We start from the raw sequence: 144,179 nt of genomic DNA, 5'->3' as shown, positions 1-144,179 counted from the left end.
AAAAAAAATCATAGCTTGGCTTCAAAAAGCACCTATTGCTAACGTAATGTAACGTCACATGATATATATGACTTGGTAGAGTCTTCATTTTATTGTCATTAAGTTCAGATCAGGTGAGCAGTAACAGGATAGCATTTTGATATTCCCACCATCACACCAGTCCTTTTTCACCAGTCCATCGTAATCCACAGCACAGAAAATCACATGCAGCAGAACAGGTAAACTCACAACATAGAGCTCTCTGGCAGTCTCTCCACAGTCACATGGAACAGGCAAACAGAAACCAGGTACACGGAAGCAGAGCTCTTGATCAAGGACAGAAGGCTGAGTGGTTTACCAGGGAGTAGACGAAGCAGAGAGTTAAAGGCAGGCGAGTTTGGCAATGGGGAAACAGTCCTGGAGCACACACTGGAAAATCTTCCATAGGTATGGCAAGAACAATCTGGCAATGAGAGTCTGTGAAGCTGGAGTATAGTAGCAGAGAGTAATGATGCACAGGTGAGCAGAGTTGGCTTGATGAGATGGATGTGATCAACCGGCAGAAGTGGGGTATGTGTGGACAGGTGATAGGCTGGCAGGTAGGTGTGGGGGAGAGGCGGGGGCAGTGGAAATGTACTGGGTTAACTGAGAGAATATCTTTGTGGATTGAATTAATAGATAAAAGCACATTGCTGGCTACTGGCTAAAGATGTTAAGCATTAGCCTATTGCATAATAAAATCCCATAATGTAGACCTAACCCTGGCCCTAACATGGTTTTGGTTTTGTTAATTTAAAAAAAAAAATTGTATTCATGTTTATTTTATGTGCTATTCAAAAGTATTTTAGTGCAGCTGCACAAGAGACAACAAGACAAAGTCATGGTGGTTGTAACAGGTAAGGCACAACAACCATGCTGCTGTTGTTTAAACAACATGCTTAGTTCGCTTGCTCACTATAATGGGATCGGTCCTTTAAGGTCATGTTTGAACTCAGTGAGCACAGTTGCTCATTAAGGTGTTGCTATGAGTAACAGGTTTGATAATGATAATTAGTATTGTTGCTGTGTTATCTCAGTGTTATTGCTGCTAATCCTATTATTATTATTGTAGTGATTCCATCACTTCCACAGGTGCTTGGTTCGGGATATTTTATCTACATGTGACTCAGGGTTTTGATCTAATAATTAAGAAAGCAACAACAAATTTGGCCACCAGATGCAAGTACACATAAAAGATGAGAAATTAACCAAAACAGGTCAAATAGCTCTAACAATATGCATAATATTAGTGTTATACAGTAACTGAACCTTCCTAAGTCCCATCTCCTAGACTGCTAGATTGGACAAGCTTGACAAAAGAAATATGATGATGCCGGTTCTGCTTAGCCAGGTGCAACAATGTTTATTAAATAGTTTCTAGGCATCAGGTAATATAGCTTCAAGAAGCTGACATCAAGGACTACAGTGTGTGATGAAATTCACAATGTTAACTTTTATGCACAGGGCAAAACGACACCAACTGAGGCTTCCAGTCTCAACTACAAAGCAAGAAGTAGAAACCAGGGATGAAAAGGTTCAGTCATTATTGCTCCTGCATGTGCGTCCCCTTTTCTCCTTCTGGGAAACTGGAAAGTATTCTATTTATATATTTATTTCCAACCACAGTTCATGGTGCTGACCTTACATTGGTCTCTCTGCACTGCCTTACAGAGATAATATAAGCAAAGGAACATTAGTCTTGAGGTTTTTTAGCTTTAACAATAATTCACATAATCTTAAAAATATGTCAACTAACCTATCTGTCCTTTACAAATGTCTTTAAAGGGGAACACCACCTAAATTAAGAATTTCAGTATGTTATTTCAGTAGCCTACAAATGTTTAATCAGTATTTGTGACAATGAGCTACTCTCTCTCTCAAAGCCAGAAACCAGAGGGATGAGTCTCACACTTGTGATGTCATAGGGTATAAAGTCTGAAGCTGCTCCATAGACAATTATTGGTAGACTGATTTTGTGGCATTACAGAATGCATGTTGTCTTTTTTATACCCAAACAAGTTCTATTCTATGGTAGTGTTGTCAGATGTGAAACAGTCAATGAACCCCTATTCGGAACATTCCCCTGGGTGGTCAGTGTCATCTTGAACATATTTCACCATTCATTAACTATGGAGCAGCTCCAGACAATATACTTGCTGACATCACAAATTTGAGATTTAGCACTCTAGTTTTGGGATTTGAGAGAGAGAGTAGTTCCTGATTACTTATAGTTTTTGACTCTCTAATGTTGTGTTCACAAAATTTGCATTGGGTTACTCATGTGAGATTGAACGCTGGAATGTTTTGTGTTGACTTGCTACATATGTCCAAATAACTCATGTCATACATGCGTAAAATTGCTGAATCAGTGAATGAGCTTCAACCAATACATAGTTGGTGTCATACGTCCCCGGAGGGTCTCAATGATGATTGGCTACCACAGCAAGAATTTGTAATTGAAGTTCAGATTTTTCAGCTCTCTCAAAAGCGTATGACTTAAAATTACGCTATTTGCTTTATTTGCACTGTTAAATTCACGTATTTTACATTATTTGCATTGCTTCCATCGCGTTCGTCCCCTGCTGGTGGGAATTTGTGTCTATTGGCGTTTTTACATTGACTTTACATGTAATTCACTTGTGCAAATTGTTTTATTTACGCCAGGTTTGAACACAACATTAGACAACAGGAATAATATGTATACATTTTGACAGTGGGTGTCGTTATCCTTAAATGTTGCCACGGAAAAAAGGAGGAAGCAAACCTAGCTCACATTGGTGAACTAACAATTCAGCTAGCTAGTTAGCAAGCATTTTGCTAGCATTAGCTCACTAACGATGTGACAATATACAATACCATGTGTCTGTGAAGATTGTGACAGTCCCTTAGCCACATCTATTAACCATCTTCAAAATCTAGTTTTCTTTTCAGCATAGACAAACCTGGCAAATAGAAGATCTAGGCTTAACAGGAGAGGGGAATGTTGACCAAGGTTCTGCTGGGTTCAAAGCTTGTTGAAGGATTTTTTTTTTTTTTTTCCATCATCTGATCAGGATCCAAATTTCCCAGGTATGTGACATCAGTGGCCTGTAACCATCTACGTAAGTTACTTTGGAACAACAACATACTCCAGTTCACCCAGCAAAAGATGAAGAAATTCCAGGTCTATCAACTCAGTAGCTGCAAACCACCTCAGGTATTTCTGCACAAACCAACCACAACATGGTCTGTTATCACACATATTAACAAGATGGAAATATATCCAGAAGGACATTAAACATCATTTACTAATTTGTGCAATTTCATTTTGTTGTAAATAATTATTTCTTCATATTGCGCCTCATTTTTTAATTAAAATCTTAATTGGTAATTAAGTATGCCTAGTTAATAATTAGAGAGCATAGCCAGAAGGGTGGTGGTGGTGGTGGTTTGGGTTTTAGGGAGGCAAGTGAAAGATGTCACTTCAGGCCCCAAAATGTTCAGACGCAGCCTTGTACACATCAAAAGCATTCAGCTGGAGAAGCCTGGACGGCTTTTATTGTGAACCGGTGACAGAAAATACAGTGTGTTTGTCTCAGAGGTTAGTGCTGACTGTGATCATTCATCAAATATCTGTCCACAAAACAAGACATGGTCAGTCTGGTCATTTTTTTGGACAGTAGGTCAGTTTGAAATATGTCAGGGAGTAATGGATCAGTGAGGAGCAGCCACAGTGAGCTGTTTTGATGAAGAGCTGCAGGCGACAGGCTGCACACCTTCAACTCCTCAGCAAGATAACCAACTCTTTTTATTGTGTCCTGCTGTTGTGTGGAAAACTAGCCCGTGCCATGTGCAGTATTAAATCAATTATTGTTGACTGACATCTTTATCAAAACAGTGCGAGTTTTTGTGAGGATTTGTAAAATTTGACAATGTCTCAGTAAAAAAACCCATGTTTTAGTGTCATATTTCATGAGACAAGGGTAAGAAAACATGAATTTCTTGTGAGTCGAAAAAAATAGCCTGAAGGGGCTCTGGGTGGGGTATGAAGGAGGATAAGGGTCATGTCTAAGAAAAAAAAATCATATACTTCTAGAGTTAAGTCTTAAATCTACGAGAATAAAGCTGTTAACACGGCGGTTCCCACTTTGTGCTAAAATTCTGTGCTAATATTATTGATAGTGTCATGATATAGAGCAATTAAATAGCCTGGGAACCAATAGCCTTGAACATGGGGAGATCAAAGTCTGATCACTTATGAGATAGTCATCAATATTTTTGGCCTATCATAGGAGACACAACAGACAAATGATGAGCTTAGCACTGGAATGTGAGTTATGCATAAAAATCGTCTACTCCCTGGAGTGGAAAAACATCCAACATACTAATGCACATACAATGGCTTCACCTAGATTGATTTCCAGTATGAGGAAAGACACACTGGAGGCCAGCTCCTTATCCCCGTTGCTTGCAGACAGCCTTAGAATGCAAAGCAGAATGGGATATGTTGTTATACGTAGCCTATATGAATGAAAACACAGTGAACATGATAATGCACAGTGCAGCATTACCCAGAAGTGTGATCAGCGGCACTCTGTTATAATATAGTCTGTATATGACAACAACAACTTTCAGGGGATACTTTTTGCAGCCTCAATGATTGGTCTAAACCTCTCCACCAACAGTTTTAGTTGACCGGACAATGAAGGGGCTCTTGTCAGCCATCAGGTTATTCAGCAATGAACTTAAATCGGCTGACTGGTTGAGGTAGAGGGTTGTATCACCACCGAATCTCAAATCCTTTGATTTTATATGCAAATATAATGTACAGTCAAACTATTACGGATTTGGCCTTTAACAATAATTGAGCTGGGAGCAGTCAGGCCTTCCCTCCTCTCAACTGAGACTGAATGCTCTCACCAAATGGGCATAAACACTTGCATATTCACAATTAATAGCCAACACTTCGTCATGCCCAGAAAGCCTACAGTGCTATAATCAGACACAGAGCACCCATGGGACAGCTCCCACTTCACTTTCATGTCCATGTTAGAGTGACACACAAGACACCCTTTGTGCATGAACACACATTCTAATGATACAGTATTCTCTTTGTTTTCTCCAAGCACTATGTGGCAGCATAATACTAAAGGAAATGCACTGCAGATTCCTAAATTGGTATACTTGGCAAAATGTTAGTATTATTGATCACTGTATCATTTTTGTTGGTGGTGGTGAATACCTGTAGCTGATACTCATAGAAAAACATACAATTAGCTTACAGTTCACAGTTTCTTCAATGTCAAAAGTTTGGTTATGGGACTTAACACTCGGTCAGTGTGTCTCTGGCATGGATCCATAATTGACCAATCCCTAAACCCCTCCCTGTGCACCGATAGTCCAGTCATTGCTTGGACATCATAACCAGGCACAGCAGGTCTGCAGAGTTTTGAATTTTTTGCATATATGCTGAGATGATGTGCATGGGAAAGAGTGATGATTACAATTAATAAACTTTAAAGAGTTAAGAGGGTTGTGTATTTTTAAAAGCCATTTCACAACAAGCACGGATTTTCATACAAAGTATTCACATGGAAATTATTTTTTTAAACAATTTTGGGTTTTTATAATTACTTGCACACCCCAGTAGAACATTTGTGCTGTTTCAGCAAATTTACGCCTATAATAAAGCCTGTGTTTAACCAATAAAATCCTTTGTTTCAACTGATGCCATTCCCTCGAGTCATAGCTAGCTTGCTGCCAAAATGGAAGAATGTCTTATCAGTTTGGTTTCTCACCACCCAATATTGTACGGCAAACACAGCAACAAGTGTGTCAACAACCAAAAGTAATAGTAAGGTACAATAAAGGGCTAAACCAACCCAACAGCTGGAATATGATGAAGATGAAGACGTTACAAATTGGTCCCAGAATGGGGCTAGGGGTTGATAAGTTTATGTTCTGTGTAGTTAATGTTGGCCCCTTAGGAGTTCATGTGGTACATTTGCATTTTAATTTTCCCTATTCCCACACGGCAGGCTATTCTAAAAACTAAAAACAGAAGAGGAGCATACACAAGTTGCAAACATTAGCATGCTATTCCATCTAGCTTAACACCTACTTCGGTAATCCAGGCTAACTTCCAAGGCTAAGTTATTCATTAGCTAACTATATTTTGTGGTATTACAGGTTATGTTTAATTCTCATTCACAATAGCACATCCATAATGTGGTATGTCCCTGCTGTGTGGGAGCCAGTGTAGCATGCTACCATATCAGAGTGTAGGCTAGCACTAGCGGCTCTGTCCTGCTCTTCATTGGGTTTTGGAAGTTAACACTCTAACAACCCTTGCCAAAGTGCCAGTGAGTGTGTTTACAGGGACATGTGGTATGTAAACGCATGAGGCTTATCTATGTTATGATCATATTGATATGGTGTTCACATGACCACAGAAACTGGGTCATTCATATTTCCTGTATACAGTGACAGTTGTTATTCCAAATTTGTAGTAGCCAGCTAGTAATGAGAAACTGCTTTTGTCTACCACTGTGTGAAATCAAGAACCCCTTGTGTAGAAGCAACTGAAAATCTGCCACCAAAATTCAGTAAACTGCAATATATGCAGATCGGAGATATTGCAAGGTGCTGTAGCTGTAGATGTAGCAACAGTAACTAACAAACTAACTAACGTTTTTTTTGGAACAGACATAGTGTAAGAATGCAGCAAGAACCCAAGTGTAATTAGAGGCAGAAGCCTGAAGACTTTATGACATTTGCAACATCATAAAAAACAAAAAACAAAAAACAACAACACTACAGCTAATGATTATCCGACAACTATAACTTGGTGTCTATCAATCCAACACACAGAAGAAAAACATGACTGTTCTCCAGCAGAGGCAGACATGAAAAATAAATTCAAGACTCAGTGAACCAGAAGACATAAGCAGGGGTTATGCTGGCAATATCCTTCCCACTGGTGTGGGCAGGAGAATGAGAAAGCATGCAGGATTGCACACAGCTGCAGGATCAGCACCTTGGAGAGTGCCACAGCTCACACTCCTCACAGTACAAGGAACAGTTGAGTTTTTTGGGTTTGAGGGTTCTGGTGGTAGCATCTCACAAGAAGGCAGCTGCTGCGGTTGTTTTGCTACACAACTCAATATAGGTTACGATACATACAGGGTTGCTTTAAAGTACATACTTTATCATGACCAGTGCTGTATTCTACAGTGACAGCAAAACATTCCTCATGTTTTAGACGGCGTGTGTTGGCTTATCTATGTACCACAGCCATGTATGAGCTAACATACAAGTAACTGTGAACCAACTCAAGGGACCTTCAGGGCTCCTGTTACATTTGAATGTTTATATGTATCATATAAATGTTTCTAAAGTGATAGAGTATATGAGCTGACTTTGTCATCAGAGGGTGGAGGGGCTGGTGGATGGCGTGACAAATAGGTTAGACCACTGCAGGCACACTCTTTGAGGCCAACAAACAACAAAACCAGTTGTGATTTAGTGAGTGATTGCTGTGTTTTCTTGCGCCCTTTTAGACTCCAGCATGGGTGTTTTTTTCAGCAAAGCGTGGTTCTTTTTCCAGCTGTTTTTAGCCCCCAAATGTAGGGATTTTTTAGGTACCCGTGACTCTTTTTCCAGTGGCATTTTAGACCCCAGCATGGGTGTTTTTTTTGCGACCTGTGGCTCTTTTTCCAACTGCTTTTTAGCAGCCAAATGTAGGAGTTTTTTAAGGGACCCAAGGCTCTTTTTCCTTCAGCGTGAGTGTTTTTTTTTTTAGCAACCTGTGACTCTTTTTCCAGCTGCTTTATAGCCCCCAAACATGGGGGGCTGTAGTGTTTCCCCAAAGCAGTTGTTTTTTATCAAGAAAATGCTTTTAAGCTACAGCATGAGTGTTTTGTGCCTAAACCTAACCACACATTAACCAAAGCATTGTTGAAACATAAAGTTGCAAAGTATACGCCGCATTGTATTGTGCAAATGTAACGACTCGTTGTTTGTAGAAATTTACAATGCCAACATTTATTCTGATAATCAGGCTTTTTTAAAACATTAAAAAGACCAAAACCTACAATGGACTGATCCTGCTAACAAGTAGGCTTACTCTCTTTATTACTATTAAAGACACATCAGTGAGCCACACTGTTACACTGGGTGACATGTTCCTTTATTATTGTAAACACACACTGTAGGTTATTTTGACTTATTCCATTATACACATATTGCCACAAATACTCACTAGAACACAAAATTTGGATTAATACACTGCTGAAAATATGGATAAAACCAGCATTATTTTCTCATATTTGAGTCAAAACTACAGAGACCAGCAGTTTAAGGAAATGACTGAGCATTTTTTTAAATAACACCATTGGGAGATGTTTTTAAAGATGTATTTTCCAGTAGGAACCAGTGTGTTTGGCTCTGAGTGTCACAGACAGAAACGCACATTGCTGGTTTTGGTCTTTTCATGCAATTTGTTAACAACAAGAAAAACAATGCCAGTGGAAATTTTAATATGGCTCCAACCAACACAGATCCTAATTAACTTACATCCACAGACGTCATTGTACATCCTGCTACCTCACCATTAGGATCCTAAATTTAACACGGTCTGAAATAACTTTAATTGGACAGCAGGTTGTTCCATTGTTAAATATGTCTTCAAGGAACAGGGTGAACTCCAGGACACTCTAATACTTGTACTTCTGTACAACCTCGTCTCCTTTGCAGCCAGTTACTTAAACCTTAAACTCCCAAAGTGTGGATTCCATAAGAAGTTACATCAGCCAGTGCTCCTGTTTTCAGTGTGTCTCATTAGCAGTCTGTCCCCCCTTCCCCCTCTGTTTCCCCTCTCCTCACTATCACTGCTCTGTCTTTTAGTCATCCTCCTCGTCTTTCTTCCAAACACTAATGATCCTTCTGTACACTGGGATTAACTGAGGCAATGGCCCTCAGTGGCTGAAATTAAATTACAATCACAAGCCCCTGGTGCGCTGCCCCAGAGAGGGCCAATTTTCACTAAAGCTGCGTGAGGCTTTGTGGCGAGTGACAGTACAGTACGATCTGAAGCAATCTGTGGCAGGGAACATTGAGAAACAGAGACGTGAAAAAAAAATGCAGTTGAAGAGAGAATGAGAGAATATAGTTATGCAATACACTGTTGACGAGTGAACTTTTCACTTATGCTTCAGGACCTCATATTATAATCTTGCAGTGATTCTTCGGAGTGATTTACACATTTGCATAATGTGTAAATATCACTGTGTTCGTGCAAATAAAGTAAGACTTTCTTACTGTCATATATTCTGGAGGAAGTAATGAGAAAATGTGCTGCAGTGTATTTGACTGTAAAATTAGATATTAAACATTCTCACTGGGATTAAAATACTGTAGAGCGACACATCCCCTATACTGTGTTGTCACCTTAACTTTCAGATGAGGGATGCAGTCATTGCTTGAGAGTTACAAGTATTGGATAAAAAGTCAGTTCACAAGTCAACACCAGCTAATACCAAGTCAAGTAAAAAGCCTAAACTTTGAGTTTTGAGTTTTGCCCTTCACCAGATGTAATATCATTTAAACTGACAAGTCCCAACTCAATGTGCTTGTTCTACCTGGATTTGACCCTGCAGTCTTTCCTGATTCAACTAAATGTGAGCTTTTATCTCAGCATGTCTGCATTTGAGGTGTGTATTTAGGTTCAAGCTTGCTGCTTCTGTGAGCTGTTTCAAAAGTGTAGCTATTAAGTAAAAGTTTAGAAAAGTTAAAAGCAAAATGATCAGGCATGGTAAATTATTACTGGGAATAGTGTTGCGGTTTGATATCAAATTAGAAAATCTAAATCTAGTTTTTAAAGCAACATTTTGCAACTCTTTATGCTTCCATAGCAGTAATAGCCATGACCTGAGCTGTCCGTCCCATCCTCATGAACAAGATATCTCAATAACACCGTGAGGGAATTTCTTCAAATTTGGCACAAACGTCCACTTGGGCCCAGCATTGAACTATTTAGAATTTGGCTGTCAAAGGTCAAGTCTCTGTGATCTAACAAAACATGTTTTTGGAGATTACTCTTTCCCCGCCATTGATGAGATATTCCATCAATCCGTGTTTTCACTGTTATAAGATAGGGGGCGCTGTTTCACATCTTGTGAAACAGAACAGCACTGCCGTGTCCAAAAACAAACAAAGACGAAGACCCACTGGAAACCGGAAGAAAATGTTGCAGCTTGTAAACCGCATGAAAATGGCAGTGCCGACAAATTCAAGTGTTGATAAAAAGAAATGGAATAAGATAGAATGCAATGGGTTTTTGTGTGTGTGTGTGTGTGTGTGTGTGTGTGTGTGTGTGTGTGTGTGTGTGTGTGTGTTTGAAAACAGAAGGTCTCCTCTTTAGTTTCATGTTTATACTCTTTACATATTCACAGAACAAATTATTCTGTGGGTCGAGAAAGATTAGTGAATATGATTAAAAATGCTGGCAACTTCAAAAATAATGCTCTTTCAGGGAAAGTGTTAAGAATTCATTTGCGATGTATCACAAAATTTCACATACATGTCTAACTGGATAAACTGATGACATTTATTATCCAACAAGTCAAAGGTCAGCTTCATTGTGACAACATAATGTTCTGCAAAAACACTTTTTTTCAACCATTATTCAACACCATATCTCAGGAACAGAGGGGGAGACATTTGGTCAAATACTGAATTGGTGACACTAATCTTGGGTATCCTCCTTGCAACTGTGCTGACTGTATAGATCTTCTGTATTGCTGGTAGGAAGACGTGTGTAAAGCATCCATGTTTTCACAGACACTGACATAAACTATAAGTGCAACTTGACTGGTGTGTAGAGGCATACAACCTTAAAGGGATAGTACACCCAAAAATGAAAATTCAGCCATTATCTACTCACCCATATGCCGACGGAGGCCCTGGTGAAGTTTTAGAGTCCTCACATCCCTTGCGGAGATCGGTGGGTGGAGCGGCTAGCATACCTAATGGTAGACAGCGCCCCAGACTAACGTCCAAGAACACAAAATTGAATCCGCAGAGTACCTCCATACTGCTCATCCATAGTGATCCAAGTGTCCTGAAGCCGCGACATAAAAAGTTATTTGGAAAAACGTCATATGAACTCTGTTTTTAGCCTCACTGTAGCCTGTAGCTCTGACTGCTTCTCTGTGCTCCATGTGAATGACCAGGCGACTGCATGCATGACAACTGACATATCACAGCACTTGGCATAATAGGGAGGACAGTGCCTTTTTCATTCCCATTTTTTGCCCCAAACACCTGTTCTTGCACTTTGTAACTTTGGTCAACAGGTAGGATCTCCTGGGAGGAGTGCATGCAGTAAACTTTACGGCACAAGCTGGCTTGCCTGTTTGGCACTGCTTTATGTTTTGTTTTCTCAATGCTTCATCTGTATGTGTGTAATTCTGATGTTTTCTATTGCTACTACTAAATGTCGACAGTTTGAAATTAAGATATTTTTTAAATAGCTTAGTTTTCTTAATACAGACATCATGGCAGAGGTGAAGAGACCAAAGAGGATGCTGACTGAGGAAGCAAAGAGAAAAAGAGAGTGTGACCAAGCAAGAAGCCGGACACCAGTAAACTAACAAACAAACTAATGCAGGTTTGCAAACTGTTTATACTGTCCTGACGTAAGCTATGGTGATCTGTCTCACAGATAACAGGAAAACAATGACAGTCCGACAGCAGAGTGTGCATCCCTGCCAAGGACTGTCTAAATAATGGTCTTAGCTACCGTTACGTCACCCATGGGTTTGTGGACGTCTGTTTTAAAGCCTCCAGTTTGGCATTACTGCTGTAGCCATTTTAGTTATTGGGGGCAGAGATGACCATATTTGGGTGAGAGGCTGAAGTTGTGGAGGAGCAAGGAGCAAGACTGGGAAGAAGACACTATTGGCATAACTTTATGCATAACTTTAAGCCCTTATAAAATGTAAACAGGTGAGTTATAAAAACTTACAAGTATTGTTGTCATAAACAGGGAAATTAGCTTAAGAGACCAAAACTTTTTTGTATAAGGCTGTAAACATGTTCATATATGGGGGCGGCAGTAGCTCAGTCCATAGGGACTTGGTTTGGCAACTGGAGGGTTGCCAATTCAAGTCCCCATTAGGACCAAATATGAAACGTGGACTGGTAGCTGGAGAGTTGCCAGTTTGCCTCCTGGGCACAGCCAAGATGCCCTTGAGCAAGGCACCAAACCACCAACTGCTTGGGATGCCTGTCCATGGACAGCCCCTTCACCCTGACATCTCTCCATTTCTCCTTGGCAATTAATAAATTATATATCTTCTTATTTTTTTCCTGTAAAGTGCATGGGTCTGTGTGGTGATTGACTGGCTTCTGGAGCCAGCCTCAAGTGGCCATTTAAAGAACTACAGTTGTTGGCTTAATTTTTCCACCACAGAGGTAGGTGCTTGATCCCTAGCCTTATTGGTGTCATCCCATGGAGTTCTGTAGTTTTTTCTAAAAGTAACATTCAAATGCTTAGCAAAATATGTGTATGGGGTGGGGTGGGGGGTTCATGGGCCTCTGACGTCTGAAATCCTTCCGTTTGTCAACAAATGCATGCAAAGCTGTCTATGAAACTCTGAGAGATAGGGATGAAGCCAGTAAGGTTACAAACTCACGTCACAATCTGTCAAAAATAACATGAGCAGGGCTGCACACTCTGCAGTCAGATTGTCTTTGTCTTCATGTTAGCTGTGAGATTGATCACTACTGTTGATGTCAGGACAGTGTGAACAGCCTGCCTGCAGGTGCAATTTGTCTTTACGACAGTGGTGCACCACTCTGAAACTAAAGGGGCACCAAATTACAAATACACCAGCTCTTGCATTGCTTTACTCTCTCATTGAATCCACTGGTCTTTAACTTTAAATATTTGTATTAAAAGTTAATGATAACTAAAACACAAAGATTAGATTAAGATACATGTTTTTTTTGGATGGGACAGAGTTACTGCCCCAAGGGAGTACAAGTATCTCTGGGTTTTGTTGCGTAAAGTGGAGTGTGAGATGGATTGGTGTCTGCAGTGATGTGGGTGCTGTGCTAGACCACTGTGGGGAAGAGGGAGCTAAGCCGGAAGGCAAAGCTTTTGATTTACTGGTCTATCTATGTCCCAAACCTCAACTATGGTCATGAGCTTTGGGTAGTAACCGAAAGAACAAGATCATGGGACTCAGCCTTAGAGATAGGGTGAGGAGCACAGACATCTGGAGGGAGCTCAGAGTAGAGCTGCTGCTCCTTTGCATTGAAAGGGGTCAGTTGTGGTGGTTTGGGTATCTAAGTAGAATGCCTCCTGGGCACTTCCCGTATGAATTGTTCCGGGTACGTCCAACTGGGACAGACCAAGAACATGCTGGAGGCATCACATGTCTTGTCTGGCCTGGGAATGCCTTGCAGTCCTTTAGGAGGAGCTGGAAGGCTTTGCTAGGGAGTGGGACCTTTGGGGTGCTTTGCTTGGCCTGCTGTCCCCACAACCTGGACCTGGATATGTGGATGAAAATGGATGGATGGATGGGCTGAGAATGCAGAAACGCTGCAGTTTGAATGGCAGCATCATTTATTATCATAACTCATAACTCAGTAACACCTGAAAATAATATAAGCAGCAGAAGATAAAAATTCATGAAATAACAGCTGTAGTCTTTTTACTTGTCACACTTTATTTTCATGAGCTACTTTCTCTACTGGACATCCTCGACTGTTCAGGTCAAGTAAGGTCCAGAAATAATAAGCCGATCATTTTAAAATATTAAAATGCTACAACTGAAAGTTGAGCTGGGAGATTCTGAAAGCTGAAAGTGACACGAGATGGCCGTACATTTTCACCACAGGCGAGTCGCCTTCCTGTTGGCCTGGTTGAACCACAAAAACATACCACCCACTGTCACATTAGAGTGATGTTACAAAGCTTCTTGAGTTGACTTCACAAATGATATTTGTGTTTAAGTTATGAGACTTACCTTCGCAGTTTGCCTCTTTTTTCAGATTTAACAGCTAAAGTCTCTTAAAGGACAAAAGAAATGATTCTGTTAAGAGAAAAAATGAACTCAGCAACATGAGACCTTTTCCCTCCTTTGTCTACTTTGTGTCCTTCAGTGTAAAGCTTTACAGAGCAACCAGGGTGCTGAGTGTATGTAGCAGAAAGCACTCAGAGAGACTGCATACTTCTGCCAAGGCTGCACAATTCTCTAAATATGTGTGTTCTTTATGAATATATATAATAGAAAACTGTTTTTTGGGGGGCCTTCACATTCGTGGGGGATTGGATTAGAATACACTTGACCCCCAAAGTCCAGTTGGTTTGATCAATGTGAACACTGTGTATTGTACACAGGCACAGTACGCAGATCCCTACTCAAGCCCACATGAAAAGGTGGTGAAAGGGGTGAAACTGTACCAAAACACAGACATGGTGTGCTATTTAATGCAATTTCAAGGAGTTTTTAAACGGTTATGAAACAGTCTCAGTTTAATACTGATGCCTCTGTGTCAGAGGTCAACACAGCCTGTGGGGGCCGCCCTGATCCAGCTTCACTGCCACCTTTTACTTGCAGTTGGAGCTTTGGTAGGTGGCAGAGAACTCTGTACCCAACAGTAGTGGCTCCTCCTCTGACCAGGAGCTGAGCTTCCCCTTTCTGTTGCCTCAGTCCTGCTCATGATCCCCAGGGCAGCAGTGTTCATCTGTCGCATCCTTTTCTACACTGAAGTACAACAACAATGTCATGTAGATGATAACAAAAGTGTACTTGGATATGGAACATTGTTACTATATTTAGGCTTGGTATAAATCAATTGTGCCTAATATGAAAACATCCTTAATCTGCACCTGGATTCTCTTTGATTGGCCCTGATAGTATCTGAATACTGATCGAGAACATTTGGGTTGTGTACAAAGATTAGGTTTAGGTTGTTAAAACGTATAAAAATTTTTGGCTGGTTTATGTTAAATATTTAATCAGTAGACATGTCCCATCTTGAACTCCACGTCAGTTTTGCCTTTTTATAATCTTTAACCAAGACCACCACTTTTACTTTTACCAAATGCTCTGAGTTGCCTGACTATATGCAACGTCATATTAATCATGCTGTTGTTGTATAACATTTTATTACATTACATACATAATTAGCAAAAGTATTTGCTAAATAGAAAAGAATGTAGAGCTGCCTACCATCTACATTTGTGCAACTGCCAACCCGATCTCCAGAATAAATGTTGGTATTTTAAGTTCCTGCAAGCCACCAATATGTTACATTTGTACATTATTATGTAATAGGTATGTTGAAACTTAATGTTTCTTTTTCTTCAACAGCCATGTGGTTAACATGTTTGGGCACAAAACCACTTGGTTAAGAAAGGTTATGTTGTTGCTTAAAATACCTGCTTTTGGTGGCACAATCATGGCTTGAGATGCGCCAATGTCTCACTAAAAACAACCTTCTTCTTTTTTTTTTTTAATTATTATTGGCCTCAGACAGTGGTCTGCAGCTTGGCAGCCATCTCACCTACATGTTAGGGAGGAGTAATTTTCACTGAAAACTAGGTTTGTTTTTTAGATTACCCACCGCCCTTACCAGTGTGTGAGATGTCCATCAAGCCCAGTCTGTACACACAGTTTGAGAACAGGTTACATCAGGCAAACTAAATACATGTGTAGGGCCATTAAAACCAAATCAAACTGAGAAAAACAATCACCTTCCTCTCAAATATGCAGAACACAGTGCATAGTGACCGATTACACATATGTACCTTAACCAGACATGTGCATAAAATGCATGTTGCTTAAAATGTTGTAGGTACAGTGGTGTGAGTGCTTAAAGATCCACTGTGCTGTCAGGAAGAAAGAAAATTTTTGAATAGGATGGTTTTGCTGGTCAGGGATTGCTAACATTTCCCAGAAGGGAGCAACAGCAGCAGCTCACAGGGAGCATACGATGGGTCAGAGGTGGTTGTGTTGGCTCATTGTGTGCTGTTTGTAGTAGGAAGCCAGCAGTGACAAAGAACAGCCTGTAACTTTGGAGGCAGTGATGATGCAGTCAGACTGTACAATATCAATGTGAGGAATGTCAGATTTTTTGTTGAATGTGTGGGGAAATGTAGCACCATGTTATGTCTAAAGTTAAAGGGATAGTGCACCCAAAATTAAAATTCAGCCATTAAGCCGCAAGTGTTGTGAGGACTCTAAAACTTCACCAGAGCCTCCTTCGGCATGAGGGTGAGTAGATAATGGCTGAATTTTCATTTTTGGGTGCATTATCCCTTTAAGGCAGCAAAAGTCTGAGTAGGTTGGGCAGGAAGGGTGGCGTATGGGTTCAACAACCACCAACTTTCACCCAAGGTGCCTTTGTTTGCTTCCTGTGATTGTAAAGCTAAAGCCTGTTCTTTTTTCCCTTAACCCAACCATGTGCTTTTGTTGCCTAAACCCAGCCACGTGAGTGTGTTGGCTAAATGTAACCACGTGTGTTTGTTGTTGAAGGAAACAAAAACGTCAATTTGTGGTGTTGTACTGATGTAGTGCGTCTATTTTGAAAGAGACTGTATCCAAACTGTACATTTCCAGTTAAAACAGAAGGGTGTTTTGAAAACAGACAATGCATGTTACGGGCTGAAGTTGACATGGCATTCCAGACCATCAACAATCAACTCGCCCAGGGTACCTTGCATGTCATATCAAAATGGAAAGTCCATGACCAAACATCGATATATGACAAGGTCAGAGTGAGAAAAGTTTAAAGTTTAAAGTGCCACTGATTGTCACACACCTGAGGGTGTGAAATTTGTTCTCCGCATTTGACCCATCCCCTGAGGGAGCGGTGAGCAGCAGCGGTGCCGAGCTCGGGAATCATGTGGTGATCTAACCCCCCAATTCCAACCCCTGATGCTGAGTGCCAAGCAGGGAGGCAATGGGTCCCATTTTTATAGTCTTTCGTATGACCCAGCCGGGGTTGAACCCACGACCTCCCAGTCTCAAGGTGGACACTCTACCACTAGGCCACTTAGCCGGTCTCTGTATTCTTCCTCATTTTATGTCAAATTCTGGTTGGTTTGTTTGTAGTCGCGGATCGTAGCAGCAGTCCTGTTGTCAGAATTCAGTTCTTAATTTATCTGCATGCTGTTTTTTGTCGCAAAAACTCCAATGACTGTCTGTGGATATGGTTTTGGACTGATGAACAAAGACTTCATCACATCTCTTTAACAATTGTCAACATCAGTCTCAGACAGCCCAAAATAGCACAGTGTAACGGAGCCTTAACTTTTGCATAAAAGTACGTTTTTGCTGTGCAAAAATGCAATGTGTGAATTCTGAAAATACACGTGAATTTTCTGCATGGCAAGTACACACTCCACACAACAAAAACCTTTCCCGACAGAGAATGTCTAAGGAGCCAACATTAAAGGCGTTGTATGTAAGAATGTGGCCAAAACGGTTACTGCACTCAAATTCAAAATACTGCCGCTAGTCGTGTCCGCTCCCCCTCCCCTACAGATTCGAGGCTGCTGGACAGCAGCACGCTGGAGACTGATTTGTATGCCCATGGTCGGCTGCTGTGGCAGGGCCCCGTCACCGCGTCCTTGATCTTCGGTTTTCCAGCGAACCGTTTGAGAAAGTCCGGCTTCTCTGCTGCTAACGCTGCTGCCGGGATACAGCTGAGGAGGAGCCGGCTGCTAATGCTATGTACCGGGACACTGCTAATGCTGCTTGCCGTGCTGCTGTAGCTCAGTCGTAACTGTAACTGATGCTGAGACTCTACTGACTGCGTGACTGGTAGACGGTGGGGGGTGGTGCAACAGGCCAAAACACAAATTCAAAACATAAACATAATTTGCAGACTGCAAAAAATTTTTTAAGATGCAAATATTCTGGCTGTACTATTGTTGTCGGTGAGATCAGTATGTTATATGAACATTATTCCTTAGTCTCTGTGACATATTAGGATGAACCTTTTTTTCTAAATATGAGATAATAATTGCTTAAGTCATCATGAAGCCGTGTTCACTTATGCTATGTAATCATTTTGATTCGAGCAAAAAATAAAGTGTCAGTTATGTAAAATATGAGTTATAATTTAGACCTCACATTTGATGCTAACGCTAGCTGTGTGTCTAGCTGCATTAAGTGACCAACATTTAACGTTAGCAAGTGCACAGCTACATTACCATCTTCACCGTATCCCAGCTGCCGAGCGATCTCAAGCCATATATTGTCCTTTATTTGGTTGTTGAGCAAGTCGTCGTACAATACTGGGTGTTATGAAACCAAATTGATAAGATGTTCCCTCATTTCAGCACCCAGCTAGCTATGACCTTGAGATATGACACCATCTGGAGGAAAGGATTTCATTGGTCCAGCATATATTTAGGTGAAAATCCGCTAAAATGGAGGTTGATCCAAAATATATTTCCCCCAACACAGAGGTGTGTGACATTCAAGAACTCACAAAATCAGTTTTTTATAAATTTCCGGACCAGTTTTCCAGACATAAAATCTGTGCTTGGTGTGAAACGGCTTTTAGTTAGGCCAAACCAAAGGTTTTAGAGGAGGATCTCTGTTCACATGTGAATAAAATTTGACCAAATTCTCTAACCAAAAAAATTTGACTTTGATTCTCTGCCCAAGCAGAGAATCAAAGCGAGTGGGCCTTTAGTGACCAGCTGGGTTTGGGTCGGGCCGGGTTGTAATTTCTCAAAATTCCTTGGGCTTGAATGTGGTTGGTTTTTTATTTTAATGCAGAACTTATAGTGTATGTACGGCCTTGAATAGGGTTCCTGCGATATACTGTTTCCAAGGTATGCAGTGATAAAAAAGTTGACGTTTATCATACCATATACATCACATTGTTGAAAAAAATACAAGAGGACGTTGAATGTCCCCTTTACCTAAGTTATTTTCTAAGGGGAGAGTTTTTACACGTGGTTTCAATTTCCAATTATAGTAATAAAACATTTGTTCAACCAACAATAACCCTTCCATTTTCATTCCTTTAAGGCTAATTCTGACTGATAATAATGTAAATTCTGTAATACCGTGAAACTGTGAAACCAGGGATATTGTCTGAGATGGTTATCATACTATGGAAATCTACAGCCCTAGGCATGAACAATGTATGGGCACACTGAGGGCCACAGCCTGCTTTGCCTAACCTGGCATGCACAAGATGCAGAGCTGACAACAGAAGAATAGAACGAAGAGAAGAAGGGGAAATGGTGTGAGGAAGCATTTCAGCCCTAAGCCTCTAATAAATATATTAACAAAAAATAATAATAATTGTGAAAAATGTGAAAATTATGGGTTTTTTTTACACCTCCATATGATGTGCTGGCTCATCCTTTGCCTAAGTAATGCTATGTGCACTAAGCTATTTGCAGAAATCAATAGCTTGAGTACAGTACACCCATACTCCATGTGTAGTGGTAAGTTTTAGTGCTGAGCTTCCTCAGCTCGCAGCTCTACTTCACACTGAGCCTGTCACCCATCTCTGTCTGATCAGAGGAAGCTCGTAGGAGAACATTGTCTAACCAGCGCTGTTGGATAGTGGAGATCCGACTACCTCTCCCTCCCTCATTTACTCTCTCCCTCAACCATTTTCTGACGCATGTATCCCTCCCACGTCATCCAACTCAAAGCACTGCCAGCCCTCCCCACTGCCTATTATAACCGCCATGGAAGAGCTCCCAGCAGGCTTCCTTCAGCTGATAATGTGTGCAGGGGAGACTGGCAGAGAGAGTGAAAGGGAATGCGATAGCAGTGTGAGTTGGTGCTGCTCCTTATTTAAAACCCATTAAATAAGAAATTGATGCTTGATTAGTGAGTTAAAATAGTTCATTAAAGTCTCCTCAGTATGTGCAGTTAATTAGCAGAAACAGCTTGAGTCAAACCTTTTTTTCTAAATATGAGATAATAATTGCTTAAGTCATCATGACGCCGTGTTCACTTATGCTATGTAATCATTTTGATTCAAGCAAAAAATAAAGTGTCGGTTATGTAAAATATGAGTTATAATTTATCTAACGTGGCACTGATTCATAAAACTATTTTTAACTGAGCCTTTTCCTGAGACTTTTATTGGACTGTTAATAGTCTGTAACATTAACATGGCATTTATAGCAAACCATTTGGACCTCTATGACAAGCTTTAGGCCATTTAACAAATTTAACAGCCAAGGAACTAATTGTGTTATATCTCTGCTGGAAAAGAAGAATAGATTGTGCTGACAGACACTGTCCTCGAATCTTCCAAAAGCCAACCAGCAGGGATACAGTCGGAAGACTTTATAATAGCAAGAATAGTTATACAAACTAAGTTATTGTCATGCAAAGCTCTGTATCACTAATTAATTCATAATTAAGGAGCAAAACCCTTTAAAATATTAATGCATTATTAATGCACTTACCCTAATTAAAATCACATGTAGTGTCCTTGATAGAGACCTGACACTATGATACATAATGTTTCATTTCCATCTTTACTACTAAGAACTCTCTGTCTTTACTGCCCTTTTTTCACTGATGCGGTATTCTAGTGTCTTTTTATTGTATTTTTACCTAACAAGATGCATTACTTTTTTATACCCTGAGTAGTGTCTGCAGGTCTTCCACTCAGGGTGCATGTGGTAAATGGACTTGCATTTATACAGTGTCTTTCTAGTCTTCCAACCACTCAAAGGGCTTTTAAACTACATGCCCTATTCACCCATTCATGCACTGGTGGCTGATGCTACCATAAAAGGTGCCACCTGCAGCTCAGGAGCAAATTAGGGCTCAGTATCCTTTCAAAGGATCCTGCAGCATGCAGACTGGAGTAGCCAGGGATCAAGCCTCAGATCCTCCGACACATTCTCACTCCGACCTTGTCGCATATGGACATTTGGTCATAGAAATTCTAAGTTGAGATATCATGTGCAAGGTACCCTGGGTGTGTTGGTTGTTGATGTTCTGGGATGCTGTGTCAACTTCAGCCTGGTATGTGTATTGTTTGCCAAACGGCAACCAGCTGCGTATCATGTCAACATGAAAGGAAAGCTTTTTTCGTCTGTGTCTGATGCCGGAAGTCACTGACCAGATGCTGGTATTTGATGATTCTGGAATGGAGCTAATTGCTCTAAAATCAGTCCTCTTTGTTCTAAAGATGTAATCACTGGCATAACAGAAGTTACAACAGAACATCCCTGCAATATACAAGAAGGAATAACAATAACAGTGCCCAGCAGTTTACCATGCCAAAGTGAAAGAATGGCTTTTTCAATCGATGTCTCACGCTGAAGTCACTGTGCCGGTATTCAACAGCTTTGGAGTGAGACCGGGTTGGATCTTCCCATTAATGGCTGACCTGCTCTACCTCCTACAAATAAGGTAAAGCTATAAACCGAAGGCATGACCTGCCATACTTGGCCTTACTCTGCCTCTGATTAGCCTACCCCAACATTCTGACCCCAACCCTAACCAAAACCATTTTTTGTACCAGGCTGTAGATATGTTTATTTTTGCTGCAAAGTTGAGCGTTTTAACATGGAGGTCTATGGAGAGTGACTCACTTTTGTAACCAGCCTCAAGTGGCCATTTGAGGAACTGCAGTTTTTGAAACTTCCACGTTGGCCTCATTTTTTCATCCCTGGATGTTTCCACCAGTGTAAGGCATATTGTATGTAGCCTTAGAGGCAAAATTCAGGGCCAGAAATGCCTCACAATTCACTGTTGCTTGTACAGTAATAACTGAATGCAACCCAGATGAGCGCATCTTTATCAACTCTCTCTGGACTGCTGTGGCTGGACATGAAGTGGACACTGTTCACAGAGACTATGATGAGGAAATCAATTTGAAACTACAAAAGTAAAGGGGACAGAAACAGATATGTCACATTCCCAGTGGAGATGATGCATTTGTGTAAGGGTGGGGGTTAAGGTAGCAGGGGATGAGCGAGTACACCATTGTGGTATCTGTTCAACCAGTCTGTATCAGTATCTGCATTCAAAATTGGGGGATAGAAAATGGAACCCAACCTTGGGTGGATGGATAGGTGGGGCAAGTGATTCCACCAACTGTTGGTCAGCAAAATCGCATTTAGAGTTGCTAAAGTCAGAAACTTGAAAAATCAGTGCTTATGGGGCTTTTATTATTAATATAAGAAGCTTTCACTCTCACTGTGCTCTCAATAATTCAGCAGAAGGTAAGCCCACCTATACTAGGTCACCAATTACTCATAGTTGGCTTGTACACTATGTATTGGTGGACATACAATTTCTCTGTCAGTGAAGACAAAGAGGTCTTTATCCAATTACAGATCAATAAAAGCCTCAAAAGTGTTTTTAGCCAAAAGAAAATGTTGGCATGGTATGTTTCTACAAACCACAAATATGTTATTTGTGTACGGTTCTTGTATAATCAACTTTTTTAAAGGGATGTAGTCTATGAGCTTGACTTTGTCATCAGGAGGTAGGGGGAATGGTGAATGGCATGACACCAACGGGAGATGCCTGACAAGCTGCAGATCGCTGTTCAAGACCAACAAACAACTAAACCAGTTGTTTTTTAGCAAGTCATCACAGCTTTTTAGCCACTGAACGTGTTTTGGCAAAATGGTTGTTTATTAGCGCTGCATTTCCACTGGCTTTTTAGCCACCAAACTTGAATGTTTTTTAGTTAAATCATCACTGTGTTTGCATCAGGGATAGAGCCACAAAAGGCAAATGTTTATTTTGTTGCATTTCCTGTTGGTATTTTGTCACCAACAGCAACAGTTTTTTTTACCGAGACACTGCTGAACTTCCTGCTGGGATAGTTAGGTTTCCCACTGTCAAGGAAAACACAATTTCACAGTCACATTTTCCAGACCTTACAAATTCATCGAATTAGTGAAAATCATTGAAAGTTTTGAAGTCATGGAATTGTGTTGCAAGTAATGAAATTGTTACAGTAATCTCCTGTGGATAGTCTTCCATGTTAATGTAACATAACAGCATTTTCTTTTCTTCTTTTTTTTTTTTCAGCTGTCAACGTAACGTAGCTCTAAAATGTGTTGATGTGTGACATTTGTGTGACGTTTCTTCATTTTCTCCCAGCATTTAATCTCTCCCTCCACGTATGCCAGCAAGCTGGAATTACGTCTGAATGGAGTTTAAAATCTGATATATTTGAAAAACACCGAGCAAGTGGGACAAGGGAAAAAAAAAATATTACGGGTCCTTGAAAAGTTTTGTCGATGAAAATTTGAATGAATCTTGGATAGTGCCACCAAAAGTGGTTGTTTTTTACTGACACATAATAATGTTTCCAGATCACAAAGAAGTTGTTATTTACTAGGGCTGCATTTCCTGTTGGGATCGTGTCTCCAAAAATGGGTATATTAAGCCAAAACATGATCTTTTCCCAACCATAACAAAGTATTTTTTGTGTGTAAACCTATTCATTTATTAACACTGATATAAAATGTATCTATGCTTTTCAGAAACATACAATGCCAACATTTATTCTGACGGTTGGATTGACCTTTTTCTAAACACTTTACCTTGGGGAGTATATTATGAGACTTTCAGTTGATCAAACCATAGATCAATGATTTATTGCAAAAATAATTGATATTCATAAGGTAGTTATTGCTTATTTTACAATAAGAAGGTCAAAACTTGCCCATCTACCTTTGTATTTGCAGTACATCAAAGTAAATTACTACACCTGCAAATAACCACATACTGCTCAGGGTGCTGTGTACTGAACGTATGCAAAAACGAGCAAACACAAGTGTATGTTTATTCTCCACCCTACTCTTCAGAATAATATTAAATAAATTTGCTCCAGACATCCGCTGAGTCACGGCATCTTGGCAATAACAATGGTTTGGAGTTGCTTTCATTCAATCCAAGGTATATCCTGGGGCTTGCCAAACAGAAAGCTGCCATGTCCTTGAAAGTCGCTGCTCAAGCTTAAAACATAATCTTGTTGCCATGGTGCTGAGGGAAAAATGCTTTGTAAATGATGGAGATAAAGAAAAAAAGAAATCTGAATCATGGCCAATTTTTTATTTACATCTGACAGCATAGTTCATGTCTTTTCTTTTTAGAGAGGAGTTACCAGTGTGGTGTGGAGGAGCAGGTGCCATCCAAGTGTAGGATGACTGGAGGAACAAAAGATTTTTGCACAATTTATCAAGAAAGCATTGTTGGATTAAACATTCTGATCCACACCGGTGATCACTTTGATCGCAGCTACCTCAGTGTAGCTTCCCTGCTCTGGGCTGTTTTGATCCTGCCTCAACCAACCATCCCAAATTAGCTACTGGGGCGCACAGTAATCAGATGGGGCCACCTCACAGCTCTGTGCAGAACACTACAGGTACAATAATATTAGCCCATTTTTCTCACTGATTAAGTTGTGTTTGGCTGATTGGTTCTGCATGAGGGCAAAAGAACTGCACATGCTGCTTTGTTAAAATTAGAGGGGAAAAAAGTATCAGTGTTAATTAGAGGTTGGCAGATCTCCAGAAAGAGCAGGGATTGTTTTGGAGCCTGGGAGGCACGGAGAGAGCAGCATCAAACAGTGGCTGCAGCATAACTCCACTGAGCCTCGTGGCTGTGAGACACACACACACTGTAATGTTGTAATTTAACATCACAATGAGAAATGAGCAAATGGAAAGATTCTGTAACAGAGAGAAGTTGCATGACAACACTGAGTGCTTCATTGGCAGATATCACAACTTAATGGCGGTTTCATGTATCAATATATCATCTCTTTGCTTTAAAACATCATGTCTTTTATTGTAATCAAATGGGTAGATGGAAAATTAAGTTAAGACAGTCCCTTTATTTAGACTAGACAACAGATGATTCAAAGTTATCTCCCTCACTCTGGCATCAACATGAAGTCTTTATTTATGAGAGCCTACGTAAGGGCTGTTATTCACTTAAGAGATTTAATGTGGAATACATGTAGGGCTCTGGAAATCTTTTATAAAGGCTGTCCAATCACATTTACCTGCATGAATATGATTGGATGTCACCAGTCAGTTGGTAGCCAAGCATGTGATAATGTCATTAATTGTAAAGCTGAATGAAGCAGCTGATGCCAATCAGCCAATGTAAGCATGGCCCCAGTGCTCTATGCTCAATTCAACATGTCTCATACTCAGGCTTAAAGCCTCCTATAGACTGTGAGATTTTAGCGGTCTTTTAAGTTTAGTGCAGCTACAGGGATCCACTAAACTTGGGTAGGACATTAAGTTTGAGACTGTATGATGACAGTGCCTCCTGAATCACAGGCTATGACGTATGATGCAAAAGCTTCCCATACTGAGTGCACAAGGATACTACTTCTCCAACTGTGAAGCACATCATGGAGGGTCGCATTATTAAATAACCTTACGTTTTGTGTACTGCAGTGTGTCTGTGTGTGCGTCTGTGTGTTTTAGCTGGTTGCTCACCTGATAGCTGCAACTCCACCGCTATTTCCCTCCACGCTTCGGCCTTCTTTACGTGATCATGGTAAGAGTTGAAGGACACATCACACAGCCAAGGCTTCTACTGCCACAACTCCACAAGGTTTTCCTCTTTGCTGGACTCCCACACATTTCTTTTATTGTAGTTTCTTTCCACTGTGTGTCCACACCTATTCACACATATATTCAAGATGGCACCTGTTGCAGCAGCTCCTGTTGTGTGTTTTGACTTACTCTTTTTTCAAGAATTTCCCAGTTTGGAATCAATAAATGCCTTCCTTCCTTCCTTCCTTCCTTCCTTCCTTCCAGGCTCAAAAGGGGTATGTCTGTGACAACCAATCACATTTGTTAAAAGAAAGCATCATACCTAGCAACGGGGTCAACTCCATCTCTTCACTAAGGTAAAAGTCTCTTCCTTGCTCAGAGTTGCTTTAATAAATCACTCCTGAGCATGGAATCCTCACTACTTTTTTTAGGCCAAGTTAGGAGCTCTCTGAGGATGTCTGTGAATATGGCCCCTGGTGACTTGCTAAGGGAAAAGGATAGTTTTGTACATTTCATGCAAGCTATACACAACAGAATAAACATTCTGGATGCATTTTGATTTTGCCAATTTAATGTCACTGATGTGGTCTGAATCCAATAGCAGCACCAGAGACTGATGGACAGTTTGTAATAGTTTAATGAAACTACTAACACAGAGTGAGCAGGCAGGGGAAAAACAGCGAGAGTCTTTGTTGATTTGGAACCTTCCAAAGCATGGGTTCAGTCTAAGGCACTTGGTGTGGCACACTGAAGCAGAGAGCAGGTGGTGGTGTCCGCTGGATGTACACAAACAGCAAACAGTTACAGTGTGTGCAATGGTACCGTGAGGGAGCAGGCAAAGGACAATGGCAGATGAGCAGAGTGTCCAAAACCAAGAGTACTCACAGTAGAAACTGCCACACCTGTGCGAAGCCAACCATAGACAGGGAGGGACTTGTCAGCAGCAATGAGTGGAAACCCACGGTGCAAACACAAAGGCAGAATATGCAGCCACAAGGCGAAGCAAGTCCACAGGTGGATGAACAGGTAAATTCACTATGGAGAGCTGGGTGGCAATCTCTCCAAACAGCCATGGGGAACAGGCAAATAGAAACCAGGAACGTGGAAGAAGAGCTCTTGGTCGGGAACAGAAGGCTGAGTGGTTTACCAGGGAGCAAACGTAACAGGAGAGTCAGGAGCAGGCGGGGTCGGCAACGAGGATGAAGTATGGGAATAAACACTGGAAAGTCTTGCATTAAATGACAAAAACGATCTGGCATGAAGAGTCTGTGAAGCTGAAGCCTTTATACTGGCAGGAGGTAATGATCCACAGGTGAGAGCAGTTGGCTTGATGAGGTGGGTGTGGTGGAGCGGCAGGATTGGGAGATGTATACACTGGTGATAGGTTGGCAGGTAGGTGTGGTGGAGAGGCAAGGTTAGTGGAAATTTACTGGGTTAACTAAGAGAGTGCCATGTATGGCAGGTCAAAAGTGCCCACTGTTACATTTAATTAATGATTTGATTATTTATTTATGAAATAGAATTAGATGCTGTTTAAAATACATATCTACACAAAATAATGGCATGACAGTTGGGTTACGTAACTTGCTAACACATATTATGTACCTTGTGTTTAGAGTGCCTTGAAAATTTAAAAGTAACCTTGAAGAAATCTCACTTTACTCTCAGGGCTTTCTATGTGTTCCCATGTGGGATACACACAACATAGATATAATGAAGAAAAAACTGTTCAAAAAATTACTATCTAACAGTTTTAAAGACAGAGAGGAGTGCCTGTTCCCTCACAGACTGTCCTGTCAGTCAGGAAGAGTTCCTGAGGGTCCTGACACATCAATCCCACCTCAAAAAACGATCGCTGACAGTGGCCTACTGATCAAACACTTTACGTCAACTCACTTCTGTGAGGGTTACACTTGAACACACAGCAAAGACATTAGAGGGTGGCTGACATTCACATATGTTCTATGCCTGTGTGAGAGGAAATAACTGTCTATATTTATGATTCAAAGAACACTGTGGACAGAGAGAAAAAAAAATAGCAGACCATTTTCAAGCCACCATGAATCTGCATAAATGGTTCTTTCTCTAAACTCAGAATACAAATTTAAATGCTGTCTGATAAAGGGCTGTGATTAGCTATGTAAAGTTTGGCTTTGCTCTGCAGTGACAGCAGTGTGTCATTATCAGGGCTGAACCTTTGTTATGAAAAATGCTGCATTGGCCAAGGGCCCACATAATCATCATATTTAACGTGAATATATAACTCAATGTTAAATGCAGAATATGTGGTATAATGAAAACTAATTTCTGTTTGGGGACAAACATTGAAAATATTTATTTAACCAGAATATGACCCTAATGAGGGCGGCATGGTGGTGTGGTGTTTAGCACTCTCACCTCACAGCAAGAGGGTTGCCGGTTCGATCCCTTCTGGGAGCCCTTCTGTGTGGAGTTTGCATGTTCTCCCCGTGTCAGCGTGGGTTCTCTCCGGGCACTCCGGCTTCCTCCCACAGTCCAAAGACATGCAGATTGGGGACTAGGTTAATTGGTAACTCTAAATTGTCCGTAGATGTGAATGTGAGTGTGAATGGTTGTTTGTCTCTATGTGTCAGCCCTGTGATAGTCTGGCGACCTGTCCAGGGTGTACCCTGCCTCTCGCCCGCGACCCTCAAGAGGATGAAGCGGTTAGAAGATGAATGAATGAATGAATGACCCTAATGAGACATTTGGGTGCTTCATCTTTGCTGTAATATCATACCAGAGGCAGGTGCCCCAATGATGCACTCAAGTACCATCCCCAGGCTGCATAGCAACTCTAATAACCTTAGGGAAAGCCTAAATAATCTAAAGCATCAAGCAATGTTGCTTGATGCTTTAGTGGTTGTGTTGTGCTTCACTTATGCTGCTCTGTTATGAGCTGGTGTTATGTGCAATACATGAATGGCTGATATGCAGTACCGTTACACGTAGTATGTGTTTTTATGTTTTTATGGTGTATGCTTTTCATTTCTTCTGGACTTATATAATAAGGCAACAATACTTACTTACCGAAATAAATTTCCCCATGGGGATAATAAAGTATATTGTATTGTCTCGTCTCTTTTAGCCTAGGGCCCAAAAAGTCCGTCCAGTGCCATTTTCAGTCCTGTCAGCTATAGTTTTAGCCACACTAGCAGCAATGCCGGTCTATCTGTCAAGCATTTTGGCCCAGACTGAACTATCTTGACTCCTGGATGGATTGCCATGACATTTTGTGCGGACATTCATGGTTCCTAGAGGACTCATTGCTATAACTTTGTTTAACCCTTCATTTTTATTTTTTTTTCGTAGAGTCAGGTCAGACTTTTCTAATTTTTGTGTTTAAGACCAAAAACCGTTCTAAACTAATATTCCCATCAACATCAACAGTAATATCAGTGCAATTAGCAAATGTTGGTATGCTAACATGCTAAATTTCGTTGTATTGTATGCCTTACTGTACAATGACAATAAAGGAACCTTGAACCTAAACTAAGATGGTAGCCATGGTAAACATAACTTGCTAAACATCTGCACATTAACATTGTCAATGTGAACATGTAAGCATTCATTAGCATTCATGGTGGCCAAACAGTGGAATTACATCCGTCATGCCCTGTGGCCTGAGTACACTTTGTCCCTCTTTTTTTTTTTGAGCATCACAACCACTGCAAAATCACTATTAGAAAGTCTAGAGGAGCTGCAAGACGATATCATTATATCCCCAATCAAGTTAGTGAACCTGAAGTTGCTGACTCGGCTGGTGAAAGTCTCTGGTGCACCTGCTCTATGGGCCACACAGTGTGGAAGCAGTCCCTATCATCTTCATTGAACTTCATGCACCTATGAGCAACTTTCATAGGTTCAGTGGGACCCCACCTCCAGTGCTGTATCCAGTTATCTTAATACATCAAAGGTACAGAATCTTAAAGCTGCCAGCATGGGTGTAAACTCTGCCTTAGTCTTGCTGAGGAATGTTAGAATCTGTTGGCATTAGTTGGCCTCTGTTGGCAGCTCTGCAGCCAATCACCACAATACAATTCAATAGCATCATAAACTACAGCCTCCAAAATGACCAAAAGGTTGAACCAACACCTCTTAAAATAGTTTGAATAAAAACTGAACATCATAACCTGAAAGTAGAATTTACTGCAGTGTTGGTGTGTTAAACTGCATTAATGTTAGGGGAGGTGGACCTAATAAACTGGCATTGCACTTGGTCTTTTTCACCTGTGGCCCTTACACAGTATGTAAACACCACTAAAAGTATCCATTTGCATTAACAATGTACAAAACAAGACTAAGAGTCTACTGCCATGCTAACTGCTCTGTGAGGCTGTACTTAGGCACAGAGATGCCGCTTGGAGCTAAATCAGGGTTGCCAATACTTACACTTCTTGTGTGAAACACCTGTTCTCAGATTCTCAGGCTGCCCAAACAAATCTCACACCAAATAAGAGGAAGCCTGAAAGCCACACTTTCAGTTTAGTTATATAGGTTAAATTAGCTGTCTCTGTACACAGGAAAAAGTCTCAACATCAGGCTTTTTTCCCACATTTCAGCAGCAATATTGGTCCATAAACATGACAGGGAGTGTGAAGGACAGTTTGCTTGACTTTAGGTGGCGGAGCAGCACACACACAAACCTCTCAAAATCACACAGCACCTTCAATGTAGACTCAGTTTTGCCTCATTCACTTGGCTTTATAATTTCAAGTATATTAGAAATTGAAATGCCCATCAATTACTAATGTCTCATACAGTGCCAATGAATGTAATCTCTGTTTTTCCAAAATCTTAATAGGCCCACTTTAGGTTTTGATGCAGTTGTTGTAGGATATCTGTAGCTATCATTTACTGCTATCTCACCTAGGACAAGTAAGCTACTTCTGCTGAGGAGGATGCCATTAATTTTTACATCTTGCACTGTCACAAGCACAAGCCTCTTGTCCATTAGTCGCAGCCTGTTCTAAATCCCAAGTTGTCAGATCCCGACTCTCTGTCAAACCTATGTGTCAACACGTGGTTAATGTTGTGAAACAGTCGCAGTTGGGTTTAAGCAACAAAACTACTTGATTAGTTTTAAAAAACAATTGCGTTTTTCGGTTAAAAAAGTGAGTTTGTTGCATAACCTAACTTAAAATAAATACTTAAAGTGAGTGACATCAGTGCGTGACAACCACACATAAATTATGTAATGTTGCGTTAAACAATGGTGACTTTGGTGTCACACTGGACATCCGTATGTAAGAATGTAGTATTAGGTTAGGTTGGTTAACACTGCTTAGGTAAAAAAAACAAAACATCTTGGTTTGGCTTATTATATTAGTTAATTAACGTAACGTGACATCAAGTGACATACATAACATATGTCATGATATAGGTTCCAAGTATAGCATGCACACATACCAGCACAATACATTGTTATTAAAATAATTTGCCTGACTTTTGGTTTCACACAGGACATGAATAGCGGGTCCAGGGTGAAAGTCCTGTATTGTTTGACCCATCCGCCTTGCCTTTATCCCACCCTCACTAACTTTCTCACTCTTTTTACTATGTCCATTGCTCTCAGTGTTAAGTATTGTTGTGGATGGGTTTTCACTGGAGTTAGTTTAAGGCCCTATGCATCTCATAAAGACGCTAAAGGGTATCTTTGGCACCAATATCACATGCAGAGGGGTGTGAAAAAGTGTTGGTATTTGATGGCCTGGGAATGAGAATGGACTGTGACCAGATGCATGCTACTTTCTGTGCAGTGATGAGGTTGATGGGTGTTGTTTTGTGGAAAGAAAATAGTTCCTACATGAAACTGCTCACAACAAGGTGAGTACACAGGTCACACTTTCTGGAAAGAGACATTTCAATTGAGTTTTTCAAATGTATTTTTTGGTACTTTGAGCACCACAAGTTGAGTGCCATCTAGTTCCATTATATTGGTGAGAAGGCAGACATTTCCACAGCCAATATCTACAACACTCTGCAGCTCACACCAAAATAGTTTACAGGTAAGAGAAAAAAATATGTATCTTAGATTTTGGGGTAAACTGTCCCTTTATCACGTTTGCATGCTAACATTTGCTAATTAGCACTAAACAGAAAGAACAGAAAGACAAACTTGTTATGTTTAGATTTATCACTTCTCTGCACTACACTCTTTACCAGCCTCTGTGTATATATAATTCTGTTTATTCTAAAGTATGACGAAACACAAGACCAAGTGGTCGATGTTCACACTGTTATGTTTGCTGCTTTTTTTGCTTTTTGGTAAAAAACTTGTGTGTGGGCCATCATTCACAACCAGTATGTAATGTGTTTGCCCCACTATGTCAGAGTGACAAATTTGATATCACAGCAGGCCTCATTATTAATTCATAAAGTTGGAATTAAAAAGCCTTTGACCTATGCATCAAAATGTGCTGAAGCTCTCTTTTCCAGTGAGTGGCTGGACATGCTGCAAGGCTCAGTTAAAATTCAAGTCAACTTGCAAAATGACAGAAAAAAGGAAGCAAATTCAGTGGAAAAAAATTAAATGCATCCAAATGAAAAGGGATATGTTGTGACATTTATTTAATGTGCAGATGTTTTGTTTTAAATAATGCAGCCAGGCAAAGATTTTGCTTTGAAAGTGTTAGCATTTATGAGTAACACACAAAAAAACCCATGGATTTTTAATATGAGAATTTACGGTCTAAGAAATCGACTTGACATTTGCATCTGGGAAACTAATGGGATTTTCAGCATCAAGAGCAGTTGATGTATTAATAGCAGGAAGTCTCTTTGTCAGTGTAATGCACAGTCTCAGTTAAAATGACCAGAATAGAGCCAGTGTTATATGCAGCAAATAAATCTAAAGAATTCATAGAGAATGGCTGAAAGGCTGTAGGAACACATTACATACCTGTCTGTCCCTAACAAACAGAATTGCATGCATCAATAATCCTGTATTGTGCATCATTTTAGACTTTATATATGACTATGTTATTGATTTCTTCTTCTCATTGAAGTGTGTTCTCATTTGATTGGCTTTCAGGCTTTCCACTAGGTGTTGAACCTGCTGCAGGGATTTGCACCCATTCAACCAAAAGGCCAATTACCAAGGTTCAACACTGATGTAGGGTGATAAGATCTGGCTTACAGTCATAATCAAGTTCATCTCAGAGGTGCTGGATATGGTTGAGGTCAGGACTCTATGCAGGCCAGTTAAGTTTTTCCACACCAAACTGGGAAAACCATTTCTTTGTGGAGCAGGCGTTGTGCACAGAGGAAAATATCAAGGTGAGCGAGAAAAGGAACAAATACAAACTGTTGCCACATTGGAAAGCACTGCTTGCTAAAATATCAGAGTATGCTGTAACCTTACGATTTCCCTTCATTGGAAGTCCACACCATATAATATCAGGTTGTCCATTAACTTTTGACCAAATTGGATTTCTGTCTAGAATCTTTCAAACCTAATTTTTCAATGCTGTGAGCATACAGGTGGAGACAAAAATATTAAAGGAATATGAGTTTCCCCAAACAATGTCCTTGTTACTCTGGAAAATCCATTATCTAAACAGTTTAATTAAAACTACTTTCTGAAGAAGGAATATTCCCTGTGACAACAAATTGAATCGTGGCCAGATATCCAGATGAACGTATTTCAATTGTCATATTGTTTTGCTAAATAAAGCAGGCTATTCTAATGCACTGTTCATATGTCTTCATACACAAATGAATGCACCAAAATTCATATATCCCACATAATCATGAGTCAGTAATTCATACATAACCCTCATAATTGAAGGTTGTGATCACGTGACCAATGACTGGAGTAAAGAATAGAGTGGGAAGTGGCCTCATAAGGAGGCAGGTTGGGGTGGTGGATGGGTCACGAAACTCTGGACTTGAAGTAAGACATCAGATAAGTGAGTTATTGTTACGCAAAACTGACAACTAAGGTTTGATACATTGTTGCCCTTTAGTTTTGGTCTTTTTTGTATTCACATTTAGCAAAAACAAACTTAGAGCTATCAGTAAAGCTCTATGCACTGATAGGTAACCATTTCATTGGACAAAGATCTGGCTCACTTCAGAGGGCACAGAGAACCACTTTTACAGGCAGGTTGAGTCCAGCACTAGTTCGATTGACACTTCATCTGATCTGTACTGTAGTAAAAAGATTTAGCCTGGTATATCTTGGAAGTGTGTCCAAAATTAGGTGATTCTCATAGACTATATGAAAGAAGTGGATGTAGTCATCATGATGTTACCCACTGGTTTGTGGACTGCCATTTTTAAACCTCAAGATTGGCATTTTAGTCATCTTCATTTAGTTTTTATGCCTTTGTGCAAGCGATAGCCCTAGCCAGAGGTAATATGTTTTTGGGTTGTCAGTCCATTTGTTCCATTCTTGTAAAGGCCATATCTCAAGAATGCCTGGAGGGGATAGCCTCAAATTTGGCACAAACATCCACTTGAACTCAAGGATAAACTGGTACGTTTTGGTCATCAAAGGTTAAAAGTCAACCTTGCATATGTCAATGTCCTCATAGAAAAGTTCGTATGATATCCTACAAAAATGCATCAACAACAGTTTGTATGACGTTCTATGAATTAGCACCCCACGAATGACATTATGCCCTTAACAAACAGTTACATAATTAATGTAAAGTTACAGAGGTAAGGTTTAGGCAAGTTGAGTTACTGTGGTTAGGTTTAGGTAAAGAAACATGGTGAGGACATACTTTGAAATGACCCACAGTTCACATTTTTTGTGACGCATCCACTACCCTAACCTTCAAAATACATGGAATATGGAGGGTTGGGTATAGTACTTTTCCTAGAGAAAATGTACAAACATTTTATTAGAACAATCTGCATCCATCTCATTCTTATGAACACAATATCTCAGGAACACTTTAAGAGAATTTCTTGAAATTTGGCACAAACGTCCACCTAGACTCAAGCATGAACTGACTGGATTTTGTTTGTGACTACAAAAAATAAATTTTTGGCCATAACTCAAGAAGTCAAACACTAATTCTAAATACATCTACATTACCTATTAGACATTTGTGTGAAATGTCTAATAGGATAAAACAATGAAGTGATGTCATTTTTCATCCAAAAAGATAGAGGTCAATTTTACTGTGACGTCACAAAGTTCTGCAAAGACACTTCTCTGGACATTATTCAATGCCGTAACTCAGGAACACAAGAGAGAATTTGTAGCTTAATGCAGCAACATCCATATTCGAAGCACTGTGTACTGTCATGGCTACACATGAGTCTGGACACACATGGATGTAAACTGTAACTTGACTGGTTGAAAGAGGCACACAACCATGGGGTGGAGATTCGAGTTTAAAGCCAGAAGTAAACATATTTGGACAAGAGGGTGGAGCTGTGGAGGAGTGAGGGGTGGGTCTGACTGAGAGCTGGAGGACACTGCTGCTGTAGCAACTTGTCAATCACAAGGTAGCCAACCCTACAACATACCTTACTTTATTGTCAATTTTACTCTAAATGGTACCATAATTTACAAAATGAACATCATCCTGTATTAACTTGAAACTCACAGTTGAAACCGTACTATGTTTACTAAGGTAAGGTAAGGTAAGTGAGAAGTGGGGTAATTTTCTCTTTGACTTCTTCTACAATCAGTTTTATTTTTGGGATCGGTGGGGTTACCCCCTGCTGTCCATTAGGAAGAATGCAGTTTGAAGGCAGTTCCACATTGGCTTCACTTTTTTTTTTTTTTCCACAGAGCTGGAGATAACCCCTTAGTGATCCTGGTCCACAGAGCTGGAGATAACCCCTTAGTGATCCTGGACCACAGGATGTACTTCCAATGATTCAATTTCAACAAAGGAAGTTTGCCCTCTAGTGATTTGGAAAGTAAGAGTGTGGCAATTGGAGAGGTGGAAGGGCATGTAATTGAGCTCAATCCAGGGTTTCAAAGGCTCATCCAATAATAAAGTTCTTGTCCAGTGATAGAGTTTACAGTTTAAGTGTGAAAGCATCCAGGACTCCTTTACTTGTATCAGGTAGCAAAACTATGTGTCCACAAACCAGTAATGATTCTATCATACGATAATCTACTGACCCTCTGCATCAAGGTACTGTAGACTGATGTTATCACTTAACATTTTGTCTGTCACGTCTGCCTGACTTGTGAATACATGCTGCTCATTCTGCCTCTCTGTCTTTTCAGCCTTATTTCTACTACTCCCAAGGGCCCATCATTGCCAAATTCCAACCAGATGTACTTGGACTTTCCCTACTTTCCCCATCACCTGACGGCCCCACCCATCTTTACACTTGTTCCTACTTCCCTCATCTGCTCTGCTGCTCTCCCTGGATTCTTCACCTCTTTCAAATGTACCTACAATGGCTTTAAATATCTTCCTCATGCGTGGGTGCAAACTGACAGATACAGTAAGCATCATGCTGTCAAGAAGTCCAACTTGTGAAATAATGATGGTAAAAAATAGTAAATATCACAAAACTTTGCCTCTGTAATAATTCCCCAGAGGACTCCAAACTGCAAGCATTCCAGCTAATGCTGGGTCCATGCAGCAGACAGATGGTGTGCCTCCTGTATCTTCAGCCCCTCAACTTAAAATAGAGGCTGAGCTCTATTCTTTCAAGCTCACTTTGAGCATTAGCCCACGCAGAGGCCTCTGATCTGCATTCCTGACCTAAGCTGATTTATTCAACACCTGAGCTAGATGGGATTGTGTACATGCAGTACTGTATGTGCATCCACCCACTATACCATCCTCACAGTGCATTACATACTGTACATACACATTAAAAAGATGCAAAGGAGTCAGTTGTTGTGCATTGCAGAGCTCCATCCCAGAGGTTCTCATACTGTCAACAGATCAGATATGCGTCTCATTACAGCTTTACCTCAGGGCATATCCACTTCTAACAGTGTCTCTGTTGTAGAAAAAATATATGAATATTGAACACACCAAAGTCAGAACTGCATCCAAGGAAACATATTTTATTGACCCTCTGAAGGGAAATATGTGTTTTTTAGAATCACCAAATGAGCTTTTAGGAATTACCTCAGGCAGGTGAATCTGTATTCATAAAGGATCATATTGTTTCTTTTTTACAACTTTGGTCTTGTTCTGGTTTGTAGTTTGGGCCATTACCCCTATCAATTATGATATATTGTCCTCTCCAAGTTGATAAAAAAAAAAAATAGGTGGAGGTGCACAAATTATAAGATGATCAGTAACTGCAGTAGTCCTCATTTGCAGTTGTTACAGCTTTTTTGTGGGTTTGTGTCTCTTTGTGGTCATTTTGCATCTCCTTGTGGTTGTATTGTATCTCTTTGTAGTTGTTTGGGTATCTGAGATAATTTTGTGTCTCTTTGGTAAATGTTTCATTTCTGTTCTTTTTTGTTGCTTTTAGTGAGCAACAGTTTAGTTCTTGTGGTTGTGTTGTGTATCATGTAGTCATTGTGGCATCTTTTGTGGTTATTTTGAGTCTGTTCCTGGTTGATACTCGTTAATTTGACTGACATTTTGCAAGCGAAGGCCAGGGGGCAACCTGACACTTTGGGCCCCTGGACTTGTGCCTGGAAGGCCAATTGAGTAATCCATCCATGGTTGTTTGCACAAAGTTTTACTATTCCCTGTAGGGTAAGAAGTAATATGTGTAAAGTGGTTTGGATAAAACCTTTAAGTCCTGGTCCACACATACATGGGTATTTTTAAAAACAGAGTATTTACCTCTTTTGCTCGAAAAAAAAAAAAAAAAAAAAAGAAAAGAAATTCTGGCCAAACAGATTCTACCTTCCCTCCCATTCTACCTTCTGAGCCACAGCTTAGGACAAGGCCTGTGTCAAACCTGCTGGTTTCCAGGTTTTCATATCCTGTTGTTTGGCACCTTTTAGGGCTTTTATAGTAAGGCCATGCTAGCATGTTGTTCTGATTAAGTCTATGTAAAGCGATTTATCCTTCAGTGTTCTTCCAAAATATTCACTTCAGTCATTCAGCTGAAGTGAAATGGATTATAATGTTGATGCTGCATATGTACAGCTTGATAATTAACAGGGAATGATCAGGCGGTTACCTCAGGGCTGAAAACTGAAGCCAACACTGAAGTGCCATGCTTACCTTTGTAGTTTGCATGCAGATAAAAACCTAAACACAAAGAAAAAGCTACATTTTCAAATATAACCATGGACTTGGGGACTAGGTCTAAATGTGCCAAACCTGAGGTTTTTCAGGTTTTCAAATCATGTTGCATTTGACACCTTTTAGGGCTTTTATGGTTAGAGAATGCTAGCAAGTTGCGTTAATTAAGTTGAAAAAAAAAAGAAGAAGTTATTTATTCTTTCGTATCCCTCCAACATATTTAATTCAGTCACTCAACTGAAGTAGGATGATCGTAATGTTCACCATTATAATCAAATGAAAGTTTGGGACATACTGTATGTTGCAGTGAGTTAAGTTCATGTAAAGATGTATCAGTTCACCATACGCACTGCTTATAACAAGCTATTCTGTCCCAGTACTCAAGTGTTTTTCTATCACCATTTAAAGTTGTACTGCATTCATCTCAATCACTGGCAGTGAGATTGATAATAAACAAAAATCAGCTAGGTGGTAGAACATACTTGCCAGCCTCGAGACCTCATAAACAGGAAGGATTTACAAACCGAGGTGGAGAGTCTTGGGTTTCAGGGACTTTGTTTCCTGTATTCTTGTGACTTTAAAATAATAAAAAAAACAACAAAATAACAAGTACACTGCGTCAGCATTTTATGTGAAATATATTTAATTTGGTTTGGGTTTTGGTTCATGACTCTGGTACTCCAACAAAGTACCAGGAAGAGGAAGGGAGGCCAGGCTGCAGGCTTGGCCCGTGCCAGCTGGCTGTGTCCTGGATGCCTAGGCGAGGAGGAGTGGGAGGCTCACTGTCTCTGAAAGACAGCTGGGTGGCTTGCCACAGCAGAGGAGGGCAAGCCAGATCCCCCCTAACCTCTGAGGCACCTCATAACCCCCCGCTAGAATGTCCCGTAGGACTTGCATACATGTAAAATGGTTATCATGGCGATGAAGTGGTCACTGGCAGCAGCACCCAACTCATGTGGTTCCGATGGGCACTCCTCTCCAGCCAAAAAAGGGAGAAATGGGAAAGCACAGACAGGTAGACAGTCCACTCTGAAAGTCAGAGGGTTTAAACATGCTGTACAGTGTCAGAAACAGGTTGTGAAAAGGAAGAAATGTGTGAAAATTTGTCAGACATCAGGAGAAATATGGGAGAGTTGTAACCCCTGGAGGAAGCTGGGAGAGGGCAATGACAAACGGGAGTCTCCCAGGAAAAACGACGGGGTTGGCAAACATGTGGTAGAAGGTAAGTGCTTTGTGAGAGTCGAGGCTGTGGTGTTTTTCCTGGCTGCAGTGCATGCCAGGGCAGAGCTGGTACACACGCATTCTTTATTTGATCATTCTGCCAGCTGGCTTGTTTACAACCTTTCTGACTGCATTTGCACTTGAATGTATTCCTTTTGGACTCTGTTGTAGTGATGTTGAAGTCTTCCAAGATCTCAGTATTTACTTTGATGAATAAAATGTTATTATAGCTGATAGAAATGATGAAACGGCAAACACACTCAGAATTTTACTTATCATCCTTAATGCTATTACTTGAATGGCTGCAGTATGTTTAAAAAAGGGACAGATAAGAGTTATAGGAGATCCCAAACCATGGTTAGATATATAGTAACACTTGCATTTATTTTGCAGGTTCACTCTTCCAACTAAATCTAAAATTCGGCAGGATTATTTTGGAACTATTCTGAATTGAACTGACCCCCCTCCTCATGCTGATGAAAATAGATAGCCTGGTTCCTGCCACTCTGAGCACAGACACTTGTCAGCTGAGATCTTACTCATATTTGCAATGCAAAACTGCAATTTCATAGAATATAGAATGCTGCTGGAATCATTTGGCATCCCATGCCGGGTGAAAAGCGTGGGGAAATATATTGGAACCTTGAGAGAGGCTGGTCTGTGTATGTGTATGTTTTTGTGTGTGTATGTGTGTGTGTGTGTGTGTGTGTGTGTGTGTGTAGGGAGTGTAGATGTACTCTAGGGCAAATCCATCTGAATTATTGAGACCACAACAGCGTGCTGTGTGTCTGTCAGTCGAGCTGCCTGGCAGGCCTGGCTCTATAAACAGTGACCTCTCGATCAGAGACTGACACAGAGTGGCCTTGTTACCTGCAAAGCTGCAGGCCGAATCAGTTACTGTGATGATAAAAGAAGGGTGCCAAGGTCTGCTGGCTGTCAAATAGATTAATACTTTTTTTTCAGGAGGTTTAACTCTGAGCTTTTCAGCCTCATTAAGAATTCAAAGTTAGTTTAGCTGAGGGCAAGACACTGTTGATTCAGTGATCAAGTTTCTTTCAAAACAAACAAGATCGTCTTGCAATAGTTTTCTGTAAAACCAAACACATTATATTTATTCAAATATAAAATGACAAGGTCACAACATAGCACAGAGGCTGTAAATGTAATTGATTCTGTTGCAGAATGGCCCCATATCAGCTAATTTCAGGGTTTTACTGCTGCAGAGCCCGACTGAAATACATAATTTGGAGACCTGCAAAGGATGATAAATGTGATTATGAAAAAAAATCCTTCAGATCTAAGGATTACAAAAAATGATGTGGTGAGTCCAAACCATTAAAATTTAAAGCTTTCCCCACAACTTAAGTTTTATTCTATCATTTTAGTTTCACATTGTCATTAGGTATGGTAACCTGTTGCTCACGATATAAAGCTTTATAGCAATACCATTGGGGCAGGCATGAACATTAACCCTGTTGTTATAGTGACAAAATAAATCCTTAAGTGCCTTGATTTAACTGTGGGCATAATATTCTCTTCTTTATGGCTACACTGGCCAGACTCTCCTCAGTGTTTGAGCAGTCTTTCCATTTACTTCAGCTTTTCATCTGTATTTGATGTCAAATGACTCACTGATGGTCACATATAACTGGATAAGCAGACAACAGTGTTGGATTTCATGGATTGCACAAGTGAACCAGATACCACTGTAAATAAATCAGCATGTTCACATAACCACTGTAAGTAGGTCATCCTGGGAGGTGAACCAAACATAGATCTGCAATGAAATGAAAAGTTGAAATGGATTTTCCAGGAAACAACTGGTTTTGTTGAAACACGCATTAGCTGCTGGTCACATTGGGAAGTGGTCCTACCAGAGTCCTTTGAATGTCCTAATGCTGGAAGACTGGTGACACAAAGGCAATAAACAGGCTGTGTCGTGATTACAGGTGTTGCTTCTCATTCAGCAAGGCAGATTTATTCAAAAATGGATTGTGCCACATGTAATATATGGCCAAAAGTAAGTGGACACCCCTACTAATAACTGAATTCTATTTCATCCCAATACGAATACCACCGAATACCAACACTTGGTCAGTGGCCCTCAGGCTCTGATACAGATGCACCAAGGCACCCTTTAGCATCTGTAAGAAATGCACAGGGCCAAAACTTTATTTATCACCCTGAGCAACTGATGTAGTATCAAGACCAAAAAAGTTGATATAGGGTGGAAGGGAGGGGTGGTGGATGGGTCAAACAGATAAAGGACTGTCATCCAGAAGACCGCTGATTGTGTCCCATGTGAAATCAAAAGTAAACATTGAGTTATTTTAAGAATGTAGTGTAATGTGTCAAGTGACATTTGTGAGGTAATGTTACTTTTGTTGTCTAAACCTAAGGAAGTAAAATGTAGTAAACCTACACTGGACATTTCTTTTGAAACAAGATTACATGCATGTATTCAGTGGAAACTGTACATTTCCTGTGAATACGGAAGTTTATTAATATAGTAGAACCTGTCATTCTGTCCCTTAGCATCCAAGCACTGAGTGACACTCGAATATTACCTAGAGCAAGAGGTGGGGGACTCAAGTCACAGCTAGCTTATATGCTGGTCAAATATTAGCTAGAAACTAACCAGATCATCAGAATTTCATGACTTCACGTGTAACTTGCTTGGCCTGAGCAATGACTTGACTTGTCTTCAACGCTGAACATTGAAGCACTATTAACACTTCACAGTCCATGCACTTTATAAATTATTATACTCTTGTTCTTAACTGTGAATGTTGTATGTTGCAGTGTATATGCTGATTTTGTGTTGCTGATTCTGTTTTCTTAGCTACTGTCATGCCCTTTTAAATTGCCCCCTGGGGATGAATAAAGTGAATTGAATTGAATTGAATTGAATTGAATTGAATTGAACTGAATCGAATTGTCTTGCCTGACTTATAGCAGGAATTCAACTTGACTTGCTTGATTCTCACCACACTAACTTGGGATTCACTTGAGACTTAAAGGTTAAAACTTGAGACTTGCTTTGACTTGCACGAGTATTACTTACTCCCACCTCTGCCTAGAGTATCTGACAAGCTGGGAGTGAGACTGTTGTTCAGCCAATCCAGCACCAAACATTTTGAATTTAAAATGGGTTGGAGAGTGCTCAGTGACTTTAAATGTGTTAATGTCACAGGATGCCACCTAAGTCACATGTCAAGTCTTAAGTTGTAGTGTAAGCAAACGAGGCAACAACTGTTTAAGTGCGTAGGATATATTTGGCGTTCATGGCTGAGCAACTGCATGCAAGCGCAATGCATAACATCAGCTGGAGTAATGTAAAGCATGTCCCAATTGGACTCTGGAGCTAAAAATGTGTTCTTGGGTAGAGTTTGGGGTCGGCCAACTTAGTTCCAGTGAAGGGTCTTCTTAATGCCCCTGGTTACAGAGACATTTGAACCATTTGGGTGGCTCCAATTTTGTGGAAACAGTTTGAGTAAGGCCCTTTGCTGGTCCAGCATGACTGTGCCCTGTGCACAATGCGAAGTCCATAAGGACATGGTAAGGCGAGTGTGGTGTGGAGGAACTCAATTGACAGACCATGACCCATGACCTAAATCTCACTGAACACCACTGGGAGGAATTAGAATGCTAACTGGGAGCCAAGCCTTTTTGTCCAACTTCCATGCCTGACCTCATGAATACTTTTTTGGCTGCATGGGCACAAATTCCCACAAACACAGTCCAACAATGTTGTGGAAAGCCTTTCCAGAAAAGCAGCAGTTGTCAAAGCTGCAAAGGGAGGTCCAAGTCCATATTAACGGACATGGTTTTACTGGAATGGGAGGCCAAAACCTAGCCCAGTTTGGGTCCCAGATGGTTCCCATAGAAAAGTGGCCATGTGGTCAGTTATTGCACAGGTGTGAAAGGCAAAGTAGGAGATAAAGTTTATGATGAGGTACAATAAGGACAGCACGAATTTGAAAAGAAAATGTGGGTAAAAAGGTTATGATTGAGTCCATGTAGTGGACTTGGGAAAATGTAACTGGAAGTTGTAGCTTTGTAAGAGTACAGTTTAAGGATTTGCAAGAGCACGAGTTGCTCTCCATGACTAATAAAATTGCTGGACAGGATATTTCTCCTTTCGACATAAGTACATTTAGAAGACTATCCTCGTCTAAGTCAGGTGGGGCAATCTCAGAGCTAGACAAAGTTCAGGAAAGTGAGTCTAAGCTAGGGTGAGTTACTCCCAATTTTGTTTTTGTGTAAGAAAGAAGATAATGCCCTTCTTAGTTCAAGGAGAATTTTCAGTGTATGTGAACGGGATGCAGCGTTACTGGTGGTAAATTTGGATTCCCCTGCTGTCTCCTGACGAGACGAACCTTGCCCTTCTCCTTGAGTGTCTCCCTGCCACAAAACCTCAACTGCGTCAAGCACTAAGCTCTGGTGGGAAAGGACTTTCCAGGTACAGTTTTGGCTAGCCAATGAAAAAGCACAAGTGATAGCATGTGGAAAAAATTAGACTTTGTTGCTATTCATGTAAGGTTATGTTTTGACTGCATGAAGAACGGCATCTAGCAAACATTGCTTAAGAACTGAAAAACTCTGAAATCATAAACGATTGACAAAACTACTATCATAGCTTCAGTCACAACTCAGTTGTGAACCGTAGATTCCATCACTCTGCTCTCTGTTGAGAGAAAGAAAACAGCCTCTGTAGGTTTGATTGCATCTGAGGAGCTCCTGGGGCAGGGCACATCATCTGCCTCCTTCACCCCTACAGCCCAGCTTACACTCCAACCATCCATCTGAGAAGGTGAAACTTAACTTTTCCTGCGATTGGGGGTTGATGCTGTAGCAAATAGAGTGATTAGGAAATGTGAAATTAGAAGTGAGGTCTCACATCAGTACTCCCAAAACTACTTCCCAATAATCCCTCAGCTCCTGAAGGTGCCTTAATTAATTTAACAGGTTAATGTCAACATTTTCATTCCCTTTTGGTGGTCTCCCTTGGCTATAAATTCATGCCTTGCTAAATGTGTCATTTACTGTTTATCTGAACAGGCTCTTCTCCTGCACTGCTTATACACATATCTACAAAAAAGTAAAACACCAAAATTCTTACACTGCGATCAAGTGACCAATGCTCTGATGGGAGTGAGGAAGGAAGTAGTGCCTATAATGATGCAGGTTGTGGTGGTGGTTGGGCCACAAAATGTAGGACTTTCCCCAATAGGCTGGTGTTCAGAACTGTGTAAACTTTGAGTGACTCATTTAAAGATACATCATCACCATGTTTCTTTTCCTAAAGCTAATCTACATATTTTTACTTGCCTAAACGTTAAGTACCTGACATCATATCTGGGGTGCTAATGTATAAGATACCACACAGACCATTGTGTATGCGTTTCACAAGATATGAAACAAACCATTGTATGAGGATTTGTAATACCCTCCCTCAGTTAGCCACTAATTGCTCACTCCTGTACTCGTCTGTTTACCTTTCATCACATCAACTTATCTATTGGTATGTTCACTGTGTAATTATGTGTGTATCCATGGTAGGTGGTTAATCCTTAATCTATATCTTTAAATTTATAAGGGAACTGTTTATGTGTTTTCTAGATGTGAAGTGTTTTGGTTATTATATTCAGTGGTACCGTAAGGGAAATACAACACTGAGTTAAATTCTGTGTCTTATAATAAACCTACTGATTTATGATAGCCCAAAGTAGAGTGCAGACATTCCAGGACACCTTAGCTTGTGAGTTATGCAGTTAGTTTTCAACTGACACTTTGTTCAGTTACTTGTTTTAACGCGATAGAATAGTATCCATATTGGAGCATGCAAATAAAGTGTTGGTAATATATCAAAAATAGACGTTTCACCTGTGGCTACTTCAGGTTCACTCATCACTCATGCTCATCAGGTGATAAGTGAACCTGAAGAAGCCACAGGTGAAACGCGTTGTTCGCTCTCAATAAATTCACAGTAAAGTCTATTCAGTGTGCGGTTGTCTATTTTTGATATGTTACTTAAGATGTTCCTGCGATCAACCAGCACCTGATCCCCTATATCGACTGTACAGAGGGATTCTTTACATTGTTGTATGGCTTTGCTGTCATGTTTGCAACCTTCTTTGTGTTAATATACATGAAGGAGCAGATTTCACAGGCTACACATCCTCCTTATGTACTGTAGGGATGTTCTGACTTGTGATGATGATTACATCTTTAGAACAGAGAGGACTGATTTTAGAGCAATCAGCTCCTGGGAACACCACATGAATGGGTAGGATGGGGCAGGACAACAATGTAAGTTAAGGGGGTGGATGTCCGAGTAGGATGGGTGGGAGTGATGGTTGATGGGTCCAACAGCTATCGACTTTCACCCCAGCGGCTGGTGTTTGCTTCCTGTAAGATTGTAAAGCCACACCCTTTTCTTTTGTCCTAAGTCCAACCGCATGCAAGAGTTGGCTAAAAGTAAACACATTCTTTTGTTGTTGAAGGAAAAAAACTTCAAATCACAGTGATGACACGGCATCCCAGAACATCAACAACCAGCATAACCAGGGTACCTTGCACGTAATATGTCAACATGTAAAGTCCAGGAACAAACGTCATTATGTGATGAGGGCTGAGTAAGAATGTGTTGTATTTGGGGATTTTATAGAAAACATCCAGTTTGATCCCTGTCAGCTGGGACACATTCAAACTTATGGTCAGAGGGGTAAAGGCAGTTTTTTTATTCACCATCAACAGCATATGAAGAGTTTAAGTTTATTTACTTTATTAATCCCTGAGGGGAAATTCAATGTTTTCACTCAATTACACACAGGTCCAAAAGACACACACATGCACAAACAGGACCTATACATGCACTAAGTGGAGAGATGTCAGAGTGAGGGGGCTGCCCCTTGGTCAGGCACCCCGAGCGGGTGGGGGGTTCGGTGCCTTGCTCAAGGGCACCTCGGCAGTGCCCAGGAGGTGAACTGGCACCTCTCCAGCCACCAGTCCACGCTCCATATTTGGTCCGGATGGGGACTCGAACAGGCGACCCTCCGGTTCCCAACCCAAGTCCCTATGGACTGAGTTCATTGTGTTAATGGAAGTAAGAGACAGATGAATAATTAACGATGCAAATTATTTCTCTGACATTATAGATTCAGCTTGACATATATCTCATATCGATCAGTTTACGAGTATCCTTAGATTTGTTGGGAGGCAAAGGTAAAGCAGTGGGAAGTTTTCAGCCAATTTAGAGCCATACAGCATAGAGGACAGTTTGGAAGACTGAGTCTTTAACATGATGGACAGTCTGGACTTATTTAATTGTACATACCAATCATTTGATAACGCCAGCAACATGTCAGATGGTACAAGTAGCTGCAGGCATGCTTGAGGCAAAGAAGCCCATTAATCCATCATGCATTGTGTTACCCATTCTCTAAACTTAAGACCAGTAGTTCAGAGGTGACACAGACATAGACCTCATGATAACAGTCACGCTTAAGTCTCTGCATGATTTTGTGTCAGCACAGAGAAATTGTTCTGCACACTCTGAAAAGAAAGCATTTGCTGTATCAGAAGTGCGCAAGGTGTACAAATACCATCCCCGGCGCACCAGAAAGCGAAAAAAAAAATAAAGAAAGAAATTTGAAGATAAAAGTGCAGAAAAATATGCTTTATTTGATGTTAGAAGAAAATTCCTAACTTCAACTTTTAATGCTGTAATGGATAAATTCGCTGTCTTGGCCATCAAGTACAAGCGCTTCTGCTGTCTGTTCTGTTCAAGTCAGAGACAGAAACAGACAGTGGTGTAAGAGATAGCGAACACACTTCCCTCAAGCTATTTGCAATAGGTTTTTTGAGGCAAGTGGGGCAAAATTCAAATTTATGCTGTGCTGTGAATTGTATATGTAGAATGGATAGAATTAACTAAAATATTGTTATTGTAACACATCAAAACAAAGAATATAATGTCAGGTTGTAGGGGTAATTAGCCTTATGCTATGGTGCGATCAATCTCTCTGTGCTTGAAGAGAGCACACATGTATATCATCTCTCTCGTCCCAATGTCAGCGAAGCTTAACCCACCAGTTTTCAAAGCAATAGTAGCAATAGGTTCCCTGAATATTATTGCTGCTTGTAGTATATCTGGACAGTTTTTCATGCTCCATCCCCCAAAGTTGCTTGCTTGCTGTATGTTTGGAAGAGGTGTAAGAGTGTGTAGGTTGGGGTCCCTAGCCAGTTTGTGTTAAGGGCCTATGGCCAGGATTATCTATCCGTTGCCATAAGAGTGTCTTTATGAAGGATGTATCGTATCAAACGAAACGTGTCTTTTCAGGAAATGGATCCGATGTCACATTGCCGTAGTGTTATAGTAAAGGATTTAGGGGGATATATTGGCAAATATGGAATATAAGTATGATTCCTTTTCCTTTAAAGTATAATCACCTGAAAATTAGAATTGTTGTGTTTTCGTTACGTTAGAATGAGTAGTTAATATCCACGTAGGTAATGGGTCCTTCTCCACAGAGATCTCCCTATTGTTTTTACAGTAGCCCGGAATGGACAAACCAAACACTGGCTCATCATAGGGCTGATTGCTTTTTCACGTTTCACATGGAAGAGCCTGAGATTACAGCTGGGCCATGTTACCTTTTATTCAAGCTCACTTTGTGAGCCGTCCTGGGTGGCACTTGGTCTGGCTGGCTGTTTGGAAGATACCGTAGGCAAAAACTGTCTCGAAGTCTGCTGTATCCAGTCCAATCCTAGATCCAGAGTGTATCATTGTCATAGGCAATACATGCCCCATGCTCCAAATAAAGATAAATGTAACAAAGTTCATTGGAGCTGTACATCATAATGACCCCAGTAGCAGGTTTGGATAAATATCTTAAACCCTTTTCAACCCTAAGCCTATTTTATAGGCCTCTGCTCAAAAATTGCATACCCATAATGAAATGAATATATCTCTGCAACCACAAGGTCTATTTGAATACTTTTGGTGTCATGGTAAAGTGAACACTTGTGAGATTTGTTAAGATGTGTAAATATCAGTACATGTGTTATATGTGAAGAGTAAATGAAGATGGCACACAGCACAAATGAAACATTTTGAGGTTTGCTTAAAAAAAAAAAAGAAGCATTTTCAGAATGAGTATCCCTTTGGAATGATGCAGCTGCAGCTCTAAACCTCTATCAAATCATAGTACAATATGTGAACATTAACTCTGCAAAGGCTGATTCTGATAAAGTGAAGCAGAACAATATTTAGTTTTAGAGAGGTTTTAGTACAGAAAATTCAGACGAGGTCTCCAAAATTGCTCCATGTTTGCATGTGATTTTTGTCATGTACAATCCTATTTCTTTCATTTTTTTGTTTCTATAAATCGCTAATGATGTTTAGGATATACACATACAACTGTCCGTTTCATTTTCTTCCTCCATTTCCCACTCCAAACTGACCAGTACACACCAATGACATTTGAAACTGAGTTTCTATTCTGAGCTTTGGAGGCCAGTATCTCCGTGACGGCTTGGCCGATTTGGGTGATTGACATCGTTTGATTCGTTAGAGCCAATAGAATGATGCTGTATCCACCAAAACGAGATTGACAGCACCGTAAGCCAATCAGAGTCAGCAGAACGCGTTGTGGGGAGATGTCGGCTACTGTGAGTGGTCATTGTTATGCTTCCCCCCGGAACCTCCGGCCATCAAGTTTTCCACCAGGATTCATTTGAATGACAGACAATAGACGGGAGTGAACGGGAATGAAGCGTGATTTAATGGCAGAATGAACTTTTCATGGTAAAGAGGAAAGAGAGATATTACAAATATATTTTGGCGAAAAGATTTCTGTTGTTGTTCTTTGGCCACTAGCTCTCTGATGTTTTGGGGTAATGCTTTGGCGCATGTGTGTGGAAACAGCGGATTCTCAGCTTTCATTTGAGATGAAATATACCAAGTGGGTCGGGATATCGGTGCTGTATGGAGCTGGATTTGTTGTTGTTTACTTAGTTGTTGTTTGAGCTGTGTTTGGGGCATGTAGCAAGGGTTTTTACAGCCTTGTAGCCCAGGTTCTGCTGTTTAATTTGATGTGCAACATCACTATATTTTTTGTGATCAGTGCATTGTTTCACACTGTGTTTGCAAAGTCACTCTCAAAGTCCCCCAACTGAGGGACTTTCGGGCTTTTAAGGTCTCTTTGTTGGCTGCACAGGGATCTGCAGATTGTGTTTAGATGCAACATTGAATAAGATGAGTCAGTTCATATTCACAAGACTGCAGCGTACGTTGTGATATAATTAACATGACTATTGTTCTCGTTTCTTCTCTGCACAAGTGGTTTTATATTATTGTGAGAGAGTGTTTTCTTTATATCTGTTGGTATTTTTATTATGTGATGGTGCTCCAGCATCTCAACATTCAGCCATACCCACAGTAGCATGTTCGTGTTGCCTGTGGGAGATGCTACATAAGCAGTTTTCAGTGAATTGTACAGTTCATGGTTGCGTCATTTATTCATATTGTCCGCTATCGAGGTAAAAAACTTAAGTGGCTACACTGCTTTTGTATTGCATTGTAATAGTCACTTTGAGTTGCCTTATTTACTTAAGCCACAATGATCAACTCAACTTAAGATGACAAGATTGAAGCTCATATTTTTTTAAGGCTGTTTGAAGGAAAAATATGAAGGTTTGAGTATTGGGAACATTTGTTTATACTCAATCCCCGAAAGATGATTCTGTAAACAAATGCTTAAATCAAGTATTCCCTCACAATAGTTTGCATAACCTTGCAGTCTATTCTGCATTTCCTTTGTGCAGCTGCTGCCATGCCTGTGCTTTGGTTGTAATGATTATGGCTGTGACAGATAATTTCTTGGTGAGTGTAATACTAACAACTTGAGGGAGATTTGTGTGTGCAGTGAATTGACATGGCTGATGGCTGGCTGAGCATTGTTCAGACAGCAGCCCGTTCTCACTCCCAACTCGTCAAATTCCTCCTCTTTGTCAATTGATCTCAGCATCACACACCAATGCAAAGAGGCACCCTACACGACAATATGATAGGTAGCAGGCAGCAGGTGTTTATGATGCAGTAGGCAACCACCAAACTCATCAAAGACCGCTGACTGGGCCTTGGAGTCGGACAGTGATGCAAAGGCAGCCATCACAATGGTATGATAAGCAACGGGTTGTGGCAGTTTGTAACGGCGCTGCTGTAGTATAAAGAGCGAGAAAGTATGTATAAGGAGAGAGGAGTAGTGGATGGTTAAAAAAAACCTCCTGATTTTCATCTGGGAGCCTGCTGTTTGTTTCCTGTGTAAAACCAAAAGTCAGTGGAGTTTTTCTAATAACTTTGTAGTGTGCTAGTACATGTAGTGGCATGATACACGACACTATGTCACTATCAACTGTACTTATTTTAAGCCAATCCATGTTTTTTTCTATTCTAGAGAAAGGATCAGCACTCAGTGAATAACCTCCTAAGCTCTATGATCATTTATTTTTTAATTTTATATACTTTATTAATTCAATTTTTTCAGTCTTTTGTCATTAACACACAGGTCTGAAAGACACACACATGCACAAACAGGACCTATTCATGCTTAAAGTGGAGGGATGTGAGAGTGAGGGGGCTGTGAGTGAGGGGGCTGCATTTGGTCGGGCACCCCGAGCGGTTGGGGGTGCCTTGCTCAAGGGCACCTTGGCAGTGCCCAGGAGATGAGCTGGCACCTCTCCAGCCACCAGTCCACGCTCCATATTTGGTCTGGACAGGGACTTGAACAGGCGACCCTCCGGTTCCCAACCCAAGTCCCTATGGACTGAGCTACTGCCACCCCTATAAGCTATAATGGCAAGGCTTAACTATACAGAGCAGTGATAACTAACATATCTTTGGGGTCATCAGGTGGGAACCTCCTTTCACCAGTGTTTTGTCTAGTTGGTCCCACGACACCTCCAGGAGGCTAGACAGTGATCTCTGGCTTCCCAGAGACACTCCCCTAATGCCAGGTCTCACTGCTCCCCGCACCAACCCAATAACCTCCTTTACCTTACTTACGCATGGCTTTCTCAGCCCAAACAGCACTGCCACCTTCAACAAACCTAGGCTCCGTACATGCGAGTTTAAGGTAGTTACAGGGCTGATACTACCTTTCCTAGCACATTCACCATACTGTATTTCACAAGCTACATAGCATAACTCCAATGTAAGCAAAAGTTGAAGGAAATAGATAAACTCACAGAATCAGCACACAACACACTCACCTTGCAGCATGGTCTCAAACAAAAGGGATTCAAATAGGCCACTCCCATACTTAAATAACTTCTTCTTCCTGGATTTTCTCCTGAGAGAACTGATTGGTGGATCTCTCCACCTGATCTCAAGGAGTTATGTACCCTGTTTAGTAGTTCCCCCTGCTGGCCCCCAACTGACATTATTTTTTTCTCATCCAAATCCACTGACTAGCTCTGGCTGCTTCATCTGACATTTCCTTCACTGTCTTCCTCAAACTCTGTCCCCGCACTCGGAGTTCCACCAGGAGCGAGACAGCTGATCTTGCTATGAATCCCCTACACCCCACTTCCACTGGACAAATCCTGGTTTTCCATCCTCACTGCTCAGCTTCTGCTCCTAAGTCTGCATACCTAAGCTTTTTTCTTTCATAGGCTTCTTCCACTGAGTCTTCCCAAGGAACTGTCAGCTCAATGAAATAAACTATCCGTTGACTCACTGACCACAACACTATGTCAGGCCTCTGCTTGGTAGAAACTATTTCCTGAGGAACAACAAGCTTTCCCCGTAAATCGACTTGCATTTTCCCAGTCACAAGCATCTTCTAGGCGGCCACACCCTTGCCTCCTTACTAACTTATCCCTTCTGTATTTCTCCTCTTCACAGATAAACTGAATTGCTAATCCTAACCACAAACTTTTGTTGCCTAAATTTGATGAAGTAAACCTAAAAATGAAGTGTTTTACATAAATTTACTTACTTAAGTTTATTTCAAAAAAGAGTGTAGTATGTAATGAGCAGACACTACTTCCTATGAAATGGGAGTGTATTTTGAAAAGACACAATACGCGTCTGGGTTGGAGGAGAGATATGAGTTGGACTGGCGGTTTGGTGTGGCATTTGCAGTGATGCTGGTGCTGCCCATGGACCATCATGGTGAAAAGGGAGCTGGGCCAAAAGGCAAAGCTTTCAACACACTGGTCCATCTATGTCCCAACCCTCACCTATGGTCATGAGCTTTGAGTAGAGTCCAAAAAAATGAGATTGTGAATACAAGCAGCCAAAATGAGTTTCCTACGTGGGGTGGCTGGGCTCTGCCTTGTAGATAGGGTGATGAGCACAGACATCCGATTGGAGCTTGGAGTAGAGCCGCTGCTCTTTCGCATTGAAACTGATTACGATGCCCCCAGGGCCCCTCCTGTCAGAGGTGTTCTGGGTACAGATGTATGTATACTTTTGGATCTCAGTCTTTCAAAAGTATACATGAACAATCATATAACTGCAGAACACACCAAAAATAGCATAGGAAAAATACATTTCTCATACAATGACACAAATGACACCAAGATAATTGTTTTGTAACTGCTCATTGCTTTTCCAAAGTGATGGATTGCTTTTTTAACATGATGGATAAATGGGGGAACATTTTTTAATTAAAGTGGTCACCCATTTTGGAAGATCATCAGACTGGCTGGCACACATTCCCCTCCCCATCCATACTCTTCATCTGTTGTTAGAAAACAGCAGTCCCTCCACCCCATGTCCTTATTCGTTTTGGGGAAACACACACACACGCACACACCATCTTCTCTTTTGTTGCTGTAAGAACAATAACAGGGCTGGGTGGAAATCATCTTTTTCCTCCTGTATTATTTATTAGATGCAACTTTTAGTGCAGCCAGAATTCAGGTTTGTATTTGTTTTACATTTCACCTCAGAATCATTTTCACTGTCATGTTCTTTATCACAACTCAATCTTCACTTTCCTAGATAGGACAGACTGTCAGGTTGTGCACCTAGAATTTGCCATAGGAAAAGGAAAAACAAAACTAATGGTCATTTTGAAAGCCTTTAAGAATTCATTTAATTTGATTTTTTAATGGGTATGCCCTTATTTGTGTGATACTCTCATCCACGGCATGGGAGACTGTCCTGGATGGTTCCCATAAAAAAGCTCAGGGTAGCAGCTGTGCACTGCTCTGGGAAGTCAACCAGATGTCTATTTGTCAAACCAATCAGTTGTTGTCCTTGTAAAACCAAAAATATATTGCATTTTTGATCAAGTATTAATCTCACCTTCATGTTGCTTGTCAAAATTTGTTTTCCAGTGGGCTCATCATTGCCCTTTGTGGCCACTGGGGAAAAAACACCTAATTCAACTGCTGCTGTCACCAACCACCATTTACCAGTAGATGTTTTCAGCCCCCAGCTGTTATTTTTTCCCCACCGTTTTGGGTTCTGTCCTAATGTGCTGTGATTGGCCATCTACACCAGCCAGATCTGTTCACTAGCTGCTCAGAGCTATGTCACATGTAGGTAACCCTTCGATTACACCTATTGGAAATAGAAAATGAACTGAGACGTTCCAGACTAAACGATATTTGCGATCTGATTTATCTGGCGAATGTACATTAACTTCCCACCTTCCCAATTCCAATAAAGAGTATTATAGAGCTACTTTTCTACGCCTTTTTATGGGACCATCCAGAACTGTCATGGCATTACCTGTAGCGTACCACAACAGCTCACATGGTAAATTCAGTATAATGTACATTTCTTGCCTGATATCAGTCAGAACTGTTAACTTGTTACTATCTGTTTCCATCTTCAGTCTGTCATTGCATTCCCTCTAGCTGATTTCAGTGGGGGATGGGGATTTGACTTTCCCTAACCAGTCACTGGAGACCAACATAGCTGCCTGATACATGGGTCACATTAAGCCATCACTGATGCATAGCCATGCCAACATACTTGATTTGCCAACTTTCAAGAGTGAAGCGGAAAGACATCAAAACAAACTATGATGACTGGAGATTTTGAGAGGACATTGATTTAGAACAGCCTTGACAGCAGCGTCTATCTTGTCTGTGATGCTTGCCATTGTTGGTATTACTGCTTGTTGGTTCCGGCGCACCAGCTGACAAAGCACAAGTTTGAATGGTGTTAGTCCCGCCTGTTTTTTTTATTTTAACAGAGAAACTGCTGTTTCATGTCACAATGGCAGACAATGCCAGTTAAGTTGAACTTACCGGGGCTTGCGGATTTTAAAGTCTGGACCCAGGCAGGTACATTTCCAAAATACTAATTCCATCAGCATATCAACTGAATTATGCCATATCCACCATTTTGTTATTATTAGTAGAAATGGCATTAGTGGCAAAAAATAGAAATAATGACCTGTCAAAGAGAGGCCTGGTTCTCTCTTTAAAATCAAGGCCCTGGCCCCTATTTGAGCATTTATGGTATACATGTCTCCAGTGGCCAGATCACAAATTCATTTGCATACAGTTTGTTTTTTTGGTGTTACATGCAAATCAGGGTTGGCTCCACTCTAGTCCAAAGGTTGGTGGTAATGTACCTGAAGCTGTTTGATGCCTGAAAAACACACCTTGTACATCTTGTACAGCTTGTATTAGCAGTTTAAAACAGGAAGCTAATAACTACCCTTCAGCCAGCACAAACAAAGAAATTACCTGTATTTCTGAATAACTAATTAAACAAAGTTTTATCATCTTCATGGGCTCTCATTGACCCCTCACCCATTCATATCTCTCACCCACAAATTACTGAGTGGTTGCACTGATCAGGGATCAGATATATGCTGCAGCAGCTAGTTATGCCTTCCTGTGATCGTATATGTTGAAATCAATGGAACCATTTCTTTTCCCCCTCATTTTAATGAGACAGAAAGAATGGTGGCTAATTTCAGTGTAACATCTGTTCTGTTATCACAACGGTCAGACCGTGACTGGCTATCTGCGGTGACAGCTTCAGGGCAAGCACAAAGCACAAAGTGCTTGGAGTGCATGAATTTTTGAGGGGGAGAAATCAAATGGACCCTTTTTAAACAAAGTACTTAAAAATGCTTAAAATTTAAATGTAAAACATTATGCTGTTGTTTATTTTGACAAAGGTTCTGTTCATCAGCTCATTATAATTATATTGCTCAGGATCAGAAATCACATAGCTCTTTGAAAGGGAATCACTACCTAAATTCAGAATTCCAATATGTTACTACCATGGCCTTGCAAAGTTAAAGTTATTGAACATGAGATACACTCTCTCAAAGCCAGAAGCAGAGATGTAAGTCTCAAACTTGTGATGTCACAGGGTATAAAGTTTGGAGCTGCTCCGCAGACAATGAATGGGAGACAGATTTTGTGGACCCAAAGATTGCTGCCTTTTTTTTAATACACAAATGATCGGCGGTTCGATCCCCAAGACCTCCAGCCTACATCTCGAAGTATCCTTGAGCAAGACACTGAACCCCAAATTGCTCCCGATGGCTGTTCCATCACTGTGTGAGTGTGTTAAAAATTGAATAGCAGGTGACACCTTGTATGGTAGCCTTGGCCACCAGTTATGAATGTGTGTGTGAATGGGTGAATGTGACTCATATCATAGACTACTGTAAAAAACAATGACCTTTCAGACAGGGGACATTTGAGTAGCGCAGGCAGGAGGGTTCATGTATGCATCCAACAACCACCAACTTTCACCAAGAATGCCAGATTGTAAAACCAAACCCTGTTTTTCTTTCCTTAACCAAGCCACATGCTTTTGTTGCCTAAACCTTATCAATCACATGCAACTGTGGAAAAGTGGTAGCACAAGGAAGAAAGGAGCAAGTTGGGGGTTTGGAGTCTTGCTAAGCGGCACCTCAGTAGTGCCCAGGGTGCGAATTGGCACTTCTCCAGCTGCCAGTCCACACTCCATACCTGGGGTCTCATTTATAAAAGAATGCAACATACATCAGTCTAACTTGTAGTCATCTAACGTGCTGTATCCATCTCACATGTACTCGTAAAACATATACCCGTCTAACATGTACCTAATATCTAGTATCTAATGTGCTCGCTTAAGATGTACTCCTCTAACAGGTATCCATCTGACATGTACTCTTCAAACACATACCGGTCTAACATGTACTCATCTAACATACAGCGGTGCAATATGCACTTGTCTAACATGTCCTAATCTAACATGTAGTTGTCTAAAATGCATCTGTCTAACATGTACTCCTCTAACATACATTGTCTAATATTCATCCTACGAACCTGTACCTACGAACAAAAGCCAAAAATGGTGAGTGGTGTGTTCCACCTCACTATCGGCTTCGCCAATTTCCCATCTCTGAAATGTTCATAAGCATAGAACAAAGTTTCTGCCATCAAGTCTGTTTTTACACATCATAACTTTTGTGTGGGAAGTGGTGCATGCCTCTTTAAGGTTTTGTGTGTACCTAATGTTTGTAGAGAAGACCTCCGGTACATGCAGGGACTTGAACCAGTGACTCTCTGGTTCCCAAGCCAAGTCCTGGCAGACCGAGGTGCTGACACCCCACTTAACTAGCCCATTTTTCACCTGGATTTCTTCTTGTCTTTCTTCAGTGGGGCGCCTATGCTATAGCTTCACCAAAACTGAAAATGTTTTACATGTCCTACTTAAGATGGTTCTATGTTGAGGATGATTTTTCCTTTCTTCATTATGTGTACTCCTTTGCTTTGAGTGAAGTCCGAGAAAAATAAGTGCTTGAAAAAGTACTTAAAAAGTCATTGAATTTAATTTTGTAATATCTGTAAGAACCCTACAGTTTACTAACATACTTGGAGACACAGATGCATCTACATCCTGTTAACATCTGATTAGAATGCATCTAAAGCTTCCATTAGTCTTGAATGCATCTTGGGTGCATTTGTTTACGCTTAGAATATCTAAGATGCATGACTTGACAAGGTGGTCTCAATGATTTCATCCTTCTACTCCATTCAACCTGATACACCACCAACCCTGTTGCATTTTGTTTTTTTGTGAAAATTGTTCAGGCTGGGATAAATCAAATAGCATCATTACACAAATGACCAACCTTTAATTACATCCATTTACTCAGAAACATTTACTCACTGCAGCTCAAGATGTATGCATCATTCAGAGTGTCAGATAGTGTTAGATACGGCCCTTTATTTTGACACACTTGCTTTGCGTCAAGAGTAACTTCAAGCTAAATTAGGTTGTGTTATTCAATCCTAGCCACGGGGCATGAATGCCTTGCCCAAAGGATGGAGCCCTTCAGGCAGTACCACCCACATGGCTTTTATATTTTATGTCTGAAGTTACTCAGACATAAAAAACACAGGTCTATTAGGCGGATGTCTGTGCAACTTAATCTCCTCCTCTCTTGCTGTGTGTTGCTGCTGCCATTTAACCTGTGATACAATAGCCTATGCACATACCTCTTTCTAGCCAACAGCATTGCAAAGACTCATTACTGGTGCATTAAAAGAATTCGTGACGAAGGCAAGTTCACTGGGTAAACACAATGCGCACTGCAGCTGATTCTCCGTGGCATCTCATGAAAGCAGGGATTTTGGTTAAAACCTGGAATGGACTGGCATCACACAGAGATGATTGGTGGTGCCACACAGCAGCTGAAGAAAAACCCAAGCAGATTAAAAGGTGATTAAACTCCCCTTAATCTCATTAAACTGTAAAGAAGGAACTAAATAGGATCACTGCTGTGGAAGCTAATTCATGGAAACTCCCACATCATTCCCACCAACCTCTGGTGTCCTGCCTGTGTGGGAAGTTGAGTCATTGCAACAACAGTCAGGTTTTAAAGCTACACTTTGTAACTTATATAAAAATAAGTGTCATATTTGCTGAGACTGTCACAATATCTAAGCAGTGGCGCATGTGTGATAATATGTGAAAAGAATCATGTGCTTTGCCTCCTACTGGTGCTCCTAATGGCATTCACAAGAAGCTAAGGAGTCTGTAACGCAGCTATCAATGGAACCCAATCACTGCTCCTCAGCAGTGGTCAATTGTTTGTTCTTGTGCTGTGGATTCTTGCAAATGCCATTTCAATCAGGAGAGACAGATGAATAAAGTAAAGATAATATTTAATACAGAATATGAGTTTACAGATTAACTGATGATTTGTGTTAATTCACATTAATCAGAAGTCTTTAGCGCTTGGACACCAGAGGGAGATATTTTGTGAGTGAAGGACGTGTGAGCGGCAAGATAAATCCCCCCTATGGAGTACAGACACTGGGGCTGGTGGTGGCTGATGACCCTGAGGCTACTGACTGCTGATAAAATCCGTAAAGACTTGGTGGTGATGGGGAAGTGGAGGGCGCCTATGACTTCAGCAAGAAAGAAGTATGGCAGAGAAAGAACCATATAGTATGACAGAGAAGGTGTGTTGCTGTACTTTTGGCTGACTGCAAATCAGCTGAATTGATTGTGAATTGATTGTGAATCAGTCTCATGTACTACTGTCAGGATCAAACGGCAACCTCCAAGGCCTTGTCTGAAAATCAATCAATAAAATCAAAGCAGCAGAGCCTCTTAAATCCTGACTTTTATTCTTAGGTGCTGCACCTAAGAATAGTGTATACTGGGCTCTAGAGGGATGAAGGATTCAGTATGGTCTTTCAGTATGGTATACCATATGGTATACCATACTGAATCCTACATTCCTCTAGAGCCCAGTATACACTGAGCAATTTTGGGCTGCCTCAGATGAAAAATTAACAGTGTGAAAGAAATGTGGTGAAATCCTTGGTCTTAGTGTAAACGGTGGTCCTACGTCACACAGTGACAGAGGTTAAAGAATGGCTGTTGTCACAGTCTTGCGATCAAAGACAGCCTGGGATAAAATTCTGACACTGTCAGGAATTTTAGATGACCATGTCACTGTGACTAGTGTTCCGACCTACAACCAACCAATAGAAATGCAGCATGAAAAGACACACTAGCGCCAAACCCCAAAACAAACAGAGAATAGTAACCCGTGCAGTCAGTAGCTATGGGAAACCATTGCATTGTACGTTGTAGCCTGCAATTCAGTAGGTGCTGTCATAATACAGTCTGCATCAAACTTAATGTCGTACCCAAGTTTATCAGATCCATGTCACACAGTGTATTGTACTAAACTTATAAGATTGCTAAAATCACACAGTCTGTAGGAAGCTTAATGCAACTCAGTATCACCTTAGGTTAAAACCACTCTTCCTGGTAAATGCCCACATCTTCTTTACCTCAGTATGCAACAAAAGCTTTCTCCTAGGCAAAGGATATCCACTAAGCCCAAAACAAAATGACCCTGATGAGTTTGCTTTGTTTTCCCTCTTCAGGTTTGATTGATTGCTTCATGTCAACAGAAAAGATTTCCCACCAGAGTTTATACCAAACAAACACAAATTAAGTTTTTATTTTATTATTATTTTTATTTTCTTTTCACTCCAGGTCTCTGTCTCTTATTATCCAGTGCCGTCTTTTAATTGCGCTCATGGGCTTATCCAGTAACCAGCGATCAGGCAAGCTGCATGTCATGTGCCCATGCAAAACAAAATATGTGGGTAGCTGAACATTACACACATACCTATTTGCTGAACATGTCATGCAATCATCTTGATGCCCTTGGGTTTCGTATGCATAGATCGACAGATGCTGTTATTGTTGGCCAGGTGGTCATAAAGACGATGTAGGGTGTGTTTTCCATGATGCGCTACAGTCTGTGCAGCATCCTCTTCTCCACAACTATCTCGAACACCTCCATGGCAGTTTCCATAACAGACTTTAGTGCTATTTGTTTAGGTTGCAAGAGTGGTGGCAAGAGTCTGGTAAAAAATCTACAACATCTTACTGCAAACATTAAAGGACCTCAGGAAGTTTCCTTAGTAAGTGGACTCTGCCCTTTTCTTTCGCATAAACAGCCTTGGTGCTGCATTTCCAGCCCAGTCTGGTGTCGAGGTGAACTCTAAGGTACCTGTGCTTATTCACCACCTCCACCTCCTGTTCCAGAATGTTAATGGGATCAGCAGCAGTCCTTGTTCTTCCAAAATCTTTGACTGTCTCCTTGGTTTTGGTCAAGTTCAGGGGTAGGTTCTTCCCTCTGCACCACTCATCAAAGCTGGCCACCAACCCGCTGTACTATCCACCTTTGATACACTCAACTACTGCAGAGTCATCTGAGAATTTATGCAGATGACAGGACTCTGAAAAAGTCTGACAGTATGATGTCCTACAGTGCTCCTGTGCTGCTCATCACCATGTCAGACATACAGTTCAGCAGGTGCACTAATTGCATTATGTGTGTCACGTAGTCAGCAATCCAATCCCAGATCCTATCGGCTATCAGTCTGATGGCAATAAGCCTTTCATTGCATCGCCCATATTTTGAGTGTTTCACAGTAGCCAGCCAATATCGCGTATGAGGCAGATAAATGAAAAAAAAAAAAAAAAAAGATGATTGCTGATGAACCGATGAATTAGATCAAGATCGCACTTTGGCCAAACCATACTGCCTCATACTGCTCCCTACAGGGACTGTTTAACTGCCACACAAAGATGATTGGTCAACACTACTCAGGTTACAAACAGACTACAAATGGAAACCTGAACGCTTCTGAAACCAAAATCTTGTCCCTTTGCCCAGAGATTCTGCATTCATATGCAGAGATGTGTTAATAGAGATTATCAGTAATCCACAGATGATGGAGGCATCTACCTGCATCATGGGAAGCTTCTCACTCAGCAGCTGGGGCTGGATTGTGTTAAAGGCATTTGAGAAGTTAAAAAATGTAATTCTCACCATGTTTCCTGCTCTGTCCAGGTGTGAGTGAGCATGCTGCAGCAGGTAGATGACGGCATTATCAACTTCAACCTGGGGGCCAGAATACAAACCATAGGGGGTCCAGAGATATAGTCAGAGTGAACCAAGACAAGTCTCTCCAGGACCTCCATGACACGTGATGTCTGAGCAACTAGTTGATAGTCACTGACAGCTTCTTTGGCAATGGCACCCTTTCCTGGATCAGGCTCAGGTTGAAGAGTTGCTGACTTGCATGCATTTTGGGTGCAATTTCAAGAGGCCATCCCACTACATAGCATGGAGACCACAGCATGTGAGGGGAGTAGGGCAGTGAGAAATTCACCTCCTTGCTCATGGGACTGTTCGTTCCCTCTGCTCACCTGCTCAACATTGCTCCCAGCCACTCTGCTCAATATATAGCTCATTGCTCGCTCCAAAAGAAAAATAAAAGAGCTGTGTTGTATTCTAATTTTAGCTTAAACACCAGACTCAGGCATGCTTTGAACTCATGGTGTGAGCAGTACCAGAACAACATTGGACTGGGAAGAAGCATAGATAAGGTGATGCTCAAAACTTAAAAAAAAAAAAAAAAAAAAAAAAAAATTCTATGCTCTATCCAAAATCTTTGCGCTCACATTCCCTGCCCACATGCACTCCTCTCATATGCTCTTCTGTAGACCCCAGAAAGGGTTTTCTGGCAGGAAGCCCTCAAGACAACCGTTTCCCACGTGCCCCATTCGCAGGAAGAGCAAGCTCAAAATCCATCAGACAAGTGAATTTAGAAAAAAAGATGAGATGGATGACATGCTTGGCAGAAGAAACATTTTATGATCTTTCGACAGGCTCAACAGTTTTTATTTAGTAGCCTGTTACTGGTGACATAAACAGAGCCTTGACATCATATCCAGGGGATAATGTCAGAAAAATGGGGGAAAATACAGATTTGGCTTATTCCACGCAAATGTGCCACACAAAATACACACATGGGGGGCTAATTTCTTTATCATGAAAAGGTCCTGTGTGAATAGGATTTAAAACAGCATTATATACTGTAGAATTAAGGTAACCCCTTATCGGACCAAAGGGGCCTTGCCCAAAACCTAGAAAATGACGTCAGAAAGACCAAGAGTACACCATCTATGTCAATTGCGGTGTCCAGACATGTAGTATACATATCCTTATTCAAATTATAGTTTATGATGATTTGACTCTTCATCCCTGCACTGCTACAGTTGTCACGGCCCTGTGTATGGTTCACCCAAAATCTCTAAAACAAATTCAATTTATAGCATCTTCGACTTATATAGATTTTTCCACCGGGTCAGTGGCAAAGACCTTTCGAATATCAAAATATAATAAACATGTGTACGTAGTACCACTCATGGGAAATACAGTGAATATGTGATGATTCAGTATTGAAATTCCAGTTTATTCATTCATTCATTTACATAGTAATTTATGACTAGCGAGTCTCAAAGGGCGCAAAAATAATTACAGTATTCTACAAAAATCAATACTTACAAGAGTAAGATAGAAGAAAATGCACAGTGTAGCCCCTCTTTGAGATTTAGTTGTCTTAGCCTGCACTGCTCTTCATTTCTCTTTTCCACAGAAGTGGTAAATTGAAAGGCAAGATGTTCTGGACTGTTAGAGGACGACAGAACAGAGAGCAGAAAAGGAGAGGAAGGAGTAATGACTTGAAATCTTTTATCAGAATGCTACAAGATAAAGAGCTGCCTCAGATTAACACAAGGAGTCCTCTTTACCTAATAAAGTCTGTTGGAATATTTTATCTGGAAAGACAAATTGACATTCTACTCAGCTGTAGTCCACCACAGCAGTCATACGCTGCTGTTGGATTAGCCTTCTCTTACTCCCATATCCATGGTGAATTTTCGCCTTTAGCCTTTAAGGCAAGTTCAGTAAAGTGTGAGACACCACAATGGCTTACTGCACTTTGCAAATGTAATGCTCATATTATCTTCCATGTTAAGAGGATTTTATAGTTGTAGTATGGCTTCATTTAAAGCAATAAAGTAGATCATTTTCTCTTTAAAGGCTGAATTTTCATCTTTCAGAATAGACATATAGCAAGTTGGTATACAGGTCAGACTTTTGATTCTTTTGTTGTAAAACTGAGACTAACGGCATGTCTAGCCATGTTTTTCATTTGTCTATTTCATACCAACTTACGGAACAGACATATTTTTTATATATATATTATTATATTATAAAATATTTATTTATTTTTATGCTTCAAGTCTGTTCTCTTCCTGAACTACAATGATTGTGTTTTGGGTTTTGTGCAAATATTCTGCCTGTACATATCCTGTGAAGACAGAGCACTGGAGCTGCTGTTACTGCTCTGCTTAGGTGCTGCTCATGCTAAGCCTCCTGTGTAGATACTACAGACTGTATGACAGGGGCGGAAATCCTGGGGGGGACGGGGGGACATGACTCCCCCTTCAGTAAAGCTGTCCCCCCCTAGAATAATTTGAGACACAATTAATAAAAGATTTAGTCGCCCCCTCCCATTCCTAGTAGTGGTATATCCCACACTCTTTCCAACGGGCAGGGCTACTTGGCAGCAGTAGCAGCGTGTGGCTGGACCCGCTGCCCACATCGCGCATAGCAGGGTAAGATGTACACTCACACAGACACAGTTTAACTTACACAAGTTACAACACATCCCATTTACTGTTACAACAAGCCCCAGGCCCAGGCTGATAATATAAACTGTCTGCAACATTTCTCCTGCATTGTTCAAAAGCCTACTCAATTACGAGTGCTGCTAAGCTAAAAGCTAATGATTAAGCTCAGAGTTTGGATCCGAGCTCAAGGTTTGCATTTCTTTCGCCCATTTTCTGTGGAAGAGGTAGTCTGCCTGGTCATGTTTTTGGGGCATTGCAATTCAACACACACTCACACTGGCACCGCTGAGGCTAAAACAACATGTGCTCCTTTGCTGCTGAAACAGTTTCCTGCAGTTCTGCTGGGTTCCACTCCCACTTTGAGCAGCTAATTGGCCTTAAAAGACCACTAAATAGTTTTCAACTGAAGATCAGTTTGGAAATGCATTCAATTAGCTGACAGCCAAGTGCTGATTGGACCACTTAGTGCTAATTCAGAGCAGGTTGGATACGAGTAAAGGTCATCCACTGTGGAGAGGAGCTGATGGTGCTTAAGTCACCGGTTCTGTGGGGAAATGTGGGCAACAAGTACTCTACAGAAATGAAGTGACCTTAGTCAACTGTCAGTGCAATGCTATTTAAGAACAAAACATCATTAATAAACATGAGTGGCAGTTGCAATGTTGCACAAACACTACATTAAAAGCAACAGAATGACCCTGCATCACATTACTTTCAGACCATGAGACAATCTGGCTAGTGTGTCATGCACATAAATCAAATCCACTCAGAAAGACTTTCTCTGCACTTCATTTGAGTCTCTAAGAAGCCTATTAAGGTAAAGCAACTCTCATTATGCAAACTTTGCCCTGAAAGGTGTCCAGAATTTTCTCTGGTGCTCTGCCATGATTAATGAAAACGCCACCACACGTCTCTCTGCGGGTGCATCTGTATCCCAACGGAAGGAGAATATGAAAGCTTGACAGCGTGGCTGTAAGTACAGTAACAATGTCAAATCAAGAGCTTAAGGAAGGGCGGAAAGGGATTATGCTTAGAATAACAAGTGTAATAGGGAGTGTACAGGAATGATTCTGGTGAGGAGAGGGGGCTCAGCCTTATTTTTCCTAAATTCATAAGTCCATGCTAGTGACTCTCAAGCTTATACTTAGGAACAGTCATGCATGCTCAGAACAAATATACTTACAATTACATGTACAGATGTGTTGACCATATTAAGTCTTAGTCTATCAGAATATACAGGAGAACATATAATACATTGGTTACTGGTCTGAAAACATTTTATTGACTTGGGATTGGATCTCACAGGATGTGAGTGTTTCTGTGACTTCCTGTACAGAGTGCGAAGGCTGTTGGAAACGGTTTTTCTTCAATCAATCAATCAATCAATCAATCAATCAATCAATCAATTTTATTTATAAAGCCCAATATCACAAATCACAATTTGCCTCACAGGGCTTTACAGCATACGACATCCCTCTGTCCTTTGGACTCTCACAGCGGATAAGGAAAAACTCCTTTAACGGGGAAAAAACCCCTTTAACGGGGAAAAAAAACGGTAGAAACCTCAGGAAGAGCAACTGAGGAGGGATCCCTCTTCCAGGACGGACAGACGTGCAATAGATGTTGTACAGAACAGATCAGCATAATAAATTAACAGTAATCCGCATGACACAATGAGACAGAGAGAGAGAGAGAGAGAGAGAGAGAGAGAGAGAGAGAGAGAGAGAGAGAGAGAGAGAGAGAGAGATGCAGGTATTGACAGTAGCTTACAACAATATTATTGAAAGTAATAATATTATAGTTATAGTTATAGTTCTGGCTACTGTGGTACAATATGTTGAAAGTATGTATTAATATCTGGCAGTATACAAGTGTGACAATAATCATATGTGTATAATAACAGAAGAAGTATGACTAATGACTAATGATGGCAGCAGCAGCAGGAGGCATCTGGCGGGACCACGGCAGCAGCACAACCACACACGTCACGCTGTCCAGGCACCGCTGCGATATGAGTTAATCTGAGAGACAGTGGAGCACAAAGGCTCCGGAGAAGAAGCCGAGTTAGTGACATCCAGAATGGCCGAGCTAGCAAGATGCAGTAATAGGACACGAGAGAGAGAAGGAGAGAAGGTGCCCGGTGTATTATAGGGGGGTCCTCCGGCAGACTAGGCCTAAGTCAGCCTAACTAGGGGCTGGTACAGGGCAAGTCTGAGCCAGCCCTAACTATAAGCTTTATCAAAGAGGAAAGTCTTAAGTCTAGTCTTAAATGTGGAGATGATGTCTGCCTCCCGGACCATAACAGGAAGATGATTCCACAGGAGAGGAGCCTGATAGCTGAAGGCTCTGGCTTCTGATCTACTTTTGGAGACTTTAGGGACCACGAGTAACCCTGCGTTCTCAGAGCGCAGTGTTCTGGTGGGATAATAAGGCACTATGAGCTCTCTAAGATATGATGGAGCTTGACCATTTAGAGCTTTATACGTTAACAGTAGGATTTTAAATTCAATTCTGGATTTTACAGGGAGCCAGTGCAGAGAAGCTAAAACAGGAGAAATATGATCTCGTTTCTTAGTTCCTGTTAGTACACGTGCTGCTGCATTCTGAATTAGCTGGAGAGTTTTTAAAGGACTTACTAGAGCTACCTGATAATAGAGAGTTACAGTAATCCAGCCTAGAGGTAACAAAAGCGTGGACCAATTTTTCTGCATCTTTTCGGGTCAGGATAGGCCTAATTTTCTCAATATTATGCAGATGAAAAAATGCAGTCCGTGAGGTTTGTTTTAAATGAGAATTAAAAGACAAATCTTGATCAAATATTACTCTGAGGTTTCTTGCGGTAGTGCTAGAGGCCAGAGCAATGCCATCTAGAGAAACTATGTCATCAGATAAAGAGTCTCTGAGTTGTTTGGGGCCAAGAACAATAACTTCAGTTTTGTCTGAATTTAACATCAGGAAATTGGTGCTCATCCAAGTTTTTATGTCTTTAAGGCAGTTATGGAGTTTAGTTAATTGATTACTTTCTTCTGGCTTCATCGATAAATACAACTGAGTATCATCCGCATAACAATGGAAATTTATAGAGTGATTTCTAATGATGTTACCTAAAGGAAGCATATATAGAGTAAATAGGATTGGTCCGAGCACAGAACCTTGCGGAACTCCAAAATAAACTTTGGTACGTAAGGATGATTCATTATGAACGTCAACAAATTGAAAACGATCAGATAAATAAGATTTAAACCAGCTCAGTGCAGAACCTTTTAGGCCAATTAAGTGATCCAGTCTCTGCAGTAGAATTTGATGGTCAGTTGTGTCAAACGCCGCACTAAGATCTAATAAAACAAGTACAGAGACAAGTCCTTTGTCTGAAGCAATGATAAGGTCATTTGTAATTTTAACTAGTGCTGTCTCAGTACTATGATGCACTCTAAATCCTGACTGAAATTCCTCAAATAGATTATTATCATGGAGAAAATCACACAGCTGGTCTGCGACTACTTTCTTGACTGCAGCTTTTAGTCACCACTGATACTGCCCACACTTAACGGAAAACATGTTTTTTTTTCAGATGGCTGTGGACTTTAAGGAATACTTCACCTGCAAAATTACCATTAGTATCCTGGTTATTCAACCCGCTCTCATCCCAGGTTATCAAACACTAATGCTTTGTAATACCCCTGGGCATCTGATAGCTGTGCACAGAGAACCCTTAAGAGTGTCCCTGTGATGCACAACTAAAAAACATTGTAACACGTAGTTAATGCTGCGAATCAGCTGCGGTCAGATTTAGGCAACAAAATTATTTGGTTTGGTTAGGAAAACAGATGAAGTTTGGGGTTTAAATAGGTAAGTTTGTTACGTACAGTGACATCACATCATGTGAGTAATGTCAGTGTGCGACGACCGTACATTAATTATGTAATGTACATTAAAACACAGTGACTTTTGGTTTCACATGGGATATGAACTGCAGTCCTCTGGGTGAAATCCAAATTTGTTTGATCCATCCACCTTCCCCGCTCTCACCCACCTTATGCAGACTCTGTTGCTCTCTAAATCATGTCAGTTGCTTCTACTGTCAACCAGTGCCATGCATGAGTTTAAATTGGCGTTAGTTGAAAGCCTGGTGCATCAAAAAAAGACACTAAAGGGTGCCTTTGGCTTTGGTATCACACACAGAGCATCAGTTTTTGATGACCTGGGATTAGGAATGGGCTGGGTTATTCCATAGTACGCCTTTATGGCAACCATAATAACCCACCATACATCACCCTGATTGGCAATCTGCACTTAGCCTGTTTTCATCTCCCGCAGTAAGACTTGTGGGAGAAGCTTTCCTTTGCATACACCAAAATGCACCTTTATGCAGAGTACATGAAAGCCAATTTAATGAACATCTGATGTATAAAAAAATAAATATAAGGGTAAGAAATAAAAATAAAAGACCTTCCACTGCTCTTCCAAAAAAGGCAGCTCCCTTCCGCCCCCACAATTAAGAATTTCTCTACAGTCTCTTACATTACACCATTTTCATCATGCCAATAAACTACACATCATAATGAGGTAATAGTAAACAAAAACACAGCCCTGCACCCGCCATGCTAATCTCATTACATGACCCTCATCCTGTAATGTAACATGATCAATTAACACAGGGGATGGTCTGTTGGCCTGCATGGCGGCGTAATTGGTACATATTAATCCTGTTGGTTGCCCCACCCGCCCTGGCTCTGTGGCCTGCGATTACAGCGCTTTGATCAACACTCATTAGCACCACAGAGAATACGTGGTGATTATGTTTTGGAAATTACAGAGACAGAGAGCTTGAGAGAGAAAGAGAAGGTAGCCTTAACATTCAGAGCTCAAATTGAAGGAAGAAGTCGTCCCATATTGCTCCCGGTGGATTAGTGTGAGAAAGCAAGGGATTTGCTGTTTACCTATAAATCCCCCTGCATTCCAGCCTGAAGAATGATGTAAATTTTGTTTTTGTCCAGATGTCATTTTTTTATTGCTGTCATTTGGAACTACACTCGTTTTCTGATATCAACAGACTGAAAAAGACAATTTGCCATAGCATTTTCCCTCCCAGCTTCATTCGGTGATGTCTGTTTATGCTGCTCTCCCAAAAGCACTGAGGTGATCTCTGGTCTTCCTTTTGTGTTCTCTTAATGGCCATGATAGCATAACTTGCCGGTAAAATGTTACATTCTAGCATTCCGGCAAGAAGCCTCAGAGATAAAAAGAAAACCTGCTGTCTGAATACCTGACCTGTCACATAGCTTCAAAGATGCTCTGCTGTCAGGAACACAATTGTACACCTTGTTACAATGAAAAAACCCTGTACAGCAATATCTGCCATATCTTAACTAGAACGAACCAGTGTGTATTTTATACAACATCAAAAAAAATTCACAAACTTAACACAAAATCATCATTTACTGTGCCTTTTAGGTCAGAGTACAGCAGTCTTTGCAAGACTTTTGGGCTTCTGGATAACTGTGGCTACAGTTCCAGCAGTCTGTATGTTTGTTGAAACATGTCCACCTTATTCCTGTGCACCGCACTGTGGAAATAATCATAGGTGCAACTTCCGATAAGGACGAAATGGAGCAGTATCGATGGAGCTTGTGGAGGTAGTGTAGTGGAGTTTAAGCAAAATATGGCCGTAAGAGAGACAATGAAGACATTTCAATCTTGAGAGACAGAAGAATGAAGTAAAGATTTGATACAGAATATGAGTGTACAGATAAACAGATGATTTGTGCTGATTAAGACTTAACAGACGTATTTGGCACTTGGACACCAGAGGGAGATATTTTGTTATTGAAGGACATCTGAGCGACAGCAAGATAAATTCTCCCACGGAGTCCAGATAAATCCGTAAAGACTAGGCGGTGATGGGCTGTACCTATGTCAACATAAAGGACACATGGACGTTTGTTGTTGTTTGAAATGGATGTATCTATTTTTGTATGTAAGGGAGTATTGATGAGCCTTAATGCATACACTAAGTTTTCACATGCTTGGAATGACATGAAAAATAATAAACCAAAAGAGTTTTGATCAGAATTTGCGCATGAGAATGACATGTAGAATGACAGGTTGTCACTCAGCATCAGTAACTGATATCCCTTTCTGTCTGCATTCTCAACCTACATTAGAAAATGAATGCATGAATGAATGAACAATTTTTATTTTGGTTGCATACATCTGGAAAAACAAAGATTATTTCACACAAATTTTCTCACAGTCTGTAACCGAAAAAGGAATAGGCTGAAGCCCCAGGCTTATTTTTGCCTATCCTATTTCAACCAAAAGGAAAACCCAGAATATCAACATTACCAAAGAAAGGAAAATAAATGAATTAATAATTCAAAACTAAACTATAATCCTCAAGTATATTACAATTTGATCATTTTACATTATAATCCATAATCACTTTATATCTTAAGGCTTTTTAAAAACTCAACAGAAAGTTACACAATTTCAAATCAGCACTGAGTCCATTCCATAACTTGACTCCCAAAACTGAAACATTTGTATTTTATATGGGTTCTCAATTTACATGTTTCATAAATAAACAATCCTCTTGAATTATAATTACCTTCTCTTAAGCTAAAGAAATTTTGAATACAGACGGGAAGGTTTCTGTCGACAACTTGAAAAAGTATTTCCAATGTTTTTAAATAAACACTGTTTGGAAATTTTAAGGTAAACAAGTGATTATTAGATTCCCGATAACCTGCTTTATGTATTAGTCTGAGGGCTCTTTTCTGAAGTTTAATTAAAGGATCTATATTTGTTTTGTAAGCATTTCCCCAAATTTCAGCAAAACATGACATATATGGCATTACAAGTGAACAATACAATATATACAAACATTTCTTATCGAACAAATCCCTTGTTTTATAAAGAACAGCAATAGATTTAGATAGTTTCCATTTAATATCTTCTATATTTGGCTTCCAGCATAGTTTATGATCTATAATCACTCCCACAAAATTTGTTTCATATACTCTTTCAATTTCAACACCATTTAAGCTCAGTTTTATGCGCCTTAAGTATATGTAGCAGCATACTTTGAATCATAGGTTTAGTCATCTAAGCTGAGAGTCTGTTACTGATTTATTTTTATTTTGAAGTTATTTATTTTACTACTTTATATTACTGATATTACTGAGGTCTTCTGCTAAATTTGGCTCTATGTTTCACTCAGAAGAAATCCAATTTAATAAATCATCAGTTGTGTAATGTAAATGTGTAAACTGTGTCATTATGGTAGATGAGGGGAGCATTAGCTGGTAAACATCAAGTTTATTCACTCCACACAGAGCTAAAGTTAATATCAAATTATGTTAAATGTTTGCTGAATGTGTTAGCGTGCATTTATGAGGACTAAGAAATCATAAATCATCTTTTAGAGGGAGCAGATGTTGACCGTAAGCTAGCTCAGGCTCCCTTATGTTAACATAGCAAGGCAACCTAATCGCTGGCATGCTTGGTCAAAAAGGAAAACAGAATTCCGATCCAATCCAGTTATCCCATCTGAGGTGTAACAAGTGGTGTTTTCCACATGTTTCATTTCCCAAATGCTCTAGGAAAGAGGATTAGCATATCGTTACTATTGGAAAATGGCGGTTCTGGATCAGCGCTGTAAGTCACGCACATAATTCAAGCAAGGTATTATGGGGGCTAGGAATAAGATGAATACAAACCAGGGACTTCTAATATTCAATAAGTAGCAGGGCCACCCTGAGACAACAAAATTGAAGGCCATCAAGACAGGGATCCATTTCATTATACATGACAACACCAACATGCTCACAGTCACAATGCTAACCTGCTTATAGCCCCCAGCCTGGCCCTACACAGCCATGGTGCACCAACACAGGTGTTTTCACTTAATTCCTCTAATTAGACCTCCTCTTTTGACTTTGTACATGTAGGTGTATACACACTGCATTTGATTGACAGCTCAGATATTATCACAGATGTTTCCAATTATTCTGCCTGATTAGACATGTTTTCAGGTGGAAATTGGGTGTAGCTGTGCTTGGGGTTAGTTAAGGTCTCCAAACTCCATACAACACCGTAATCACAATTTATCTTGTTTATAGCAGACTTTTTGTCATGTCATAGCACAGTAAGCAAAAGTGTAATTAATGATATTAAGGATGACTGCATTCCATTAATATGAGCCAGTTGCAAGGTCTTGGTATTGTACATGCCTGCCCACTGTCATGGCTTCCTGTGATATGTAAAGGAACTGAGCCATCATTAAAAGAATTTGTTTCACCTGTGCTTTTACTGCCACAACAAATTAAAATGTCTGCCAAAAAGTCGATATGTTTCCATTTTAAATATATATAACTCTATAAATTATATCATGCAGTCCTTGACATCTCCTAAAAAATAGAAGCCTGGACATTAAACGAGGAAGAAGCATTAAGCATTTATACAACAGTGCCAGTGGGTCATGATGTCCTCCACAGACATTTGCTGTTTCAAGGTTCTAAAGTTACAAGAATGATAACAGACATGTAAATTCTCTTGCCCTAGTAGGACAGACTTGAATGATCTCCAATCTGTACACCCACACAGTCCTTAGAAAGGTCTAGGTCTGTGTGTGGGCTTCAGACAGGAAGAGCAGAGCAGAAATGATACACAAAAGCAGTAGAGTAGAGAAGACTGGAACCAAGCTCTGCAGGTAGTAAGTGGGCTATACTTTGCTGAATCAAAAGGAGGCTAAATTAAGGACACTTGTGGAAGTAAGAGTGTTGCCATCTCCAATGAAAGGAGCTAGCACTAGCTCCAGAGGTCCCCAGGTGGTGTCACACGCTCATTTACATATTGGTGATGTCATTGAACATTTATGGAAGCATTAAAATTTCGCTAATTTAGATTCAATAGAAAACTGCTCAACAAAACATTTGATCAGCATGAGAGCTATGGTGATATGCTACTGTGCACCATTCTCTTGCGCTTCCAATTCAGAGGTCAAGAGCATCATTGTAATCATAGAAACTGACTATAACCGACCTCCCACAGCGAGCCGTGTCTCCTCTTCACATCCCTGTCCAACCCCTACTGCACAGCACAGGAGGAGAGAGGGCGAAAGATCCCGCACTAAGCTGTGAATTGTGATGTTACTGAGCAGCATACATTGGAGTAAATTACAATATATTTCTCTTTTTGTCCTGATGGTCTGAATAAGTTGCTAAATTTGTCACGACTCGCTTTTTAGAAATAAGGCCTCGAAGAGGGTCTGATAAATTGTTAACTCTAGCAAGACAGCCAAATTGGCATCGCTGGTATAGAAGCAGATTGAGAGAGAGACTCGTTCCTCTTTTATTTAAACTCAAACTCAATCTCAGATCAAACAGTAAAACTAGACATTACTTATCAAATATAAACTAAGATTTTGTTACTGTATTGCCTATTTTTCTGGCTACAGTGTCTTTAGAAACAAATTTTAGTGCCCTATTTGGCCATAATATGAGAATTTGTGAATAGGAAGTGGGCCCCGTAGTGTTTCCTGAATTGTAAAAACAGAGGTTGAAAAAACTGCATTCAAATGGTAAAACTAAGCAGTGCCAATCAAATATGAACCAGGATTCTGTTACTGTATTGACATTTTCTTACTTAAATTTTTTTCAAAATACACATGTTAGTGCACTGTTTGGCTGTAAAATGAGAATTTGTGAACAGGAAGTGGGCACCATATGGGTTTCTGTATTGTAAAGACAGAGGCCTCTAGTTTCGCAGACCGGGCGAGGCGGAGGCACAGTGAGCTTGCGCTTCGCCAACTGGGTGTGGCCAGGCGGATTTTGCAAGTTTGGCACACCGTACACGCTGGCGCGGCTACTCCTCTTTCCCACCTCCGTCCCTCCTACCTGCGCAAGTCGAAAAGAGGAGAGAAGGCGTGGAGTGGGTTTTAAACACATCACACCAATCAAATGAGCCCCTCTCCTCGCCCTTAAATGTGCCGCACAAAGGTGTAATGAAAGTTTACTCAATTCGCCATGGCAGAAGAGAGCAGCAGCGTCAAACTTCTCCCAGGAGGAAACTGATGTTTTGGTCCAGGAGGTCCAAGCTCGCAGTGTCCGAATATACAGAACTGCGAGCAGACCTCCACGGGCTGATGATGCAAAGGTAGCCTGGGAGGAGGTCACCACAATTGTAAATCAATGTTGCGTTTCTCTCGTGCACACGCGCTCTCTCTTTCTCTCTCGCAGTCTCACTCTGTTTCTTTTCTTTTGACTTTTCTAAGATGACAGATGCTGAATATATACTCCCTATCTGATGCTGTGGCTGTTTGTGGTTGGCTGAGAGGGATGTGAACTCATTAGTTTGCAGCTGTGTTAATCAAATCAGGTTGGGTTTCCATTACACGTGCCAAACGTGCCAAACATGCCAAACGTTAGATACCACTGACTAATATGTATGTAAACACACACACATATATACATCGCATTTGTCAAACGGGGTGTTTTATTTTGAAATTTGTTATATTCTGAAAATTAACCAGATGCTGTTGTTGTTCCTTTGTTTGACTTTCTGCCTGGCTTGACACATTCGCGCAGAAAATAGACCGGGCGCCGAAACGACTGCTGCAGGGCCGGCCGCAGAGCTGCGTGGTGACACAATCAGTTAACATGGGCGCCGAAAGGAAACTGGCTTCACTTCTCGGCACTTCAAGGCTATTCGCTGCGCTTCCGTGGGCGGTGTGGCCCTGGTGTTACACCGGCTGCACTCCGCCTGCACTGACAGTAGACCTGGTTTCAGCTGGCGAGCTTTTAGCACACCTTTGGCGAAGCCTTTTGGCACGAAACTGTCACTGCGCCAAGCTGGATCTGTTGACACCTCCCCCTGCTGTGCTGCCACACCCATCTCAGCACACCTCGGTCTGCCAAACTACCAAATTGAGCGCGCTTTGGGTTGCGCTGCTCGAAACTAGCTCCACGTGGGGTTCACCACCCTGCGCTGCGCCGGGAAACTAGAGGCCAGAGGCTGAAAAACTGAGATCAATGTATAAAACTAAGTGATGCTGATCAAATATGAACCAAGATTCTGTTACTGCCTTGCCTATTTCTTGCTTCAAATGTTTTCAGAAACAGAGTTTAACTTAACTGTTAGACTGTAATTCTAGATAGACAACCTAGTTTTATGAAAACATCATCTTTCCAGCAGAGAAATACTTTAATGGAGGACTTATCCCATCAACCCCATGCTGTTTCTATGCAACATTTTAGCATCTCCGTAGCTGTGGTCAGTCTTACATCTCTGGTTCTGGCTGTACTTTTCCTACATCAAGCTGAAACTAAAAATATGCAACATCAGTGCTAGAAAAGGCTTTCAGGGATGATTCAACAACATGCACTTCTACAGTTTTTAAGCTCCTGACTCACTGGATGCATGTGGCGGTGTGATCATGTGCTTCACTCCCAATTTCTTGTGCCAAAACTTTTCCAACACCTTTTATAAAAGGAAACATTGTTTCCACCTCCAAACAAGTTCTCATCCACTCCTCTGCTTGCAACAGTGTTGTTTTTGTCCTCTATGTCAGTGTGGATGATACACAAATATTATAATGAAACTGGTACTGGCTGGCCACATGACAGGCTAACCAAGCATATGTCTGGGCCATCTCTCATCCGTGTCTCCTCTCCTTGTCTTGACTTTGTACTGACATAAAACAAAAGACTGCCCACTCCCCTTCAAAACAGTGTGGAATCAAAGGAAAAACAGGATTACTCTTTCATGCTCTGTTACTAAGCCCCAGTTATCCCCCAGACTCCTTTGCCACCAAATAATACTGAAAGAGAAAAGATTCCTTTTCTACTTTTTGGGGCGACACAAAAGATGTTGAAATGTTTTGGCAGTGTTTTGGCATAATGCTAAGCAACACGGATCTCATGTGGCTTCACTCTTACTATGTGAGCTTTCTTTCTCTTGCCCTACACAATGAGGGCTCATTTTGACAGCTCCACAGCTCAAAACTAGTGAAGTTAACACGTAGACGACAGGCTTTGACATGATAATAAATTCACATGGCACAAGTCCAGAGTTTAATTTCTCTGTTTGCTAAGGAGCCAAGGAGGGATGGGTAGTAAAGGCTGGAGCAAATTAAAAGATCACCAATGCGTGTTCGGAGATTGATGCTCCTCAGCCTGTTAGAGATGTAAAGTCAATGGAGTGAGCATGTCATCTGTTTAAAAGAGTTAGATTTTGTCTAACAAGGCTGGGATAGAAGTAACTGAGCTAATCTCTCTGGATGAAACATGAGTATTGTACAGCTTCTAAAGCTCTTACAATTATAATTCTCTAAAGGGATGTCACACAAAAAAATGCACACAAGGACACCCCCCCACACACACACATACTCACACACACACCCACACACTCTTTGTCGTTGCTTTCTAATTGTTTAAAAGCAAATCTGCCTCCTCTGTATACTGTACACTTCTTACAGAATTAGAGAGCCGGAGAACCATTATCACCGTATCGACTGGCTCTATTGAATTCTCATTACCAGGCAAGCAGCCAGGTGGAGTACAGTATGATTCTTGCTGTTGGTGGAGAAGAGCAGGCCAAGAGCATTTAGAGCGGGTGAGTTATTACCGTACTTTATGGGTTGTTATGGTAAAATTGCTCAGGGCAGCATGGAAAAACATCCTGAGTCACAATTGAGGTTTGTACTGTTTCCAACTATGATGAGTACTAACGTTTCTGACATATTAAATGAAATATCAGCGGAGCGTTCAACATGCTGTAGTACTTTAGTAGGAGGAGGTCTTTACAGGGGTGTTGAGAGAGGTATGAACATGACCAGGGTGAAAATAAGTCAAACTAAAGTTTAATAGATATTTTTCATAGCAGACATTTCAACTTGTCAGACACAGATACAACTGATAGAATTTTACATCGTTGCATTGCAACAATTGTTGGAACTGAGCCATTGTAATGTTAAGGCTCGGACATACTTTCTGCCATGAACGTTTGTAGACGGCTGCATTCACACGTACACACAGTTTATTCATAGTACAAGTTAGGGTGAGCGTCAGCCCTCAGCATTAAACAGAAGCGCTGGGAGGTAAGCTCACTGTCTTCCTACTACTGACATTGGGTGAGTGCAACTAAGAAGATGCTCACCGTAATAAGGTGGCTGTGGCTTGCTTGACTGCAATGTTTTGGATTGGTCTGCAGTTTTTAACAAGATACTGAAGCATGCAGTAGTGCGCTTGCTATGCGTACAGTCTGCGAGAGTCCATGATCTTTATGGACATGGGTGGGTGATGACATTTGGGTCACGTTGAGCAGACCCTTATGGACATGGAAACTATGACTTGGCCCTTAGTATGCCACCTGCTCTTTCTGCTAGGACAAGTCTGCATGTCTGTTGTACATAAAAGCATGTAAACATAATTTTTTCATATACTGCAGCACTATACACCTGCAAGAATATTGGATGTTATTAGCCATATAGCTGTAAATGAGCAGATCACTGTGAAGTACAGATGAAGCAGTTGATACCAATCAGCCTACAGAAGTGCAACTTCATTACTTTGCTTGAGCTGATGCTATGCTTCATAAAACAGATTCATAATGCAAGTAATAGTTAGTTGTTAGTTGCAGTCAGGATCTTGTTGCCTGAACTTGCACTCCTTAGGTGCAAGCGAGCACCTGCCTATACTATCTGTAATCTGTAATCTTTCTTTTTTTTCATATGGACCATCCATGATAGCATTTAGCTTGCCATTTGAAAATTATATTATACGCTGATGTTAGGCAACCAACGGCAGATCCATGCAGTGTACCTTTAGAGCCAGCTGGTTAACCTTAGCTGTGAGACAGGAATTAGCGAGTTAGTGCTACACATGGCCCCCATGAATGTATGATAATACCTGGACTCCAGATTTCAAGTTGGCACCTTTTCGTTCTAAAGGTGTTGTCCACCTGGCGCATAAGCCAAATAATGTTCCTAGCATCTGGGTTTACTTCCGTGTTATTTGGACCACTGAATATGTGCAGTAGTGTTTCTCCCACTGACTGCACAGACAAGTTCCCACTCAGCTCACTTTAAATTGTGATGATGTCACATATTTCTAAATCGCTTTGCTCTGCTCCAGGTAAGTTTTACGTATATAAACTTCCATAAATCACAAAATTCATAATACAAAGAGTTATAATTGACTCTTTGACATAATTGTTTGCAGTTCAAGGTGTCCTGTCAGCAGTTTTACAGACGTCTCTGCTGTAATGATGGCCAATCGGAAAATGATTTTTGAGTTGCAGGGAATTTTTTTCTGCAATACTGCGAGTGGCCACTGAGAAAAATTGGCTGCAAGGCTGAGCAGCACCCCTGTGGACCTGGCAGTCCCTCCCCACTGTGAGAACACTACTCTACTGGGAGGAGATTGGATGGCAGCACTGAAGACAGATTGGACAGACCAGCTGGACCACCCAGCTCACTTCATTTGAGTTGCTACAGCTCAAAGTGAAGGTCCATCTCTGGGCTGACGGTCAAAAACATATTAAACAGAAAAACACCATGCGTAGACTCTGTGTTGCTGTGGATGCTAGTGGTTTGTTGATGTTAGCAATTTCCATTCTGAGCAAATTCTGCATAAACGCTTCCTTCCAATTTTCCTGGAAAATCTGGCCCAAATCCTTTACATAGAAATCAGTCAACAGGCTACTGACAAAGTTGGGGAAGGTGTCAGTTTTTAAGTTATGCGACAATCTTTTCACCCACTGGTAACAGAAAATTAAAAAGCTACATTAAAAAGTTACATAAAAACCTTTCAGCTATTTTTTATTACAAATGAACTGAACATTTATTGGTAGTTTTTGTTCTTCAGCACTTTGTCAGAGGCAGAACTGCTCCTAAGAGGAGAACCGGTTGAATGAAACCTCAGTAATTAGCATGGCTAGCTCTCAAGTTAAAATACGCAAGTTCAATTGTTACAACCTGCTCCACTACTGTGTAAGTTGTAACACAACCCGAGGTAAGTTGTATCAAAAAGAACAAAGAATTAAAAAGCAGATGAGACCACATAGCAACTTCTCCAAGTGGCTCTGCAACCACAAAGTCTATTTGAATACTTTTGGTGTCATGGTAAAGGGAACACTTGTGAGATTTGTTAAGATGTGTAAATATCAGTATATGTGTTATATGTAAAGAGCAAATAAAGATGGCACACAGCACAAATGAAACATTTTGAGGTTTGCCTAAAAAAAAAAAAAGCATTTTCAGGATGAGTATCCCTTTGGAATGATGCAGCTGCAGCTCTAAACCTCTATCACATCATAGTACAATATGTGAACATTAACTCTGCAAAGGTTGATTCTGATAAAGTGAAGCAGAACAATATTTAGTTTTAGAGAGGTTTTAGTACAGAAAATCCAGACGAGCTCTCCAAAATTGCTCCATGTTTGCATGTGATTTTTGTCATGTACAATCCCATATCTTTAATTTTTTGTTTCTGTAAATCGCTAATGATGTTTAGGATATACACATACAACTGTCTGTTTCATTTTTTCCTCTATTTCCCACTCCAAACTGTTCAGTACACACCGACGACATTTGAAACTGAGTTTCTATTCTGAGCTTTGGAGGCCTGTATCTCCGTGATGGCTTGGCTGATTTGAGTGATTAACATCTCGTTTGATTTGTTAGAGCCAATATAACATCTCGTTTGATTTGTTAGAGCCAATAGAGTGACACTATACCCACCAAAACAAGATTGACAGCACTGTAAGCCAATCAGAGTCAGCAGAACGTGTTGTGGGGAGATGTTGGCTACTGTGAGTGGTCATTGTTATGCTTCCCCCCGGAACCTCCGGCCATCAAGTTTTCCGGACAACAATTCGGTAAACGGGAATGAAGCGTGATTTAACGGCACAATGAGCTTTTCATGGCATAAACAACAAGATAAGAGAAATACTGCAAATATATTCAATTCAGTTCAATTCAATTTCAATTCAATTTTATTTATAAAGCCCAATATCACAAATCACAATTTGCCTCACAGGGCTTTACAGCATACGACATCCCTCTGTCCTTATGACCCTCGCAGCGGATAAGGAAAAACTCCCCAAAAAACCCCTTTAACGGGGAAAAAAAACAATATATTTTGGCGAAAAGATTTCTGTTGTTGTTCTTTTGCCTCTAGCTCTCTGATGTTTTGGGGTAGAGTGCTTTGGCGCATATGTGTGGAAACAGCGAAGTCTCAGCTTTCATTTGAGATGAATGGTGTGTGTTTTGAATAATGTGTGGTCGAGTTAGAGCCCGAAATATACCGAGTGGGTCGGAATATCGGTGCTGTATGGAGCTGGATTTGTTGTTGTTTATTCAGTTGTTGTTTGAGCTGTGTTTGGGGCATGTAAAAAAAGGTTATACAGCCTTGTAGCCCAGGTTCTGCTGTTTAATTTGATGTGCAACATCACTATATTCTTCGTGATCAGTGCATTGTTTCACACTGTGTTTGCAAAGTCGCTCTCAAAGTCCCCCAATTGAGGGACTTTCAGGCTTAACAGGTGCACCATATGTACCTCTCTCAGTATGCGTATGTGTCATAGAGTGCTGCAGGAATGAGTCCTAAACCTGGGAATGAGTTGCATTTTAGCGCTCCTGTTTCTCTCATCTCAAAGTCAATGGGTTTTTTGTTAGATATCTGAAATAAGGTCTATAGTTAACACAAGCTTAAAAGACTTAAATGTTTTGTGCTATGCATCCAGGTCTCACTCCGAAGTCGTCGAGTACCGGCACTTGGTGGCAGGCATTACCCAGACATGGCATGATGTGACCAGGTCTGGCAGCATTATGGGTCCAGTAACCACCGACTTTTATGTGGGAGGCCGGTGTTTGCTTCCCACAAGATTATAAAGTAAAACCCAGTTCTTTTTTCCCAAACCCAACCAAATGCTTGTGTTGTCTAAACCCAACCATGCACGTGTTGGCTTAACGTGACTATTTGTTATTGAAGGAAAAAACATCAGTTGGTGGTGTTACACTGACAGAGACTGTATGCAAACTTTACATTTCCTATTAAAACAGAAATGTATTTTGAAAACACACAATGCATGTAACAGACAGTAGTTGACATCTGGCATCCCAGAATGAACCCAGGGTACCATACACGTCATATTTCGACGTGGAGAGTCCATGACCAAATGTCTATGTGACAAGGTTGGAGTGAGAATGTGTTGTTCTACGACAAAAAAAAAAAAAATACATTGGTAAATACCCCACTCATGAGTCTTGGAGCTTATATGTTTCTTTAAAAAGGCAGCTGCTGAAATGAGACTACAAAACCAAGCCGAACATACAGCCTTGTGGAGGTGGCGATGTTAAGTCCTGTGACCTGGGTGTTGTTTGTTTATAGCCTAACATTAGCTTACTTCTGGTGATTGCATTTAGGCTTCAAAAGTCATGAAAGTGGTATTGAATTGTGAAGATTATCTTGCTGAACAAAATGTATAAGTATCATAAATGTTTGTTTGCCACAGAGCTTATTTTCTGCAATAATGAAAAATCTAATGGAAAAATCCCACTGGCATTTTTTACAACGAAACCAGGGCAAGGCTCACTTCTGCATTGGCTTACAGAAGAAGAAAAAAAAAAGGTTATGTAATACTTTCTGAAAATGGACACAACCATCACCACCCCCGTCAGCCATTGTTTAGGTAGCTGCAGCAGCATGGTTTGAAATTAGCAGATGACATTCCTCACATTTTACCTAAGAGTCAACTTTCTGATCTAATCTAGGTGACATAATTCTAACAATATCAGTACCAATCAAAATATAGTCTTGGTTTAAAAATCACTTTCATATCTGAAAATCTGTGCTTTGGTTAAAAATCTTTACACAGCTATAACAATTCAAATCCAAGGTCAAGAGGGAAGTGGTCATATATGAAATTCATCACATGACTCTTAGGTCATCTTTTGTTGGTAAAAGTGGTGCTGTTACAGCCCACCCTTTGCTGCAGCCATCCCTGGTCTCCCCTATGCATACTGTATTAAAAAAGGTTTGATTTTTGATGTGCTTTTGTCCCACAATGCAATGCACAAAGCAAATAAAGGAACTACTCTTCCTTGCAAAAGTTAAACAAAATGAATTATCAGTGGTGGTGAAACAGCTCCAGAAAAACGTGACAGAAGAATAAATAAAACAAGTGGTACTTAGATAACCATTTGGCTTTGTATTTGCGAAGTTTAATTTGCAGTGGCAATGTTTGTGCATAAACTCAATGCTTCATGGTTGTATGTTAATTTCTTATATACTAACAGCAAAAAGGTTACGCTACAAAGACTACAGTATGGTACTGTATGTAATCACTTTGCAGTATGGACACATCACTACTCTCTCTGACCTAATTATATGTTGAAAGAAGACATATAATGTATACAACCTATAGATAGAATAAAGCAGACCGGCTGATCCTATGTGTCTATCCAAGCTGAATACATCAAACATATGTAAAATATCCAAAGGAAGATTCAATCTTTGCATTCCAGCCTGTTTTCATTTCAGATGTGCATACCATGCAATGCAGCTGCTATGATGTATAAATTATGAATTAATATTTATTATTTTCCAGATATGCTCAATGGGCCATCACGACCAGCATGTTTTTTTTTTCTATCAAGAGACCTGATCACCACTCATGACAAGCTAATGCCCTCACCTCAGTCATGAATATCAATGAGAGTACACAGTAAAAAGCTTAAATCTACATGGAGACCTGTGTGCTTATCTATTCAGCATGATGTGTAACTGATACATTTCTGAATAGTTTGGAAGTACTTTTACGTTGCACTTATAACCTTGTATCACTTCTTGATATTTTATGTATAAAATGATCTTTTAAGCATTAAATTAAGAATTTGTCTTTTGGGAAACTGACACTGATAAGGGACAAGGACAAACGATTTAAAAATATTTGATGTCAAGCCACCAGCAAAGTGCTCAGGTTCCCCTTTTAAAATGTAGCACAAGTCTCAATGGACAAAGCATACTGCAACTCTTGTTACAGTCTGGCTCTTCATCAAACAACCGGTCGATGGCTCGTGTGATTTTAGCAATCTTTATTTCTGGACAGCGTGATTTGATAATAACAGTAACACAGTGAAGGTTTTTCAAGGTCAAATGTTCTGTATATGTCATTGTAAGTAAAGATTGTATGAAGTCTACAGTGCAAAAGTTCACAATGATGTTTTTTCCTCTGGAGCTGATTCAAAGATTTGTGAACATGTAAAACAGACTCACTGTGGGAAGACAGAATTAGTTTGACATAAATTATTTAACTTTGTATTCTGAGCTTTAGTCTATCACGTTTGATGTTTCTTATGTTGTCAAACAAAACAGTCTCACTGCAAAGTAGCACTTTCGTACCTGAACTGCTGTGATTCTTTTATGAACATTCAAGCACTGAGAGGTTTGGCAATGATCAAATACTTTAGCTAAAACACATGTTTCAAGGCAAAGGTTCTTGAACATGAAAGGTACTTTAGGATCACAGAAAAAAAATACTGCACTAAAGTGAAAAAATGTTTTAACAGAAAATATTAAACTGCATGGGTTTACATAATTATATAAGGAACACAAAGAAAGACACATGGAATGTCTGAACATATCTTTAAATATATATGTACACACATATGTTATACATTACATATGATCACCTGCATGATCCAGTGTTTTTAGACCAAAAATATTTTTAAACTTAGTCTCTGCTGCTGCGATTTTGATCACTCTTCCAAGATGGCCGCAACCAAAATGCCAAACCTGATGCCTCAAAATGAGTCACATCACTCTGGTTACGACATTATTTTATGCTGTCTTTGGTTGTATACCACAAGTGCTCATATGACTTTGTCTGATCCTAAGTGTGTGTATGTCAGGAGGGCCAAAAATCAATTTCTCATGGTGCCATCACCATTATGTTTTGCCACATTCTTTTGATCACATCTGTAAAGAAACTGTAATTGCTGTGAACATTTCATTATTGTTGGTGTTCATTCAGATCTGACTGTGTGTGACTTGAAAACATGTTAACTACGACATATAACAAATGTAAGGTAACATATTTGCTGACAAGCATCCCAGTGGAGCGTGGAGCTTTTCCTACAGTTCTCAGTCACTTAGTTCCTATTATGTGCAATCACATCCAAATGAGTCTCATCAGTGTCCTCCTCACTTTTCTCCGCTGCCATGACTCTTCCCCATTAGACCAGCCAACAGAGCCTAACTGAGCCGGGCATGAGTGCTCATTTCTCTCCTCACACAGATCGATACAGCAATAATATGAGCTCCCCTGATTGTAGACGTTCAAATTAGTGCACGTCTAGCAGATGCAGCAGTTGCATTTGTCAGCTCTCTCAGATTGTGAAAGCACCAGGGCTGTTTAACAATTCATGGCCCCGATCAAAACATGAAACTCTTCACTGCTCGGGACTTTGTCTGCTGGTGTTAATTGGCCGAAACCGGAGCCGGGTCTGCCGCTGCGCCTGCAGACAGGCGGTTGGGTGTAGTAGCATATTTATGTTATGTTGCATTTCTTTTAGACATCTCAACATACTGAGATGGTCCATGTTCAGATGAATAGTTCAAAGTTGGGTGGGTGACAGGGATTTGTTATGAATTTATGAAGCAATGTTGAGGACTATACTGTGTGTACCAGCTGAGTGTCAGAGAACAGATTGGAGTTGGAGGGTGGAGGGGAGATAGAACACTATGCATCATTCAGTGAGATCAGACAGAAAGATCAGAAAGCCACAAATAAGAAATAATGCAGGGAAATACTAAGCATGATGCCATGACATGGCGCAAAGCACTTAGCATGGACAGTGTGTGCCAAAAGCTACTGACTGGTTTTATCTGTACTTTTGTATGTAATAGTACAGAATGTTGTTTTGTCTCTGCTAAAGAAATCTAATTATTAACCCTTGCCTTTAAGAAGCAATACTTTTTTTGCACTTTCTTAATGAAAAAAAAACAAACAAACTGACCACACAGTTATTTCTTGTATCATCAGTGTCTAAGAAATGGCTGTGATGTCATTTATATATGACAAAAGTAGTTTCTGACCACCAGTTCAAATGTCCATTGACAGCAAAAGTGCATTTTCAACACTCAACTCTGTCCCCAAGTCTAAATAAGTGTGTAATTGTTTCATTGCACATCTGTTGTGATGGACAATTTGTAAAAACTTGATATGTAGAGCATTTTTGTGGACAACAAAATATATATTTTTAAAGATTTATGAAAAAAGGGATCATATGAAAGTACAAATAGGATTAAATATGCAAATACAGTTGCATTCCAAAAGAGCATTTCTGGTACACTTCAATCTGGAAACACCCACTGGGCAAAAGTTGCATTGTCTGTGCTGATCAGACCGAAACAGCCAATGTTCCAACTCTTAATTGGTATTGTCAGTCTCCCACAAATTAGTGAATGTATTTTAACATCTAAGAAATGGTCAAAAATAATCAGATGGATGAAATAATTTACAATAGAATAACATTGCATTTGTTATATTGACAACAGTTTTTAATTAGGATTCTTTGTATTTCATGGCACTTTGCAGTAATGATAAAAGACATGTTTCCTGTCTGAAAGTCAGATCAGAGTGGCAGCAATGCTACTATTAATTACCAGCATGATGACAATGGTCAGTTGGTTGGTTGGTCCTCCAGTTACACATATTTGATGGATTCCTTTGACATTTGGTCTAGGGGGCTGCATGGTGGTGCAATGGTTGTGAAGTGTTGCCTCACAGCAAGAGGGTTCCAGGCTTTAACCATAAACTGTATAGAAAGATAGACAACGCATCTCCACTAAACCCCACTGCACAAAAATGAAGCCAAAGTATCATCTACATGCCACCTTGCGCGAGTTGCATCATTTGGAGCCAGTCTGTGCAGTAGCAATCTCCACCGGTATCCCACTACCGTCCATACACTCATCCGACCAATCGAGAGTGGCGCCATTGATAGCTAGCACATCGATTGGCACACATAGCTGTTAATCATGACCTCAATCACTGCCTTGTTTAAACAATTACTAGTTATAACCAATTTTATCAGCAAAAGGGAACACTTGAACAAAGAGCAATGTGATAGGAACTACCTAAAATGACAGAATCCATCTTTAGGAAAAATTTGATGTGTACTTGGGAGTTTTTAGTGTGGCCCATGTCCAATCTACTAACATGGAGGGAGAAGCGTTAATTACCTGTGCTGCAACCAGCTACCAGAGATGTTTTAGCTTCACTTTTGGGAAGCTGTCATGTCGTCCATGTTTATGCAGTCAATGGTTTGAGCCCGCTAGCTGGCTAGGGCCATTTTGTGTATAGTTTGCATGTTTTCCCCTTGCCAGTGTGGGTTTTCTCCAGGTTCTCTAACTTCCTCCCACAGCCACTATGTGTGAATGTGAGTGTGAATTATTGCTTTTGATAGTCTGGCAACCTGTCCAGGGTGTACCCTGCCCCTTGCCCTATTTCAGCTGGGATTGGACCAGAGGAGTTTATAGAAAATGGATGAATGGAAATTTTCATTTTCCCCACAGAGTAAATTGAAATAAGGTGATTCCTTGACTTCTGAACTTATTTGGTTTATGCATGTTAACATGCTAAACTAAAATGATAACCATGACAGATATTACTTGCAAAATTCCAATATTACTATATTATTCATTCCAATATTATATATTCCAAATAAGTCAATATGAGCAAGTTAGAATGTTGACATGAGCATTAAATGCAGATACAGAGCTCTGCTCTATTTCTTTTAATATCAGCATGATACAATAGATGATGAAATTCTTTTAAAGCATATGGGGGATTGGGTCAGTATCTCAGGTCCTACTTTTAATTGGTTCAGATCTTATTTATTTAAAGTTATGGAACACTTGCCCTTCACTGAGATCCAATTCTCCCATCACAGCCGTCACTTTGACCAATAGAAACACAGAACGATCTGCTGCCGTAGACAACTGTATGACAACAACACCCCAGCCTTTTTAATCCTCTAGGGATGTTACCACACAGAGTAAAAGGGGGAAATGATGGCGTGAAACAGCAGAGGCACTTTGTCAACCCACTGAGTTAACGTTACTGTCATTAGCATCAAGCCAGCAAGCAATGTTATTTCTTCATGATAGAGACGGACATAATAATAGCCTATGGCCCATTGATGATAGCCCTTACATTTGTAGTATTAGATAATGGATGTTTGACATAAATTCATCAGCCTGGTTTCAAGACTTTGGCCTCTAGTTTCACAGACCGGGCAAGGCCCAGGCGGATTTTGCAAGTTTGGCACACCGTGCGCCTGGCGCAGCTACTCCTCTTTCCCACCTCCGTCCCTCCTACCTGTGCAAGTCGGAAAGAGGGAGGAGAGAAGGCGTGGAGTGGGTTTTACACACATCAGACCAATCAAATGAGCCCCTCTCCTTGCCCTTAAATGCGCCGTGCGAAGGCGTAATGAGAGTTTACTCAATTCGCCATGGCAGAAGAGAGCAGCAGCATCAGACAGCCAAACTTCTCCCAGGAGGAAACTGATGTTTTGGTCCGGGAGGTCCAAGCTCGCAGTGTCCGAATATACAGAACTGCAAGCAGACCTCCACGGGCTGATGATGCAAAGGTAGCCTGGGAGGAGGTCACCACAATTGTAAATCAACCTCCACGGGCTGATGATGCAAAGGTAGCCTGGGAGGAGATCACCACAATTGTAAATCAATGTTGCGTTTTTCTCGTGCGTGCGGGTGCTCTCTCTTTCTCTCTCGCAGTCTCACTCTGTTTCTTTTCTTTTGACTTTTCTAAGATGACAGATGCTGAATATATACTCCCTATCTGATGCTGTGGCTGTTTGTGGTTGGCTGAGAGGGATGTGAACTCATTAGTTTGCAGCTGTGTTAATCAAATCAGGTTGGGTTTCCATTACGCGTGCCAAACGTGCCAAACGGTGCCAATCCCCTTTGATCTGACATCAGATGTGACGGGACAGTCGATATAGAGATACATTTATGTGCTGATTGCAGATAGTTGCATTGAATAGTGGTTTTGTGGGTATTTATTGCATTGTTAATGTGCCTGATATTCTGGAAACCTGCCTGTGAGGTTTTGGTGACGTGTGTGCACTGTCCACCGGTCAGCCAAACTTCGGCTTACACCGGCTGCGCTTCACCTGCGCTGACAGTAGACCTGGTTTCAGCTGGCGAGCTTTTAACGCATCTTCGGCGAAGCCTTTTGGCACGAAACTGTCACTGCGCCAAGCTGGATCTGTCGACACCTCCTCCTGCTGCGCTGCCACACCCATCTCAGCGCACCTCGGTCTGCCAAACTACCAAACTGAGCACGCCTCGGGTTGCGCTGCTTGAAACTAGCTCTGCGTGGGGTTCGCCACCCTGCGCCCCGCCGGGAAACTAGAGGAGGCCCTAGTCTGCCAAGATATACACTACAATTACCACTTATCTCCACTGGTGCTACTAAAGAGTACGAAATCGAAATCTTTGTTACTGTAACTTTGAAACCTTTTTTTTTTTTTTTGAAATAGTGACAGCTGTTGTTTTTTTTTATGGGGACACAAAACTTTAAAAAAAGGCTTAATAGGTACTTTAATGTCTACTTTACTTAGTTTATCACCATATATATCTATATCTCTATATCTCTATATATAGATATATATGATCAGTTTGAAAATGTTATTCCAAATTGTTCCTGAAATCCGGCCTGAATCTAGCTTTCTGCTGGGATTAGGATAACCCTGATTTTCTTTGGACCAAAGGTATCTCCATTCCACAAAATGTTGTCAACAACACAAACTGAAGGTTTAAGTAAAACCAAGATTGGATTACATGATTTCATCAGATTTTGGAATCCTTTTTTTCTGAAGAACAACCAATTTTCAAGCTTTGATCCAATCCAATATCCAAAATCTGATCAGATTACTAGAATGACAGGGCCTGATTATTATTCCCCCTTTTTCAGGTAGGTTGTTTTTGTTGTTGTTCAGCAGAGTTAAACAACAACAGAGTTTATGTGACATTTTGAGTAAATTAGAATTACATTTTGCCGGCCAGTAGCTGGGCCAAGCATCACTGCCATTTTTGTATAAACTGTGGACTCAAATGCACACAAGTCATGGTATATTTTGCACTGTTTTTTGTATAAGTAATAGGTTTTCATGCACTTAGTGACTTCTGTGAGAGTTTACTGAGCTTAAAACTTTTTGCTGAGCACTATCTGATAAAGCAGGATCAATGTCTAACTTAAAAAGTGGGGGCTGCCAAATTATTGTTTGATGATTTTATTTTTATTTTTCTTGAAAAAGTAAAACATGTCTCAAAATACACATTTATGTAAGTCCAACATATTAGCAAAGATAAACTGACCTATTTATGGAAAAAAACAAAACAAAAAAAAAAAAACCATTAAATGTACAGTACACAACATGATACGCTAATTGTTACTCATGAATCCTTGTGCAATCATGTGAGCTAGCTAATACTAAATCACTGTGTGGTACAGCGAGTCAGCTAACATTTACCTACTATTGAAATATAGTGGGCCACTAGTTGTATTATTACTCCAAGTATACGCAAATTCTCGTGAGTCACAATGGATCATTTTACAACATTTCAAGCAAGAAACTCTGACATACTGTCTGACTCAGAAACTACAGACAGTGCAGTGGGTGAGGCTGATGCACCTAGCCATGCTACAACTGCTGCTGACTTAGCAGCTTCAAACAGGCACAAACAAGAGAAGATCCGAAAAAATGAAGAGAATTATTTCAAAGGCAACTCAATTTTATACAATATATGTAGCGGGGGGCCAATGTTCTGTCTCTTTTTGACCTAAGGGGTCCTTGGTCTAAAAAACCTTATGACCCCTGGTTTAATTGCTTGTAGTTTCAGTGCATCCCGATTATGCAGGGGAATGAGGCCATTTGGGTCATAAGGAATGATGGGTATGTACAGCTGGGTGTCATCTGCATAACAATGATATGGTATGATGTGTTTTTGCATTGTGTGACCCAATAGAGGCATACAAAGTCAGAAAAGCACTGGACCCAGAGTCGAACCCTGTGGCACTCCACAAGTAATATGAACCAAGGAGGATTAGGAACTAAGCAGTGCTGAGAAGGTTTTATTAATTTTGGAGACAAAAAATGTAGGCTTAGCGCCCTGCGGTCCATTGCCCAATAGGAAATGTAGAATAGTCAAAGGTACTTTAAAAGTACTTGAGTTACTTAACTCAGAGAGTAACTTTGTAAAGTAACTGGTTACTTCTCAAAAAAGTAACACAGTAAAGTAATTCTTACCCAACTGTGATCCTAAATTAATCAATACAGTATTAAGTAGACAAGCAGCAGATTAGTTCTCAGACACTCTAAGTGTGCAACAGAGCACCAGGCACATGAACTTTTGCCAACTCTGAACCATTCCTTAAAAGAAGGCTCACCTGGTTTCTTCCTGTTTCTCATTAATTTACCATCCCACCATTATACTGGTCTTAATAAAGTCCCTGGCTCCACAGTCAGATGTCATTTGTGGGTCACTGACAACATACAGCCTCAGGCAGATCTGGAGGTTAGTCCAGGTAATGTTTTTATACATTTATGAATATTTATCAAATAGTTCTGAATCATGGGACATTTCCAGAGTAGGTGAAGAGGTCCCTTCACAACTGTAGCACTTCCAACAGTCAGTATTGTTCCTGAGCTTAAGCTTAAACCGTCTGGTGGTGGTCCAGTGAAAACAATTAAGTATCTTAAATTGAATTTCTATAATTTTGCTGACTTTTTCAGCCTTTTAAGTATTTTTAACTCATTTTAACTATTTGATCAAATTTAATAATTTTAGTCAACCCTTATGAACTGCTGTGGCCTGTGTCCACATGGGCGTTTTTTTTTTTGTCTTGTTTGTTTTGTTTGAGTATGAAGAGAGAGCATATCCAGTCACGCCCAGCCGGTTCAAGCGCTTTAATTTTAAAATCTCTGAACTTTGCAGAGTGGTGCAGAAGATGTCACTGCGGCTTCTTTAGACAGGCTACTTTCCACTGTCACAACAGAGACAGAAAAGTGTGCTGTTGACTGTGTAGTCCACAGAGGTGGGGACTCCAGTCACATTAGTCTTCATATGTAAAGTAAAGCTGCCAGATAAATGTAGTGGAGTAGAGGTAGACAGTTGCTTGAGAAGAAAAGACTCAGATTTGTTCTTGAGTAAAAGTGTTTAGTTACATTCCACCACTGGAAGCAGCTTATGTTATATTATCTCTATGAGTTTGTGAGTATGACTTGACTTGTGACTTGCTTGACTTATAGCCAGGGCTGGCTTGATTCTCACCGTAGTGACTTGTGACTTGCTTGAGACTTGAAGGTTTTGATTTGAGACTTGCTTATGACTTGCACATGTGTGACTTACTCCCACCTCTGATAGTCAACACTCTGATAATGTAGCTTTATACTGGCTACCAAGCTAATGTTAGTGTCAAGATAATGTTGTCATAAAAACATGCCCTGAATCGTTAAAATGTTCATCATCTTATTACAGATTTTAACGTCATAAATCCTGAACTCCCTCAGCTTTTTATAAACACAACATGAGTATTATATTTAATTTGTCACACTAGCGGTGACGTTGCAGACTGCAATTAACTGAAACTTCTCCTGCGAAAACACTGATGTGAAAACACAAATGGCCCTATCTAGAGTCAGTTTTACATTTGTCCATTCTGGGATACCCTACTGTAGAATAACATGACAGACTGCATGGAAGGACCTGCTCGGTATGTAGATTCAAACAGCCCCTACACACTGGACCTTTAAGAGGAGCACATTTTCTCAACAACACATTGTAGCTCAAAATGTGTTAAACCAAATGCTTGAGGGTAAACTTTCAAGCATGATGCCGATTACTGTGGTTATATTCAACAAAATTCCCATCTCGCTTTTCTGTTTGCTGTGAATATGGTCAACATTATACACTTACACAAACACTTACTGGCTACTGAAAAGGACGTGGTGCTTAGCTTGTATGGCTGAAGCTTTCAAAGCTTGTATAACAGCTTCTTTCATGCAGATATCAGCGGTGTCAGCTTGGAGATTAAGGCAGAAAAGATTTTGCGCCTGTCACACTGGCTTGCATGTTCCGCAAAGCCCTGCTGCCTTAAAAAAACCCATCTAAATTTATCCAGACCACAAAGCCAGCTCGTTGTTCGCCCGCCTTCTGAAGACAGCCTTTCCATGTGGATGCCCCGCTTTTTGCACGACCACCTGCCGTCTCTACCCTTTCAGCAACCTATCTGTCGTAATTGCTTTTTTCCCTATTTGCCTTGTCAAAACAATTTCTCACCCATTTGCCCTTGCAAGAAATTAACAAGGAGACAACTCATTTATAACCAAGAGCAGTAATTATTTGCTGGGAGCGTTTATAAGAACTGAACATGTTTGCTATTCTGCGTAATTATTATTTTCTTTCTAATTGTGTCCTGCAATTGGCAAAATTAGTTAATTACAGTGCTCCAGCGGTCAGATTGCCCCCATGATGTCTGATTTCCTGCTGTGGATATTAAATTTGTCTGACTTGTCGCAGTATAAAAATAGGCCTTTGTTGATCTTTTCAAACATCTCACAAAGCGTCTGTATTCGCAAACAGTTTAGTCAATGCACACTGGGAATGCATGTTTATTTGATGCAACATAAAAATATCAAATCATGTATTGTATAATTACTTCAAATAGAGGGTTCTGTTATACATGTTTGGGTACAATCATAACAATTTTCTCCAAACATCAGTGTGAATGGCAAAATGACAACTGCAGCATCACCAAGCCACTTCTCAAATCTCCACATGTATTTGCTCTTTACATGCACAACTCAATCTACTGTGTATTTTTGCAACAGTGAGGAATAGCAGTGTATCCAGTGCCAGCGCCACAGCCATCGCCCCAGGCAGCTGCACACTCTCAGGGAAATCAAAATAACTCTTTTAACATGGTGCAAGGCATATTTCCCTCTTTGCATTCGCATTGTGACACAATGAATGGATTTCTTTTTGTCTCACATCACAGATCATTAAATTTGCATAGGTTCAAACTCTGTGCACTATGCAAAATGCAGCAGCTTAAGAGCCATATTAAGATTAAACACGGCTACAAATGAATATTACTCTGTGTCTACTAAATGTGCTAATGGGGGACATTATACTAACAATATAGCCATATCAATTGAAAAAGGTGATATGTCAGTTGTTAAGTTTGCAGCTTGTTCTAATTTCCATTTCACGTTTGGTTGACAAAAACAATCATTTTGATTTACACAGGGTCCTTCATCTCTTTGTTATTATGATATTGGAGTAAAAGAAGGCAAGAACCTCAAGGGGTCAAACAAATAGTCTGATTCTAGGCCAGGGACCGGTTGCACAAAACACCGTAAGTTTTCTCCTTGTGTAATTTCTATTTAGCTGGGGGACTCACACAGTTGCACAGAACCCCCTAAAAGGTTTCCTTACTTAAAGAAAACATTAACCATTTATTGCATTTCAAAGATATTTTACACTGGTACAAGTTTCCATGGAGATTGTTTATTTGCCTGGACTCACGCTTGTCATGCCTGTTATCGTCTCACAAAGCTGTCTTATAGTAAGACAGTGAAAAAATGGCAGAAGAAAAGAAAACCACATTGGCCAGAAGAGGAAAAGATCAAACTTCTGGAGGAATACAATCATAGAAACCACATACTACAAAGTAAATTTGATCCCCAAATACCAGAAAACAGAAAATGATTGTAGGATGACCAACGAAAATTAATTTAGTCAAATCTATATTGTAAAATTAAAAGTTTTTCCATTGGGTTCTCCTCGTCACAGAACACTGGGAGAAGACCATACATACTTTAGGGAAAATGTTCAGGAAACCTTAAGGAGAAGACTTAAGAGTGCTTTGTGCAACCAGTTTTATTATGAGGAAACCTTAACAAGGACTTAAAGGAACATCTTAACTCAAGGTCCCTGGAATTTTCAGTTTAATAGGCATTTTATAAACATTTCTGCTGTCTACAGCTGTTTTCAGCTGTTTCACAATCAACCAATAGCACAGAGACACACCTTTTCTGTCAGCCTTTCATCTTACTGCTCCTCATTTTAAATATGGTTCTTTCTCTGCCATAGTTCCTTTTTGCTGCAGCGGTGCGCACCCTCAACCTTCGCATCACCACCTAGTCTTTGCGGATTCATCAGCCCCATCCGACTCAGCAGTCAGCAGCCTCAGAGTCATCAGTCACGACCACCACCACCAGTGTCTGGACTCCATGGAAGGATTTATTTTGCTGCCACTCAGATGTTCCTTGACCAGAAAATATCTCCCTCTGGTGTCCAAGCGCCAAAGATTTTTGTTAAATCTTAATCAGCACAAATCATCTCTTTATCTGTACACTCATATTCTGTATTAAATATTATCTTTACCTCATTCTTCTGTCTCACCTGATTGAACTGCATATTTGGGTCTATGGAGCCTTACCCAGAAATCTCTGGCTGAGCCAGGTGACTGCACAAGTTGAAAATAAATTATTCAAAAGGTCTTATAGAGGTCTTAAATTACTTTGGATCAAATGGATCAAATTCTGATTATAAAGAAAAGTACATTTCTGAGTGTTTTTGGAGAGGCCAGCACTTAAAATCATTACTAAAAACACAAAGTGGTCCTTGATGGAAATTACAGACACAGTGCAAGGAATTAAGGTATACTTTACTTGCCATATAACAATTTGTATATGAAGTACTCACTCTGTTTTACGTTGGATTTATGAAGAAAGCCTTTTTTTCTCATGTCTCCAAGTGAATGAAGATTCCAAAAAAGTTCTTGATGAATTAAAGCTGTAGGGATCCAGGTTTAATAACAGCACAACCATATCAAAACATCCGTTTACAAACTCTCACACAGCTCCTGCAGTATAATACAAGCCTCATTCATCCAGTTGTATGCTCCGTACTTCCCACTCAGACAGCTCTTTTCGACAGGGAACTGAACTAAAAGTGAAAGTTATCGATGCTCTCTTCAAAGCCAGACTCCATTGACAAAAAAAACAGTTATTTTGCCTCACTGACCTCGGGAGCTGCTACTCTACTACTGCCTCAATCAATAGTTTGCATTATGGTGTAACTTTGGTGAATCTGAACTAATCCTTTAAAACACCAAAGTCACGCAGCAACACAAGCAAACTACAGTAGCTGATGGAGGCAGTGGTACATCAGCACTTCCTGTGTTCAGGGAGGTAAAATAACGTAATGTTTTTGAAGAGAGCATCAATGTACAGCTGTCTGTTTGATAAGTACAGAGGATACGACTGGATGAATGAAACTTGGATTATACTGCATGAGTTGCATGACAGTTTGTCAATGACTTCAATTCATCAAGAATTCCTCTGTTTATAGATTCTTTGTTCACCGTAGAGGCATGCAAGAAAAGCAAAGTTTTCTTCACAAATTCAATGTAACACAGGGTGAGTTCTTCATGTACAAATGATCATTATGTGTGTGAATTATTCCTTTAGCTTTCAGACATGAACAGGAGCCATCCTTTTAGGTTTATGTATCTCTAAATGTTTGTCATTTAACAACATAATATTTCTTGTTACAGAAGGTAAAGAGGCTCATTCAAGAGACAGCTTGTGGTCTATGATAGGTGACCATATTTCCAGTTGTTACAGCTACAATGAGCACTCAAAAGCCTTTACTGGCACAGGGAGTAATGAAAAACTAATGTGAGTGTATTTAAAGCGTTAGGGTGAGGTCCTGATGCAGATGATGATGTCTCTCTGGCTCTGGCACTGTTAGCACAGCTGCTATCCAACCTGTGCTCCAATTGGCTCCATTATACATAAAGCCATTTAAAACTTGTGGTGAGCCATTATTTCCATCATCATGTAAAGTTCTGTTTTTGGATGCTATCAGCTTCACTCCATTTGTATGATATAGCATTGTGGTAAATTAAAAAGCCTAATGTGGACATGGATACTAACAAAAGACTAAACCCATCAGCATCAGCTGAAAGCCTCATCAGCTGCCAAGTGGAGCGGTTTGTACATCAACCAGAACAGAAGCACAACTTATTCAGTCACTGAATAGCACAATAATTTTACTGTGACATGCACCTCAAACACCTTACGATGATGATGGGCATTTGTGTGTCTGTTTGTGACTTCCTGTGAAAGTAGACAATGTCAGCAGTTGTTAGATTTAAATGTGGAGCTTTCCAAAGACCTAAAACAAAAAGCAGCAGTGAAAAAAAGAAGCACCCAAGGACTGAAAACAGGAACAATGAGTGGAGGTGTGTGAGGTCAGGAAATGGGCTGCCACTAAGATACAAGGCCTTCTAACAGCTTTGTGACACTGCACATAGGCACACTGGTTCTTTGAGCTACTTTCCAACGTCAGCATGCTTAAATGCTCACCATGACAATCCTAACATCAGGATGTTAAAGTCCAGATGAAACGGCATTTCAAGAGTATCAAGCCTCAGTATCGAGACATATTACCAAATAAAAAGAGACATGCAAGAGGAACTTGATTTGATCATTGAAAAGCAGGCCCCAATGATGTAATGCAAATGGAATAGTATCTCATTCTCATTCCCAATGCGTCAAATACTGTCATGTTCTATATATATATATATATATATATATATATATAATATATATTTATTCTGTTAATACACAATTTTGTTGTCAATTTTGTATAAAGATCACCAAAGTTATTATTATGAATTGATTGATAGCTATTACATGACTGTTTTTACCATATTTAATGGCAATCCATTCAATAGTTGTCAAGACATTTCACTGTAAACCAAAACACTGAACCTCCTGGTGGTGCTAGAGGTAAAGTCGGGGGCCCTCCAAAGTCACTAATCACCCTTTTCCACCCAATTAGCTCTGGTTCTTTAGCATCATCAATGGTGCACAATCAAAAATAAATCGTCGAAGCAAAATTTCTATTTACATAGATGACTTCCAAACTTTTTTTTTCCAAACTCTTATTACATTTATATTATTTTACCGAAAAAAACAACAACCAAGAATTAATAACACCACTGCATGCTTTTTTTCCTTTTTCCCTTCCTTTTTTTTTTTTTTTTTTTCCTGACGATTTATCACTTGACTCCTCCATTGGTGATTTCTCCATCCTATATTTCCAACCTGTAGAACATGAAATGACAACCGATGGTTTGCACTTAAGGCAAATAACAACTCGCTATTTTTTGGATCCAGATGACAACTAACTTTTCTGGTTTTGAACCATGTTGGTGGAAAAGGGATATAAGAATCATTGTGTGGGAACCATGACCCATTTTATGGAAATCAATCCAGTAGTTGTTGAGCAACACTTTTGTTGATATATTCCAGGTTGGACCAAAGTGATGGACAGTCTGACTGTGCCATCTATGCAGTTCTCTTCTGGCTTCCTTCGTAGGAGAATGGACCCGCCAGCCGGAATACGCGGTGAGGCAGGGTTCCTCACTCTGCTGCTGCCACACTGGGTGCGGTTACATGACGGCTTCTCATTCAGAATGAAATAAATCTGAATGAAATCATTTGGAATTAAAGTCTTTCCAGGTAGTTTACATAGGAAATATTCATTCCGAATGAAGGTGTACTGTACACGGGAGATCAGTTTAATCGCCTTTATTCGGGTCCGTGCAAGGTTTGGGGCAGGGAAGGTTTCTGATTGGATAGGGGGCGGGGCGGATGTTACGTGTTTACGTTTACCGGAAGAAAACACTGTAGTCCTCGCTCCGGTTAACAAGATGCTTAACAACAACATTCTAAGTGCCTTTTTTGGGCGTGTTTTGCTTATATTCTTGAAGCAGCAGTACGACAACAACCTTGTTCTGCTAATGCTTCATCTGTTGAGGAGGAGAAGGGAGGTAGAAGACCATGCTGTGGCGAATGGAAACTGGTGAGTGCAACGAGTCTGACTGCTCTATCTCAGCCCGTTTCTATGCGCGCTATATACGTCATCGCGCCAGAAGGGCAAGGAAACGAGCATGCGCAGAAAGACCGGAATGAACTTAAAGAGGAATGAGTGTATACAAGTGCGAGAAGTTCTTTCATTCGGAATTAGAAACGGAATATCCCAGCCCCTTACATCGGAATGAATTTTCAATTGCATTGGCCATTTTCAATTCGAATTAGGTGTTTACAAGATCACTTTTAATAGGAATGAACTTTCATTCAATTTCATTCAACTCAAACCTTTTCAATCTAAAACCAAACAATAAAAGACAATAAAATCACACAGTAAAATCCATCAAACACAATAAAACATGCGGATAAAAACACAACACTAAACTTAAATCATGCACAATAAATACAATGTAAATATGAATGCACAAAAAATAAAACCTATACTTCTGCTGTCATGTCGCTAGTGAGGCTTAAAGTCATACCCTCCACATCAGAGTTGGACTGGCCTGGCTGGCGACATTTCAAATAAAGTTCAATCTTCAACTAGTACATTCAATTTTTCATGAGTAGGAGTAGGCTCATCATGGCATTACAGTAAATTGAACTCTTGTAGCTTTAATTGTACCATTTGTTTAATTGGGAATGTGGTTTTGGCCACCACAATCAAAAGTACCATTCTGATATCAATCTAGACATTAATGAAAATGTGAGAGTAAAACTGTAAATTCTGTCTAAATTAAATGTTTCTGTAATTCTCTCCACATCACCCTGTTATTTTGGCATTAATCAGCACATGAAAACTGAACAGTTAAAAAAAACCCACACATTTTAATTAAATGTTCCCTCAATCCTTTCCTTTCTCTCTTCACCAGTTACTAACTGACATATGAAAAGAAATGGCATCAGTGTCAACAGGCCCCCCTCTACTCCCATTAAATGCCTGGTGTTATGCTCCAATAAACTCAAATGTGATTTATGCTCATGTGCCGTGTTTATGGAGCCCACCCTGACATCAGAATCAAATCAAATGAGGGCTTCAGCCTCTGATGAGCCCTCTTAGACATGTATGTGCAATGCAGGGCCAAATATCTAATTACATTTTTCAGAAGGTGGAGTAAAAAAGTGAGACAAACAAATCGATATTCAATTAAAGTCAATGTTGAATTTGTGGATCCTACACAGGGGCAAAGGAGTTGCAGCAGAGAGAGATGATTACCAGATTACCATTGACTGAACGTTAAAGAAATTGACTCCCAGGCAGGAAGAAAAACACCATATTCAGGGTCTTTACCCCATTAACAAATCAATTTTGGGTCACTTCAGCACTGCAATTTAGTGTCATGTTATATAATCACCCCAGCTCTAATTAATTATAAGGGAGAGTTTGAAATACCTGGCTTTAAATTATAGCACTCTATAGTGGCATTTACATCGCTTAGTTTTCTTGCCTCCAGTGATCATTAGCAACAGACAGCTCTTAATGGCTTATTAAGGCTCACTAATTGAAATTAGCCCGCTAATTGTCTTATCATCACTGCTGCTTTTTAATGGCAGGTACAAGACAAGGATACCCTTGAGTGTGAAGCCAGATTGAAAATAGTTTTATGTAGTAGATGCAGACTTTATTTTCAAAGATAGTGTCTATGGTAGCACTGAGAAATGTAAAAACTCCTGCCTTGCCTGGTCAAGTTTGGATGAATGGTGCCCATTTGTCTTTTACCTAAACTAAACTTTAAACATCATTAGAAGTTTAGGAAGTGTTCATAGAGGTCTGTTTTTTAGCATTCAAAAGAAAAGAGACTTCATCTGTGTCCACCTCATGAACACGCTGATGTGGGGAGCATCTACTGAGATTATTTAATGTACGTGTCCTGGAGCAGCTACAGTGGAATTTTTAGGAATCGGTAGTTAGCCTTAGTAGCAACTGTTACCATGACTGAGCAAACTAAACCAACAGCCAAATCGCTAAAAGAAAATGTTGCCAGGATAGTGCCACAAAAAGCAGTTGTTCTTTACAGAGACATTGTTGTCTTTTAAGACACTGTTGCATTTCCAGTGGGTACAGTGCCACAAAAAGAGGTCAAACTTTACCAAGACCTCATTATTTCTAGTGAGGATAATGCCATGGAAAGCTGAGACATCACTGTGTTTCCAGCCAGGATAGTTTCATAAAAAGCAATCATTCTATGCCAAGACATCGCTGTGTTTCCAGCGGGGATAGTGCTATGGAAATATGTCATTTTTTTTGCCAAGTCATCACTGCATAGGCATGAATTGGCAGGGATGTGCCACCAAAACTGTGTATTTTAACCAAAACATGATCTTTTCCATAACCAAGGGGTTTTTGTACCGCAACCTAACGCCACGTTAACTACAACATAGTTACACATACAATGTACAATGAATCTGTGGTTTGCAGAAACATACGATGCTAAGATTTATTCTCGCATTTGGGTCAAAACCAAGGTGAATCACACCGAGCAAGCCATATCCAACAAAAAAATACAGTTAAAAAAAAATCCATTCTTCAATGGATGATAAAATAAAATAAACACAATTTAGTCCAAGAGATAAGAGATTTACAGTATGCCACATCCACACCATATGTAATAGATTATAGAGGTGGGAAAGATTGCCATGTTTGCAGCTTGCAAGTCTTTATTCATTTTGCAGTACATACCATTATTGCTACTGACAGACAACAGTCACTTTTTTGTCTTTTGTACTTTTTTAATTTGCAAGTAAGCCTTCTACACGCTGTGCTTTTAATGTCTAGAAGGAACGTAATGCAGGAATCCTACACTCTAGGACACTGTGACAACCTTGGTTAGAGGTGAAACACACTGGAAATGTCTAACCAGAGGAAATGAAACAAGATTATTCAGGTATTAGTCTTAAAGGGACAGTCCATCCCCAAAATCAAAAATACATATTTTTCCTCTTACCTGTAATGCTGATTATCAGTCAAGATCATTTTAGTGTGAGATGCTGAGTGCTGGAGATTTCGGCCATACAGATGTTTGTCTACATTTGAAAAACTCCAGAGCGATGTCCCTTTCAGAAACCATGTTCCAGCTACTCAACATAATCCATAGACTTTGTTGTGAGCAGGTTCATGTATGAAGTATTTTCTTTCTACTAAAGTACACACTTCAACTGTATCAACAAGCAGAAGGACACATAGATGTACTCATGGGCAAGAGGCCCTTGCTTGTGACAGCACAAGATGTAAACATGAATGGCATCCTAATTAAGCATAATTAAGAAGTAGTTTTTCCAGTTACACCTATTCAGAAATTTATGCCGATGGTTGTCGGAGCTGCTGTCTGTGTGAGACTAGCCAGTCAGCACAACGTTACAATAGCACATTGCAAGAGTGTTTTTTTACTCAGTCTGCAAAAAAATTCAACACTGAATATTAATACATACAGTGATGATGATTGTGATGCTCTATAGCTAGTTGCCAGAACTAATGTGAAAGCAAGCTTAGCTAATGCTAACGAGGTGGCTCTAGCTGGGCCAAGGTGCTTGCTGTTACTGTTAAGCAACAGGCTAACAGTTGAGCTACAGTTAGCTGTATGGGGGGTGTAACAATAGCGTCAACACTTTTCTTGGAAACCTTGGATTTCTATGGTGAAGACTTTGGGATTCTGTAGCTACACAAGATAAAAAAATAAGGCAATCAGGTCGTTAGCCCAATTGGTAAGCCTGTTAGCAATCGTGTCAAGAGATCTTGCTTTTGATCCTTCCAAACGAAGCCATCTGGATGGGAAAAAAAAAACACTACAAAGTGATTAAAATGTCCTTTTATGTTATTTTGAGCCATTTTCATAACTCGTCCTCCCAGTTACTGATGGCTGATGGATGTGATACAGATACTATACAACCATCCGGTTGCTGTAGTGGAGCTGCTGAATAGTCCCAAATTCATTAATTGTTTACCATGTCTACCAGCACAGTTAGCACTATATTGGAAAAGCTGTAACAACTGCTTTAGTACCAAAAGACAAAAAATGGGCAGAGCAATATAAGTTGAATATGTTAAAGCCTGGCATCCCAACTTTCACCCAATTTAAGTTGGTATAGGCTTCATGGATAGAGGGATGGGCCCTCAAAACCGTTTTAAACTCTAATGTGAGAACAAAAAACCCAGGCATGAATTATCAAGGATACGAGGACATTCCCATTCAGAAAAAGAAAAACCTCCACAGCTCTGTTTCCAGTTCTAGCTGTCCTACATGACAGAGTGTGTGTGTGTGTGTGTGTGTGTGTGTGTGTGTGTGTGTGTGTGAAGAGGGACTACATGAGGACAACCACAATACTTTGAAGACCTCCCGAAAAGTTTAAGGATGACCCTCCAGACAGGACACCCTGTCAGGTTGAGAAATCCTCAGCAGCTCTGAAGGACACCATCTCTTTGGGAGCCTTGCAACAGCAAGAACAGCAACAACAACAGCAACAACACACACACACACGCAGGATTCCCTCTGGCCACACAGTTTTATAACTCGGCAGATGTTCATTTTAGGAGTATACTCTGAGATTGGTCGGAGCAGCCACGGAGCTGTGATGAATTTCATTCAACTCGGCATGTGTGCACACAAACACACACTGGCACACATAAACAAACCACAGACCCGGCCTCTCTCTGCAGTCTTTGTCAGCACCTATAACAGAGAAACTATATTCAGCAGCTAGAGGAGATGCATCCTGACAAGATAAAACACTGTTGTGGTGAGGACATGAAGCCCTGTGAGTACATCCAGGAAACGAGGACTGTTTTGTATGTCTATCTTTGTGTGTGTGTTTGTGTCTCTGGGTGTGTGTATGTGTGTGTGTTCCCCTGCGTGATCCCATGTCAAACAACATCTGCATCATTCAGAGTGCTCCTCTGCAGTCTGGCCTTTGGACATGTGGCCTTTAAATATGAAAGCCACCTGTCTATACCATTTTTCCACTAGAGACTAAATGTGAAGGTGAATATTTGGCTACATGGGCTTTGAAGGTAGTGTTAGTAAGCGAATCTCTTATTTAAACAGGTTTAAGATCAGCATGTATTTTTCAAGTGCTTCCAGCAGAGCCTTATAGATAAATGATACGACTTCCCTCTGTTGCTTACCGAGCACCACCCTACCTTTTCACACGCTCTCACTTCAACTTATCAAATACAGCTGTTTGGTCACTTGCCCTACACTTCATATTATGACGCTCTTGATACCCCTGTAGCCTCAGTTTTGGATGCTCAGTTTCATAAAATCACTTATTAAGTAACTTAGAATATGTCATGCAACATGTATGTCATGTGACATTACCTACGTTACATAGATTTAAAAAGATCCCCGTTTTTTTTTTTTTGTTTGTTTTTCAAAGATATTTTTTGGGGCAGTTTTGCCTTAAACTGCTAGGAAAGTTAAGTGTGAAAGGGGGGAGAGAGGGGGAATGACATGCAACAAAGGGCCACAGGCTGGAGTCGAGCCCGGGCCGCTGCGGCAACATCCTTGTACATGGGGGTGCCTGCTCTATCCACTAAGCCACTGACGCCCCGCAGATGTTGGGCTTTGTTTGCCATACCTTATGACAAAATATCATTAGATTTCCAGATATTAGCAACACTTGTTATTTTCACTTTGAGAGCCCTGAAGGGTTTGGGTACAGACAGTAGGCTGTAAATTCTCCCAGTACATTCTTACTCTATATTCATCAAATACTGATGCTTGGTCAGTGACCCATTGAACTACGACACTAGCTAAACCATTTGCATCTGTTTTGGATGCTCAGTGACGGCATGTTAGTTTTTGCTAATTACATGTATTCTGTTCTTTCAAAATAAGCTTCCCTTTTCACAGGAGATGTAAAGTTTCTGCTTATCCGCTGTGAGGGTCCAAAGGACAGAGGGATGTCGTATGCTGTAAAGCCCTGTGAGGCAAATTGTGATTTGTGATATTGGGCTTTATAAATAAAATTGATTGATTGATTGATTGATTACATACTGACAGTCTACATTTTTAGGTTTAGGCAATAAAAGTACCTGGTTAGATTTAGAAGAAATCTGATGTCACAAAATGTGATGTATATCACCTTAAATGTCACTTATCTCGACATACTATGTTACATAGTTAAATAACTCAACAATGACTTTTGGTTTCACACAAAGACTATTACAAGGCTGACACACATGGGGCGGCAGTAGCTCAGTCTATAGGGACTTGGGTTGGGAACCGGAGGGTCGCCTGTTCGAGTCCCCGTCCGGAGCCAGTTCACCTCCTGGGCACTGCCAAGGTGCCCTTGAGCAAGGCACCGAACCCCCCAACCGCTCGGGGTGCCTGACCAAAGGGCAGCCCCCTCACTCTGAGATCTCTCCACTTTGTGCATGTATAGGTCCTGTTTGTGCATGTGTGTGTCTTTCGGACCTGTGTGTAATTGACAAGCAAGAGTGAAAACATTGAATTTCCCCTCAGGGGGATTAATAAAAGTGAATAAACTTAATAAACATAGAGACAGACCATCATTCACGCTCACATTCACACCTGTGGCCAATTCAGAGTCACTAATAAACCTAACCTGCATGTGTCTGGACTGTGGGAGGAAGCTGGAGTACCCAGAGAAGACCCACACTGACATGGGAGAACATGCAATTCCACCCCGCGGTTAGAACTTACTACCCCAGAACCAGGACCAGGAATCCTCTGCCACTGGCCTCTTCAGTGATCTTGAAAATACATTTTGTTTTCTCAGCATTACACACTCAACGTTCAATAGGATAAAGTTGAAAAGTATACTAAAGAGACTAATTTTCACTGCCCAGAGAAAGATATATTAAACAGTATCATCTGCAAATAAACCCACATTAGAGTGTGGAATGGCAGTGATGATATTCCGGTATGGACCTCTTTTTACATGAGCCTATGATCCTATCCAGATCACTCTGTTAACATGCTCTGTGAACAATTTTATGTGTTATAAATCATGTCATACATATGCACAGCAATTTGAAAATATTTATAAATGTGATTAAAAACTACTGAAGATATGAAGATCCAAATGATCTCTTGATATCATTGAAATAAATGCATATTATTGTGTGTTATAAACCATTTATTGGTTCTTTACATAATGCTTAATGCTAAATAGGTGAATAAAATAAAGCAATAAAAATATTAGTGAATAGAAGAGGAACAGAATAGAAGATACTAGAGTAATTTCAAACTAAAAGGACTATTAATTTCGCCTAAAAAGGCTATTTTCATTGTCAGCTGTGTCAAATGTGTTTGAAAGGTCAATACCAACTTCAACACTATTCTTTTGATTGTCTAAGGCATTGACAGCATCATTTATTACAAGTATTGCATCTGGTTTTGTGCCATGACAAATTCTGACTTGTGAGGTTGTAATGTTATTTACAACCAGAAATGCCCACAGCTATAAATTCACCAAGCACTTTAAGATCTCTGTTAAGCAGGGCAGCTGGACAGTAATTATCAGGGTCACTGGGATCACCTCCTTTGTGTAGCAGGATAACCTGGACAACCTTATAAACATCTGGGACTTAACCACATATGCAGTATATCTGCTTTGTTATAAATGCTTTTCATATCTGCCTGTTTTCCTAACAGTCTCTGTATTCATCAAAGCATGCTCAAACTACTGAGGACAGCTTGTGGGGATTTTCAATAAGTCATTGTTCCAAGAGCAGTGTTTACTATTGTTATTTCCCTCTGACCCTTCTTTTATAGAAATCAATTCAGTGTCACTAGACTCTGTGTTGCGGTGGAACATGTGGGCAGACACCTTCAACTGTTGTTTTTATTTATTTATATATTTATTTCTTATTTATGCATCCAGCCTTTTCCCCATGAGTGGCCGCAGCCCACCCCTCCTCTCCCTTCCGCCTGCTAGAAGACTCCATTAGCAGCGTTCCTCTTGTGTGTGGGACGTGATGAAGTTAGGTGAGGATCATAAATGCGATCATGTCAGTTTCACTCCAGTGAGATGATGATGGGCCTGAGTACACACACATAACACCCAGATGCAAAGGGCCGAGAACAGTTGGAGGAAATGGAGGAGAATGTACAGAGGGTAAATAAAATATTAGGAACGCTACATGAAAAAGGACTTTGAAGTGAATAAATACCAAATACAAAGGCAGGCAGTCAGTGATATGAATGTTAATTAGTAGCATATTGATTAATAAAGAGCTCTGACAAAAGCAGCCAACAGGGTTCCAAAGAGCCTCTAAAGCAGAGGTGTTCAGTTAAAATTGAAACAGGTCCAGTTACTAAAATTTGCTCCCAGCATCAGTCTGAACCTCATATTGTCTAAATTAAGTTCTAAAGAAGGAGAGTCTCTCCCCCTCTGGTGGAATAATATGGGACCTGATTTCAGAAAAAAAATATGTACAGTAGTTGATGATGAGAGACAGATCATTTTTTGGTCCTGTTTGAATTGTGCCATGAATTACATTTACATTGACATGCAAAAGTTTGGGCACCCTGATCAAAATCTCGGTTACTGTGAGTAGTTAAGTAAGTAGAAGATGCGCTGATTTCCCAAAGGCATGAAGTTCAAGATGAAACATTTCTTCAAAATTTTAAGCAAGATAACTGAAACAAAAAAAGGAAAAGGACCTCAAGCGAAAGTTTGGGTACCTTGCATATTCAGCAGGTAGTAGAGCCCCCTTTGGCAAGTATCACAATTTCTAAACGCTTTTTGAACACAGCTAAAGTTCTCTCAGTACTTTTTTGGAGGATTTTCACCTATTCTTCCTGCAAAAGGTTTTCTACCTCTGTGAGATTCTTGGGCTGTCTTGCATGCACTGTTCTTTTGAGGTCTATCCACAGATTTTCAATGATGTTTAGGTCAGGGGACTGTGAGGGCCATGGCAAAACCTTCAACTTGTGCCTCTTGAGGAAGTCCATTGTGGATTTTAAGGTGTGTTCATTGTCCTGTTGTAGAAGCCATCCTCTCTTCATCGTCAGTGATGCTTTCTTCCAGAATTTGCTGGAATTTAATTGAGTCCATTCTTCCCTCTACCTGTGAAATGTTCCCCATACCACTGGGTGTCTGTCTTGGTCAACCATCTCCCACTCCGCCTTCCTCCCCCACTTCTCCCTCTCACACCTCAACACCCTCCTGCTTGACAACCCCCCCCCCCCCCCAACGCTGTGTGTCAGATAGAGTGGTCAGCAATACCGGGGCCCCACAGGGGACTGCCATCTTCAGAAGTTTTCTGATGACTCTGCTATAGTTGGATGTATCACCAAGGGTGATGAAGATGAGTACAGGGATGTTGTGGATAACTTTGTCACATGGTGTGAGCAGAACCATCTACAGCTCAACATGGCAAAGACAAAGGAACTGGCTGTGGATCTGAGGAGACACCGGTGACCCCTGTTTCCATCCAGGGAGTCAGTGTGGACATTGTGGAGAGCTATAAGTACCTGGGGGTACACATTGACAATAAACTGGACTGGGCTAAGAACACTAACACTCTCTACAGGAAGGGCCAGAGCCGTCTCTATTTTCTGAGGCGACTGAGATCCTTCAACATCTGCCGGACTATGCTCAGGATTTTCTATGAGTCTGTGGTGACCAGTGCTATCCTCTATGCTGTTGTGTGCTGGGGCAGCAGGCTGAAGGTGCCGGACGCTAACAGACTCAACAAACTGATCCGCAAGGCCAGTGACATTGTGGGAATGGAGTGTGACTCTCTGATGGTGGTGTCAGAGAGGAGGATGCTGTCTAAGCTACGAACTATCTTGGACAATGTCTCACACCCACTCCACCATGTGCTGGTCAGGCACAAGAGTACTTTCAGTTAGAGACTCATACCACCAAGATGTACCACTGAGCGCAAATCATTCCTGCCTGTGGCCATGAAACTGTATAACTCCTCCCTCTGAGTGGCCCTGAGACTTTTTCACACACTGCAATAATATAATGTAACTTGCAATATAATGTAACTAGCAATAACCCCATTTCACCCTGACTGTATAACAATATATATATATGTTTGTTAATAATTCCTGTTTATTTAACGATATATTTGTAAATACTATTGTTTAAATTTCTTAAACTTTTGCGTATCACATGTCTTTCCTCTCTTGCAAGGAGCAACTGTAACATAAATCATTTCCCCTCGGGGATCAATAAAGTATTTCTGATTCTGATTCTGATTTGTTAAGTTTTAAATGCCTTAGAGCTAATAAACTTAAATCTACATGGAAAATTGTTATGGATAATAATGAAAACTTGTGTGTGCTAATATAGCTTCACCTACTATATACAACACTGCTGGGCAAAAGTGGAAATATTACAATTAACTGCTTTTTAAAAATATTTGAAATTTTAAACTTGACTATGGTTAAGTACAAGATAACATAAGCTCAAAATGCATTTAACCAGAGATTATATGACTGACTGTTAATACTCCATTGGTTAAAATAGTTTGTTGGCCCAGTTAGCCTAGCATTAGGTGTTCATAGTTTAATAAATGGTGTTCAACAAGGTTTTGTCATAATAGACTGTATAAATAATGGATGTAGCTACTGTGACATCCCCCATTGGTTTATGAACTACTGTTTTGAATCCTTGAGTTTGGCATTTCGCCGTTGCCATTTGGTTTTTTGGAACCAGAAGTGAACATATTTGGCGTGAGGGCGGATCTGAATGAGAAGCTGAGGACACTATCAGCAGAGAGCCTGCCATTTAAAGTGGCCTCATCCTTAAATACGCACAAATGTAGGCCTCAATAAAATGTCAACAGGTGAGTTATAAAAAAATGAATCCCCTGTACAGTTGACATGAATGTTAAAATTAGCTTCAGAGTCAAAACTGTTTTTTTGGTACCATGCTCTAAGCATGTATTTATTTTGGCTCTAAATATGGGCATTTTAAGATTGGGCTCTGTGGAGAGCCACCCTCAAGTGGCCATTCAATGGGCAAGAAGGCGTTGAGTTGGAGGGGGTGTGCATGTTATATGTGTCTTCATGTGTGTGTATGTGTAAGTCCATGTACTTCATCTCCACTCAGTCCCAACCCATTGTCTCTGCTGTCTGATAACTGATGACGAAGACATGGCCGTTGCCGTGGAGACAACCTTGGAGAGTTCTGATCCAGAAACAAAGTTCGCAGGAGGAGGGGGTGGTGGGGGGGAGATGGGGCCGGAGAATCTTGTCTGCATAACATTCAGGAGAGTGGAGAGGTAAACGGCCTTAGGAGAGCTGGTTATCTCGGGGAGCCAACGAAGATAACAATTGTTTTAGGTCAGGCCGACACTGCAATTTTTTCGTCTGCCTTTGAGTCTCTCTGAGTCTCCCGGTGGCTTGCTTGCAATATGTCCGAATTGGTGGCCAGTTTCAGCCTAGCCGGGCTGACAACTTCTCCAAGTTGGCATCCATCTTGCGAAGGAGTTCAGGAATCGCATCCAGCTTGCGATTGAACTCACATATCGCTTGAGTCTGAGTGTTGACAGCCCTGCACATTCCCTCAGTCATGACAGGCAGCTTCTCGATTGCCAAAGTGCTGCCAACATCTTCTGAACTTTGCGATAGATCAGGAAGCTGCTAACTCCAAACAGCAGAATGCCTGTTATCATAATTCCAATTATGTAGACATCTTCAACATCCTCAACGGAAAGGATCGACAGGCACACGATCCTCCACTTCTCCCAGGAGTCCATCGTGTATCCGGCTGCAAATGTTCCGTCAGGGCAGGTGGGCTCTCCTTTGCCCAGTCTCCTTTTCGAGAAAATTTGGTCAATTGCGTTGAGAGACCAGCTAATCAAATCCATGGTATTAGTTTTCGGATAGAAATGCAGAGAGAGGCTCCGATAGATCAGACAGAGACAGCACAAGACAAAGAGCAGCAAGCAGGGCAGATAGGGGCAGGGAGGGAGCGAGAGAAAAAGCATCCGCCTTCGTTGAGAGTCAGAAAGAAGAAAAAAAAAGGTGATGCCCACCACAAATCCTATTATCAAATGCTTAAAACAACCTATGTTTACATTTTCTCAATTAGCAAGCTGTGAAAATGGGGTGATAGCATGACACTAAAACAATGAATCTTCCAACAACATTGAGTTTTTTAATCATAATGGCAATGTTTACCTTATGTTAACCATCAAGGTCAAGATCTCTAACAGCATCCCCACACAGAACATGGATTCTGCAAAAACCCTGGATTATGTTATAGTTCTGTAACAATGATATCCTGTCATTACTTAGAGAATAAGTCTTGCTTTTCTTTTGAGACAAAGAAAAACCTTGGCTTTCGTTCATTACAAATTCCACTGTCTGTACTCATTGTTTTGTGTATGTGTCTAAACACATTCTAAGCCACCGTTACATTCTGATTAAAGCAGTTCTTGGTATTTTGCATCCATATTCATGCAGTATTACTGAGTGGAGCAGGTGGACCCAAATGCAGGACACAGTCTCAGAGTGATGGAGTAATAAAGAAATGTTTATTTACTGGTTCCAGGGAATGAAGATGGATGAGGGAGAAAGTCCGGCTGGTGGAGGCAGAGGGTGAAGAGGGGAGCTGGCAAAGAGAAGCGAGGCAAAGCAGGAGAGATGGCAGGGGGTGAGCGTAGCAGAACAGCAGGCAAGCGGGCAGTAAAGAACTAATCCTGTGGCACGAAGAGAAGGGTTGTTGAGGCATCCAAACTAATGAATGAGAAAAACCTTGAATAAACAATTCAAGGGGCCTGAGACATATCTACCACTGTAGCTCAGTAATGATCTGGCACCAAGTGGAGAGGAGATAAGCTGAAGAGGTGATGAGTTGATGGAACCAGATGCGTGGTGAGCCGGGAGCTGGGGGAGGTGATGATGGCAGGTGCACAGGTGAACTGGGCACACACACACACACACACACACACACACACACACACACACACACACACACACACACACACACACACAGGGCTTCTATCCACAGTTCTTTGCACACGATTTGCCTGAATTGAAGACAAGTCCTCTTCAATGACTCACACCTGGGCACTCGCTAGGCTGTTCCAATGTGTGTTCACCGGATGCTAGGAAGGGGTCTTGCCTAGCCTCTGTTGGACCTGACTTGGAAGAACCTGTCCACCCAAGGAAGCATCCTTGAATTTGAGAAGTCTTGATATATTGAAGTCATAGGAGTCTGCATTTGACAACAGAAAAAAACTTTATCCAAACTTCCATTTACAAACTCTCACACAACTTGTGCTGCATAATTCAAGTTTTATTTATCCAGTCATATGCTCAATATTTTTACAAAGAGACAGCCCCTACGACCGGGTAACTGAGTTTAAAGTGAAACTTGTCTGTGCTATGTCTGGATTTTTTTTTTTTTTTTTAAATTAAAGTATGTGCATGCCATTATGAATAATAATAACTGTATAAATGTGTGATTTATCCATGGTCATGTTTTGGTATTTTTGAAGGCCTCAGGGCCCTTCACTGTCTGCATGCAGGCATGTGAAGAGGCTCCGAGCTGTCCGAAGGTTATTATACTGTAAGAGGAAGACCTTGTAGATGTACAGACACCAGTGGTAAACAGACTGCAACAAGGGTTACACAACATCTCCAATATAACATGATTACATGTGCTTCTGTGTAACATGTGAGATACGCTGTATAGGGCTAAGCAAGTGTAAAGTTAGTTTAGGTTTTTTGGTATGGCTGTGTCCATGCGTATTCATCTTATTTTCAAACATGGAAGTAAATAGTGATCAACTTCTGTGTTTTTGTGTGTGACTTCCGGTCGGCCACTTTCCCTTACCGGAGCTAACGGTGCAAGCTAATTTTTTTTCAATTTTCAATTGTTTATGTTAGTCAATCAGTTAGTTAGTTAGTTAGTTAGTCTGTGTCTTTTATATAGATAACTGTGCCCACGTTTCCATTATCCGGTAATTGCTGGTAAAAATATTTCCCTCTAAACGCGAATAAATGGCACGTCAATGAAAAACTATGAACCAAAAAAGCACAATCTATCCCGAGTGAGACAAACAGCTTGATCCCTGTCTCCAGTGTACCAGCAGAGAACCTGCAGAACTGAATCAGCAAAAACACACAGACACACAGACGGTGCTTTTGCATGCCAGCCAAACGTGTGCACAACTGTGAGAAATAAATATGTGAGGTGTACGGTGCTTTTCTATATTTTTTTTCTTTCTTTCTTTCTGTCAGCGACATACACTCCTAACACAGGATGGGTTGTTTTTATTGACTGAGATGATTATTAAACCATAGTGATGTGAGGATCGGCTCTGATAGCACCTGAATCAGCATGTACGCATCTATCATCCAGCCGCGCCCGTCTGCAGCTGCACGGACATTTCCACCGCTCTGTGTAGGCTAAGTTACCTTTTAAATTATGTGGAGCAGCACCAGCTTTCCAGGTGATTTATTCTTTAAAGGGGCAATAAGCGAAATTCATCATTTCTAGATTGAAGGAATTAAAAAATTGCTATGTGAAGAACTAGAGGTGTAATTTCATCTGGAGTATAGCATGACCTCACACACCCTCTCTCTGTGTTGAACTCCAGTCCCTTGTTTACAAGCCGGTCCGGCTGCACGTTCATGTACGTTCATGTAAATCGGTGCCTCCTCCCTCCTCTCAGAGCCCTTGGCTAACACTCCTGGGAGCTAACTCTAACGTTCCTACTCTTCTCCGTGAGCCTGTGAGCCTGCCAGGCCCGTGAACCCGGCTCACGGAGAAGAGTAGGAATGTTAGCATTAGCTCCCAGGAGCGTTAGCAGTTAGCACTAGTTGGCTGCTACTGGAGTAACTTACAGCTATGGAGCACTTCTACCAGCTCTTCTAGTCACTGAGCCTTGCCTCCATCTCAGCACATATATTACATTTATTACAGGTACCATCATCATTGAAGTAGGCAGGGGAATAGCTAAACACAGCAGAGACTAGGGATGGGCAGCACAAGCAAAAACACTATTCGAAAATCATGGCAACTATTCGACGATTTTTCGAGTAATCGTACTGTACTGTTTGTCATCTACTCACTTTTAAATGTCCGCCACGGACATTTACACAATGTCACGGATAAACATGGGTAAATGCATGAAAAAATATCATCACATATCACCTCTGATAATGGTTTATTCATTTAAAAACACACTGTGCTCGTTTAGCACACTATTTCATATAGATTTTATCTGCTGGAGGGTCGCGTAGGGGAGCGTAGTGCGACAAAAATAGAAGAGCCGCGTAAAATAGAGAGTTGTTGCGCGACAGATGGGGGTTGTCCGTTGTTGCCGGTGGAGCCGCTGTAATTGATTAACAGGGGGGCGAGCTGCTACGGGACTCCCGCTGCAGACGTGTCGCGCCGCTGACGTGCCTGGCCGTACGGTCCCTCGCCGCCTCCTGCGTGCCTTGCTCTCAAATGACTGTGGATACTTGTTGTGGACTTGTGATATGCAAGCTTTGCCTCACAGAGTTTGCACTGCACCTCATTTTCGTTTATTTTGTCGAAGTTGTTCCACACGGAACTTTTTGATGACTGTAGTAGTCTCTGCATGTTTCTCCTGTTTGTAAAAGAGCATCAAACTAGCTGGTAGCCCATCTCACACCGCTGTAGTAATCCTATACTGCCCTTGTGCGGTTAGGAGCTGAATTGCATGTCAAATAAAGGGGGGAAATAAGACGGCGAATAGTAATAGTCGTATTAAAAAAATCGATTTTTCAAAATAAAACGACTATTCGAAAATTTGAAAATCGTGACCCATCCCTAGCAGAGACCAAGAGTGAGTGAAAGACATCGCTAACTGCTAAACTAAGCCAAACTAAGTCAGCTGTTCAGGTTTTATTTCCTCGCCCCTGTGGCGAGTGAATCTGCCTGTAGTGAAACTGGGGCTAACCGGTGCTTCCTCCTCATGCTCCACTTCACTCAGCTGCCTGACAGATCCACTACTTCTTCACACTTTAACCTGAATAACAAACTAGAGCTAGCTGGGAGCATGACCGGAGGGAAGCACAGCCAGTTAGCCTCCGCTAGGTTCCCAGCTAGCGGAAGGTGAGTGAAGTGGAGCCTGCGAAGGAAACAACGGGACCGTCTGGATGTAATAGTCCGTAGAGGTGCTGTGGTGCTTGGCTACGCAGATAGGTAACGAGGCGAGTGGGATGGGGGGTGGGGGTGGAGAGCAGAGGTAGAGGGAGGTGTGGCTCATTACACACTTTGTTTGGTCTACAGGCATTGCACAACAGCAAACCTAGCGGTGAAACGATTTCGCTTTTTGTCCCTTTAACGATTAACTTCAAATATTTAAAGTTAGTCCTTAAAATTGTTTGAGACCATAGATAAGTTTCACTTTCAGTTTAGCTCCCTTTGGAAAAAGCTGTCTGTTTGGGAAGTTCTGAGCAGACAACGAGATAAATGAGACTTGGATTATACTGTACAAGTTTTGTGAGAATTTATAAACATTTGTTGTGATATAGTTTTTCTGTGTTTAAATGTAGACCCCTATGACTTGAATTCATCAAGAATCTTCCTTTTTTTATTTTTCATTCACTGTGAAGGCATGAGAGAAAAAAAGTGCTTAGGAATTCAGTGTAACACAGGTTGAGAAACTTATACAAATGATCATTTGGGGGATGAAGTATTCCTTTAAAACCTGCAAACCTATTTCTTTTTGGGGGTGGGGTGGGGTTGGGGTTATGTAACTCACCTGTTTAAATGTAATTTATCTATGCTTAAGGGCATGGTCACTTTGAGCGTCTGGTGGTTGTTGGCTGCCATCCTTTGACAAGTGGCTATCACAACAACAGCATTGGTGTGGTAATGTAACCATGGTAACATGTAACCCCAGATTCACAGACTATATCATTGTCACTATTTCAGGTTGAAGATGGCAGTGCTGTTTGGGCTGAGAAAGCCATGTGTAAGTAAGGAGGAAGTCCAGGAAGAGGAAGGTTATTTAAGTGTGGGAGTGGCCTATTTGAATCCATTTTGTTTGAGGCCATGCGGCAAGGTGAGTGTGTTTGCTGATCCTGTAAGTTTATTTAGCTCCTTTAACTTTAGCTTATATTGTAGTTATGCTATGTAGCGTGTGAAATAGAGTATGGTGATGTGCTAGGAAAGGTAGTATCAGCCCTGTTTCTACCTGGAGCTCGCATGTACGGAACCTAGGTTTGTTGAAGGTGGTGGTGCTGTTTGGGCTGAGAAAGCCATGTGTAAGTGAGGTAAAGGAGGTTATTGGGTTGGTGCGGGGAGGGGAGCAGTGAGACCTGGCATTAGGGGAGTGTCTCTGGGATGCCAGAGATCACTGTCTAGCCTCCTGGAGGTGTCGTGGGACCAACTAGACGAAACACTGGTGAAAGGAGATTCCCACCCGATGACCCCAAAGACATGCTAGTTATCACTGCTCACTGGTTTGTATAGTTAAGCCTTTCCATATTAGCTTATCATAGGGCTTAGGTTATTCACTCAGTGTTGATCCTTTCTCTAGAGCACAAACTTCTTGTGTTTATTTGAACTCAGTGTTTTCAGTTCATGAAAGTTGATTAAAACATCTTGGTTGCCTAAAACGTCTTGTTCAGCATTTGGTTGTACTAAAAGACCCTCCAATGGTAGATACAGTATTCAGTATTCCGGTGGTTTATTTAAATGGTTTTAAGCCTGTTTTTTGCTAGTGAAAATCAGCATTAGCATTATGACAGTTAGCTATTGCTATAAACACTGACAAAGGTAACAGCTAGCGTTAGGGCTAGCTCATCCCTCAAGTCCAAATGTGGTCACTTTTGACTTCAAAAGTCCAAGATGGCAACAGCCAAAACACCAAACTCAAGGCTTCAAAATGGGACTCCACAAACCAATATGTGATGGTGGCCATATTTATTAGCCTATTTCATACAACATATGGCAAAAATAAACAATTTTAACTACAAATGATTATGTCCTTCTTTGAGTTTGGCTGTGACAGTCTTGCAATTCATACTGTAAAATGCGTACATTACTTTGCACACATCCCTGTCATAATGGTTGTCAGATAAAACAGTAAGATTAGTTTCTGGCTTACTTTTCTCTCTCTAACATGCTTGGGCCAAACCAGACAAAAGTGGTACAAGTGCGGTGAGTGTTGCAGAGAAAAGCCATGTTTTCTACAGGGTGATGTAACAGGAGAAAGAAATTACACCTGGTTACCATCCTCTTTGTTTGAAATGATCCACAGTAGTCCTAAATCTGCATATATAATTTCCTAAATTGATGTTTAGCGACACAAGCCTACTCCTGTCTGTACCTCAACAAAGGATCTTGATATGTTTGCTCCTTGAATCAGCAAAAACGATAAATCAGAGGGTGTAAAGAACAAAAGAGAGACTAACACAATGCACCCAATGCTTGTCATTACTTTCCCAAACTCCTTCCTTAGGTGAGTTTTCAGGCTCTGAGTTTCATGTGTAGGCTGCAGCAGATGGAGCAGAGTCCAGTTGACTGACAGGTCTCTGTGGTGTTAGGCTCTATGGAGGAGGCTGTCCCTCCCCAGGTATCCCGGTGAGATGTGGGTGGTGCATCTGACAGCTGCTGATGGGAAAATTCTTACCTCAAGTGCCTGAGCACTGGCTGGCCCTTTCAATAGTGAATAAGAATAAGAAATGATAGCCCATGACGGAGAAAATCATATGCTTGGATGTCTTCAGGTTTCGAGTGCAGGCTGTTGAAAGAGTAAAATAACACAACATAAATTTCTGTTTTGCTTTAATTTCTTTATTTTCTGGGTGCAGTGAAGTACTCACACTTAATGTAATAGTTTTGTTGTTTTTTGTCTCTGTTTTTTTTGAAGTCAACATAATGTGTCCAAGATGTGGTGGTGCCATGTGTCACAAACAGTTTTGCCAACCTGGGGTCTCACTTATAAAACAACAAAACGGTGGGGATCCACGCTAAAAATGTATGTATGGATAAAAGCCAAAAATGGCACAAGCAAAGATTATTTGACAATTTCTATAATCAGGCTTCCCCTCAACATCTGCGTCGCCAATTTCCTATCTCCAAAATGTTCACAAGCATGGGTCAAAGTTTCTCCCATGAAGTCAGTTTTTATAGATCATGTTTATGTGGGAAGTGATGTAAGCCTCTTCCTGGCCTGGTTTTGTGCATTCGCAGTGCTAATGAATGAGATCACTGGTCATCCAAAAATACATGAAATTACCACAGTCTCTTCCCAGATGGTATACATGTCAATATGACATCAGAAAGACGTTGGACTTCAATGTCGAACAGAAAATTTTGGTTGGAATAAAAATTTGGGTTGACAGTATTTTAAATGTCCAATAAGGGTTGGATTTCATGTTGTGTAAACGTTAGGCTGCCCCTTGAAAGTCGAAGATTCAAATGTTACATTATGACATTTTGCATATGTAGGGTTCTGTTTGCCATACCTTATGACTAAATGCTATTCTACATAAGGTGACATTGGCATAAGATGTTTGGTAGACAGTGGACTTTGGTAACTTAACAACACAACTTAAAACCAACTAGGAGAGGTGATGAGCTAGCAAAACTGTAACCAAAAAGTTGACCTTATTTTTGACCTTGCGCCTAACTGTAACATCAAACAAAGATCATTTTTGATTTTTTTTCTGATCAGTAATTTATGAAGATACACATAGTTTTGCTTCTTGTACTGCTGGCACAGCTGCGACTGTGACTAGACTTCCCTGCGGATCTTTTAGATGACTTTTACCTGACTGCCGATAAATTCTCAAACTGACCATCACAATGGTATACTGTAAGATATGCACAACTTGATAGTTCTTAAACATACTAACATTTAGATGGACTGAATTAAGTCCAACAACAAAAATTCATTTGGATGGGTTGTCTTTTATTTGATATCAATGTATCTTGCATCAAAAAATACTCAGCCCAAATGTGCTTATTATTTGTAGAAAAAAAACAACTACTCACCCTGCATTATGGAAAACTCAATGAACTTTCATTTTAATGCCAATCACAACGTTTTTCATAACCTTAACCAAGAAATCCCTTTAAGAAAGAAAGCCCTTTAGGCAAACTTTTCACAACAGCTCATGGAGCTTGCCGTAGTTGCCCTGCTACATCCTGCAAAACCACACCTATTCAGGGGAAACACTGTGTTTTTAGGCAGCCCCCAACTTTACAACCCCATGGGTAGTATAAAGTCCATGTAGGGAGGAAGTTTGGTTCATGGGTGGGTCAACAAACACCAAATCACCTATGAGACTGCTGTTCATAGCTTGTGTTAAACTAAAAGTCAAGAAAAGTTACTTTAATTAAAAAAAAAAAAAAAAAATCTTTTTCTTAACCTAACAAAGTAGTTTTCGTGCCTAAACCCAGCAGTGCCACCCCATGTTTAACAATGTAGATATTAACTGACACATCAGTTCAATACAGTAAGTGCCACCGCCGTGTAATGTGAAGTTAAGAGGTTGTAGTCATTCCACATATCACTGTGATATCCTGTTGGTTTGGCTATGTAACGTATGGCACTGTTGAAAGGGTTACTGTGGCACAAAATAATGATGAAAACAGCATTCTACTGTCATGCTGTAGCTCAACAAACCATCACAGGGTGCTGTGTGTTGGGGTAGCAACTCTGCGTTTCCTGGTATATTACAGGACATACTAGGGTTGCCACATTTGATTTGTGAAAAACTGGGACATTTGACTTGATATGCAGGGTGTTTAACCACATTTGCAAATAAACTTTGTTGACATTTGAGGGATTTCCTATTGCCTCTTTTACCTCTGTTTTTCCTGACGTGCAGCCGAGCTGATAACACTCAGCAGTCAGATAAAGCTGTTCCTCTCCTCTTTGTCCATTAATGGATATAAGTTTCACTTACTACACCTCACCATTTACTGAAGTCATAAGAAAAGTTATTAATGTATGAATAATGTGAGTATGGGTTTATACTATATCCATGACAAAAACAGAGGCGCATGATCTCCATTCTCCAGTCTTCGATGGGTTAAAAAGACTGGTTGCCATGGACACAGATACACAGACCATGTACATCAGTGGCTGAAAATAATTCATCACTGATTAAAGTCGAGAAGCTTACAGAATCCTACTAACTAAGCTTTTGATGCATGCAGTGATTTGTCAGAACTGACGTTAGATATCTTAATCATTCCAACAGCAACATGAGACACGAGAGTAGCCTAACTGCGACATCTGCTCAGGGGCTTTCAAAATAAAATAATCTCTGCACTCCAATTTGTTATTCATTAAGTGTAAAGCTCTCACACTACAGAGGGGTACAGTAGCCTACTAACTGCACAAAATTGTGTGAAATGACTGGATAGCCTGCCTAAGACAGTGACAGCTCATGCGGCAGTTGCTAGGTGATAAGGTAAACTTTCGTATTTCTGCTATCAATTAAAAGGAAGTATAGGAATATGGCCAAACATCACTGTATTCTACTCGGTTTACCTGTTTACCTGAACTTTTATACTTGCCTGCGTCACTCTGCTGTTACACCTCCAAAACACGAGTCGGCAGTGGGGTTTCTGTGAAGTGCTGTAAAGTTTCATTGATTTAAACACACACACAAAACACATCAAACATGGAGTAATAGTGACAAATACACAAATCAGCTTCATTATAACTTGCAGCAGGCACAGACAAAACACTTGTCTTTTGATGGACACATTTTCCTCACAAATACAACATGCTACTGTTTTTAGCACAAGCCTATGGCAATTTACATTGTATAAAAAAGCCTAGCAGCTAGTGGACTTTTCCTCTGCTCACATGAAGCAACATATACAAAGATAATGTTATAAAATTCAGTTCCATTACAACCGACAAAACAACTGTCTCATCCTGAACATTTAAACGTTTTCCAAACAAATGCAACATGCTAACGTTATTAGCACAAGCCTATCCCATTTTACATAGCATAAAGTAGCCTATTGACCAGCGGAGATTTCCTCTACTCACTACGATTAATCACACACAAGACTTTAAATGCTATTTTGTGGAGGTTTTTATTGTCTTCACAATTTATTCTTATCTGTAAAATAAAAGTTTTAAAAAAAAGCTTTGTTTCCACTGAGGGAAATGGTTTTCAGCTTACAAAAACAGACAGGAGGTCTGTGTTGTTGTGGCATGTAGTTACATAACTGTAATATAATTAATAATAATAAAAATACAGTAAAAATGCCACTGAACTACACTGTGAGCAGTAGAAAGAGCAGCTTTTTAGAAAACAAATATTGAGTTGAATGTTATTGAACGCAGGACATGCTACAAGAAATAACATTACAGACCTGAGCTCTAAGAGAAAAAGTAATGGAAAAGGGTTAAATAATAACATTTAGAATTCAATTGGTTTTTAAAAATTCCTTTATATGTACATGAATAAGCATTCTCATGTACTTAGCAAATGCACTTATGATATACATTACACAGCAGCACTAGAAGCCCTCCTGTCTAATGTGCCCCTCCCTCTCTGAATCAGGTCACTCAGATCAGTGGGGAAGTGATTAATCAAATGCTGCCATACAGGCATGAAGCTGCTGTCATTAACTTTTGGCGCTGAGGCTTTCTACTGAGAAAAAAACAACAACAACTCTATAAATATATTTATAACGTTAACATCATGTTAGTTATTTTACTCTTGCTAAGAACAGGAGGCATGTTTTTCTATACATGACAGAAAAAAGATGACTGTGAATAACAAAGGATTCCATGTAACTGTCAATTTGCACTTCAAACACAAAGGAGATCTAGGGTCAATATTTTTCAAAATGCAGTATGAGACGTTATGTGCTGCCTTTGTAATATTTTGTGTTGTACCTCTTTGAATTTGTTTCAAAGACTGCCACTGAGAAGAGTGGAACAATTCTTTGCCAATCAAAGCTGATTTCTGAAGCGTTTTGAACCCTGCGTTGTTTACATGCCTGTTTACGAGGCAGGAGCCGTCTTCTTTCCTGCTTTTGCTGGCAGATTACTGCGTTTCTTGACACACTGCTGCAACCTGTAGATCAGTGGGATAGTGGGAAAACACTGGCAAGATGTTGTATGGCATCACCCTTGTGCTTGTGACTAAACCATTCAGTAAAAACATCTGCTCCACAGTCACCACATAGGGTTAAAGACTCCACAGGGTCCTTTAGTATCTAAAGTGAATGCAGTTTGAAAAAAAAATCTTTCATTAGAAAAACAAATTGATTCCTATATGAACCTGTGTGAAAGACTCAAGTCTTTTAGGAATTTAATACTGTATAGTTATTTTCAAGGACGGTGATAGAAATCAACACAGCTCTCTGTACATAGGCACAGCTGTGCTTTGAGCTAGATGCTAACTTAAGCACTCTTATATAAGTGTATATACTTAAAATGCTAACATGCTAATGATTGGCAGATATGTTGTTTATCATGGTCACCAGCTTAGTTTAGTGTGTTAGCATGTTAAATTGGTATCGGGCAAAATTAAAATGTACTCATGATGTGTTCAGTGCAATCTTGTAAAATTTAGCTTTTGGCAAGAAGCAGGGGGGACACAATAAACAGAAATATTTCTCGAGCAATTTTTGGGGGGGACCAACAAAGTTGCAGTCATACTTACTGTTGTAACACATATAAATGGAACCAGCATGGTCAAATGTATTTAATAATTATCTTAAAATTAATAATAATGTTTAGAACACCATCCCTTATCAGTACAGTAGCCCCTATATAAAGGTTTTTAATATCTTCAATCTGCATTACCAAGAATGACTAGTAAGTGGCAATGTACATCAAATATGAGTGCCATTTTTACCGCAGCTACCTACACCCAACTCAACACAGTAGCAACACTGTCGTCTCTACTCTATTTTATGTCTAAATCAAACGGGGTGCTTTTTTTCATAACACTAAAAAACACAAGCTTACCAAACTTACCTGAGACACTGTGACCCTGTCTGACTGTCCCTGCCTCTCTGTGCCCGGCTTTGTTCTCTGTGCTTCCTTTGCCTGATGACACCATTACGAATCATTTCCACAAGCACTCCAGGACTCCAGATTTTATTAAATTGCCTTTCATATTACAGGGTCTCTCTACTTAGTTGGCATTTTGGTGCACTGAAAAATGATCGGATGTTGGTTTTTCTTTTTTCTGCCATATTTGCTGACCTAAATGGCCAAGAAATATGACACAGACACACTAGGGCTGGGCGATATGGCCTAAAAAAAAAAATCTCTGATTTTTTTCACAAAAAATCCGATTCACGATTTAAATCGAGTTTTTCATCTCCTAGTTAAAAAAAAATTATATTTGCGGCCTGGTAGCACATACCTGGGGTCCAAAACTTTCAGCATGTGAATAAACCCCAGCTTTTCCATGGTAGCCTATATATGGGCACCATATCTCTTGCAATATACTACATGGCGACTGCATCTGTGATCGCTTTCCACCGGACCCCTTTCTTATCATACGGCAGTGTTTCCCCTACCATTATAGTGGATCACAACAGAAGTCATTTAAGGTTACCTTTCCTATAGAACAGGTCTATACCTTGTCCTTTTATTAAACAAACTAAGTAGCCTTATGTTACAGGCTGAGCCTGATGTGTGTGAGGCTTGTTTGTGTGTGTGTGTGTGTGTGTGTGCGTGTGTGCGTGTGTGTGTGTGTGTGTGTGTGTGTGTGTGTGTGCACACAAAAGCGCTGAAGAACTCATTCCCTTTCTTGAACAAGTTCTTCAGTGCTCGCTGCCATGTTGTTTGTATATCAAGCGCGCGGGGGGGAGGGGTGAGCCAACTCTGAACTACGGGAGCCCAGCGTGGAGCGGCAGTGGCAGATTTTAAATAGAAACTCGATTTTCATTAAAACAAATCGGCCTAAACTAAAAATTCGAATTAATCGATAAAATCGATTTATCGCCCAGCCCTAAGACACACATCAATACACACACACCATGCTGGTTATTTACAGTAGTAGGAGAGAGGCAACACCTGTTAATTGAATTAAAGCTAATATATGCCTAATTGGATTTAATTTTCCCAAAGAAACATATTTATTTGTTTTGTTGTCAGTGTAAAAAAACAAAACAAATGCTCACATCACTATGAAGGCTGCTGGAGACTTGATTTTGAACTGTTTGTTGTAAGTATGTCATTTTTTTAATCAAGTCTTCATTTATTTAATAGATTATAAATAAAATCACACCATGACAATGACTTTAAATGCAGGAAAAATATACTTGGAACTTAATTGTTTAAGGTACGTTGATTCTAAATATAGAAATATTACAGTTACCATTTATAAAAGTAAGAAAAAAAATGGTATGAGAATGAATTATTCTCTTTTGTAAACACACTTCTGTAAATTGTAACAATCCAAACTGCACTAAATTTGGTCCAACATTCTTTGAGTTTGAATGATTTTTAGCAGCTGGGCTGTTTGTATGACTGCTGCATTCACACAGGAGATTCAACCACAAGGTAATGAAGTGAACAAAATGCTGTCTGGTTACAACTGGTAACATGTTTTATTCTGTTGAAAAGCGACAGTAAATAAAGGTGTCCGACATGTCTCTTGTTTTAAGTGAACTTTTGCAAAGTAGCAAAGTAGGAGCTCAGTTTCCTCTACTCAGACACACTCCCACTGATCCACAGTCAGTCCTGCCAAGTGCTGCAGTGTGCCAGTATATGCATAACGTTATGTAAATGCACTGTATTGTGTATATAATTGGCACAAGTGCTTTCAGTTTTTTATTATTATATAGTTTAAAATTGTATAGTTTCCTCAAATGATATATTGTGGGGGACAACTCCCCGTTTTTCTAAAGAAGGAGGGTCAGGACTCCTATTTTAATACCACTTGTTGTTGATGAGGGGAAGTGTGGTTGTTGTTTTTTGTCTTTTATGAGCTGCTGGACAGCTAAATTTCCTTCCTGAGTAAATAAAGTTCTTTCTATTCTATTCTATTCTATTCTATTCTATTCTATTCTATTCTATTCTATTCTATCTAATAAAGGACTGAATGACTTTAAAACTGGTCATTCGGTCATTCATTTTTTACAGTGTGTTTCTGTGGCACAAAAAAAAGAATAAATAACAACAAAAAACAAAGGAAAAACCAATATAAACACATCAGTATTGCCTGCCCAGCATGCCCAGTATAAATAAAAAGTTAATTTCTACATTTTAATTTTATTATTATATTACTGTGTAATACACCCGTTTCTTTTTTTTCTCTTCTGAAATAGTTAATTTGGAATTTTATTTTATTGATTAATGATTTATATGATTACTATAACACAACAACATTTTACAGAAAGCAAATTAGCACATACTTTTAGCTTATTTTTTATTGTTAGCTTGGTTGATTATTTGTGTTTTTGGTAATAAATGTGCAGCACTTTGACTACTGAGCTGTAGCAAACCACATGTACTTGTGCTCTGTACTTGTGTACAGAGCATCATTACTAATGTGAAAGCTGAGCGGTGAGGGAGTGGAGAGGAGGGCCAGTTGGACTCAGGCACAGTAATGCACAATTATACCTAATGTAAAATTGCCCTTAGTTACCCTGCACATTGCCCATACTTGTGCGTTACACTGCTACTATGCCTTAAGTTTCTTTAGACTACCACCAGCCTCCCCCTGCATCAGTACTCAGTAGATCATATACTGTTAGATAGTAGACCTACAGTAGGTACAGAAGGTAGACAGACAAACACAATCCAAAACAGCAGTCCTGAAATAAATATGACATTTTTGGAGCTCACAATGTTCAGTTTTCTTTGAGCCTGTCTGAGAAAATGTGTTGATTTAACACTGTGGTGCTTTCTGATGCCATGGTTGTTTTTCTCTTATTTTGCACTGTATCATACTGTAAGAATATTCATTGTTATGTAACCAGAGACACAAAATAATATGAATATCTTACAATATAGCAGAACATAATGGAATCTGGTACACAGTCATAGTATTATCCATCTCCTGGGCTTGTGTGCACAGAATCAGAATGTGTCAGCCCTGCACAGATTTGTACTTTGAGCATCCTAGGAGCACAGCCACATCATCTTCTTCAGCTCTACTGCTAGTGTTGCAGTAAATGCTTTATAGACAAGAGTGTACTTACTGAGAGTGGATCATGTTGGCTGCTCACACCTCATAACCTCATGCATGTTGTTAGGAAACACTTGTGAGATAATGAAAAAAGCAAACACTGCTACATTATGATTCAGTGCTGACAAATATTGTAGTAATAACACTTCAAGTGACAAAACTATTTCTGTGAAACAGCACTCACACAAGTTAGACTCCTGCTGATGGGTCTCATTAAGTATCTAAGTGGTGGGAGATGGGTTAAATGACTCAGGCATGAAGGCAAGCAGGATCCAGTGTTCCGATCCGGTTTCGTCATAAGGCAGCATTAATGTTTTACAAGAGTCTGTTGGCTGCCAATTCACTATCAAAGCCTATGTTATAGGTGTCTACTCCCTCTAATACAGTCCAGTATATCTAGACAGGGATACACACAGGGGTGTAAACATAGACAGTGCAGGCAGTGCGGCTTCTGGTCTGCATGTCGCAGTATCTTTGACCAAGATACTTAAGCCCAAATTGCTCCTGATGGCTGTTCCAACGGTGTGTGATTGTGTTAATAACTGAGTAGCAGCTGGCATCTTGTATGGTAGCCTAATGTGTGTGTGAATGAGTGAATGTGACACGTAGTGTAAGAAGTGCTTTGAGTGGTCACAAGACTAGAAAGGCACTATACAAGTGCAGGTCCATTTACCATATATGTTAATGTTATCAAGACTCTGATCATGTGATGAGATGATATGTGCACGATAGTGTCCACTATTGGGCTTGTCATAATTGCCCACACTGGGCCCACTGTAACTACCTTATGCCACTTGAGAATATTTTTAAGCATGGGCCACTGGGCTCCTAAATGTGTTGGCCCAAAGTAAGCTTATGGAAAAACAAAACCCTACAGAAAAAGCAATTTAGTGCAACTTAACACAGCCTACCTTAACTGTGACACTTCAATGAATCAAAAGACATCAAATATATAATATTAATAATCATTTATTTAAATGTAAACTTGAGTTCTTTGTAAACAAATAATACATATATTCTTTGAGTCTCTTAGTTCACAGTCAGTTTTTGCAACCCCCCTCATGTGCCTGCCTCATACACTCACTCTGTCTCTCTCACTTGTTCCATCCCTCCTCCCCTCTCAGCCTTGTGTCTGAGTCAGTCATGTCTACAATAAAAACATTGCAAAAAGCAAAAGAAAACCTACACACTTTTAACTGTTTACGAGCATTTATTTTTTCATAGTCTGCCCTTTTTTGTTTCTGGCTCTTCCTTAAGAACCGTGTCAGCAGTAGTGATGCCTCCATCACTACTGAATGAATGGTGTTTAAGTATATAGGCTAGTTAAGAGCTATGTCAATGTGGAGAGTAAGGCATTGCATACTGATGTACCATAAAACTTCAATTAATAACCAGGGCTATTATTGCTTAAATCACTTAAATCAACAGGCCTGTATTTGGGACAGGCATCTATATGGGACAGGCTGGATGATACTTGTACTAGTGTACTGGAGACTGGATACTGGTTTCATTTTTGGCTCAACCCTACCCTCTGGTCCGACCCACAGGGGTGTTACCTAAATTAGTACCCCCTACTGGTGGACAACAGAATAGGTCATATATGACCATCAACAATGGTCATAAATAGCTGATGAGGTGGGAAGTGGGTATTAGGCATGGCGCAATCCCCCCCCCCCCTTTGCAGCGCAGTATCACAATATTTTAGTGTGGCAATATCGCCACATGGCAATATCGCCACAGTAGCCCAGTGGAATAATATAATCAATTGCTTTTTCAGTCCACTGGATACATTTTGCTGCTGCTGAAAAAATGTCTGACGTGAGATGAACAGACTGAAAACTTTGATCTTATCAGATAAAACAGATGCTGACCAAGTTTCCTTTGGGGACATAATTAATTATTTAAAAAAGGTAATAAATCACAATATATTTTATCGTAATTCTCAGCATCATTCATTCTCAACATATTTAAAATCACAACAACATTGTATTGTGACTTAAGTAACGTGATAATATTGTATGATGGATCCTCTGGTGATTCACACCCCTACTGGGTATACTCTCCTATATATTTTATGGCTTTTTGATTGATAAGTAGGTATACTCTAAATGTATACACTGTTAACCTGTGTATAACATCCACTACTCCACTGACCATCAACTGTCGCAGTTTAAAACGCGCGGTTCATGTTGCTCTTAAACTACATAGCTAGGTTTAGGCAACAAAACTCCTTGGTGAGGCTTAGAAAAAAGATCACTGGCTTCAAATAAGTACCCCTGTCACTAATATAATATAACGTGACGTACCTTGTGTGAAATGCGCCACATCGTCATGTGGCATACATCATACTACATGACGTTCTTAAAATAAAAGTTGACCTTTGGTTTCACTCAGGACACAAACATTAGTCTCCTGGATGAAAATCTTGTGTTTGTTTGACCTGTCCACCTGCCCAAACTTGTCGCTCTTTATACCACATGCCTGATTTCCTCCTTAGCTTCCATCATGCTTACTATGGTTACTCGAGGTCACCACCTAACAATAAATGTAAATATGGATCATTATCTCTGCTTGTACAAAACAACTTGTGCGGTCGTGTTTTGACAATTTACATGTTAACACGTGGTATACATACAATACATGCTAATTGTGAGTGAAATAAACACAGCATGCATGGAGCTAATGCTCTCCGTTGCGGACACATTCCTTAAGAATTCTCTTATTAATTTGAATAAATATTGTAAACAGAATGGCTTTTTGTTTCTTTAGAAGAGCATATGCTGTTGAAAATTAGATGAAAATAAATATTATTTTTAGGAAGCAGATTATTTGCTGTATACCTTGAAAAAAAAAACTAATATAGTGGTACGGTTGGATTACAGTAATTAATAATACTCAGTACCTTGGTTGCTTTCCCACAGTGTCATTTTTCACTTGTAAAAGCAAGTAAAATGTGTCATCCTTCCCTCTCTGATTTATGGTAACGGACCTTTAAGATACATCTGGCACTCAGCCACTGTAACTCTTCTTTTGCTTTGTGGACAGACAAATTGGCTTGTGCTGTAGATGTGAAGAGGGGAAAAAATTCAACATCCCTATATTTCTCCCCATATTTCCTGTTATTCTTACCCGTATACATCCAATAAAGGCAAAAATACAATAAAATCATCTGTAAAAAAAAAAAAAAAAAAAGAAAACAATACAGATGATTGTCATATAATGCAATCAACAGCCCTCCATCCACAGCCATCTCTTTCCCTTCCTGCAACACTTTAAAACTAGAGGGAGTGAAGATAGGAGCAATTTCAGAACAGAGCAGTATTGCTGCTTACAGGCTGCACTTCCATCAGGAGCAGCACTGTTACGTCTTAAAGATTGTGTTAAAAAATGCATTTATTCATGACGGCCTCCTTTGCATGGCTGCTCACCGCACAATCTAGGAGGTGCAACATTATTGAAATGCATTGAGATGTATTGTACCAGACTCTGAGACATGTGCAATAAATTCCTCATGCTTCTCACCCCAGAGTAAGTGCTGGTAACAATCTCTGCCATCTGGTGCCACAACAAATGCAGAGATGCTTGGTAAGTAAAGTCAGCGAGTGCACGTTGTGTGTGTATATGTGTGAATATGACTCCATGTGCTCTGATAACTCAAAGAAAACACAGCGAAGGAGAAGCAGGAGGGAGGCGATTGGTTTTGTTAATGGCTGGCCATTAAGCTAAATGAAAGCTGATGTGAAATTGATGAGTTTGTTTTGCGGCTGGTTTGCATATGGAAAGCAAATTTATTAGAATCAGGATTCTCACTGCATCCTGTGAGGCTCTTAATCACGGGAAAGGAAACCTTTCAGACCAAATCTATTTATGTCACTTTTCATCACACTAGATGAGGGCTGATTTGCCTCACACAGGGCAGCCAGACACCAATCATTGTTTACCGAACAGAGCAAATTAATGGAACAGGAGCAAAGAAGAGAGTCACAGGCATTAACCAGTGCCATCTGGTGCTGCTTCTCCATGACACTGACGCCTCTGATCAGTGGTAGATAAAAGTGGTCCTGGTGATATCCCAGCACTCACGGATGATGTGATACAATACATCTGGATGTGCAAACAGTAAACAGCATTGTCAGAGTAGCATCTTGTGCACAGCTGTGGAGCTCATTAGGTGTAGGCTCGGTATAGAAAGAACTTGCTAGCAGCCCCTGGAGGTTAAAACTTTCATTACAGTGAGCAGTTCAAAAGAGTTGGCCAGAACAAAAAAAAAAAAAGGAAAAGAAAGAGAGACAGATGACAACTTTAGATTTCTGAAAGCCGTACTGGGGATTAAATGGAACATGACCTCATGGAAACACATAGGTGCTCAGTAAGTTCCAAGAAAATCTCCCAATTAAATTACAATCCTATCTGCAAAGGTGAAATTTGTAGAAGAAGGCACATTAAGTGTCTTCATTGTGCTTTCCTTCATGCACATTTGAAAATAAATGAATAAATCCAACCCTGTCATTAGACAAGAATGTCAATTGTGGATGATCCACATAACTATGGATTCAGTTTGATTACTTTTTATGCCCAATGCCAATATTTTACAATTCATTCATTCATTTATTTTCTGTAACCACTTAGCCTGTGAGGGTCGCAGGGGGGCTGGAGCCTATCCCAGCTGACACTGGGCGAGAGGCAGGGTACACCCTGGACAGATTGCCAGACTATCACAGGGCTAACATACAGAAACAGACCATTTACATTTACTACAGCCAATTTAGAGTCACCAATTCACCTGCATGTCTTTGGTTTGTGGGAGGAAGCTAGAGTACCTGGAGAAAACCCACACTGACAAGGGGAGAACATGCAAACTCTGCACAGAAGGGCTTCCCCATCCTGTGGTACGAACCCCCCCACCCAGGGTTCAAACCACAAATGACAATGCTAATCTTTGCACCACCGTGCCGCCATTTTTTCAAATTCCAGCTTTCTAAAATATGCACATGGCAGGCTAGTTAAGGTCAGGGGAAGATAGTAAAAGTAATAATAAGGTAGAGCTCTCATTCCTTGTGACGCTGGAATTCCACTGGACGCGTGTCCGTTGCAGAACGGCAGCGCTGGTTATCTGTTGCGTGCTCCGCCGTCCGTCAACACCCACCGGCTGCGTTTGCTGTGCGGAACGGTGCAGCTCCGCCGGAAGACATCTCGGTGCGCCTCTTTGATTAATATCTCTTCATCCATGGTGTCAACGGGGTGAAATGATGTCTGAAAACCTCTGACCTCTTGACTTCAGGCCTGCTTCCGCCTATTATGTAGTTTTCAAGGTGTACTGCAGGGAAATATGATCCGCGTGAACACTGTGTATTTTATTTTGAAAATTAACCGGATGTATTATTTTGTTTCTGTGCACGACTTCCTGCCCTGCACGATCTGCTCTGTGCTGAATTGCTGCGCTGTGCTCCGGCGTCCAGCAAAAGAAGTCCTGTGTATCTGTTGCGGAGGGCTCCAGACCACCGCAGCTGTGACGGAGCCGGAACGCAGCACAGCTGCAGACGATGGAAGCACACACACTGACTAGAATTGAAACGGATCCACCATTCCAGAGCGCAGACACAACCAACACGTATCTGGTGGAATGTGGGGGTGAGGATCTTTGTTTCCCTCCAGATGCAGATGCCCAGCGCAGATTGGGTGACTCTCCATGACAACGCTGCTGTGGATTGGCTTAGCTGGGGGGGCTTGGTGTGGCATCCCTGCTTCGGATTGGCCAAGCTGAGGGCTTGACCTACTTAACATCTAGGTGGGCCGCGATGACTTTGAGGGTCAATGCTGCTAGCAGGTTACTTTCCTCCTTGGCCAATGGTTAAAATGCTGTGTTCTTTGTGTGTGCTTGTGCTCGGTACAGTGAGTCATTTCTTTATTGTTATCCGTATTGATTAACGCTGGGTGGGCTGTTGTTAGCCTCTGGCCTTATTGTTTGTTGTTAAGTCTTTTAGTGTGTGTGTTAACTTCACTTTAGCCCAGCTCTGCACAAACCACGCTTGTGTATATACATTGTAAACAGCACTGCACTTTAGATTACTTTACATGAATCAATAGGGGTGAACTGCTATTTTTGTAGTAACCTTTTTTCTCCTGTTTTTGTTTAGTTTAGGGAGTCAGGCCTAGTATTGTATTTTTGTTTGTAGGGCCTAGGCAGCACTCTGGGAGAATATAGGTGGGTTTTGTTTGTTATTTTGGCTGTGGTTTACCCTGAAGTCCTTGCTTCATACTCTCAGATCCATTGTATTAGCAATAAATTACTCACTGTTCAGTGCTACATGCTCTCCATTTCATGTTTTATGTTATGCTCTAACACCCCTAGATTGGGGTGAAACGTGTTACAGTCATTCCCTGGCTGCAAGTAGACTGCCACATATAGCTACATGCTAACCTCACCAAAACATTAAATCTTACAGTCATTACATTAGCAATTATTCCCCTGGCTTCAATGACAGTGCAGAGATGCTGAAAGCGAAGACCTGGAAGCACTCACTAATCAAAGCAGACTGCCTGGAACACTCCAAAACAGCGCCCGTCTCTTTAAGTCCCCCTCCAAAAAAAGCCCATGAGATCAATACACGTGTTCCAGAACTGACAGTATAAGGAAAATAAAGTGTTTTTTCAACATTAAAACATGTAAACAAGTTCTAGTAAAAACCCAATGTAGCAGTATGAAAATGAAAATGAGCATAATAGGTCCCCTTTAAGCCTAAAAAACCTTGGTTAATATGAGAAAAATAACTAGTTACAGTTCATAAAAAGGGAACTGCAGATCTGTGATAGGACACTAACTTTGTATCTCTTACATAAACTTGAGACTCAGTTTTGCTATATTTCCATCTAGGGGCCAAAACTTCCTTGCCCCTTACATACTCTCCAGACATCTCAGACCCTGCCACCCCCTCCTGCCCTGCAGTAACCTGTGTTCCCACCATTTCCCATCTCCTGACCTCCTTTGTCTACCTGTACACCTGTTCCCACTTCCTCATTAGCCTTGCAGTATGCCGACTGGCCCATTCCCATTCATTCTCTGCCGTACTGCCTTATGTGCTTTCAGCTTAGCCATCCAGCCTTCATCTCCACCTGCCTAAATTCTGCCTGAATGAACCCCTTCTTGCTTTTGGACTTTAGCCCCTTTGCCTGGTGCTTCAGTGGATATTTATCCTTTCCTTCTTTGCTTGCCTGGTATTGACTTTTGCCTAAACTGAACTTTTAACTTCATCTGTTTGGTCTCTGAGTTGTGCTTTTGGGTCCAAACCTGGTACTACTGAAATGTATCATTATGACCAGCCCAAAATGGTTGCCCGTCTGAGGTACACTGCCCCACCGCTGTTGAGTGTCTGCTGATTCATTGTCCAAGCCACCAGTCCTTTTGGTTCTTCCCTCTGCTACACACCTGTCTCTTATTATCTCATCAGTCCTTCAGTGTACATCACCAGCCCTTTCCTTTTGCTAGTTTGGCATGTTGTGCCTTTGCGCTCTGGCCATCTGCACCTGTTCCTGTTTTCCTGCTTGATATCTGATACCCATGTTTTGCCCATGCTGCATTTTGCTGGCTTGACTTTAATAGAAATGTTACCTCCATGTACCATACACACCTCCTTTTTGTTGAAAGTGCATGAAATGAGCTCATGATATGATGGAACAGTGCTCCAGAGAAATATTGATCATCCTAATGGTGTGTGTTTGCTCAGCTCTGAAGATGAGAGGTAAGAGAACACTTGTCATGATGGCTGCTGGAGAGTTTGTGAGAACAGACAGCAGAGGTGCAGCATCGGATAAAGAACACAACAAATACATTAAACAAAGAGGAACTCATCTGAACAGGTGTGGCATTTGATTGCCTGATTAAAAACTATTAATCATTATGACACTCAACAATTATGATCGTCACTGCTGTGCATAATAGGACTGTGCTTATTGTTGCTGCACAGCATAAAAAAAGTCATCACTGCTGGGCATGATGGAACAGTGCTTATTGTTGCTTCACAGCATAGAGACAGTTATCACAGTGCAGCCATGATAAACTTTTCACCATGGAGCTTAAACTGACCACACTTAAATGATAATATCATATGTAGCAATGTGATGCTAAAGCTCAGGATTTATAACAGGTTTCTTAATGACTAGCTATGACTGTTTGCATCATGACTTGGACAAATGACTCACTATCTGACATATAGTCTTTGCTGAATATTGTGCTTGTCTTCAACTGTGAGGAAAAGCTGGCACTGTGTCATCACTATGCCAGCTTTATTTAACTAGTCACTGCCACTTAACATTTAAAGGCATGTAGGATTGATTATATATTAACTGCACTGAAGAGCCCATCAGATGGCTTCAGACAACAGGGCTGTGTGTCATTCACGAGTACTTGAGCACTCAGAAATGTGTGCAGGATGTGAGTAAGCATCGTGGCCAAGTGTGTAAAGGCCATTGATTTGACCAAGTGGTAACCATGGAGTAGATTGGTTTTTGAAGTGGGAAAACATTACAGTAATTGCATTTAAGGTCAGTGAAAATCAACACAATGTCATAGCCCAATGCTAGTGACAGACAAAGGGATTGGTTTCAAGGCCTCAGTTGCACTCTTAGAAATAAGGGCCCTGAAGGGCTGAGCTTTTACCAAGAACCATTTACTTCTGAAGAGCCCTTTTTTTGAGAGAAAAGGGTTCAAAAGTGTTGTTTTGTAAGACTAAGGGTACCATTAAGTACCCTTTTCACCTAAAAAAAAAACAGTTTTGGAAAAAAAGTTCTTCAAGGACTGTCGAATATCCAAATAGTAACATATGTTTGAAACAGTGTTTTGTAAATGTAGATGTATTTGGAATCCCCTAAGTGAGTATTTTGCATTTTGTATTTGGTTCTGATTTGCAACTAAGTTTCCATTCCCAACGTTACTGCACCTTCGAAATAGTACAGGTTGTAGTGGCAGGGATTTCATGAGATTGCCATTCCCTAAAAATGTGATTGTGAAGATGAGTGTTGTGGGATACACTGCTGAATATGGTTTCCTTGGCCCCCAGCCTAACCTGTTTAATGAGTAATAGTTACAGAGAGTAATAGGTAGCAGGCAACGTAGTCAGAAGTTGTAACCATTATTGCTTCACAATCCGATCTTTACAGATCCTAACTTCTAGAAAAAAGGAACCTCCTTAGAGCCAGGGTAGCTCAGATGGTAGAGCATCAGACCCTTTCACTGAGGATCCAGGATTCAAGTCCCCATGCAAGCATTCTGTTGACACTTACTGGTTCCCAGCAGCGTTTCTCTTAATGGGTCCAGCTTGCAAAAATGCTGTTGGACTTAAAACCCAACACTTGACCTGTAGCAGAACAGGTGCTTCCCTTTGCACATCTAAGACACTTTTTAGAGCTTCCCCTGCAATGTCCATGACAATTGAGTCTGAAATGGATGAATGGATGCTTTTGCACATTTATGGCGCTCTTCTTTTCTACCAACCACTCACAGTGTATTGTGACTTGGTTAAACAGTTGCACCTTTTGACCAAGGTGGCTGATAAAATGTATTTTAACAGCACTCATTGTCCACACAGTGGGCCCAAATAGCTTAGCTGGGAGCGTGTGAGACTAAAGCTCCAAAGGTCCCTGGTTCAACCCTGGGTATCAGCAAGAGCATCATTCTCTATTTACAGAAAGCTCACTTGTTTAAGTTAATGTGCCATATTCATGTGTGAAATTGCGTGGGGACGCATTCCTTCTACTGCTCCTGTGAAGTGTTACATTTGAAAGTTATGGCAAAGAGCATATCCAAGACTGTGTACATGAAAACTTGGCAGCTATTCCCCTGGTGTGCAAGGCTTGTACATCACCCTTTATTTCAACAATTTGGAGCAGCTGCGATCTGCAAAACTCAGAAGCAGCCTGACACAAGACTGTAGAAATTATTTTGCCTATTCATTGGCTTCATTTCTGACAGAGGTTCACGAAAAATTGCTGATTATTCAACGTTCTTTAAATGTAAAGTTAGCGTTGCACTCAAACTGGTCAAGATAGGGATTTATTTCCAACTCTTCCAAGTGTGAAAGTAATATAACCAACACATATGGTTCTTCAAAGTCAATATTAAATCCTGCCTCTGCTCTTCAGGTGTGTTCCTCAGTAAGACATGATGTCTTTTGCAAATGATCACAATCCAATCCCTGCAGATTCTTACCTCTAGAAAGACAGTTTCCCTCAGAGCTTGGATAGCTCAGACGATAGAGGATCAGACTTTTAATCTGAGGGTCCAGGGTTCAAGTCCCTGTTCAGGCGTTCTGTTGACACTTTCAATGCTTCCCATAACTGTTTCTCTCAATGGGTCCAGCTTGCAATAATGCTGTTGCTCACAGGGCCAACATAGCTTGGCTTGGAGAGCATTAGACTGAAGGTCCCTAATTCAACAGTGGGTTTTGGCAAGAGCATCCAGCGTTCTCTATTTACAGAAACCACACGTGTAAGTTAATGTGCCATAGTCATGTGTGAAATTGCTTGGGGATGCATTCCCTCTGCTGCTCTTGTGAAGCATCACCACTGAAAGTTATACCAAAGAGCACAGCAATACTGTGTACATGAAAACTTGGCAACTGTTCCCTCATTTTTAAGAGTCTTACTCCAAATTCAGTGTTTATTGGATTGTTGAACAGTGTCTAAAACCACCATTCCAACAGCAGAGTCAGGGGTGGGGCTGCACTCAACAAGTCCTGAAACACAGTGCGACTATCACGACCACTTCATGCAGTGATTGGCAAGGTGTGTGGAGTTGTGATAAAAAGGTGTTAACTTTTATTTCAAACTCTCTATTTTCATTACTCACACAACTACTTCTGTGTGTACCACAACACAGTGCAACACCATGGATGCCCTTAAGGAGAAACTGTCTGAAAGTGTAAGCTGTTATAACTATAACATACAATTAATTTAATCCTTGAAGAAAGATTGGGGGGAGATAGTGGGATGCAGCCATAAGGCTATAACACTTTTACTACTAGTTATCCTGGCCCTGAATAGCTCTATGAACAAGTGAGGTACCAATACAGAATACAGGATACAGAAACAATAATTATCTGTTTGAAGTGGTCTACAGCGATCTGCAGAAAGTGACAAACTGAAACTCTGAAACAAACGCTGTGCTAACAGTGTCACATAAATCTAATTAAAATAGTAGGACAGCAATTTAGTTTACAATTTTCTTTTATTTAATGGCTTTGACAGGAAGGTTTTATGAACGTTGATTGCAGTTTCAAGATTGCGATTAAGGGCTACTATGGTGACATGCTCATTACGTGGTCTGGCTAATTAGTGGCTATTGGCAATCCTGTTGGTGGCCCCTGCTTAGGTCCTCTAATTAGGGAGCAAAAGTTTCTTCTTTTATTTAAATTAGTTTTTTTTTTCCTATCTCACCTGAGTTAAAAACAAAGTGCTATCTTTAATATCATAATAACCTAGCAAGATGCCTGGCATATTGGTGACCAGGTCTCTCTGCTGATTATGCCTACTTATGTACATATTCATTGGGACATAAATCATGGAGGGGATAGAATCTTTTTCTTTACCACTCCCTTAACCCCCAGTCTTTAAGAGCATGGATTGTAAAGAAAACATTATGTTCATCTTAGAGGTGTTGGCTGTGGTGCAGAATATCTAGCCTCCAATAATTTTCATTTATCTGACAAGGGACTCCAAGAACTCCTCAGTGGCCTGTCGGAGCGTATAACGTGTGGCTTACCCCGGGCTAAAAGGGGGAAGAGGTTAATTTTACTTTGTGCAAATAACTTTCCACCATCTTGGTTAGCAGAAAAAATCTCCCTTCTCTCTTTGTCTTTGTCTATATTGATTCCCTTTATTGAGCTGACTTCCAATGTTAAGTGGGAAACCCATGACCTGCCAAACCAGCTGCCACAATCAGATGCGGGTTACCTCTAACAGAAGGTTAATCACAGGCAATCATTAACATGACTCCTCCATTAAAAAGGAATGTCCCTAAGCCCACAAGTCTTATTGCATTATGTCAGCCTTATTATCATAATACAGGGAATAGGATGAAGTAAGTATACAGCTTTTGTGATGTTAAAGGAGCAATAAGCGAAATTCATCATTTCTAGATTGAAGGAATTAAAAAATTGCTATGTGAAGAACTAGAGGTGTAATTTCATCTGGAGTATAGCATGACCTCACACACCCTCTCTCTGTGTTGATCAGCCGGTCCGGCTGCGCGTTCATGTGAATCCCCCCTTAAGCAGGCTCCCGGAACCTTAGCATGGCAGCCGACTAGTGCTAACGCTAACGTCCCCACTCTTCTCGGCTCCGGCGAGCTCCGTGAGCCGAGAAGCAGGCTCCCGGAACATTAGCATGGCAGCCAACTAGTGCTAACGCTAGCGTCCCCACGCTTCTCGGCTCCGGCGAACTGAGCCTGGCAGAGAAGCGTAGGGACGTTAGCACTAGTCGGCTGCCACGCTAACGCTCCAACTCCAACTGAGCCGGGAGCCCGTGAGCGCGGGCTCACGGAGAAGAAAGCGGGGAAATAGCTAAACACAGCAGAGACCGAGAGTGAGTGAAAGACATCACTAACTTCTAAACTAAGCCAAACTAAGTTGGCTGTTTAGGTTTTACTTCCTCACCCCTGTGACAAGTGAATCTGCCTGTAATGAAACCGGGGCTAACCGGTGCTTCCTCCTCAGGCTCCACTTCACTCAGCTGCCAGCACAGCCAGTTCGCCTCCGCTAGCTTCCCAGCTAGCCCCGGCTCTCCGTTTGGATCCAACCGGAGCACCAAGCCCTGGTTTGTTATTCAGGTTAATGTGGGAAGAAGCAACGGGTATAATCGGGCAGCTGAGTGAAGCTGAGTGAAGCGGAGCCTGCGGAAGAAACACCGGGACAGTCTGGATGTAATAGTCCGTGGATATGCTGCGGTGCTCGGCTGCACAGACGAGGCGAGTGGGGGGTGGGGGGGTGGGGGGTGTTGGAGAGCAGAGGTAGAGGGAGGTGTGGCTCATGACATACTTTGTTTTGCTCTACAGGCAGTGCACAACAGCAAACCTAGCGGTGAAACAATTTCGCTTATTGCCCCTTTAACACATTAAATAATATATATGCATTTACAAACAAATATTTTTGAATTCACATCAAACCATCACAATTTTACAATCAAAGTATTAAAATATCCTCTGTGTATAGAATTGTATGTAATTATAGCATATGTAGATTATTCTGATGGCATAAGTAGGTGTAGGTAGAGTACAGTGAGTATTCACCACGGCTTCTTTACTGAAAATAGCTGCTTACTGTAGCAGTGGGCCGAAAAACTAAACCAGTGGGCTAAAAGAGGCTACCCAGATAGCACACATACATCTAGCCGACATTGGCCCAATGTATCAAGTTTAGATCGTTAAGACGTAGCAGGGAGAGCGTTTGCTCATTGCCAAGATGTTGCTGAGACGTTGGCCTTTAATCGAAAATGACCACCATGCGACGTTCAAACGATCAATAAAAAGCTGCGCTCAGTAGGCGATCCTTCATTAATATTAATATGCTTTGTTAATTACGACCTTTATTCATTTAGGTTGGACCTTTCAAACTGCAATTATTTCACCATTCAATGTGAGAAATTAATGCTAACATTCAAAAATAGCTGTCTGTTACCCTATTTCGTGTGTAAGTGTGCACAATGAAGAGACAAAAGTCAATTTGAGAAACTTTATTTTCAAATTTCCACAAACAATATCTGACAGCCAGTCCGCTTCTCCTGGCAGCCTGCAAGACACAGAAAAGATGATGAGCACATAACTTCAAGAAACAAATCCCAACTTCGCCACTGTATTTTTTTTTTTTTTGTTAGCATTTCAGCTGTCTTTTAGCCAGATTGAAGGCTTTGGGTCCGTCACTCTGCTTCATTCAGTGTGGAAACTGTTAAATAACGGGATCCGGCGTTAACTCCATTAGCTGTTAACAGCAGCTCAACAATCAGTCCTTCATCTCGGAAAAACAGTGGCTTCAAAACTGCGCTATTACCTGTAGCCACCGGGTCAGTTTGCTTTGCAGAGGAGGAGACCTCGACTGATAAATTGCCCATAAAATCACATTACCAACATACCGAAGGCATCCTTAAATTTCACTATTTGACCTCTGCGCTCCTCTCTGCACTTGTCACCCACACTTGAGCATCTGTTCAGGGCCCCAGAGGTCAGGCCAGGGGGCCGGGGACCACGGGTGGCAGCTCTGGGCACTTCCACTTTAACCCAAAACGAGTGTTCACAATAACCAGATGAGCAGATAACGTCAACTAGGGAAAATAGAATGAAAACACCACAGTTATAGCCTGTTAGCTAACATGAGCTAAACCGCTAAAATAGCTAACAGCTAACAAAAAATTAGCTGGTGGGGAGCTGTGCTAAGCTATATACACCCAGTCGTGCTTCGCCACTCACCAGAAACCTCTTTTAACGGTCACAGAAGAAACAGCAAAGTTATTTTCTGCCAATTTATTCCAGTAGAGCTTACCTGAAACCAACTGCGATGAGATGCTGTGTCCTGTGAGCTCAGTTCCAAACAAACACCGCGGAGATGAAATTCCGCCTTCAGTGGCGACTTCCTTATGTGGGCAGACATTCTATGGCACAGGGCCGACCCAAAGCCGACGTAACAGAGACGTTTGATGAGCTGGGACAAAAGAGTATTAAATTTAAAGATATCCGCCCATGTGGCCGACACTTGTCAGACATTATAAATTCAGGGCCGACGTGTCGTCCTCAGGCCGACATCGGCCAGATGTATGTGTGCTATCTGGGTAAAAGGCCCCAACAGAGCTGTGTAGAGTAGAGTGTGGATACCCTCACAAAGCCAATGGGACCCAACAGGTTTAGGTTCTGGTTGACTTCGACCTATGACAGACCTACTACTACTTCTGCTACTTCCTGTTCAGTGCTAGGGTTTGTTAATGTGAAGACACATGAAGGCAACACATTTATGTAAGTTAACGATAGCTACAAAATGAGGGAGGACGTCAAACAAAATATCTCATCGCCTAGCATTACCAGAAGCTCAGTGTACTTGCTTGGGAAATAATGTTGTTTAGGTTTGGGTTGGCTATGATTGTCCTACTATCTGTTTAGGAGCTTACTGTATATAAAAACACTTCTAGAAAACCTAAATTGATAAGAAAGACTGTTTTTTCTCCTTTCGGACTATATAGGAGCCATCTGTATATCTATTATGATATGTGATAACAATAATAGGTTAAAACTCTTCTGGAGGTGAGGAGTGTCATTGACTACAAGACCGGTAAGTCACCAGGTGAGGTGGGCCTATTGCTGCCTCTGTAAATACCTTGAAACGTATGTATGATCAGCTCAGGCCCTGATTGGCTATTCAAGCCCTAGCCACAGCAGTGGAAGGTCCTATTGGCTCAAGTGAGGTGTCAATAGAAAAGCCAGGAGCTTGCCTCCGTGTTGACACATGCCAGCCGGGTTGTTTGTATGCAGAACAGGAGAATTTTGTGAAATTTGTGAAAAATATATGAGAGAGAGAGAGAGAGAGAGAGAGTGAGAGTGAGAGAGAGAGAGAGAGAGTGTGTGTGTGTGTGTGTGTGTGTGTGAGACGTGTGTTAAAGCAGACTACCTATAAGTCAATATAAAACAATGCCTTTTGGTGGTCATTTACACGTGTGTAATCACAGCAAACAGGCAAGCTGTAATCATAATTACACAATAGCATAACAGACAAAGTCAGTGTTTCAGTAACGTTATATTAACTGCGTCAGAACTGAGCCGGGTTTGGAGATAAAAACCAAAATGCGTGCCAGGTTCAGGGTTGGGCTTGGTTACTACTTTTGGGTAGAGGTGTAGTGGCAGTTGATGAGGTGGGTGGATTAATAGGCAGATGGGGACGTTATTGGGTATACTCTCCTATATATTCCAATGCCTTTCTGGCTGATAGGTGGGTATACTGCAAACTGCCTAAAAACCAAGTGGGTATATCCTGTATACCTGCGTATATCCTCCACTACACCACTGCTCTTGGGCTTGATTAGCGCAGCTTTAGGGATAATATTGTGAATAAGCGATTTTGAGACATTCTCATAGCCCAAAACTAGCGGTGTAGTAGGGGTTATACACAGGTATTTGGGGTATAGGTATACTCCCCCCCACTCCCCTATTTTGTATGATTTTATGTCTTAAATTAATTGGTTGATTTCATGTGAATAAGTCAGTGCTCCCCAACTTAATATTTCTCAATTCTTCACCACTTTTCAAAGATACATTTCACTCTTTGATAATAATGCTGTTTTTTAGTTTCAGGATCATTTTTGGGCTTTTTTTCTTCTTGTTGACATCAGTGATGCCTTTATGCCAACACTATCAGCCAAGCATATAAGCAGCAGGTACTTGCTGTAGGCCTTGGGAAATCAAAGCAGATCTGTGATAAATCTGAACCATGTAGTGTATTATAAAAGTTGTATACTGCCAAAATGACTGCTGTTTAGAAAACAAATCATCACTGTGACTTTTTTGCATACAAATCAGAATGGGTTCGTGTTGTAATGATAACAGAAATGCAAGACATAATAAAACAAATCTGATATATGAGCCAGCAATCATCCCAGAGGAGCAGCCCATCATCCCACAGGGTACAGCCAGACTTCAACAGCCTTCAGTCCCACTTATCTCCTCATTTATTCCCCTAAGACAGCCATTAACTGATGATGACAAAACTATGACAAAGGTAAATTGATCACTTAATCAGTCTTAATTTATGAAATGATGGGTCCTGATTAAAAAGCAACGCACCCACGGGTATTCTTGACAGATCACTTGACACCACAACATGCAGGAGAGGAGAGGGAGTCCATTAGCCAGTGCATCCAACTGTGCTCCCCCCAGGGCTTGAATATGAGTGGTGTGCATTTTGTTTGTTCATGAGAAAACTCCTTTTCCTTTGTCTTTTTCCCACACTGCTAAAAAGTCACCAGTCTTAAAGCTTCAGGATGCATCAAACAATGTAGGTCCTACTACGCTGTCCGAGCACACCTAAGTGCTGTTTGGAACAGGTACAAATACAAAAAGCCTGCATCCCACTGCCTCCATCTTCATCTCTCTCACAGAATGGTTCTTTTTTGTGTGCCTTTGTGGTCTCCATGAGATGAGTTGTACAAATGGGGACAACAAAGCACACTTTACTTGCCCACACTTACACTTGGTGTTGGATTGGGTTTTACACAAACAATGACAGATGTAGGTTTGAAAAAAGGCTCCATTGAGACTGTAGTTTCTTGGATCCAGATAAAATACAAATGCAAGTTCATACATTTTCATTTCCTCTTTTTCAGTCATATTAACCCTGACAGACATTTCAATTTATATACACTATTGGAAAGAGGGGATAGTTCACCTACATTTTGATGTGTGATGCTAAGCCACTAAGAATTACGTTAGTCTCAGTGTCCCAGTGGGGTTTAATGTGTTTTAGTGCTCTAAAAGCGAAGACTTTGTCTATTTGAAATCAGAGAAAAACTCACTGTCTTTGAACCTGCCTTGTTACTATAAGCTTTTCTTTCATAATTATAAGAATAGAGGAAGGGGGGAACATTGGCACTGAGTAGGACCACAGTGTGGTTGACTAGTGTTCACCACTGTCTTGTCATCATGCCTTTACAAGCTTCAAAATTGTATTTATTGTCTCAATGTAGTGATAACAGTTTTATTTTCTGGAAGCCTAGACTTTGTTTTAAAATCAAGCAAAACCCTCAAATGACCAAAAATGGAGAAGTTTACACAAGTCCACATTTATCTAGCAATGAGCCGTTGCAACATCCGACTGATTTTGATAGAGCAAGCCACATATTTGCACAATCGCTAATCACAAATCTCATTACAATCTGTCTTGGTTTTCTTGGATATGCGTATCAAAGTCAACTAAAATTTAGACCAGACGGTGGTGGTAATGCACTTGAAGCTGTCAAAAGCCAAAAACACAGGAGTTATAACAACATAACAACAATATGTGATTAATAGTGGTTGGCTGGCTAACAATTATCCATAAACTAACACAAACACATGAATGAATCACACTAAGAAACTCACACATATACAGCAAGGCTCTCTCAGGCACACACATCAATCCATATGTCAAACAGATCAGGGATCAGATAATTGTTACAACAGCTCAGTTTTTCCTCAGTATGACTGTTTGTGTTGAAATCAGTGGAGCCACTTCCTTCCCTGTCTCAAGCAACAGGGACAATGATGGCTATTGCTGGCATCATCACAGAGGACAGCCCCTGGAGAGGCCACTTACTGACATAGTTACACTTGGAAGAAGTATAACTCACATATCTTGGAAAGATGGATGTGCTAGAATGGGGTCATTGAGATCTTCAGTGTGAAGAATGAAAACAGCGGTCTTGAGAGAACATTTCAAATACTGCCTATTTTGCTACAGATGGTCAATTGCTGCCTATAGTGGGCTTGATTGTTGGATTTTTTGTTTCAGAAAGTTACATAAAAATGTCAGATGCAGCTGTCCAAAATGGGATTTGATTTGCTTTCAGATGTCAGATCTTTGTCGGAAGAATAGTAAGGCATTTATTCAGAGAAAAAAGGGAACCTGTGAGTGAGGGTCATTTGGCCAAAAACTGACTTAAAGGGACAGTTCACCCCCAAATCAAAAATACATATTTTCCCTCTTACCTGTAGTGCTAATTATCAATCTAGATTGTTTTGGTGTGAGTTGCAGAGTGTTGGAGGTATCGGCTGTAGAGATGTCTGCCTTCTTTTAAATATGATGTAACTAAACAGTAATTGGCCAGTGGTGGTGGTCAAAACGCCAAAAAATACTTTGAAAAACTCAACAGCAATGTCTCTTTTCCAGAAATAATGACCTGGTTAATCAAGATAATCTGCTACTGATAGCTCACCTGGCGCCACTGAACCAACTAACTAACTAATTACAGCTCAGCCGAGGAGGACGTCATTAATGTCATGAGCATGGACCTCTCATCCATGAGTAGGTGGTTTATGAGTGTCATTTGGTAGAAAGAAAACAGTCCCCACATGAAACTGCTCACAACAAGGTCTGTTGATTATCTTGAGTAACCAGATAATGATTTCTGGAAAACAAAATTATGACAGAAATGGGTTTGCATTTTCTAGCAAATGGCACCATTTTTAATTTATTGTGAGTTCTTCTTTAAACACAGGTGCAGTTCCATGGTGGCAATCTAAATCATTCACAGGGGCCCTCCCATCCCACGGGCCCCAGTGCAGCCTCACTGCCTGCGCGGTCTGTACTTACGCCCCTGCATCCACCTATCAGCCACAAAGCCATTGGATTATATAGGACAGTATACACACTTTGTCCTTGATAACCTGCCCAGTACACCACTGGATATCTTGAGGTGAGACTTCAGCGGACCCCTTTGAAAAATTACCAAAAGTTAGCCTAAATTTGAAGCATTATTGAGCCCCCTTTATGACAAGCTATGCTGACATGGTTGGGTTCCAATGGATGTCTGTTTTTGAGCACCACAAGCTGAGTGCTGTCAAGTTCCATATTATTGGTGAGAAGGCAGACATCTCTATTGCCAATATCCCCAACACTCGGCAAATTACACCAAAACAATCTAGACTGATTAATAGCACAAGTTAGAGGAAGAAAAATATGTATTTTTGACTTTGGATGAACTGTCTCTTTAAACCATGCAGCAAGTTCCACACAAGGTATTT

The 144,179-nt window shown here is 40.7% G+C and overlaps 1 long non-coding RNA gene across 1 annotated transcript; it reads left to right on the top strand.

Annotated features, from left to right (window-relative positions):
• Positions 1–38,537: 38,537 nt before the first annotated feature.
• Positions 38,538–93,900, top strand: LOC125880926 (uncharacterized). Its single transcript, XR_007448169.1, has 2 exons — positions 38,538–38,923; positions 93,604–93,900. It is a non-coding gene; the product is annotated as an uncharacterized LOC125880926 (long non-coding RNA).
• Positions 93,901–144,179: the final 50,279 nt, after the last annotated feature.

This window comes from Epinephelus fuscoguttatus, linkage group LG20 (assembly GCF_011397635.1).
Source record: "Epinephelus fuscoguttatus linkage group LG20, E.fuscoguttatus.final_Chr_v1".
NCBI lineage: Eukaryota > Metazoa > Chordata > Actinopteri > Perciformes > Serranidae > Epinephelus > Epinephelus fuscoguttatus.
The sequence above is the reverse complement of the archived record's forward strand: the minus strand, read 5'-3'. Positions and strand labels throughout refer to the sequence as shown.